This window comes from Oncorhynchus keta, chromosome 10 (assembly GCF_023373465.1).
Source record: "Oncorhynchus keta strain PuntledgeMale-10-30-2019 chromosome 10, Oket_V2, whole genome shotgun sequence".
NCBI lineage: Eukaryota > Metazoa > Chordata > Actinopteri > Salmoniformes > Salmonidae > Oncorhynchus > Oncorhynchus keta.
This window is the reverse complement of record NC_068430.1, coordinates 20,360,041-20,504,219: the sequence shown is the minus strand read 5'-3', so window position 1 is coordinate 20,504,219 and position 144,179 is coordinate 20,360,041. Positions and strand designations below refer to the sequence as shown.

General features: G+C 42.1%; 4 protein-coding genes across 11 annotated transcripts; 1 reads left to right on the top strand and 3 right to left on the bottom strand.

The window, feature by feature from the left end:
• Positions 1 to 31,100: 31,100 nt before the first annotated feature.
• Positions 31,101 to 36,138, bottom strand: avpr2b.1 (arginine vasopressin receptor 2b, tandem duplicate, 1). Its single transcript, XM_035779360.2, has 2 exons — positions 35,015 to 36,138; positions 31,101 to 34,802 (listed from the first exon to the last, which is right to left on the bottom strand). Exons 1-2 carry the CDS (start codon positions 35,877 to 35,879, stop codon positions 34,597 to 34,599), a joined length of 1,071 nt encoding a protein of 356 aa, XP_035635253.1. The 5' UTR covers positions 35,880 to 36,138; the 3' UTR covers positions 31,101 to 34,596.
• A 323-nt stretch (positions 36,139 to 36,461) lies between these two features.
• On the bottom strand, positions 36,462 to 41,635 carry trnt1 (tRNA nucleotidyl transferase, CCA-adding, 1). Of its 2 annotated transcripts, XM_035777300.2 has the most exons (8): positions 41,477 to 41,635; positions 40,996 to 41,138; positions 39,003 to 39,196; positions 38,629 to 38,767; positions 38,403 to 38,529; positions 38,065 to 38,258; positions 37,596 to 37,849; positions 36,462 to 37,445 (listed from the first exon to the last, which is right to left on the bottom strand). In XM_035777300.2, the coding sequence occupies exons 2-8, from the start codon at positions 41,129 to 41,131 to the stop codon at positions 37,197 to 37,199; spliced, it is 1,293 nt and encodes a 430-aa protein (XP_035633193.1). In that variant the 5' UTR covers positions 41,132 to 41,138; positions 41,477 to 41,635; the 3' UTR covers positions 36,462 to 37,196. The 2 variants fall into 2 exon arrangements, with proteins under 2 accessions (XP_035633193.1, XP_035633194.1); XM_035777301.2 differs by lacking the exon at positions 41,477 to 41,635 and having other exon boundaries at positions 40,986 to 41,127.
• Positions 41,636 to 41,986: 351 nt separating this feature from the next.
• Positions 41,987 to 45,555, top strand: LOC118388343 (PRA1 family protein 3-like). The gene is made up of 3 exons (XM_035777299.2): positions 41,987 to 42,310; positions 44,045 to 44,262; positions 44,453 to 45,555. Exons 1-3 carry the CDS (start codon positions 41,988 to 41,990, stop codon positions 44,629 to 44,631), a joined length of 720 nt encoding a protein of 239 aa, XP_035633192.1. The 5' UTR covers position 41,987; the 3' UTR covers positions 44,632 to 45,555.
• A 16,555-nt stretch (positions 45,556 to 62,110) lies between these two features.
• On the bottom strand, positions 62,111 to 141,127 carry frmd4ba (FERM domain containing 4Ba). 7 transcript variants are annotated; one of them, XM_052526642.1, is made up of 24 exons: positions 110,480 to 110,656; positions 105,748 to 105,813; positions 105,534 to 105,628; positions 104,970 to 105,062; positions 104,205 to 104,289; positions 96,439 to 96,495; positions 95,987 to 96,009; positions 80,612 to 80,695; positions 79,827 to 79,892; positions 79,307 to 79,364; positions 78,719 to 78,805; positions 74,231 to 74,307; positions 73,475 to 73,613; positions 69,712 to 69,853; positions 69,448 to 69,581; positions 69,249 to 69,365; positions 68,735 to 68,963; positions 68,448 to 68,504; positions 68,175 to 68,322; positions 67,406 to 67,543; positions 65,347 to 66,086; positions 64,987 to 65,110; positions 63,827 to 63,977; positions 62,111 to 63,304 (listed from the first exon to the last, which is right to left on the bottom strand). In XM_052526642.1, exons 1-23 carry the CDS (start codon positions 110,639 to 110,641, stop codon positions 63,860 to 63,862), a joined length of 3,039 nt encoding a protein of 1,012 aa, XP_052382602.1. In that variant the 5' UTR covers positions 110,642 to 110,656; the 3' UTR covers positions 62,111 to 63,304; positions 63,827 to 63,859. The 7 variants fall into 7 exon arrangements, 6 of the variants coding, with proteins under 6 accessions (XP_052382602.1, XP_052382601.1, XP_035633190.1 ...); XM_035777298.2 differs by lacking the exons at positions 63,827 to 63,977; positions 110,480 to 110,656 and adding exons at positions 64,338 to 64,589; positions 140,856 to 141,127 and having other exon boundaries at positions 63,164 to 63,304; XM_052526640.1 differs by lacking the exon at positions 63,827 to 63,977 and adding an exon at positions 64,338 to 64,589 and having other exon boundaries at positions 63,164 to 63,304.
• Between the last annotated feature and the right edge of the window lie 3,052 nt (positions 141,128 to 144,179).

Below are 144,179 nucleotides of genomic sequence, written 5' to 3'. Positions count from 1 at the left end.
CCATTTTAGAATAAGACTGTAATGTAACAAAATATGGAAAAGGGAAGGGGTCTGGATACTTTCTGAATGCAATGTAAGGGGAAAACATTGAGCCCACAAGTACTTTGTGTGCTAGTTAGCCAGCTAGTTAACTTTAGCTAATGTACAGTATCTAACAAGCCAATCAAGGTGCCTATAACTAGCTAGCCCACCAGGCGATATTTAGCTAGCTAGCTAGTTAACATTAGCTCACCATTCGTGTAGTCAGACTTTTCTAAGCAGTGACGTGCTAGCTTACCAACTGTCCTTGCCATGGTGCTGGCCTAACATTAACTGGCAAGTCTGACTACATGAACAGTGAGTTAACGTTAACTAGCTAGCTAAATATCCCTTCCCTGGTGGGCTAAGGCTAGCTAGGATGTCACCACATGAAAAAGTATGACTAGACAAATCATTTTTGATGCATTGAGAGGTAGACATGCTTTTTCTGTCTTCAGAAAAGTTTGATTATTTTAAGTACAAAGTCATACATACAGTGTTTTGTTCATGAATAATGATGTATATTTAGAGGTTACTCATAAGTGGATGGTATTGTTAATAAGATGTAATTGTACTTTTTAGGATGATATCAACATTCTGAATTCAATATGTGGTTAATAGCTCGCTAAAGTATTAGCAGGCTATTGTATGTGTGAACGATGGCTAGCTCCTCGAATGATCCCAGTCCCTCCTATTGTGCATCTGTTGTAGAAAGAGTCGACGATTTGCTGAACATATGTGCTCTACAGATGTTTTATTTCCTTTTGGATGCAGGTATGTTTTATCTATGTAAAATATGTTATGTATAATAAGGAGAGACTGTACTAATTTTTGTATTAGAAAATCATTTTGATGCACTGAGAGAAAGAGTTGATTTGCTGAACATATGTGCGCTACAAATGTTTTATTTCCTTTTGGATGCAGATGCAAGATGCAAAGAGTGAGTTCTGCTTAATTAAAAGTACCTGATCTCCAAAGTCCACATCTTTAGTCTCAATCAACCACACACAACGCAGAGTTACAGCGGTGCCGTATAGCACCGGTTACACTAACATTAACTAGCTGGCTTGCTCACTAAAGACTTGTCAATAAAAAGGTCACACCAGTCATTATGCTAGCCTATGCTGGTTTTCATTTTACTTGTAAGGAAGGGTAACGTGTGTTGTAAATCTAAATACATTCGGTGGTTATCTAGAAAGATTTCATAAGCACCTAGCTAACCACAGATCTTTACCGGAACCAAAATAGCTTGTTAGCACCTAGCAAACAGAGCTTACCTTATCACACGGCTCCAGCAATGCCTCTAGCTTACAGAGGTCGGAAAATGATAAAACGCACGTGTGCTTATCAGAGTAGTATTTACATTCTGGTAGATAGCACAGAATCATCCTTGCTTCTGATCGACAGAGAGACCTAAGGTTAGCTAGTTGGTTACAAAGGCCGGGGTAATTAAAACAATTACAGTAATTAAGAAAATGCTACGGTAGGTCATTTGAAAGATGTTGAACAACAACACACATGATAAATACATGTTATTAATTATTTAAACGAGAAAAGGCAATAATATGTACTAGTTATTCTATTTTACTTTACTTACTAGGTTACTTGCTACTTGTTGCTGAGAGTTCTTTGTGGAGAAATTAGTAGGCTTTTCCCACTTTGCAACGCTGCGTTGAGTGATGACGTCAAAGCTGGCAACATGATGTGTAATTCTCTAGGATAGCCACATTAGCGGCTAATTAGAATTACATTTTGTGGGGGTAATTACAGGCGAATATATTGATTAAAGTTATGTTTTCCTAGAGAAATCTACATGGTTATCACAATGTCACGCCATGTTAAGCATACACGAAACACAGGCCTTATATGAAGTCGTTATAATGTCCCCTATGGAAAAATGTATGGTGGAAAAACGATTGGAACCATTACCATGTTTGACCACTAGGTTTTATGGGTATTTTGACTCATACTGTGGTACTCAATAGACAACAATATTACACAAAGTTAACATTGATGATATTGAGCAATATTTATTTCCATTTACATTCTGTATAAATGGGGTGCTTTTTGTGCTACTGTACCCTTTAAGACCACTTAAGCCCACTTGAGATAAATGTCAAACATCTGCTATCTGAGCAGCTAACCGATCGCTGCAGCTGTACATAGTCTATTGGTAAATAGCCCACCCATTTTCACCTACCTCATCCCCATACTGTTTTTATTTATTTACTTTTCTGCTCTTTTGCACACCAATATCTCTACCTGTACATGACCATCTGATCATTTATCACTCCAGTGTTAACCTGCAAAATTGTAATTATTTACATTTACATTTACATTTAAGTCATTTAGCAGACGCTCTTATCCAGAGCGACTTACAAATTGGTGCATACACCTTCTGACATCCAGTGGAACAGTCACTTTACAATAGTGCATCTAAATCTTTTTAGGGGGGTGAGAAGGATTACTTACCCTATCCTAGGTATTCCTTGAAGAGGTGGGGTTTCAGGTGTCTCCGGAAGGTGGTGATTGACTCCGCTGTCCTGGCGTCGTGAGGGAGTTTGTTCCACCATTGGGGGCCAGAGCAGCGAACAGTTTTGACTGGGCTGAGCGGGAACTGTACTTCCTCAGTGGTAGGGAGGCGAGCAGGCCAGAGGTGGATGAACGCAGTGCCCTTGTTTGGGTGTAGGGCCTGATCAGAGCCTGGAGGTACTGAGGTGCCGTTCCCCTCACAGCTCCGTAGGCAAGCACCATGGTCTTGTAGCGGATGCGAGCTTCAACTGGAAGCCAGTGGAGAGAGCGGAGGAGCGGGGTGACGTGAGAGAACTTGGGAAGGTTGAACACCAGACGGGCTGCGGCGTTCTGGATGAGTTGTAGGGGTTTAATGGCACAGGCAGGGAGCCCAGCCAACAGCGAGTTGCAGTAATCAAGACGGGAGATGACAAGTGCCTGGATTAGGACCTGCGCCGCTTCCTGTGTGAGGCAGGGTCACTCTTGTTGTAGAGCATGAACCTACAGGATTGATGTTAGTTGAGAACGACAGGGTGTTGTCCAGGATCACGCCAAGGTTCTTAGCGCTCTGGGAGGAGGACACAATGGAGTTGTCAACCGTGATGGCGAGATCATGGAACGGGCAATCCTTCCCGGGAGGAAGAGGAGCTCCGTCTTGCTGAGGTTCAGCTTGAGGTGGTGATCCGTCATCCACACTGATATGTCTGCCAGACATGCAGAGATGCGATTCGCCACCTGGTCATCAGAAGGGGAAAGGAGAAGATTAATTGTGTGTCGTCTGCATAGCAATGATAGGAGAGACCATGTGAGGTTATGACAGAGCCAAGTGACTTGGTGTATAGCGAGAATAAGAGAGGGCCTAGAACAGAGCCCTGGGGGACACCAGTGGTGAGAGCGCGTGGTGAGGAGACAGATTCTCGCCACGCCACCTGGTAGGAGCGACCTGTCAGGTAGGACGCAATCAAGCGTGGGCCGCGCCGGAGATGCCCAACTCGGAGAGGGTGGAGAGGAGGATCTGATTGTTCACAGTATCGAAGGCAGCCGATAGGTCTAGAAGGATGAGAGCAGAGGAGAGAGAGTTAGCTTTAGCAGTGCGGAGCGCCTCCGTGATACAGAGAAGAGCAGTCTCAGTTGAATGACTAGTCTTGAAACCTGACTGATTTGGATCAAGAAGGTCATTTTGAGAGAGATAGCGGTAGAGCTGGCCAGGACGGCACGCTCAAGAGTTTTGGAGAGAAAAGAGAGAAGGGATACTGGTCTGTAGTTGTTGACATCGGAGGGATCGAGTGTAGGTTTTTTCAGAAGGGGTGCAACTCTCGCTCTCTTGAAGACGGGAGGGACGTAGCCAGCGGTCAGGGATGAGTTGATGAGCGAGGTGAGGTAAGGGAGAAGGTCTCCGGAAATGGTCTGGAGAAGAGAGGAGGGGATAGGATCAAGCGGGCAGGTTGTTGGGCGGCCGGCCGTCACAAGACGCGAGATTTCATCTGGAGAGAGAGGGGAGAAAGAGGTCAGAGCATAGGGTAGGGCAGTGTGAGCAGAACCAGCGGTGTCGTTTGACTTAGCAAACGAGGATCGGATGTCGTCGACCTTCTTTTCAAAATGGTTGACGAAGTCATCTGCAGAGAGGGAGGAGGGGGATTCAGGAGGGAGGAGAAGGTGGCAAAGAGCTTCCTAGGGTTAGAGGCAGATGCTTGGAATTTAGAATGGTAGAAAGTGGCTTTAGCAGCAGAGACAGAGGAGGAAAATGTAGAGAGGAGGGAGTGAAAGGATGCCAGGTCCGCAGGGAGGCGAGTTTTCCTCCATTTCCGCTCGGCTGCCCGGAGCCCTGTTCTGTGAGCTCTCAATGAGTCGTCAGCGGGAGGGGAGGACCGAGCCGGCCTGGAGGATAGGGGACATAGAGAGTCAAAGGATGCAGAAAGGGAGGAGAGGAGGGTTGAGGAGGCAGAATCAGGAGATAGGTTGGAGAAAGTTTGAGCAGAGGGAAGAGATGATAGGATGGAAGAGGAGAGAGTAGCGGGGGAGAGAGAGCGAAGGTTGGGACGGCGCGATACCATCCAGTAGGGGCAGTGTGGGAAGTGTTGGATGAGAGCGAGAGGGAAAAGGATACAAGGTAGTGGTCGGAGACTTGGAGGGGAGTTGCAATGAGGTTAGTAGAAGAGCAGCATCTAGTAAAGATGAGGTCAAGCGTATTGCCTGCCTTGTGAGTAGGGGGAAGGTGAGAGGGTGAGGTCAAAGAGGAGAGGAGTGGAAAGAAGGAGGCAGAGAGGAATGAGTCAAAGGTAGACGTGGGGAGGTTAAAGTCGCCCAGAACTGTGAGAGGTGAGCCGTCCTCAGGAAAGGAGCTTATCAAGGCATCAAGCTCATTGATGAACTCTCCAAGGGAACCTGGAGGGCGATAAATGATAAGGATGTTAAGCTTGAAAGGGCTGGTAACTGTGACAGCATGGAATTCAAAGGAGGCGATAGACAGATGGGTAAGGGGAGAAAGAGAGAAAGACCACTTGGGAGAGATGAGGATCCCGGTGCCACCACTCCGCTGACCAGAAGCTCTCGGGGTGTGCGAGAACACGTGGGCGGACGAGGAGAGAGCAGTAGGAGTAGCAGTGTTATCTGTGGTGATCCATGTTTCCGTCAGTGCCAAGAAGTCGAGGGACTGGAGGGAGGCATAGGCTGAGATGCACTCTGCCTTGTTGGCCGCAGATCGGCAGTTCCAGAGGCTACCGGAGACCTGGAACTCCACGTGGGTCGTACGCGCTGGGACCACCAGATTAGGGTGGTCGCGGCCACGCGGTGTGGAGCGTTTGTATGATCTGTGCAGAGAGGAGAGAACAGGGATAGACAGACACATAGTTGACAGGCTACAGAAAAGGCTACGCTAATGCAAGGAGATTGGAACGACAAGTGGACTACACGTCTCGAATGTTCAGAAAGTTAAGCTTACATAGCAAGAATCTTATTGACTAAAATGATTAAAATGATACAGTACTGCTGAAGTAGGCTAGCTGGCAGTAGCTGCGTTGTTGACACTACACTAATCAAGTCGTTCCGTTGAGTGTAATAGTTTCTACAGTGCTACTATTCAGGGCTAGCTGGCTAGCTAGCAGTGTTGTTACGTTGCGTTAAAAGAACGACAATAGCTGGCTAGCTAACCTAGGAAATCGCTCTAGACTACTCAATTATCTTTGAAACAAAGACGGCTATGTAACTAGCTATGTAGCTAGCTACGATCAAACAAATCAAACCGTTGTACTGTAATGAAATGAAATGAAAATGTGATACTACCTGTGACTGCGACCGGGTTGTTGAATTCGATTCAGTAACGTGTGTGTGGTGACGTTGGCTAGCTGTTGGCTGTTGGCTAGCTAGCAGAGTCTCCTACGTTAAGGACGACAAATAGCTGGCTAGCGAACCTCAGTGAATTAAGATAATCACTCCAAGACTACACACTCTAAACTACACAATTATCTTGGAAACAAAGACAGCTGTGTAGCTAGCTAACACTAAACTAATCAAGTCGTTCAGTTGAGTGAATAGCACTACAGTGATGCTAATCTGTGGGCGTTAGCTAGCGTTGCTAGCTCCTGGGCGAATAGCAGTGAAGGCTACGTTAGGGCGACGAAATACGATAATTATGCAATTATCTCTGATACAAGGACGGCTATGTAGCTAGCTAAGAAGAATTGCTAAGATTAGACAAATCAAACCGTTGTACTATAATGAAATGTAATGAAAAAGTTATACTACCTGCAGAGCGAAGTGCGAATGCGACCGCTCGCTCCAACCCGGAAGTAAACTTTTTATTCACCTACCTCCTCATGCCTTTTGCACACAATGTATATAGACTCCCCTTTTTTTCTACTGTGTTATTGACTTGTTAATTGTTTACTCCATGTGTAACTCTGTGTTGTCTGTTCACACTGCTATGCTTTATCTTGGCCAGGTCGCAGTTGCAAATGAGAACTTGTTCTCAACTAGCCTACCTGGTTAAATAAAGGTGAAATAAAATAAAGAAATAAAAAAAATGTCAAATTTACAAAAAAAGGCATCTACGTATAACAATGCAAGGTTCATTTAACAGTAAATAAGATAAAATTAGATGTGACTTCTTGATATCTTTTATATTGTTGTGGCTCACTAAGTTATGTTGCTACTGTATTGATTGTTAGTATGAAAAACCCATATTTTCAATTGGCAAGAAATAGTCATTACTAACCATGTAGTATGCACATTCATTTATTCAACACATTCATTTCTTAATTTTACATTCAAAATTTGGTGTGGTGGCCACTCTCAGATTAAATGGAAGGAGTTTAGAACCACCAAACTCTTCCTAGAGCTGGCCGCCCTGCCAAACTGAGCTTTCGGGGGAGAAGGGCCTTGGTCAGGGAGGTGAGCTTTCAGGGGAGAGGGGCCATGGTCAGGGAGGTGACCAAGAACCCGATGGTCACTCTGACAGAGCTCCAGAGTTCCTCTGTGGAGATGGGAGAACATTCTAGAAGGACAACCATCTTTGTATCACTCCACCAATCAGGCCTTTATGGTAGAGTGGCCAGGCGGAAGTCACTCTTCAGTAAAAGACACATTACAGCCCGCTTGGAGTTTACCAAAAGGCACCCAAAGTATTCTCAGACCACAAGAAACAAGATTCTCTGGTCTGATGAAACCAAGATTGAACTCTTTGGCCTGAATGTCAAGCATCATGTCTGGAGGAAACCTGGCACCATTCCCACTGTGAAGCATGGTGGTGGAAGTATTATGCTGTGGGGATATTTTTTAGAAGCAAGGACTGGACGACTAGTCAGGTTTGTGGGAAAGATGAACAAAGCAAAGTACAGAGAGATGCTTGATGAAGCTGTACTCCAGACCTGCCAAGAGGAACGATGTTAAGTGCCACATGCCTTTTAATGCATGACTTTGAACACCTTGAAATGCATTTGTTGTTAGAAATGTGCTATATAAATAAAGTTTGATTTGATTGATGACATTACAGCTGTAGAATATTTAATAAGCTCGAATTTTCACGAGGATAGTTTTTCCATGAACGTTTAGTTGATAACTTTTTTAGCACTTGACATAACTTTTTTAGCACTTGACATAACTTTTTTAGCACTTGACATAACTTTTTTAGCACTTGACATAACAATCATACAGTGTGAAGGATCCTATACATGAAGACTGTCTGGCTTCATGTACCACTCCAAATAAATAAATACTGTGCCTTTGAAGATTTGTCTCTGCTCATGTAACTACAATACAGGCTGGATGTCTAAACAAAGTCAAATTCTGAATGTCAATATATTTTTTGATTAATTCTCATCAATGAAAACATTCTAGAACTAAATTATCACTTATCTCAAGTCTGGTATCGGGGGTAATCTGGTTAATGATTATATAATAGAATTTTAAGTGTCTCTTTCCTTGCAGAATGTTAACAGCTGTAAAGAACACATTATTGTACATACATTACTGTGTTCATTAAGAACACAGTATTGCTAATATGCTCAAACTTAACTTAATAGCTACACTCAGCGACACAGGATAAACGTTATCCCTCATGCTGGCCCTAACCAAACTGGTAAATTGCCTAGACACCAAAATTCAACATACTGTTGTCATGACGTTGGCCTGGGGGGTAGGTTTATGTCATAAATACCTCTTCCCCCCCTTTTCCTCTCTCTACCCTACTGAGGTTACATTTCTAAAACACTTGGTTAGCATAGAGATTCTGGGAACATCAGAAGGTGGGGGGAAATGAACTATATTCTGGTAATCCGACCAATGGAACATATGCTGTGGTACTTAATGAATATGATGTCAGTTCGGTTGTCATCTGAGACATTCTCATCAATGATAAGATGACATAAACTCTACAGTGGAAAGTCTACACATCAGTGTAGTTATCGGATTCACATGGAATTGTTGTTCAACTTAAATGTTTGAATATGAAATTATTCATGAAGGCATGAAATGCGATTTTAGCTTCTAAAATGTGAGATTTGGGTTTTCATAAGATAGGACTCTGCTCAATCAGTGGCCCGCCCCTGTGAAGGGACATGGGCTATAAAACTTTTCAAACACGCCCTCCTCTCACTCCTATATAAGCCCTTGATGACAATGAAACCTCCTGTTCCGAGGATGTAGGACAACGGTCCGATATCAGAATGGTTCAGATAATAACTACAGAATGAAGCCAACATCAGCGTGAGCTTTGGTTGCGAATGGTATGAACTTGGAAGTCTTATTCACTACAGAAGTGATACCTCCTAGCTGTTGAGTTAGCAACAGCAGCTGCAAACGCAAGATAGGAAGGAACAGACAGAGTATCCCGTCTACCACACAATGACGTTACTACAACGTATCCAATTGACAACCAGAGAGATTCTTCAAAGGACTCGGTTGGGCAACATGGCCTTCCATCTACCACCAACCAACAGAAGCGCAGCTCAGAGTAAATATTTATTGCATTTTCCTTTTCCAACTGGACGGTAATTTAGAATGCATAAAATACTGTATTTACGATAGCACAGCTTCGGCCTTTGTTCCTCAGTCTTCCCGCTCCTTCACTCAAACCCAGCCCCTTTTTGTGTGTGTAACAAGCTGTCATATCTGTTCTGCCCGCTAGGGACGTTTTCCTTTATGACGTCATTTGTAATCAAGTTATGATTTAATTATGTGTATGTGTAATTCTGTGTGATTAGTTAGGTATTTAGTAAATAAATCATTAAACCCAATTTTGTATTGCTGATTCAACTTGTGAGCCAGGTTTTGTGCAGATAATCAAGAATTTACAACTTTCAGATGAGACTGAATTAAGATGACGATAAATATTGACTGCTATTGATGTAAAATATTACTCTGTCTTTAAGAGTTTACTCGGAAGATAACAGCTCTATAAATATTATTTTGTGGTGCCCAACTCTCTAGTTAATTACATTTACATGATTAGCTCAATCAGGTGATATTAATTACGAAGAAATAATTTTATAGAATAGCATGTCATATCACTTAATCCGGCATAGCCAAAGACACAACACTGTACAAACAATGATCTAGGCTAAGTAAAACAAAATATGTCTTCATCTACTGCTCTGCCAGCTAGCCATCTAAAGTGTAGCCAGAAGCTAACTAAGACAGAGAAAGGGGATGTAAGAAGTTCAACACTTTATTCAATTCATTTCAATACACCACATGGATTCATCATGGATTGGGCACAGAAGTTCTCTGATTGCTCTGGTGAATGATAGCTGACAGTGTTGGTTAGAGATGACATGCAAGAGCTTCCTGCAGGAATCTTTAGTCTTACTGAGGTCTTCTCTGTTGCTAATTAGCATTTCAATTTAGAGTAAATTTAGGTAAATATATTGATAAAACTCACTTTGTCTGAGAGAGAACTACACGGTTATCAAAACGTAAGCCTACACCACACACATACTTAATTTGAAGTGTTTGTAAAATTCACAACGAATGATGGAAACATGATTGAGCGCTAGGTTTAATGGGTGTATTATGACCGTCCACTATGGAGGACTATAGTGTATATTTACACACCAGACCATTGGTTTCCAAATATTTTATGAGTAAACTTTGATATGCTGTCTTTTTTTATCATAAATCATTGTTGTTCCAACTAAGCCCAGTATGCTCCTATTAAGCCTGGTTTGCATTAAAACACATGGGGATTTTGTGTTGATATCACTAATATTTAATAATCTGAGCATAAATGTTTTATGCATCTATACATGGTGCCTTTACAAAGATTGAAAAACAATTAACCTCTTATGGCTGCATCCCTTATTAAGAACATTTAAATGCCTCTGTACTCTCTCCTGTACTCTCTCTGTCACGTATACTCCCTCTCTGGTGCTCTAGGTCACCAGGCTGCTCATTACTAAGCACACTAGTCACCATCGTTACGCGCGCCAGCGCCTCATCAGACTCACTTGGACTCAATTACCTGCCTGATTACCTTCCCTATACTGTATATGTCACTCCCTTTAGTTCCTTCTCCAGTTGTTCCTGTTTCAATTTCATGTCTGTGCTTTGTGTTGTGTCATGGTTCTTGGTTTGTATGTTGTTAGTTTATTTATTAAATTATTCACTCCCTGAACTTGCTTCCCAGCGCACAGTGTTACACTCTAATGTAGAGAGAGAGAAGAATAAGAACAAATTTCTTTACAAATGAGGGACAAGAAGATGACTATTAGATAACTACTCATACAGTTAGGGCTGAGGAAATGTCATTTTGTTGTCCCTTTTTTATCCATGTTTACATTTTTGGGTTCACCGCATTCATCTTTGAAATACAACAGAGGGAGATATAAAACTGTCTTCAGACATGCTTTAAGGAGATAAGTTGAACAAATAAACAAAAACAGTACAGCAACATGCAAACCAGTTTTGCGATAATTCAGTATAAATGGTTTGCGGTATGGTCTATGTGCATGGTGTCTTATCCACAGAGGTGTGGGTGCAGGTTTTGTTCTATTCAAGCAGTAGCACACCTGATTCAACTAATCAAGTCGTGATTGAAGAATATGATTAGTTAGTTGAATCAGGCGTGTACTGATTGGCAATAACATAAGTCTAGGCCTAGATTGATCTCTGCAGATACAATTGGACACCCCCTGTTATGAGTGCTACTTCCATGATGAATAATAATGATAAATAGATGTTAATAACTTTGGGGGAGAGGATTATAATTTAAGCATACATGTCATTTTAAGTTTTCAACATCTGGAAATTAATTACAAATTGATCATTTAAGAGGTGGGCTTCTTTGTAACACCCATAGGCTTAAAGGGTACATTCAATACCCATTAAGCCCAATGTGGATTTTCACATATTTTATCAAAGATTTTTCTCTTACATAACAAATATGGCGTAAGTCTAGTCATAAAATTTCACATGAGAGATTCATCTCTCATTTGATCTCCAAAAAGTAGAGCAGTATATGTTAGAAATGTCTAAAAGTGTCACGGTCTTCCTCCTCTTCATCTGAAGATGAGAGGCAAGAAGGATCAAAGGACCAAAATGCGGCGTGGTATGTGTTCATGGTGAATATTTAATTGAAGAAAGTACTGAACACTGCATACAAAAACGATAAACCAATAACGACTGTGAAGCTACAAATGAGACCTGTGCTGACACATGCAACTAGCATAGAAAATCACCCACAAACAAACAGTGCAACCCAGGCTACCTAAGTATGATTCTCAATCAGAGACAACTAATGACACCTGCCTCTGATTGAGAACCATACTAGGCCGAAACATACAAATCCCCAAATCATAGAAAAACAAACATAGACTGCCCACCCAACTCACGCCCTGACCATACTAAGTAAATACAAAACGACGGAAATAAAGGTCAGAACGTGACAAAAAAGTAGATTTTGGTGGGCTTAATAGGTCAACTTACCCTGCACACTACTATATCATTTAAATTCTCCAGTCCTTATATATACAGGTCAATCAACATAGGTAAGTCATGACACTTGTGGTTCAATGAACAGTCCTCATTTAGCTTTTTTTCATAGGGAGTGTTTGATATGTATGATAATACCATATGTTTTGTAAGCTACATATTTACACAACTTTCCTTCATTACCATTGTCCCATTCTGGTCTTAGTCACTGTCTGCTCCCACATTGGGATGCATTGACACTGACTTGTTCTTTCTGGGATAGCTGGTCATATTCTTCTCTCCTCCTGCTCTCTCAGTATAGTCACTCACTATCAGATCTGAAGTATCATTGACGTCAGTCAATGTGATACCTTTGTGGTATAATCATGTCACAGAGATTATGTCAGATATGACAGAGGTAAAAATAGAGTCAATTGCCTCAAAATACAGCTGTACACTTTAATAGACCAACCTTATGTAAGGCCTCAGAGACACATAACAAAGCAAATCATCTCCAGTACTTGTTTTTCTCAATAGGCTCCAGAGCTTCCATAGTCTAGGCTACTATTAAGTAACACATAACCATCCAGTCAATCTGAGCTTCCATAGTCTAGACTACTATTAAGTATAACATAACCATCCAGTCAATCTGAGCTTCCATAGTCTAGACTACTATTAAGTAACACATAACCATCCAGTCAATCTGAGCTTCCATAGTCTAGACTACTATTAAGTAACACATAACCATCCAGTCAATCTGAGCTTCCATAGTCTAGACTACTATTAAGTAACACATAACCATCCAGTCAATCTGAGCTTCCATAGTCTAGACTACTATTAAGTAACACATAACCATCCAGTCAATCTGAGCTTCCATAGTCTAGACTACTATTAAGTAACACATAACCATCCAGTCAATCTGAGCTTCCATAGTCTAGACTACTATTAAGTAACACATAACCATCCAGTCAATCTGAGCTTCCATAGTCTAGACTACTATTAAGTAACACATAACCATCCAGTCAATCTGAGCTTCCATAGTCTAGACTACTATTAAGTAACACATAACCATCCAGTCAATCTGAGCTTCCATAGTCTAGACTACTATTAAGTAACACATAACCATCCAGTCAATCTGAGCTTCCATAGTCTAGACTATTATTAAGTAACACATAACCATCCAGTCAATATGAGCTTCCATAGTCTAGACTACTATTAAGTAACACATAACCATCCAGTCAATCTGAGCTTCCAGATACATATTTCCAAAACCACAGTTACTTGAACCTTTCCTTCACTCAGTATTATGCAGTTATAACAAATCTCTAGGGGAACAGCTCTCAGACGTATCTCAACCCTCACACCTGGAAACGCCAACATAAAGTGTTTTAACAGGGCCTTGGGACACCACGTTCCGCCAGAGACATTGATAATGTATGATGATTTGATTGTATTGTTATGGTAGGGGAATAGCTAACTTATTTCAATTTGATGGGAGAGGATTGCCAGGTTGCCTGCTAGTGGTTAGGGTCTTGGACTTGTAACCAAAAGGTTGGAAGATCGAATCCCAGAGCTGACAAGGTAAAAATCATTCTGCCCCTGAACAAGGCAGTTAACCCATTGTTCCTAGGTGTAACGGCGTTCTTCGTTTGTCAAACGAGAGTCGGACCGAAATGCAGCGTGGTGGTTACTCATGATCTTTAATGAAGGATCGCGATACATGAAATAACTATTACAAAATACAAAACAACAAACGGAATGTGAAATCTAATTACAGCCTATCTGGTGAAACTACACAGAGACAGGAACAATCACCCACGAAATACAATGCGAAACCCAGGCTACCTAAATACGGTTCCCAATCAGAGACAACGAGAATCACCTGACTCTGATTGAGAACCGCCTCAGACAGCCAAGCCTATGCAACACCCCTACTCAGCCGTAATCCCAATAATACAAAAACCCCAATACGAACCACAACATATAAACCCATGTCACACCCTGGCCTGACCAAACATATAACGAAAACACAAAATACAATGACCAAGGCGTGACACTAGGCCGTCATTGCAAATAAGAATTTGTTCTTAACTGACTTGCCTAGTTAAATAAAGGGAAAAAATAATAATAATTTGGAACATAGTAACAACCCACTGGGCACAAACAGGTTGAATCAACATTGTTTCAATGTCATTTGTCAAGATAATGGTGACGTGAGATATATGTGGAAAATACATTGGATTTTCAAAAAGTCATCAACTGGATAGCTGTGGATAGGTGGTGTTTTGAGGATGAACACACAGCATTATGTCATCATGGTAACCAATTTTCAACATAGACAAACCGTATATATAGTATGTTGAATCCGACCTTTGAAACAACGTCATATCTTCAAAGTTATATCTACTATCAGAAAAAAGAAGAATAGGCTGGGCAGCACCTGGAGAGTTGAATAAAATCTAACTTGAAATGCACTTTAAATAAAGTTTGATTTGGTTTTGTCCTATTCTTAAACTTTTTTTTGGTTGAGATGGAGATGTAAATCCAAACCGAACTGAAGTTAAAGCCAGACTAAGTCTGTGGCACAGATGGAACTATACAAGCAGAATATCCATTCCCTTCGAATTGTTAGGTTCTAATTCTCAGAGTAAAACAGTCAACAGACATTATGAAAGCTTAACCAAGTTTATTATTCTCAGAGGATCAATACAGCTACATTAGACAAAAAAACACCACAAGTATATATACTCCAATTTAAGCACTCTTCCTCTCCAATCCTTACATGTATTATGGTTTGACAGGAAGACGAAGTAATAGGGTAATAAACCATAATTTCTCCCTCAAGGGGATATGACCTTACCTCAACCCCTCATTTGCCTAATCCACAGATGTACACCCATATGCGGAATAGCAATCCTGTGACTTCCTCCCGTCCACCCAGCACATTCCAAAGCCATCTGTCTCCTACAGATAAGCATTAACTTCTGATGTAAAAACAAGTCTCTAGGATAGCAATGTTCCAAGTTTAACCCAGAATCCAACAGTCACCCATTTTTAACATTTTAACTCCATACTGTTCAACATTACATACACTTGGAAATGACTTATAAATGAACAAACAATAATACTAAAACATGAACAAAAAAAATTAATACAACATGATTATAAATGAATGAACGATGATAACAAAACATTCACCGGGAGGTTTATGATCACACCATACACAATCTTATTTCCATCTCTCATCAGACAACAGAATGACATTCCAGCTGAAGCTGGTGGCTTCCTCCACTTCAGCTGGAACTGCTTTTAGTTTCTCCACTTTCTGCTTCTGGTTCCTAAGAGAGTGACAGCATAAGACTTGGAAAGCAACAAAAAGACAAACAAGACATAACATTATTAACAATGTGGTAAGCTATGCATAATTATATATGCATGAAAACAAAAGTTTGAGACCATGACAATTTCCATTCTCTCTTCACCTGACTCTATGCCTCCAGGATACTTTTCTGATGGATTCCACAAAAATGAAAGACCTAAAAAGCCTCCTCATGCTTTGGCCCAGTCTTCCCCTTTCTGGCCACAGGTTCCGAGAGGTGTTCCCAAGTCATCTCATTTTCACTTTGTTCCCCATCTCCTCCATTTCCACCTGATAGGCACGTCACCTGATAGGCAAGTGCATATCCCTAATCAACACTACATCCTCTTGAGGTAACTCAGCACTCTATATGCTTTCACATCAAGGCCTTCAAAATGTTGTTTAGAGTACAATTACCCCAACGTCTATCCTCTTTCATATGATGCATTAACCAACAAAGCAGCTAACCCAACTAAACTATGATGTTTATAGTAGCTCCCAGCCCCAACCCATTTGCATGTCTTACAGTGGAATCTAGCCTCTCTTTCTCTCTTTAGTTCCACTTCATCTGTCATGGTGTCTTCACGCTCACCCATGATTTATTTATTTATTTTTTATTTTATTTATTTCACCTTTATTTAACCAGGTAGGCAAGTTGAGAACAAGTTCTCATTTACAATTGCGACCTGGCCAGGATAAAGCAAAGCAGTTCAACACATACAACGACACAGAGTTACACATGGAGTAAAACAAACATACAGTCAATAATACAGTAGAAACAAGTCTATATACGATGTGAGCAAATGAGGTGAGATAAGGGAGGTAAAAGCAAAAAAAGGCCATGGTGGCAAAGTAAATACAATATAGCAAGTAAAACACTGGAATGGTAGATTTGCAATGGAAGAATGTGCAAAGTAGAAATAAAAATAATGGGGTGCAAAGGAGCAAAATGAATTAATTAATTACATTTACATTTACATTTAAGTCATTTAGCAGACGCTCTTATCCAGAGCGACTTACAAATTGAATACAGTAGGGAAAGAGGTAGTTGTTTGGGCTAAATTATAGGTGGGCTATGTACAGGTGCAGTAATCTGTGAGCTGCTCTGACAGTTGGTGCTTAAAGCTAGTGAGGGAGATAAGTGTTTCCAGTTTCAGAGATTTTTGTAGTTCGTTCCAGTCATTGGCAGCAGAGAACTGGAAGGAGAGGCGCCCAAATTATGAGCAATGCTCTCACTTCACATGGGAATTATGCACCCACCGAGGAGAGACATGATCATTACCACTGCAGGTGCTGTAAGGAGTACTGACCAGACCAAAGCTGTCCCAACACCCCCGCCTGGTGTATCTTGATGTAACAGTATAGCTTCCGTCTCTCTCTTCGCCCCTTCCCGGGCTCGAACCAGGGACCCTCTGCACACATCGACAACTGACACCCTCGAAGCATCGTTACCCATCGCGCCACAAAATCTGCGGCCCTTGCAGAGCAAGGGGAACAACTACTTCAGGTTCCAGAGCAAGTGAAGTCACTCGATAGAAACGCTATTAGCGCGCACCACCGCTAACTACCTAGCCATTTCACATCGGTTACACTGATGTACACCTAATCTCCAGAATTCAACCCCTGCCCTCAATTATCTCCTGCTCCTCGTGTGCTGCTTTAACCTGAGGATAAACAAATTAATAAACAAACAAAACATTTCCTGACAACATAGACTCTCCTGTTATGGCAAGATTACTAGTTTGTGACATTTGAATAACAACCCCCTCTGTACTCCCATCGGTATCCCAGTTACCAGTTACCAAGCCATGTGGCATGAGTCTTCATAAACTTATATGCCAACAATGCTACTAAAGTAAACCCTGCTACTGCTAACATGGCCCATGACTATAGCCTCCTTTAATTACAGTCCCTGCAGTGACTGCCGTGAGAATAACTACTGCATGTAAAGTGTTTTCCGGCTGTTAGAAATTGGGATAGAATGAATGAGTTGGAAGAATATCCAACCTAACAAAACTCATAGTCACATGTTGCTTGAAAGTTTACCATAGTGCCTGAAATGCCACCACTATTTCTTCTACTCTCACCATGATCTGGGTATGTTTAATGTTCAATTTAACTTCATAATAGTCCCTATATTGTGCACAGTTAGCTGTCCTCCCTCTCCTATGAGCTTTCTCCTGCAACAATATACATAGTCTCTGGAAATGATACCCATCTACCACCACAACCTTAATTTATGAGCCCCCACAGATCTCCACTGCAGTCACGGTCCATCCCACTTAATAGCCCTATGTAAACATTCTGTGTCAAACACCTCACCTCCTGCTACAGATACATTTGCACATATAACATTCAATCTAACCCATAACACACTACTCACTACTCCTAATGCAATTCTACTGTCACAACTTCCGCCGAAGTCGGTCCCTCTCCTTGTTCGGGTGGTGTTCGGCGGTCGACGTCACTGACCTTCTAGCCATCATTGATCCATTTTTCATTTTCCATTGGTTTTGTCTTGTCTTCCTACACACCTGGTTCCAATCCCATCAATTACATGTTATGTATTTAACCCTCTGTTTCCCCTCATGTCCTTGTCGGAGATTGTTTGTTGTACTGTATGTAGGTGTTTATTGTTAATTCTGGTGTGCGAGGGGTTTTGCCAAATTCAAAACAACAGAAATCCCACAATTAAAATTCCTCAAAACATACAAGTATTATCCACCATTTTAAAGATAAACTTCTTGTAAATCTAACCACAGTGTCCGATTTCAAAAAGGCTTTACTGCGAAAGCACACCATGCGATTATGTTAGGTCAGCACCTAGTCACAGAAAACCATACAGCCATTTTTCCAGCCAAAGAGAGGAGTCACAAAAAGCAGAAATAGAGATGAAATGAATCACTAACCTTTGATGACCTTCATCAGATGGCACTTATAGGACTTCATGTTACACAATACATGTATGTTTTGTTCGATAAAGTTCATATTTATATCCATAATTCTCAGTTTACATTGGTGCGTTATGGTCAGAAAGGCATTGTCTCAAACAAACATCCGGTGAAAGTGCAGAGAGCCACATCAAATTACAGAAATACTCATCATAAACATTGATAAACGATACAAGTGTTAAACATACAAATAAAGATAAACTTCTCCTCAATGCAACCGTTGTGTCCGATTTCAAAAAGGCTTTACGGAGAAAGTACAATTTGCAATTATGTTAGGTCTGCACCTAGCCACAGAAACCCATACAGCCATTTTCCAGCCAAGGAGAGTGTCACAAAAGTCAGAAATAGCATTAAAATTAATCACTTACCTTTGATGATCTTTATCTGGTGGCACTCCCAGGTCTCCATGTTAGACAATAAATGTTTGTTTTGTTCGATAATGTCCCTCTTTATGGCCAAATACCTCCTTTTTCTTCGCGCGTTTTGTCCAGTAATCTGAATGCTTAAGGCGCGTGCGCTAAGTCCAGATGAAAAGTTTTAAAAAGTACAATAAAAGTAAGTATAAACATGCCAAACGATGTTTAAAAACAATCCTCTGGTTGTTTTTGTCATAAATAATCAATTATATTTCAACCGGACAAAAGCTTTGTCAATAGGAAAGGAGAAACAAGAAAGGCGCGTTCTCGAATAGGCGCATGGCTGATGAATGGAAATTTCCACTGGCCACTGATTGAAAGTGCTGTATCTCCCTAATTTTTCAGAGTAAAAGCCTGAATCAATGCCTAAAGACTGTCCACAATGCCTAAAGAAAGCCACAGAGCTCATGAACTGGGTCCTAAGTCTTTGTATGGTGGATAGGCTTTCAATGGAAAAAGGCTTTCCAAAAAAAGCCTTTCAAAATAATAGTACTTCCTGGTTGGATTTTCCTCGGGTTTTCACTTGCCATATCAGTTCTGTTATACTCACAGACATTATTTGAACAGTTTTGGAAATGTTAGAGTGTTTTCTATCCAAATATACTAATTATATGCAAACCCTATCTTCTGGGCCTGAGTAGCAGGCAGTTTAATTTGAGCACGCTTTTCATCCAAAATTCCAAATGCTGCCCCCTACCCTAGTAAAGTTAAACAGCTCAGTTTTTACCAAGTTTTACCAATTCCTGCGCCTGACTTCTCTGCCACCAGCACGCACCACATTACATCTACAGTTATAAATATACTAAAACCTTCTCAAATCAATCAGTCAATATACATCAGTCCCTCCTCTGTCATCCCTGTTTAACATATATAATTTCCTTCTATGTGCAGACTGAACAACGAACAGTTGTATATTTACCCAAAGACCAGGACCCCACGGAACTGGTCATTTTCCCTTAAGACACATGACTCACATCTTGATTCAAAAACAACATGTTAAATATAAAATAAACACATTCGAATAACCAATCAACTTATCTCATAAAGCAATGGTAAAATAGAACAAAAAAGTGTGTTTCTCATTCATTTTATAATTAAATCCCACCTATTTCTATAATTTCTGGGGAGATTGAGCAGGCCTCACCAGAACGTCAGGATACAGGACATTTAACACCATTAAATATTTCTTCTCCCTTTTCTTTCCCTGTCCTTCAGAAACCATTTCAGAACCTTCCAAATATTTCCATCCTCCTGCATACCAAATTTAAAACTAAATTGAAAAGACCACATAAATCCCACAGTATCAACACCACTAACGCATATTTGTAACTGGTAAATTGTGTGTGCTTGCTGGTGTGTGTGGTAAACCGTAGGTATAAAAAAACACACATGAACAGGCCTTACTTATCTGGGAACTCTATTTATGGCCTAATCCAGATACCTTTATACTTAATATCACTAAATGCTCTCCCCAATACCACAGTCTACGGGGACATTCCAAAGAGAGATATCTTCCTCTTCTGGAAAAGAAAGTGTACATTTTAATCAGCAATCCAAAAGTGTTAATTATAAACCAAACATGATAATGGTGAATCCACTGTCCTTACTCCAATCATTAAATGGTTGTTTTCAATCCACCCCATAGTATATTTAGCACATTATCTCGCCACCGAGTCTAATGATTCACTGCTCTCTTTTCCCCATGATTCTCCATAACCACTGCACCACCATGTTCATGAACTAACTAAAAAAATGTAAAGTTCATGTTAGGTTTGGTAACCCCTTCGCTAATTCCTCGTGACCCCTCCACCCTTTCTTCCATTCTAGAAATCTATTTCAGAATTAAATTACATAAACTGGAAATCTATTTAATAATAAAACCTCATAAAATGTCTCATGAGATTAAAAAAAAAGAATCCAGGGCTCTTTGAGTTTGCAAGGAGTGTTTGGCCAGATAATTTAATTTTGTTACCTCTAGAATCCATTCCCCTGGCGTTTCGCCTAGATTCTACAACCCAAAATTTATAAAAAATTGTGGCAAATGTAGCCAATTTCTCATCATATGGAATCTGCAATATATGTTCCCTGGCATCTATTAACAAGTTGTGTAACACGTGATCTCGTACGTCTTCCTTCACATAGAACTGTAATCTCTATGAACCACTATCGATCGTACCAAGGCTATACACCGATATGTGACATTTCCTCTCCTGCTACTCTCAAAAGGACTTGTTGTTGCTCTTTTGAAAAAGATGCAAATGCTTGTATAGAGGCATTTCCTTCGAATGCAGCAGGTTTCAGTATCACCTTACATTCTTCCAATGTCTGATAGTCCCACATCTAAAACAGGGAGCTATCTCCTTACGCTTTGATGTTTCTCGCTACATTTCTTTGTCTTACCTTGGCCATTGAAACTATAGTTGGTGACGTTCCCTGTGGCCCTATTAACCCTTTGTACATCTGCGAAGTGAGTGGAGTTATATTCCACTCTCAAAACATCCTGCTCTATTTCATCCACTACCCCCGCAATTACCGTTTTGATCACAGGGTCCTTTGTTTTGTCTTTATTTAGTATGGTCAGGGCGTGAGTTGGGGTGGGCAGTCTATGTTTGTTTTTCTATGTTTGGTTTCTGTTTCGGCCTAGTATGGTTCTCAATCAGAGGCAGGTGTCGTTAGTTAGCCTGGGTAGCCTGGGTTTCCCTTTTGAGTAGTGGGTGTTTGTTTCCGTGTGAGTGTTTGTTGCCACCCTGTTTCGGTTTTCGTTCATGTTCACGTTTATTTTTTTATATTTCATAGTGTTCAGTTTATATCTTATAATAAACGTTATGGACACTTACCACGCTGTACATTGGTCCTCCGATCCTTCTCGCTACTCTTCTCGCTATTTTGAGGTTACTGTAACTATAAATGTCTTATGTAATCATAGAAAGTGTGCATGTTCAAGATTGCATGCATAGGTCGCAGGTCTGTGGAGATCTTCACAATAATATAATAATCTGTGCAGAATCACTTGCACCATTAATGTTTAATGTAATCTCAACTGCAATCAAGGTAATTTGGTTGTGCTATTAGTTGAAGCACAGTGATAACACATTCAGTTGCATAAGTTGTAACGGCATTCAGAGGAAGAAGGTGAAAACCAAGGTCCAGCGTGGTACGTGTTCATATTATTTATTCTTACTGAACACTGAATACAAAATAACAAAAAAATTGCCGAAACAGTTCTGACAGGTGCAACAAACACTAAACGGAAAATAACCACCCACAACTAACAGTGAGAAAGCAGGCTACCTAAGTATGGTTCTCAATCATAGACAACAAAAGACAGCTGTCCCTGATTGAGAACCATATCTGGCCAAAATATAGAAATACAAAACCTAGACATTCAAACATAGAATGCCCACCCACATCACACCCCGACCAAACAAAAAATAGAAACATACAAAGCAATCTACGGTCAGGGCGTGACAGTAACCCCCCAACCTATAGGGGAGGGTCTGGGTGGGTATTACTTCCCGGTGGCGGTTCTGTTGAGGGACGTGGACCCTGCTCCTCTTCTGGCTCGGCCCACTTTAGTAATGCCTCTGGAGCGGGAACCCTCACCGCCGACCCCGGACTAGAGGACGCCACTGGACTGATGGTCGAGTCTGGAGTGGGTGGCGCCTCTGGACTGACGGGCGGCTCTGGCGCATCTGGACTTACGGGCAGCTCTGGTGCCTCAGGACTGACGGGCGGCTCTGGAGACTCAGGACTGACGGGCGGCTCTGGCACCTCTGGACTGGCGGGCGGCTCTGGCAGCTCCGGACTGACGGGCGGCTCTGGCGGCTGCGAACTGACGGGCGGCTCTGGCGGCTCCGGACTGACGGGCGGCTCTGGCGGCTCCGGACAGGAGGGCGACTCTGGCGGCTCCGGACAGGAGGGAGACTCTGGTGGCTCCGGCCTGGAGGGAGGAGATGGAGAGACAGCCTGGTGCATTGGGCTGCCACAGGGCCCCCCAGGCTGGGGAGACCTACAGGAGGCCTGGTGCGCGGAGGAGGCCCCGGATGGACCGGGCTGTGGGGGAGGGCGTATTCAGTATTCAGTACATAAGTATTCAGACCCTTTACTCAGTACTTTGTTGAAGCACCTTTGTCAGCAATTACAGCCTGGAGTCTTCTTGGGTATGACACTACTAGCTTGGCACACCTGTATTTGGGGAGTTTCTCACATTATTCTCTGAATATTCTCTCAAGCTCTGTTAGGTTTGATGTCACTACACAGCTATTTTCAGATCTCTCCAGAGATGTTCGATCGGGTTCAAGTCCGGGCTCTGGCTGGGCCATTCAAGGACATTCAGAGACTTGTCCTGAAGCCACTCCTGCATTGTCTTGGCTGTGTGCTTAGTGTTGTTGTCCTGTTGCAAGGTGAACCTTCGCCCCAGTCTGAGGTCACGAGCACTCTGGAGCAGGTTTTCATCAAGGATGTCTCTGTACATTGCTCCATTCATCTTTCCCTCGATCCTGCAACCAAAAAAACAGCATCCCACAGTATGATGCTGACTCCACCATGCTTCACCATAGGAATGGTGCCAGGTTTCCTCCAGACGTGATGCTTTGCATTGAGGCCAAAGAGTTCAATCTTGGTTTCATCAGACCAGAGAATCTTGTTTCTCATGGTCTGAGAGTTTTTAGGTTCTGCAGAGATGGTTGTCCTTCTGGAAGGTTATCCCATCTCCACAGAGGAACTCTTGAGCTCTGTCAGAGTGAACGTCGGGTTCTTGCACACCTCCCTGACCAAGGTCCTTCTCCACCGATTGCTCAGTTTGGCCTGGGTGGCCAGCTCTCGATGGTTGCAATCTTCTTCCATTTAAGAATGATGGAAGCCATTGTGTTCTTGGGGACCTTCAATGCTGCAGAAATGTTTTGGTAGCCTTCCCCAGATCGGTGCCTCGACACAATCCTGTCTCGGAGCTCTACAGACAATTCCTTCAACCTCATGGCTTGGTTTTTGATCTGACATGCACTGTCAACTTTGGGGCCTTAGATAAACAGGTGTGTGCCTTTTTAAATCATGTCCAATCAATTGATTTTACCACAGGTGGACTCCAATCAAGTTGTAGACACATTTCAAGGATGATCAATGGAAACAGGATGCACCTGAGCTCAATTTCGAGTCTCATAGCAAAGGGTCTGAAACTGTATGTAAATAAGGTATTTCTGTTTTTATTTTGAATAAATTTGAAAACCTTTCTAAAAACCTGTTTTTGCTTTGTCATTATGGTGTATTGTGTGTAGATTGATGAGGGGGGAAATTATTTCATCCATTTTAGAATAAAGCTGTAACACAACAAAATGTGCAACAAGGAATGGGTCTGAATACTTTCCGAATCCACTGTAGATAAGTATTCATCCCAAGTAATCAATACATGTCAGAATCACCTTAGGCGGCAATTACAGCTGTGAGTCTTTCTGATTAATTCTCTAGGAGCTCTCTACACCTGGATTGTGCAACATTTGCCGATTATTCTTTGCAAAATTCTTCAAGTCTGTCAAGTTGGTTGTTGATCAATGCTAGCCAGAGATTTCCAAGTCTTGCCATAGATTTTTAAGCCAATTTAAGTCAAAACTATAGCTCGTCCACTGTCTTCCTGGTAAGCATCTCCATTGTAGATTTAGCCTTGTGTTTATGTTATTGTTCTGTAGAAAGGTGAATTAATCTCCCAGTGTATGGTGGAAAGCAGACTGAAACAGGTTTTCTTCAAGTATTTTGCCTGTGCTTAGCTCCGTTCTTTTTTATCCTGAAAAACTCCCCATTCCTTAACAGTTACAAGCATACCCATAACATAATTCAGCCACCACTATGCTTGAAAATATAGAGAGTGGTACTCAGTGATGTGTTGTATTGGATTTGCCCCAAACATAACACTTTGCATTCAGAACAAAAAGTTAATTGCAAACAAGATGCATGTTTTGGAATATTTTTGTTGTGTATGAGCTTATTTTCACTCAGTCATTTAGATTAGTATTGTGGAGTAACTGCAATGTTGCTGATCCCTCCTCAGTTTTCTCCTATCACAGCCATTAAACTCTGTAACAGTTTTAAAGTCACCATTGGCCTCATGGTGAAATCCCTGATTGGTTTTCTTCCTTTCTGCCAACTGAATTAGGAAGGACACCTGCATCTTTGTAGTGATTGGGTGAATTGATACACCATCCAAAGTGTAAATAATAACTTTACCTTGCACAAAGGGATATTCAATGTCTATTTTATTTATTTTTTATTACCCATCTACCAACAGGTGCCCTTTGCGAGGCATTGGAAAACCTACCTGGTCTTTGTAGTTGAATCTGTGTTTGAAATTCACTGGTCGACTGAGGGACCTTACAAATAATTATATGTGTGGGGTACAGAGATGAGGTAGTTAATCAATAATCATGCTAAACACTATTATTGCACACGGAGTCCATGCAACTTATTATGTTACTTGTTAAGCACATTTTTACTCCTGAACATATTTAGGCTTGCCATAACAAAGGGTTTGAATACTTATTGACTCAAGACATTTCAGCTTTTCATTTTTTATTAATTTGTAAACATTTCTCTAAACATAATTCCACTTTGACATTATGAGGTATTCTTTGTAGGCCAGTGACCCAAAATAATCTCAATTGAATCCATTTTAAATTCAGACTGTAACAAAACACATTGTGTAAAAAGTCAAGGAGTGGGAATACTGTATGCTTGAATTCTCCTGTGAAATTTCCATTACATCTTGGTAATATTCATATTTACACTTATGCAATGAATGGCATCATTTGAACATAGTAAACATGGGGCATTTCTTATTAGAAAGAATCCTGTCTGTCAAGTGGTTGTTGTTAAAAAATATATATTTCACAAATATCAGTGTGATGGTAATGGGTCCAACATGAGCAATGCATTTCTGTCTCATTAATGATCCGATTAAATACAGAGAAGGGAACATTGGAACACCAACGGATGACATCCAACATTGATGAACCAATCTGATTCACAAAGTAGCCTGCGTATGTCATACATCAAGAGATGATTGCTATTCCCTGCCATTTTCAAGACATTGTGTGCTTTGTCTGTGTCGCACAACCATGGAATCGATCATACGTTATTTGTCTTTGTTCGTTTGTTCGTTGTATTTCTAAAAATAAATCACTTTCAGCTGTCCTATTTTGCCTGGGGATCTTAAATTTATATCTCATTGCATTATACAACCGTCACCTCAACGGGTCATGGTACAGTCAGCTACTGTATTGTGTTTAGCTGTGCTCAGTCCACTGTGTTCAGTCCACTGTGTTTAGGCCACATAATTGATTTAGCTTTCAACTTTCAGTTTCAGATTAAACAATTACCTCCTAACTGTACATTGACACCTGTACATTGCCCAAAATGATGTTATTTACCTATCACAATACTCTGTTCATATGTATTTGATAAAGCAAGTTTGTCATAAAAATAATAGAATTGGTAGAAGATATTGACAAAATAACAATTTGTTGGAGATATTTAGGACAATAAAGATTCGATACAAGGGTGTTAGACAGTATGAAATGTAATGTTACAAATATTCTGAAAATGTTTGTTTTATATGATTTTTTTCTTTCATTATATCACACACTCTAACAAAACCATACAAATTTAACCGAATGTAATGAATACATCTCGTTAAACACTAACACTATCTATCAGTCAGTGCTACACTCCCCATGTTCTCACTTCTCCACTGGTTTTGTTTTCATGCGGTACTCATGATTGTTATCACAGCATGGAAATACACCTCTTTGGAATTGCAATGAGATACATTAGTGGAGCCTAAATACAAAGTAAATCTAAAACACTGTGTTTAAAGGCACTTATGAGAGCTAGCTAGTCTTACTTTACTATGTTGACGATTAGATTTGTTTAGGGTTAATTAAGCCATCTATAATAACCTTTGTGCACGTGCAATCATTGGTATTTAGAAATTACTATTGCATTTTAGGAAATAACGGTGATTATTAGTTTAATTTGTATTTCTAATCAAATATATTCTATGCAGCAGGTTTTAATGGAATAGCTTTCAACCATGTGTGAGTCATCCCTTTTACACGCTTACTTTTGTAAGGTGGCTGGTGTGAGGAAAGGAGTGAGTGAGTGAGACCAACAGACAGACAGACAGACACAGATAGAAAGAGAGAGAGAACATTACAAACGTACACACTGCAGTATGTGTGGTTTGATTTTTAATACAGCTTTGATTCCACTCCCCAGGACGTCTTCCTGAAGGAACAGACTGATTGACAATGTAGTCTGTTTGTCAGGAAGCTGGATAATGATGGACGGTGTGAATGCTTTATCAGAAAAGGTCAAAGCTGAGACCTGAGACAGCTGCCACACTGGAGAAATAACAGATCGCAGGACACTGGGCTCAACACACACCCTACTGCTCAAAGGCTTTTAATGCACCAGTCTTCCAGTGTTATGAAGTGGGACTGGACTAGATTCATTGAGCGTCCTTAATTCAGGATATTGAAACATGATAAGAACCTCATTCTCTTTTAGATTATAATGTGCATGATCATTTTCAAAACATCTCAGAGAATGGACCATGGTATGGTAAAATAACAGTTCCAGAATATTATAATCATGACCAGGGACCATACTATATTTTCAACACAACTTCAATGCACGACTACAACAACAACCTTTTTTTATTAAGCTAGGCCTACTGAGTCAGAGTCAGATTTAGCTGATGGAATCAAACGGCTCTCATCATTAGATGTGATAGCCGTCGATAACAGGCTGCTATTTTGCTGTAAGCAGCAGATTTTTTCCAAACCTTTGCTTAGCAATACTCAATCCGTTCTCAATTGAGAAGTCAACGTTGTCTTCTAAACTCTCGTGGCTAGTTGCAGGGGGAACATTTAAAATTAGAAAATGCCCCGATTCATTATTCAAATCAAATCAAATCAAATGTATTTATATAGCCCTTCGTACATCAGCTGATATCTCAAAATGCTGTACAGAAACCCAGCCTAAAACCCCAAACAGCAAGCAATGCAGGTGTAGAAGCACGGTGGCTAGGAAAAACTCCCTAGAAAGGACAAAACCTAGGAAGAAACCTAGTGTTAGTGGAACTTCTAAATTCCTGTATGTTTTATAGCCAAATCAAATTCGCACTCGCTCTAGTTCATTAATGAGGTGTAAGTTCATTAATTATGCATGAAGTAGATCGAGACCAATCTTAAAAGCCAGGTAAACAGCGTTTAATGCAAGTGAGTACTAACCACATACACATATTTCCACAGGTTATAAACTGAAAATGACATCATCAGTTTCCCACACTCTCTCCGATTCCCACAATAGTCCAGTGTTTTCAGGTCCAGAGATGTCTTCTACTCCCCTCATAACCCAGACATTCCAATCTGTCTAAAAGATATCTTCTCCTCCACAAATGGTACATCAAGGACCATTCTTATCTGTCAGAAAAGATACCCCATCCCTCTCCCTTAAACTTCCCGCGAGGTACAGACTATTAATTTGTTTTGCTTACATTTTCAGTAACAGCTTAACCAAGAGCCCATAGTATTAGAATACATGGTTCTAATTAGAAATGTATACATAATTAATCATTTCAACTATAATTTCCTCCAACACCTAGAGAGGAACCAGGCTATGTGGGGTGGCCAGTCCTCTTCTGGCTGTGCCGGGTGGAGATTATAACAGAAAATGGCCAAGATGTTCAAATTTTCATAAATGACCAGCATGGTCGAATAATAATAAGGCAGAACAGTTGAAACTGGAGCAGCAGCCCAGTCAGGTGGACTGGGGACAGCAAGGAGTCATCATATCATGTAGTCCTGGGGCATGGTCCTAGGGCTCAGGTCCTCCGAGAGAGAGAAAGAAAGAGAGAAGGAGAGAATTAGAGAACGCACACTTAGATTCACACAGGACACCGAATAGGACAGGAGAAGTACTCCAGATATAACAAACTGACCCTAGCCCCCCGACACATAAACTACTGCAGCATAAATACTGGAGGCTGAGACAGGAGGGGTCAGGAGACATTATTAAATTAAATACATTTTTGCTCCATTAAGTAATCCAACAATGTATACATCATCTTGTTTATTTTGTATCCTCTCTCATTAATAAAGCCAAGCGAGTGACATTCAGAGCAACACTTGATTTCTTAGTTTCGCTCATGATGTGCAGCCCTTTGGGCTGGACACCCACCTGTCTCGGACTTCGCGAGAATATCAGAAATGGACAAGTGGATGGCGTATACACTGTTGGATTACTTCTCTGAATTTTTTAACATTTAGTTACAGAGCATTTTCTCAACTCAAGCGGTTCCCCTGCCACTAGCCATGGGATTTCAGTAAACACCAGTGACTTCCAAATTGAGAACAAAGTATCACCAAGTAAAGGTTGGTAAATAATCTGCTGCTTACTGCTAAATAGCAGCGTTTTGAACTGCCATCACAGCTGATGATGAGAGCTGTTTCATTAGAGAACCATCAACTAGATAGAATTGTGGATGGGCCGTAGTGAGAAAGAAAGTTTAGTGCCAAAGTCCATCACAATTTTAATAATGTGGGAACCAAAGGGCTGATCAGACATTACATTGAGGATTAGTTTGAATCCATATTAGGTTTTCAAATGCCATGTGAATGCTCAGCAGAGACTCCAATTAGACCGTGATTTGGCAGAATAGGAAATTCATGTCTCAACCATATCCTTTGTAGCTCATTACAGAAAAGTTTAGTATATTTTCTATGCCTTTGAGTAATTATTAATGGTTCACAGTAAAGCTGTGAAACCTATTGTTATTGTTAGATTTTTTTTTCATTGACATGGTCAAATAACTCAACCATAGATAGGTTTAAAAAAAAATTGGGGGGCACACAAAAACAAGAGGCCATGAGCAACTTGGTAAAAGATAATTGCCTATAGGTGACGCTGTTATAAGCATTAGACCCTTATATCCGCCACCCCGTTTTACCTAGAGACTTGAAACTTTGTATGTACAGTTGAAGTTGGAAGTTTACATACACTTAGGTTGGAGTCATTAAAACTGTTTTTTCAACCACTCCACACATTTCTTGTTAGCAAACTAGAGTTTTGCCAAGTCAGTTATGATGTCATGGCTTTAGAAGCTTCTAACAGGCTAATTGACATAATTTGAGTCAATTGGAGGTGTATCTGTGGATGTATTTCAAGGCCTACCTTCAAACTCAAAGCTTCTTTGTTTGACATCATGGGAACATCAAAATAAATCAGCCAAGACCTCAGAAAAAAAGATTGTAGACCTCCACAAGTCTGGTTCATCATTGGGAGCAATTTCCAAACACCTGAAGGTATCACGTTCATCTTTACAAACAATAGTACGCAAGTATAAACACCATGGGACCACACAGCCGTCATAACGCTCAGGAAGGAGACGTGTTCTGTCTCCTAGAGATGAACGTACTTTGGTGAGAAAAGTGCTAATCAATCCCAGAACAACAGCAAAGGACCTTGTGAGGATGCTGGAAGAAATAGGTACAAAGGTATCTCAGCAAGGAAGAAGCCACTGCTCCAAAACCGCCATGAAAAAGTCAGACTACGGTTTGCAACTGCACATGGGGCCAAAGATCGTACTTTTTGGAGAAATGTCCTCTGGTCTGATGAAACAAAAATAGAACTGTTTGGTCATAATGACCATCGTTATGTTTGGAGGAAAAAAAGGGGAGGCTTGCAAGCCGAAGAATCCCATCCCAACTGTGAAGCATGGGGGTGGCAGCATCATGTTGTGGGGTTCCTTTGCTGCAGGAGGGACTGGTGCACTTCACAAAATAGATGGCATCATGAGGTTGGGAAATTATGTGGATATATTGAAGCAACAATTCAAAACATCAGTCAGGAAGTTAAAACTTGGTTGAAAATGGGTCTTCCAAATGGACAATGACCCCAAGCATACTTCCAAAGTTGTGGCAAATTGGGGCAACAAAGTCAAGGTATTGGAGTGGCCATCACAACGCCCTGACCTCAATCCTATAGAAAATGTGTGGGCAGAACTGAAAAAAAACGTGTGCGAGCAAGGAGACCTACAAACCTGACTCAGTTACACCAGCTCTGTCAGTAGAAATGGGCTAAAATTCACCCAACTTATTGTGGGAAGCTTGTGGAAGGCTACCCGAAACATTTGACCCAAGTTAAACAATTTAAAGGCAATGCTACCAAATACTAATTGAGTGTATGTAAACTTCTGACCCAATGGGAATGTGTGATGAAAAAAATCAAAGCTGACATAAATCATTCTCTCTACTATTATTCTGACATTTCACATTCTTAAAATAAAGTGGTGATCCTAACTGACCTAGAACAGGTAATGTTTACTTGGATTAAATGTCAGGAATTGTGATAAACTGAGTTTAAATGTATTTAGCTAAGGTGTATGTAAATGTCCGACTTCAACTGTATGTGTCTTTCTTCATACTGAACCAATTTGCCTCAAGGACCCAAAAGTTCCATTAGTATAGATTTCCCTCAATCTTGGTAATTTTGGATAACCTTTGACAAATGTATTTTCATTCAAACTTATCTCCAAATTCAGTATTTGTGCTCATGGTACATCGCTTAACTTCGTTTGAGAAGAGCTAAGGCATTGGTTAGGAGTTGGCTGAGTTATTCATACATCAGTAAATCTGATATTATGTGTCCATTTAAATCTTTTGTAAATCCACTTCACAATGGTCTCCACTCTAAATGTTTTAGCATCATCAAAGGGGATCCCGAGTGGCGCAGCAGTCTAATGCACTGCATCTCAGTGCTAGGGTTAGGGTTAGTGCAAACTGACTCTTATGGTTAGGGTTAGCGCAAACTGGCCCTCTAGGCAGAGTTCCTCTGTCCAGTGTCTGTGTTCTTTTGCCCATCGTAATCTTTTATTTTTATTGGCCTGTCTGAGATATGGCTTTTTCTTTGCAACTCTGCCAGCATCCCGGAGTTGCCCCTTCACTGTTGACATTGAGACTGGTGTTTTGCGGGTACTATTTAATGAAGCTGCCATTTGAGAAGTTGTGAGGCATCTGTATCTCAAACTAGACACTCTAATGTACTTGTCCTCTTGCTCAGTTGTGCACCGGGGCCTCTCACTCCTCTTTCTATTCTGGTTAGTGTCGGTTTACGCTGTTCTGTGAAGGGGGTAGTACACAGCGTTGTACAAGATCTTTAGTTTCTTGGCAATTTCTCTCATGGAATAGCCTTCTATTTCTCAGAACAAGAATAGACTGACGTGTTTCAGAGGAAAGTACTTTGTTTCTGGGCCTTTTGAGCCTGTAATCGAACCCACAAATGCTGATGCTCCAGATAATCAACAAGTCGAAAGAAGGTCAGTTTAATTGCTTCTTTAATCAGCACAACAGTTTTCAGCTCTGCTAACATAATTGCAAAAGAGTTTTCTAATGATCAACTAGCCTTTTAAAATTATAAAATTGGATTAGCTAACACAACGTCACATTGGAACACAGGAGTGATGGTTGCTGATAATGTGCCTCTGTACGCCTATGTAGATATTCCATTATCAATCAGCCGTTTCCAGCTACAAATAGTTATTTACAACATAAACAATGTCTACACTGTATTTCTGATCAATTTGATGTTATTTTAATGGACAAAAACAGTGCTTTTCTTTCAAAAACAAGGACATTTCTAAGTGACACCATACTTTTGAACAGTAGTGTATGATGATTTTACTGTGTATATATCATGTAACCAGCTCAATGGCTGGATGTTAAAATTCATGCCATGCGATTTACAACATCTCTGAATCATCATTAGCCTTATCTCTATGTTCAAATGTACACGTGCAACAAGGTTTCTTAACATTGTCAGTAGGCCTATTTACATATTTGTACACAGCTCCCAGTCTATATTCATTTTCAGAGTTAAAAAACAAACAGATGTGCTATAACATTTTGTTGTGTATGACATGTACAAAAATAATTATCATTTTTCCCCTAAGATATAGATGATCTTAGAATGACCTGTATACGGAATATGCTCTTTATATTTACAGTTGAAGTCGGAAGTTTACATACGCCTTAACAAACTACATTTAAACTCAGTTTATCACAATTCCTGACATTTATTCCAAGTAACAATTCCCTGTCTTAGGTCAGTTAGGATCACCACTTTATTTTAAGAATGTGAAATGTCAGAATAATAGTAGAGAGAATTATTTATTTCAGCTTTTATTTCTTTCATCACATTCCCAGTGGGTCAAAATGCATACACTCAATTAGTATTCGGTAGTAGTATTAGTATTCGGTAGCATTGCCATTAAATTGTTTAACTTGGGTCAAATGTTTCGGGTAGCCTTCCACAAGCTTCCCATAATGAGTTGGGTGAATTTTGGCCCATTCCTACTGACAGAGCTGGTGTAACTGAGTCAGGTTCGTAGGCCTCCTTGCTCACACATGCTTTTTCAGTTCTGCCAACACATTTTCTATAGGATTGAGGTCAGGGCTTTGTGATGGCCACTCCAATACCTTGACTTTGTTGTCTTTAAGCCATTTTGCCACAATTTTGGAAGTATGCTTGGGGTCATTGTCCATTTGGAAGACCCATGTGTGACCAAGCTTTAACTTCCTGACTGATGTCTTGAGATGTTGCTACAATGTATCAACGTAATTTTCCTCCCTCTTGATGCCATCTATTTTGTGAAGTAGACCAGTCCCTCCTGCAGCAAAGCACTCCCACAACATGATGCTGCCACCCCGGGGGTTCACGGTTGAGATGGTAGTCTTCGGCTTGCAAGCCTCCCCATTTTTCCTCCAAATATAACGATGGTCATTATGACCAAACAGTTCTATTTTTGTTTCATCAGACCAGAGGACATTTCTCCAAAAAGTACGATCTTTGGCCCCATGTGCAGTTGCAAACCGTAGTCTGGCTTTTTCATGGCGGTTTTGGAGCAGTGGCTTCTTCCTTGCTGAGCGGCCTTTCAGGTTGTCGATGTAGGACTCGTTTAACTGCGTATATAGATACTTGTGTACCTATTTCTTCCAGCATCTTCACAAGGTCCTTTTCTGTTGTTCTTGGATTGATTTGCACTTTTCGCACAAAAGTACGTTCATCTCTAAAAGACAGAACATGTCTCCTTTCTGAGTGGTATGATGGCTGCGTGGTCCTATGGTGTTTATACTTGCGTACTATTGTTTGTACAGATTTACGTGGTACCTTCAGGCAGGGCGGCAGGGTAGCCTAGTGGTTAGAGCGTTGGACTAGTAACTGAAAGGTTGCAAGTTTGAATCCCTGAGCTGACAAGGTACAAATCTGTCGTTCTGCACCTGAACAGCCAGTTAACCCACTGTTCCTAGGCCGTCATTGAAAATAAGAATTTGTTCTTAACTGACTTGCCTAGTAACATAAAGGTTAAAAAAAATTGAAATTGCTCCCAAGGATGAACCAGACTTGTGGAGGTCTACACTTCTCTTTCTGAGGTCTGGCTGATTTCTTTTGATTTTCCCATAATGTCAAGCAAAGAGGCTTTGAGTTTGAAGGTAGGCCTTGAAATACATCCACAGGTAGACATCCAATTGACTCAATGATGTCAATTAGCCTATCAGAAGCTTCAAAAGCCATGACATAATTTTATGGAATTTTCCAAGCTGTTTAAAGGCACAGTCAATTTAGTGTGTGTAAACTTATGTCCCACTGGAATTGTGATACAGTGAATTATAAGTGAAATAATCTGTCTGTAAACAATTGTTGAGAAAAATTACTTTTGTCATGCAGAAAGTAGATGTCCTAATCAACTTGCCAAAACTATAGTTTGTTAAACAGGAAATTTGTGGAGTGGTTGAAAAATGAGTTTTAATGACTCCAACCTAAGTGTATGTAAACTTCCGACTTCAACTGTATACATCAAGCTCTATCAGCCCGAGAGAGCGCTGTGCCGCTTGTTTCATCTGGAGTCGGAAAGGCTCTTAAAACTGATGTACAAGGAGCTGACCACAGTGGCTTCTTCTTGTATGGAGTCCTTAATGTCCGACTGGCTAACACACACCGCCATGAGTCTCTTGGGGAGCTTCCCACTGAAGAGCAGGTAGATGCAGGGGTTTGCACAGCTGTTCAGACTTGCCAGAAGCATCAGGATAGAGAAAGTTGCAGCTGAAATCAATATTAAAACACAGAATATTCTTATCAAGTAGCAGCATCCTGATTCAATGTAATTCTATACATTTTAGCATAGGCCTACCCCAATAGAAGATAAATCAATTAAACCTACGTTTAAAAGTTTTAATTCAGGCATTAAAACATTTGACAATATGATTGAATTCTAGTAGAATTGTAAGTTTTTCTGAATATTGAAGAGCACTTACTCTCAGTGGGTGCTTGGACATCCCAGACAGACCACAGCTGGACAGTGAAGAAAGGAGTCCAACAGATAATGTAGACAAGAACAATAACCACAGTCATCTTCACGGTCTTAATCCTGGCTTTGGACACTCCAGCAACACTACTGGTCCTGGAGTGCAGAGGTTTGGTGACAATTTCCGATGCTTGATGTGTTTTCATGTGAAAGTTGATTTGAACAGCTCGGCAAATACGCACCTGGCAAACGATAACAGTTAAGATTGGCAACACAAATATCACCAGAGTGGTCCAGGTCACGTAAGCTTTTAGTCCCCAAGGTTTGATGAAGTCAGCCCAGCAGTCATAGACACCAGGCGCAATTTGAACTCGGGAGAAGATGAACAGTTGAGGGAGACTGCCGAAGAGGGACACGGACCATGCAACGCACACAGGCACGTTCCAGCTCGCTCTGCGCCTTTGGAAAGTCACCATGGGGTTACAGATAGCTTGGTAGCGATCAATGGTCATCACTACAATCATGTAAGTGGAGGCAAACATGCCAACGACCTGCATGTATTTCACCAGGCGGCAAATTATGTCAGGACCAATGAATCTGTCCGTTACATCCCACATCAGCTGCGGACAAACTTGGAAAAAGGTGACCACCAGGTCTGCCAGGCAAAGGTGAAAAACAAAGACGCGCATCCTCGACAACTGCTTCCTCCGCTTCCACAGCACCAATAGCAGTACAAAGTTTAACATTGCGGCACTGAAAAATATGATGCTCAAAAGGGCTATTTCAACTCGAGCCAAGCGCTCATCACGAGGCACATCTTCTGCCAATTCCGTTTCCAAACTTATATTACTATTATTTGAAGTGAAAAAAGTCATAATTTCGCTACAAAATAACACAATTTTAAGATAAAAACTCAAATAATTCGGTCCTTAATTAAGCTAATGTTCACGAATAGTTCAAATATAACCTATCAACTGCACAGCATATCACAATAATCAAAATCTGCCTTGGAAAATGTATGCAACTGAAATACAAATTTCCTTATGAAAATCTACACATAACAGACTAAAGACGTTAACTGATCTACAGCAATTGTTTAAAGGATAGACCTTGAAAGCGTCTTGACGCGCGAAAACTTTGGAGGTGGATGTCACCAAGTGCGTGCAACGATGTGAATAGAGGAGAGTCGGCAGCAGCAAATTAATTATATATATATTGGATGCGCAGCAGGAGGGAGGGGCTATGCTTCTGCGTCTTTACAATAACGCCTTCTATACATTTTATAAATAAATTATACATCTGGATAGGTTATACCGGTACTCAGGATTCACTGCAAAAGGCAGAAAGTGGCATGCAATAGTACAACATGATAGGACTAATAGGCATCACACAGTAAGCAGCATATATATATATATATATATATATGAATATCAAAATTAAGTAGAATACCATTTGTATTTTAGTTCAAGTCAAGCTTGTGCTTTATTATGTGTCACTTAAATATCATCCTTTCAAAGTTAGGCTATAGTTTAACCTTTTACACACCATCTGCTTTATCTATGAAACATTAATTAAATAGACTACATATTTAATAAGAGAAAACACACAAAGAAACTACACTATACACAAGCTGATTTCACCCTCAAGCCATTTGATGAGTTGTCAAAAAAAATAAAATCTAAATTCCTGGAGTCATGTTTTTTCTCAGCCCATGAAATACAGATGTATTCAGTTCACTATATTGGTCAAAGAAGACCGTCTTTCTGAGATATGATTATAGGGCATTTAAAACAATTCCACATGGCTCATTAGCCTTTCATTGCTCAAATCTCTCCAATCACCATTGACAATTGGCAAAATATCCAGTTTTCCACTTAATCGTATTGACTGAATCCCAACTAAAATCCCAACAGCAGACTGGCCAATCTCAAAGGAATTGCAGGGCAGGAAATGTACAAAATAATAGTTCTGATATCAATAATGCCACAGATGTTGAGACACTGCAGTGGCTTAGGTTGATTACAAACTTTCTTCATTAGGACAGCGGTGCAGCTGAGAGCATAATACCCAAACTCTAAGTGCTGCACTGGGATAAATTAGTTAAACACAGTAAATATGATTCAGTCCTTGTGGGGTTTCTTTCTCATATTCAACACTGTGTATGAGGGGCTAACACCTGATACACACTGGAATTATGTCTTGTTAACATGACAAAGCAACTCGTCTTTGTCCATCTGGTAACGGCTCCTTTTCCACACGTCTCGTAGGTTCTGTAGGGTAGTACCGATCTCCTTGCCAGAGGTGATGCCCATCTTCCTCAAGTCATGCCCACTCACGGGGAAGCGAGGAATGGACCATCTGTTCATCTCTGCCAGTAACTTGTCCTCTCCCTGGTACTTGAGCAGTTCACATACTTTACTCTGAGCATCTACCTCCCGACTCTGCAAACAAGACACATAGAAAGTATCTATCAGACCATGTGGTTCTGTCAGATTGGGCTTCATACACTCAGTTCCAAAAAGGACACCATCTTGAGTCTTAATTTAAATACAGTAAGTGGTATTACATCAACTCATTTTGACTGTGCTTACATCGATGATAAAGTCAGTGTAGGGCTTCAGGCTGTCTGGATCATCCTGGGACTTATGGAGGTCCTGTCTGTGTTTGACCAGGAACAGACCCAGGTTCTTCTCCTCCCTGGAGACCTTCAGCCTTAGGTCCATCTTCTCCACATCCTGGGAGCAGCGGAACAGGGCCGACAGAACAGTCACAGGCTTGGGAGAATGGTCCTTCACATGCTGCCAGATCCGCTTCATCTCCTCCACATTGCCCTCTGCAGGTAAACCTTGGAATAAAAGTATAACTCTTACACAACTGCAATTACAATAACATCTAAAAATACCTATGCTCTAGCTGAGAACATTTGTAGTGGTCTGTCACCGGGATGCCCTAAATATAGTGCTTTGAGGTATGCTTCATGTAGTTGGTTGCATGGTTACTATAATTGGTTGCATGACTCCCCATAACATTGTTCTTAGCAAACAGGGCTTTCTCCCTCACCTATGTACTGAGCCAGGCCCAGCTCATACATGACCTTTAGTAGGTGGGCAGCATGGTTACCCACCACCATCTTCTTCAGCTCAACCCAGATGCGCTCCCCTGATATGGCTGCCAAGCCACGGGCGTTTTCCCTGATGGCCTCCAAGGTGGCAGGGTCATGTTCCGCTGCCTTTACTGACACCCGGCCATAAAACCTGGGGGCAGACCGGGGGATATACACAAGTAAGGACAGAAATAACATGCAGTAACCCTCACATACTAAAGTTTAATTTGTTAATAGCCATAGCCAAGTCCAACAAACACCTGCCCCATTTACACCCCAGACAAGTCTAGATTACCTGAAGTATCGTAGTATTCTCAAGTAGTCCTCCTGAATCCTTTGCTCAGCACAGCCAACAAACTGAACCTTTCGGTTCTTCAGGTCCTCATATCCTTGGAAGTAATCATATAGGGTCCCATCTAACCCTGTTTGGTCAGAAATCAAATAAGACATGTTTTATCCCCCCTTCTAATGTCAAGTTTGGCATTCATTTCAGAAGGGGTGAAAATATACTATAAACACACCTAAAAACATGGAGTTGATGGTGAGGTCTCTACGCTCTGCATCTTTTTGCCAGTCTGTTGTGAACTCTACCTCTGCATGACGCCCATCCGTCTCAACATCTACACGCAGTGTGGTCACTTCAAAGTTTTCATTGTGAAGCTAGAGATGAAAAGACAAATGTCATGTGTTTTAAAGCAACAAACACACAGGCCTACTGTACAGCAGAATTCAAGCTACATTGACTTTTAACACTTCACCCCATTGTAACAAAATCAGACTGTAGAAAGAAATGTAGTGTAAGAGAACATTTCAGCATCCAAAATGTGAGACTGATGTGATCTGGAATATTTGTGTATAGCTGGTCAAACTGCACATCAATCTTGGGTACTCTTACTCGAGCAGTGATGGTCCCATGCTTCTCCCCTTTATTGTTGATCATCCTGATCCCTGCATTCTGGAACATGCTCTTCATCTCCTCTGGTGTTGCTGTGGTCGCAAAGTCCACATCCTCTGGCCGCTCCCCAGACAAGAGGTCCCTCACAGCACCCCCTGCTATCCTCAGCTCAAACTTGTGCTTCTCAAAGATCTCTATGGAGAAATACAGTGGGGCAAAAAAGTATTTAGTCAGCCACCAATTGTGCAAGTTCTCCCACTTAAAAAGATGAGAGAGGCCTGTAATTTTCATCATATGTACACTTCAAATTTGACAGACAAAATGAGAAAAAAAATCCAGAAAATCACATTGTAGGATTTTTAATTAATTTCTTTGCAAATTATGGTGGAAAATAAGTATTTGGTCACCTACAAACAAGCAAGATTTCTGTCTCTCGCAGATCTCACAGACAGGCTCCTCTGTCCTCCACTCGTTACCTGTATTAATGGCACATGTTTGAACTTGTTATCAGTATAAAAGACACCTGTCCACAACCTCAAACAGTCACACTCCAAACTCCACTATGGCCAAGACCAAAGAGCTGTCAAAGGACACCAGAAACAAAATTGTAGACCTGAGCAGCTTGGTTTGAAAAAAATCAACTGTGGGAGCAATTATTAGGAAATGGAAGACATACAAGACCACTGATAATCTCCCTCGATCTGGGGCTCCACGCAAGATCTCACCCCGTGGGGTCAAAATGATCACTAAAGCAAAAATGAGCAAAAATCCCAGAACCACACGGGGGGACCTAGTGAATGACCTGCAGAGAGCTGGGTAACAAAGTAACAAAGCCTACCATCAGTAACACACTACGCCGCCTGGGACTCAAATCCTGCAGTGCCAAACGTGTCCCCCTGCTTAAGCCAGTACATGTCCAGGCCCGTAGTTTTCTGAAGTTTTCTAGACAGCATTTGGATGATCCAGAAGAAGATTGGGAGAGTGTCATATGGTCAGATGAAACCAAAATATAACCTTTTGGTAAACTCAACTCGTCGTGTTTGGAGGACAAAGAATGCTGAGTTGCATCCAAAGAACACCATACCTACTGTGAAGCATGGGGATGGAAACATCATGCTTTGGGGCTGTTTTTCTGCAAAGGGACCAGGACGACTGATCCGTGTAAAGGAAAGAATGAATGGGGCCATGTATCGTGAGATTTTGAGTGAAAACCTCCTTCCATCAGCAAGGGCATTGAAGATGAAACGTGGCTGGGTCTTTCAGCATGACAATGATCCCAAACACACCGCCCGGGCAACGAAGGAGTGGCTTCGTAAGAAGCATTTCAAGGTCCTGGAGTGGCCTAGCCAGTCTCCAGATCTCAACCCCATAGAATATCTTTGGAGGGAGTTGAAAGTCTGTGTTGCCCAGCAACAGCCCCAAAACATCACTGCTCTAGAGGAGATCTGCATGGGGGAATGGGCCAAAATACCAGCAACAGTGTGTGAAAACCTTGTGAAGACTTACTGAAAACTTTTGACCTCTGTCATTGCCAACAAAGGGTATATAATTGAGAAACTTTTGTTATTGACCAAATACTTATTTTCCACCATAATTTGCAAATAAATTCATTAAAAATCCTACAATGTGCTTTTCTGGATTGTTTTCTCCTCATTTTGTCTTTCATAGTTGAAGTGTACCTATGATGGAAATTACAGGCCTCACTCATCTTTTTAAGTGGAAATACTTGCACAATTGGTGGCTGACTAAATACTTTTTTTGCCCCACTGTACAGGGCTCCCTTGTGAAAGTGTTCTCTCAATGTCCCGGTTTAAATAAAGGTTCATAATTTTACAAATCACTAAGTAGAGAAATGGGTTATTTTTTAACTCCTGAGGATAAACTCATTCTGAGCAGTTCCCATCTTCCACTTTCTGCTTGTGAGGTTAAGTGCCACTGACCTAGACTTTGATGTAGCCAAATTGGTTGGTAGCAAAAATGTACCTGCTCTCACCTGCTATGCCATTCAGTCCATCGCTGAATAAGGACTTGAACTCTGTAGTCTTCAGCTGCATGGTGAAGAGACTTCTGGCACTCCAAGTGAGACGAACTCTGCTAATCACCACAGGATTCAGGATTCTCCCCCACATCTAGATACTGTCGTTGAGCAGAGCAAGTCAATGTTAGCTATAGCTAGCTGTGGTTAGCTAGCTAACGTTAACTATTGATGTGCAATTGCAGTGAATTAACTTGTGGGGGTTGCCACACACATTCAGCTAGTTTAGAGACCAAACAACCATCGTAATATTATCATTACAGCTAGTAGCTGGTTAGCACAGAAATTGGATTCCATGTTCCACTAGCTATTGCTAGATAATTTAGCAAACTGAAGCGAGCATAATTGGCTCTTTTAAGCGACATATATTTTAAAAGTACATCTGGTAAAGTACAATTGTATCATCATGCAGCTGGCTATTAATCTCATATGGACAGACCTGCAATAAAATATGAATAATTTCTTCTTTGGGGATGTTAGTAGAAACATTATTCCCGTTCCATACTTTTTCTGGTACAGCAGGAAGTGCAATTACTTTCACCACAGGAAGTCGCTGACTGTGACCAATAAGAGTGTGAATCGTCATAAAAGGGGCGGGGTACAGAAGAAACAACGCGCGATTTCATTCGAATAATTTTTTGAATTACTGTTACTTTGTTGCAATTTATTTGACACTTTTGGCCTCAGTCACTTTGTTACTACAGTTGCGCAATGTCCAGCAGCGTAGAACATTTCCCTAAACTAAGTACTAATTCCACTTGGCAGCTCATTTTGACTGAGCGAGAGAGAGATGAAAATACTGTTAATATATGTATGGTTGATAACTATTTTAAATTGATTCAATAGATTACTCTAAAATCAATTAACTGTTATCAGATAGATTATAAAACGCATTTTCAGCACGCTAGATAAATGACTCCATAGCCTCTGATCAGACCATTCATTGATCTATGGGTTCTACAGGGTGGTACTTCGAAAGCTATCGCGAGAAACTGAACATTTTTTATTTAGTGACTGTTGAATCTGATCTTCTGTTTGCTGTAGCCTACAACAAGCCGAGTCATTATATTATACACTCTTCACACAGTAGCCACATGGCTAGGGTAGAACTCACACCGCTGAAACCCTGGGACGATTTCTTCCCAGGTTCCGACCGATTTGCTAAACCAGACGCGAGAGATTTACCTAGATGGAACAACAGGGTTGTCAACAACTTGCTTTATTATCAGACAAACTATTTTGTAATGGCTATCATTGTTTTCCTTATTGTGGGGTAAGTAGCATGAGACACTGTCCACAATTTGTATCGAGAACATAACATATTTGGTGTGTCATACTACACTCAGGTTAAAATGGGCTGGGTGATATATTAAATGTGCAGAAATCACTCAGCCATTTCCTGTTTGCTAAAATTTTAATAGTTTGCCTAATTTCAGTTTATGTGATTAAACAAGCAATGTATAGTGTCGAGAATCATTGTACCTTCAAAACTGCAGTACAATATATTTTCAATACCAGGAAATAGTATCTTCAGCTGTTTGGAGCTGAAAAAAGTTACAGCTTTAAGTGTTGGGAAATCTGATTTACTGTAGTTCACCATCACTACTTATAACAGTTAACATCAATTAAAACTACAATCTTGGATTCGTTTATCAGCTAAATGACAGCCTCTCCTTGTTTTGGGACACATTGTTAGGTTATTCTTGTTTGTGTGTATAATTTGGGATATGATGATAGGGTAAAACAGTTGTGCTATTGAGCTGAGCCATTTATAAGTTCATTAAGAATAATTTTATCAATGGCCATTAAACAGATTCTCAGATCCCAGATTGCACCTTTAACTAATGCCTGAGATTAAAGTTGGGTCTCATTAGCTAATTATGGATGCAGGGACTCACTTTAAAGTCTAAACATAGGAGCTGCCCATAGCAGCTGTTAAGGCACTATGTGGCTACCATGCATGATGTTGATGTTCCTCCAAACGTCACTCTGTAGGTACTGGTCTTCTATTGCCAAAGACGTAGCACCCACCTGGGTGATGCAATGGCTGCTGAAAAGCACACAAAAAGCCACCACATCTTGACAGTGGTTAATCTCTGGATGCAGCATGCAGTCCTTGTTGTGGTTATTCCCAACAGATGAAAGCCGGGACTGCATTATTTAAATTCAAACAGCCATTTAGCTATCTATTGCAAATGCAATGCTTTTCTTTGTATGTTATCACATTAACATTTAATTTATTTAATTTCACAATGCTTTTAGAAAATTAATATAAACCCTTGCTAGTGTCTAATTCATTATTCTTTTTCTAGAATTGCTCAGATTTACAATGTGTAATTTCACAAATGGTGGTATCCTGTCATGACCGCATAACTAACAATTGATCACCAAATCACTATAGAGGAAGGGTTTTTACTTTAAAAATGTGGATTCAGTTTTTCAAAAAAATTGTCATCTTTTGGCTAGGCCTACTTGGTTATGATGACACACCGCTGCTATGGTAGTCAACTACTAGGCCCCTAATCCCTGCGCACTTATCAGCTGCTGTTCTAGATCACAGAGATATGAGAAACAGCTGTCGTTATTCACTGGAGGTTGGGCAAAGTTCACTATTGGAGTCGGAAGACATAACGTCCAGGAGTCATATTATCTTAAACAACACTCTTGAATGAAGTTTGAGACAAACCATTGGAAATTATAATATTCCTAACATTGCACCATAGGGCTATGTCAAAACTACTTGCTGTGTAAATGTCCCACTCATCCTTCAGTGGGTTATTCTTTTGTAGATTAACTTCTGTAACATGTCATCATAATCTTTGAAATTGCTCTCATTGTGGTTGTTAATTAAACATCTTTTGTATAAATATTTGCATTTTGGCAAAAAAAAGTCACATTGATGTGTTGACAACCTATCACCACTAGATGGTATCCATGACTACATGAAATATCAAGTGTTCCACCCACCCAGTCCTCTCATTATGCTGTGGTATGTTTTTCCCTGCAGGTTTCTCAACCCTATGGGGATGTTCATGGGCATGGCAGTGGTGTCGCTGGTCTTCCTAGGCTCAGTGTGGGCTGGAGAGAATAAGGCCATGATCAAAGACTTTAAGAGGCAGAACCCCACATTATTTGTCATGGCAGTGATGGTAGCCAGCTACTTTCTTATGTCTCTCTTCGATGGTGTCATGGTCTTCATGTTTGGGATCACATTTCCTATTCTCTGTAAGTTTAACGGTTTGGTATTAAATGTTTCTTTAAGTTACACCACAATTATGCCATTGGTAAATAAATAGGCAAACTTGAATTGAAGTTATTCCAATTTGAAAATATCCTGGAGGTATTACTTACATTGGTGTTTTTACATTAGTGCAAAGTAAGGGTATTAATCTGCTTCTATATATTTTGACTTCAGTGATCTTTGTACACGCCTCACTTCGACTTCGCAACATGAAGAATAAACTGGAGAATAAGATAGAGGGGGCGGGGCTGAAGAAGTCACCAATGGGTATTCTACTGGAGGCGCTGGGCCAGCAGGAAGAGAGCCTGCAGAAGATCCAGGAGTTCCTTGAGGGGAAACCCAAGGAAGGATGAACTCTACACAGAAAACCAACAACACACACGCCACAGTCCCCATGTTGTCATAGGTCCCCTATCACATCCCTGGCCTCTGATTAATGGGAACGCGTTCCTTTGCACACCCCCTTTAATGTGCAGTCTCAATGCAGTCAATCAATGTTGGATAGAAATCATTGTAATACATGTTTGAACACTTCAGCTACAAACCGTATAGCCTATCTCGCATGCAGGTATATGTGTGTTTGTTGGTTTAGTCTAGAGAACATGTGTTGAAAACCAAAGCTTTAATTTTACTTCAGAATATTTGTTACTCCACCCAGAACTTGTCAGAACTCTTCTTTCAAGTAGTGATGACAGCATCTCGATACTGGCTCACATCCTTGCTATGCAATGTTGCAAACAAGTTGCAAATTACTATTCCTTGTTGAATGTATTTGTGTGTGTAGGTGGGCAAATGTTTCCAAATCCCACATGCAATATTTACACAACCTGTTCATGCTTTGTGACTTTTGTAAATATAACAAGAGTGAAAACATTGTGGTGTTAAAAGCACATCTGTGACCTGACAGATTGAGGTCACTTGGTTTGAAAAAATAAACAAACAGAACTATGTTTTATTGTTCCATGAATGAATTCAGTTCTCGCGAATGAAGCGGTAGTGAATTAGGTTTTTTAAACGCTTTGGATTCTCTCTGAAGTGTATACAAACATTGAAATGTGAAAATTCTGATTTGTGGAGAGTAGAACTTTACTACCTTTATTTCTAAGCTTTACTACTTGTTTGGTTACCGTCTTCAAAGGATCTGAATTATTTAATTTATGCTTAATTATTTTCAATTAAGAGAATCTGACAGGCTTGCCTATGAGAGGCTGTGAAATCACTGGGTGATTAATTATTGTGTAAAATAAACATATCATGCCAAATTATTCTGAAGGCAAGAGAGTATCAAGTGTTTTATTTTGTACAGGGTGTTTTTCCTCACTAAATTCAAAGGTGTATTTAACTACAACATTGGATGGAAAGTAGCCCTACATTTTACTCTAATAAAATAAGAACCAGACTAAAGAACCAAGCCAATTCTTTGTGTCCTGGTGCATATGAGAGAGATGTAGAACTTTAATGTGGTGTATTTCATAATCTCATCAAATGGTCTTTAAACAAGTATATGATTTAGAACGTTAAAGTAATAAGGGGTACTAACCTATGTCCATCAGCATTCACTCAGCACCTCCCACTATTATTATTATTATATTATTATTATTATTATTATTATTTATTATATTATATGCCATTTAGCAGACGCTTTTATCCAAAGCGACTTACAGTCATGTGTGCATACATTCTACGTATGGGTGGTCCCGGGAATCGAACCCACTACCCTGGCGTTACAAGCGCCATGCTCTACCAACTGAGCTACAGAAGGACCACTATCTAATCTACATAGTACCTCCAAGGTTATGGATGACCTAACTTCTCCCTCCTCCCCACTTGTCCCAATGCTAATCAATAGGCTGCAGTAGATTATAGTGAAGAGCAGAGTACTGCACAGTCAGTGACAGAGTGGATTCATCTGCAGTCACTCGCTTCCCAACCCCTAAACCTTCTCTGGATTGTGGTGTCAGCTACTTCAACCAGGCTCACATTGTAAATGTATTACAAATCCCAAAGTGGGCTCTCTCTATTGCACTCTCCACTTTGACGTCTTGCACATAAAGTTTTTAAGAAAGGTTTATGATTTACATAACAATAGTCTTTGGGGGTGTGTGTGCATATGGGGGAGAGAGAGATAAAGACAAAGTAGAGGGAAGGAGCTGATGACCTCAGGTGCAGTTCTTTAAGTTCATGTTCAGCTGAAAGAAAGCCTTATTTGAGCTCTCAGAGAACTGATTAATGTCCCCTCCTGCAGTACTCTTCCTTCATGCAGACTACATTGATCAATCTGGGAGCACACGAACACACACGGCCCAGCGGCAGTAAAACCAAGTAAAGTCTAGTCTCAAAGCAGAAAACACAGTGGAGGCCCTTGTTCTCTATCTCTCTCCCCTGCAGCTGTTGTACTTATCCACACAAACATAAGTGTCTGTTGTGTGCAGCAGCTCACCCAACAGGCATGTGTCTTTGGTCTATTGCCTCCTGATCTGAACAGACGTGAAGTGTGAGGCTTTAAGAACAGACACATTACTCTGGCAGGGAGCCTGGTGAGGAAACATCCTTTGTGCTGCAGAGACTCTCAAAAACACATTAATCTTTGTTGTAGTGTGTTTGGAATATTTCAACCTGGACTTAGGGGTAGACGTAACATAGTAAATGTAAATCTGGGACACTACATTTAGAATGATATGTTATGTATTAATTTTAGGATTTCCATTATCCATTTTGTATGATATATTACGAATTGCAATTCTTACAATCTGTTAAGAATTTCTTGTGGCTAATATTAGCTAGATGGCTAACACTAGCTCAGTGGCTAAGGTTAGCTAAACTAGGGGTCAGGGGTTAAGGTTGGGGTTAGGTTAGGAGTTAGGTTACAGGGTTAGTGTTAGGGAAAGGGTTAGCTAACATGATAAGTAGTTGCAAAGTAGGTAAAAAGTAGTAAGTAAAGTTTTTAAATAGCAAAGTTGTTAAATAGCTAAAATGCTAAACTTGCCCATGATGAGATTCAAGCACGCAACCTTTGTGTTGCTTGACGTTCACGTTATACGCCCACCAATCCATCCACCACGACCAACCACCCTACTTTCGTTTTTGCCTTAAGTAACCTTCTGTCTTGTGTAACCATACCAAATGTTACATATCATACTAATTTGAATGTCCCGGATTTAGATTTACTATGTTATGTCTACTCTGAGACCTGGATGAATCATTTGAACTGGGATTCAACAGTGTTATCTAATTGGTCATCACTGTCAGACCATGACCACACCAACAAATCAAATCAAATTTATTTATATAGCCCTTCGTACATCAGCTGATATCTCAAAGTGCTGTACAGAAACCCAGCCTAAAACTCAAAACAGCAAGCAATGCAGGTGTAGAAGCACGGTGGCTAGGAAAAACTCCCAAGAAAGGCCAAAACCTAGGAAGAAACCTAGAGAGGAACCAGGCTATGTGGGGTGGCCAGTCCTCTTCTGGCTGTGCCGGGTGGAGATTATAACAGAACATGGCCAAGATGTTCAAATATTCATAAATGACCAGCATGGTCGTATAATAATAAGGCAGAACAGTTGAAACTGGAGTAGCAGCACGGTCAGGTGGACTGGGGACAGCAAGGAGTCATCATGTCAGGTAGTCCTGGGGCATGGTCCTAGGGCTCAGGTCCTCCGAGAGAGAGAAAGAAAGAGAGAATTAGAGAGAGCATATGTGGGGTGGCCAGTCCTCTTCTGGCTGTGCTGGGTGGAGATTATAACAGAACATGGCCAAGATGTTAAAATGTTCATAAATGACCAGCATGGTCGAATAATAATAAGGCAGAACAGTTGAAACTGGAGCAGCAGCACGGCCAGGTGGACTGGGGACAGCAAGGAGTCATCATGTCAGGTAGTCCTGGGGCATGGTCCTAGGGCTCAGGTCAGTTGAAACTGGAGCAGCAGCACGGCCAGGTGGACTGGGGACAGCAAGGAGTCATCATGTCAGGTAGTCCTGGGGCATGGTCCTAGGGCTCAGGTCCTCTGAGAGAGAGAAAGAAAGAGAGAAGGAGAGAATTAGAGAACGCACACTTAGATTCACACAGGACACCGAATAGGACAGGAGAAGTACTCCAGATATAACAAACTGACCCTAGCCCCGACACATAAACTACTGCAGCATAAATACTGGAGGCTGAGACAGGAGGGGTCAGGAGACACTGTGGCCCCATCCGAGGACACCCCCGGACAGGGCCAAAAAGGAAGGATATAACCCCACCCACTTTGCCAAAGCACAGCCCCCACACCACTAGAGGGACATCTTCAACCACCAACTTACCATCCTGAGACAAGGCTGAGTATAGCCCACAAAGATCTCCGCCATGGCACAACCCAAGGGGGGGCGTCAACCCAGACAGGATGACCACATCAGTGAATCAACCCACTCAGGTGACGCACCCCTTCCAGGGACGGCATGAGAGAGCCCCAGTAAGCCAGTGACTCAGCCCCTGTAATAGGGTTAGAGGCAGAGAATCCCAGTGGAAAGAGGGGAACCGGCCAGGCAGAGACAGCAAGGGCGGTTCGTTGCTCCAGAGCCTTTCCGTTCACCTTCCCACTCCTGGGCCAGACTACACTCAATTATATGACCCACTGAAGAGATGAGTCTTCAGTAAAGACTTAAAGGTTGAGACCGAGTTTGCGTCTCTGACATGGGTAGGCAGAGCGTTCCATAAAAATGGAGCTCTATAGGAGAAAGCCCTGCCTCCAGCTGTTTGCTTAGAAATTCTAGGGACAAGTAGGAGGCCTGCGTCTTGTGACCGTAGCGTACGTGTAGGCAGGAGGACCAAATCGAGAGATAGGTAGGAGCAAGCCCATGTAATGCTTTGTAGGTTAGCAGTAAAACCTTGAAATCAGCCCTTGCTTTGACAGGAAGCCAGTGTAGAGAGGCTAGCACTGGAGTAATATGATCAAATTTTTTGGTTCTAGTCAGGATTCTAGCAGCCGTATTTAGCACCAACTGAAGTTTATTTAGTGCTTTATCCGGGTAGCCGGAAAGTAGAGCATTGCAGTAGTCTAACCTAGAAGTGCCAAAAGCATGGATTAATTTTTCTGCATCATTTTTGGACAGAAAGTTTCTGATTTTTGCAATGTTACGTAGATGGAAAAAAGCTGTCCTTGAAATGGTCTTGATATCTTCTTCAAAAGAGAGATCAGGGTCCAGAGTAACGCCGAGGTCCTTCACAGTTTTATTTGAGACGACTGTACAACCATTAAGATTAATTGTCAGATTCAACAGAAGATCTCTTTGTTTCTTGGGACCTAGAACAAGCATCTCTGTTTTGTCCGAGTTTAAAAGTAGAAAGTTTGCAGCCATCCACTTCCTTATGTCTGAAACACATGCTTCTAGCAAGGGCAATTTTGGGGCTTCACCATGTTTCATTGAAATGTACAGCTGTGTGTCATCCGCATAGCAGTGAAAGTTAACATTATGTTTTCGAATAACATCCCCAAGAGGTAAAATATATAGTGAAAACAATAGTGGTCCTAAAACGGAACCTCAAGGAACTCCGAAAGTTACAGTTGATTTGTCAGAGGACAAACCATTCACAGAGACAAACTGATATCTTTCCGACAGATAAGATCTAAACCAGGCCAGAACTTGTCCGTGTAGACCAATTTGGGTTTCCAATCGCTCCAAAAGAATGTGGTGATCGACGGTATCAAAAGCAGCACTAAGCTCTAGGAGCATGAGGACAGATGCAGAGCCTCGGTCCGATGCCATTAAAATGTCATTTACCACCTTCACAAGTGCCGTCTCAGTGCTATGATGGGGTCTAAAACCAGACTGAAGCATTTCGTATACATTGTTTGTCTTCAGGAAGGCAGTAAGTTGCTGCGCAACAGCCTTTTCTAAAATTTTTGAGAGGAATGTAAGATTCGATATAGGCCGATAGTTTTTTATATTTTCTGGGTCAAGGTTTGGCTTTTTCAAGAGAGGCTTTATTACTGCCACTTTTAGTGAGTTTGGTACACATCCGGTGGATAGAGAGCCATTTATTTATTATGTTCAACATAGGAGGGCCAAGCACAGGAAGCAGCTCTTTCAGTAGTTTAGTTGGAATAGGGTCCAGTATGCAGCTTGAAGGTTTAGAGGCCATGATTATTTTCATCATTGTGTCAAGAGATATAGTACTAAAACAATAGAGCGTCTCTCTTGATCCTAGGTCCTAGGAGAGTTGTGCAGACTCAGGACAACTGAGCTTTGAAGGAATACGCAGATTTAAAGAGGAGTCCGTAATTTGCTTTCTAATAATCATAATCTTTTCCTCAAAGAAGTTCATGAATTTATCACTGCTAAAGTGAAAGTCATCCTCTCTTGGGGAATGCTGCTTTTTAGTTAGCTTTGCGACAGTATCAAAAAGGAATTTCAGATTGTTCTTATTTTCCTCAATTAAGTTAGAAAAATAGGATGATCGAGCAGCAGTAAGGGCCCTTCGGTACTGTCTTTCCAAGCTAGTCGGAAGACTTCCAGTTTGGTGTGGCGCCATTTCCGTTCCAATTTTCTGGAAGCTTGCTTCAGAGCTCAGGTATTTTCTGTGTACCAGGGAGCTAGTTTCTTATGGGATTTTTTTTTAGTTTTTAGGGGTGCAACTGCATCTAGGGTATTGCGCAAGGTTAAATTGAGTTCCTCAGTTAGGTGGTTAACTGATTTTTGTCCTCTGGTGTCCTTGGGTAGACAGAGGGAATCTGGAAGGACATCAAGGAATCTTTGTGTTGTCTGTGAATTTATAGCACGGCTTTTGATGTTCCTTGGTTGGGGTCTGAGCAGATTATTTGTTGCAATTGCAAACGTAATAAAATAGTGGTCCGATAGTCCAGGATTATGAGGAAAAACATTAAGATCCACAACATTTATTCCATGGGACAAAACTAGGTCCAGCGTATGACTGTGACAGTGAGTGGGTCCAGAGACATGTTGGACAAAACCCACTGAGTCGATGATGGCTCCGAAAGACTTTTGGAGTGGGTCTGTGGACTTTTCCATGTGAATATTAAAGTCACCAAAGATTAGAATATTATCTGCTATGACTACAAGGTCCGATAGGAATTCAGGGAACTCAGTGAGGAACGCTGTATATGGCCCAGTAGGCCTGTAAACAGTAGCTATAAAAAGTGATTGAGTAGGCTGCATAGATTTCATGACTAGAAGCTCAAAAGACGAAAACGTCATTTTTTTTTTGTAAATTGAAATTTGCTATCGTAAATGTTAGCAACACCTCCGCCTTTGCAGGATGCACGGGGGATATGGTCACTCGTGTAGCCAGGAGGTGAGGCCTCATTTAACACAGTAAATTCATCAGGCTTAAGCCATGTTTCAGTCAGGCCAATCACATCAAGATTATGATCAGTGATTAGTTCATTGACTATAATTGCCTTTGAAGTAAGGGATCTAACATTAAGTAGCCCTATTTTGAGATGTGAGGTATCATGATCTCTTTCAATAATGACAAGAATGGAGGTGGTCTTTATCCTAGTGAGATTACTAAGGCGAACACTGCCATGTTTAGTTTTGCCCAACCTCGGTCGAGGCACAGACACGGTCTCAATGGTGATAGCTGAGCTGACTACACTGACTGTGCTAGTGGCAGACTCCACTATGCTGGCAGGCTGGCTAACAGCCTGCTGCCTGGCCTGCACCCTATTTCATTGTGGAGCTAGAGGAGTTAGATCCCTGTCTATGTTGGTAGATAAGATGAGAGCACCCCTCCAGCTAGGATGACTGTTTCATCTTAACATTTTTGGTGATGACGTGGATAACAATATCTCTATACTCTCGCCAGTTTTAGCTTTAGCCAGCACCATCTTCAGATTAGCCTTAACGTCGGTAGCCCTGCCCCCTGGTAAACAGTGTATTATTGCTGGATGATTCGTTTTAAGTCTAATACTGCGGGTAATGGAGTCGCCAATGACTAGAGTTTTCAATTTGTCAGAGCTAATGGTGGGAGGCTTCGGCGTCTCAGACCCCGTAACGAGAGGAGTAGAGACCAGAGAAGACTCTGACTCCAACTCGCTTAATGGGGAAAACCGGTTGAAAGTTTCTGTCGGCTGAATGAGCGACACCGGTTGAGCGTTCCTACAGCATTTCCTTCCAGAAACCGTGAGAAAGTTGTCTGGCTGCGGGGACTGTGCCAGGGGATTTATACTAACTGTACTTACTGATGGCACAGACGCTGTTTCATCCTTTCCTACACTGAAATTACCCTTGCCTAACGATTGCGTCTGAAGCTGGGCTTGTAGCAAAGTACAGCGACTGCAATTAGAAGGCATCATGTTAATGTTACTACTTAGCTTCGGCTGTTGGAGGTCCTGACGAATCGTGTCCAGATAAAGCGTCCGGTAATTAAAAAGTAAAAACCGTAAAGTTGTCAGGTAGCAAAATAGGTTGGCAACAAAACGCACAGCAACTCGAAAACAAGTCTGCAAGTTGTGACCGGAAATACAAACAATAACCTTATTTACCAACAGGTGTCTTTTACTTTCCTGTATGAATACATTTGACCACAGTTGGCTGGCATGTAGTTTGTATTTAGCATTTTGACACACTGTGTTTTCCTCATGTGCTGTTACTGGTTTGAAGATTACATCTGTCTCTTGTTCTCATTGTTGCAACAACTCAGCCGTTGGCATGAAAGGTAGTAATTCAGCATAACGCAACATTCATTAAGTGTCAGCTAATCCAGGCACACTTCAACCCTGTGAGCTGGCTGTGCATCCGTTGACCCATCATGCCCCCCGGCATGCTTGGCTTGCCTGAGAGGCTTTGGGATGGTTAAGCTGGTAAGCCTCATCATCAGTCCAACAAACAATCTGTCATTCACCAGCTTTGTGCTATGGGGTCTCTCATTGTAAAGCTGTACAACACAGAGATGACCATAACAATCCTGTCAGTCTGTTATATCCTGATGAGACAACTTTAACCTGCAGAGGAGATATCTCTACCCTGTATTACTCATGGGAAGGTTATACATGATCTCATGAACAATGAACTCCAAGCTCCAGCTATCCACTCCAGCTATCCACTCCTCAACTATAAGGAGTATCCCACTGGGCAAAAACTGGTTGAATCAATGTTGTTTCCATGTCATTTCAACAAAGAAAATGTAATGTGATGATGAAACAACATGAAAAACAGATTGGATTTGAAAGAAATTCATCAAAGTGAGGGAATTTCGTTTTTTTTCTCCACCAAATGTTTAACCTAAATCCAATGACATGGTGAATTTTTTGATGATTTCATATTGAATTCACATTCGTTGATAACTCAACCAAATGCAAATCAAGGTCTGTGCCCAGCGGGATTGTTCCCTGAGCAGAGATAGGATCTGCTGCCCTGAGGTGTGATGACTTACCATCCTGACTTATAGTTGCTTTAAGCTGAGCAGGGTTAGCAGCAGGCACGGTCTAGCCACACGTGGGCCACATACCTGCATTTGACATCGGGGGAGTGTGTTTGTGGTGTATAGACATACAGAACATAGGGAGCCCATTGTTTGTGTAGTTGTGTGTCAGCTGGAACAGCAGTAGTGATATTCTAGTGCAGCTGGTGTCTAGGGAGGAAGCAGAGAGAGACTGGGGAAGACAGCTGCAGAAGAATGTCTGTCTCTCCCTCCCTCCCTTTCTCTTTCTCCCTATCTGTCCAGGGTAAACTCAAGGACTTGGAAACCTCCGAGACCTACCCAGAGTTCACTGGAGTTTAGAAGCATAACACTGTGAAGAGATAAGAAGTTTACATACACTTAGGTTGGAGTCATTAAAACTTGTTTTCAACCACTCCACAAATTTCTTGCTAATTAACAAACTACAGTTTTGGCAAGTTGGTTAGGACATGAAAATATTTTTTTCCAACAATTGTTTACATACAGATTATTTCACTTATAATTCACTGTACCACAATTTGAGTGGTTGCTTGGTTGCAAATGGGTCTTCCAAATGGATAATGACCACAAGCATACTTCCAAAGTTGTGGCAAAATGGCAAAAGGACAACAAAGTTAAGGCATTGGAGTGGCCATCACAAAGCCATGACCTCAATCCTATAGGCAATTTGTTGGCAGAACTGAAAAGCTTGAGCGAGCAAGACGGCCTACAAACCTGACTCGGCTACATCAGCTCTGTCAGAAGGAATGGGCCAAAATTCATCCAACTTGTGAATGTGATGAAAGAAATAAAAGCTGAAATAAATCATTCTCTCTAATATTATTCTGACATTTCACATTATTAAAATAAAGTGGTGATCCTAACTGACCTTTTTTTACAAGGATTAAATGTCAGGAATTGTAAAAACTGGTTTATGTAAACTTCAGACTTCAACTGTACATACAACCCAAGCTGTTGAACCAGAGTATTTACAAACAGCACAGGAATTAAATCCTCCACATGTATTGATCACATCTTTTGCTTTAAAGCAGTATCGAAATACATTGGATGTAGTGATTACAATTTGGTGGCCATATCTAGGAAAAGCAAAAGTTCAAAAGGCTGGACCTAATATTGTGTATAAGAGGTTCTGCAAGAGGTTTTGTAGTGATTCCTATGTTGATGATGTAAATAAAATTTGCTGGTCTGTGGTGTGTATTGACGAGCAATCAGACGCTGCACTTGACATTTATGAAATTGCTTACTCCAGTTACTAATAAACATTCACCCATTAAGAATATGACTGTAAAAACTGTTAAATCCCTGTGGATTGCTCAGGAATTGAAAAATGTTGTGGTTGAGAGGGATGAGGCAAAAGAAATGGCAAATAAGTCTGGCTGCATAAGCGATTGGCAAACCTACTGCAAATTGAGAAATCATGTGACTAAACAGAACAAAAATAAACATCCTCTCACTGTCAACTGTGTTAATTTTCAGCAAACTTAACATGTGTAAATATTTGTATGAACATAGGATTCAAAAACTGAGACAAACTGAACAGGTTCCACAGACATGTGACTAACAGAAATGGAAGAATGTGTCCCTGAACAAAGGGGGATCAAAGGGTGGTCAAAAGTAACCGTATCTGGTGTGGCCACCAGCTGCATTAAGTACTGCAGTGCATCTCCTCCTCATGGACTGCACCAGATCTGCCAGTTCTTGCTGTGAGATGTTACCCCACTCTTCCACCAAGGCACCGGCAAGTTCCTGGACATTTCTGGGGGGAATGGCCCTATCCCTCACCCTCAGATCCAAAAGGTCCCAGTCGTGCTCAATGAGATTGAGATCCGGGCTCTTCGCTGGCCATGGCAGAACACCGACATTCCTGTCTAGCAGGAAATCACACACCGAACGAGCAGTATGGCTGGTGACATTGTCATGCTGGAGGGTCATGTCAGGATGAGCCTGCAGGAAAGGTACCACATGAGGGAGGTGGATGTCTTCCCTGTAACGCACAGCATTGAGATTGCCTGAAATGACAACAAGCTCAGTCCGATGATGCTGTGACACACCACCCCAGATCATGGCGGACCCTCCACCTCCAAATCGATTCCGCTCCAGAGTACAGGCCTGGGTGTAATGCTCATTCCTTCGATGATAAACGCGAATCCGACCATCACCCCCGGTGAGACAAAACCGCGACTCATCAGTGAAGAGCACTTTTCACCAGTCCTGTCTGGTCCAGCGACGGTGGGTTTGTGCCCATAGGCGACGTTGTTGCTGGTGATGTCTGGTGAGGACCTGCCTTAAAACAGGCCTACAAGCCCTCAGTCCAGCCTGTCTCAGCCTATTGTGGACAGTCTGAACACTAATGGAGGGATTGTGCGTTCCTGGTGTAACTCAGGCAGTTGTTGTTGCCATCCTGTACCTGTCCCGCAGGTGTGATGTTCAGATGTTACGATCCTGCGCAGGTGTTGTTATACGTGGTCTGCCACTGCGAGGATGATCAGCTGTCCGTCCTGTCTCCCTGTAGCGCTGTCTTAGGCGTCTCACAGTACGGACATTGCAATTTATTGCCCTGGCCACATCTGCAGTCCTCATGCTTCCTTGCAGCATGCCTAACATACGTTCACACAGATGAGCAGGGACACTGGTCATCTATCTTTTGGTGTATTTCAGAGTCAGTAGAAAGGCGTCTTTCGTGTTCTAAGTTTTCATAGCTGTGACCTAAATTGCCTACCGTCTGTAAGCTGTTAGTGTCTTAACAACCGTTCCACGGGTGCATGTTCATTAATTGTTTATGGTTCATTGAGCAAGCATGGGACACAGTGTTTAAACACTTTACAATGAAGATCTGCAAAGTTATTTGGATTTTTACGAATTATCTTTGAAAGACAGGGTCCTGAAAAAGGGACATTTATTATGAGTTTAGTAGTATAGTAAAAAGCTTTGGAGCAGCTTTATTAAATTACATTTTGGGCAAAAAGGCAAACTCAGCTCCATCCATTTATTGAATCAAATGGCTCATTCATCACAAAACCAACTGATATTGATTTTTTAATTGGCAAGATGAGCAAACTCAGGCATGACATGCCAACAACAAATACGGAACCAACACATCCAAGTAAAACCGACCAAATTATGAAAGACAGAAACACATTGTGATTTTGAATACTGTAAAGTGAGTGTGGAAGAGGTAAAAACATTATTGTTGTCTATCAATAATGACATGCCACCTGGGTCTGACAACTTGGATGGTAGCGGACGATATTGCCACTCCTTTCTAACATCTCTTCAATCTAAGCTTACAAAAAAGTGTGTGCCCTCAGGCCTAGAGGAAAGCAAAAGTAATTATGCTACCTAAGAATAGTAAAGCCCCCTTTACTGGCTCAAATAGTTGACCAATCAGCCTGTTATCAACCTTTGGTAAACCTTTGGAAGATGTGTGCTTGACCACATACAATGCAATTTTACAGTAAATAAATTAACAACACACTTTCAGCACACGTATAGGGAAGCTCATTCAACATTCACGGCACTTACACAAATGACTGATGATTGGCTGAGAGAAAATGATAACAAAAAGATTGTGGGAGCTGTTTTGTTAGACTTCAGTGCGACTTTTGACATTATCGGTCATAGTATGTTGCTGGAAAAATGTATATGTTATGGCTTTACACCCCCTACTATACAGTGCCAACGGAAAGTATTCAGACCCCTTGACTTTTTCCACATTTCATAACGTTACAGCCTTATTCTAAAATTGATTAAATGAAGAAAACAATCCTTAGTAATCTACACACAATACCCAATAGTGACAAAGCAAAAACAGGTTTTAAGAAATACCTTCTTTATATAAGTATTCAGACCCTTTGCTATGAGACTCGAAATTGAGCTCAAGTGCATCCTGTTTCTAATGATCATCCTTCAGATGTTTCTTCAACTTGATTGGAGTCCACTTGTGGTAAATTAAATTGATTGAACAGGATTTGGAAAGGCACACACCTGTCTGTATAAGGTCCCACAGTTGACAGTGTATGTCAGAGCAAAAACCAAGCCATGAGGTGAAAGGAATTGTCTGTAATGCTCCGAACAGGATTGTGTCAAGGCACAGATCTGGGGAAGTGTGCCAAAACATTTCGGCAGCATTGAAGGTCCCCAAGAACACAGTGGCTTCCATAATTCTTAATTGGAAGAAGTTTGGTACCACCAAGACTCTTCCTAGGGCTGGCCGCCCGGCCAAACTAAGCAATCGGGGGAGAAGGGTCTTGGTCAAGGAGGTGACCAAGAACCCGATGGTCACTCTGACAGAGCTCTAGAGTTCCTCTTTAGAGATGGGAGAACATTCCAGAAGGACAACCATCTTTGCAGCACTCCACCAATCAGGCCTTTATGGTAGAGTGACCAGACGGAAGCCACTCCTCAGTAAAAGGCACATGACAGCCCGCTTGGAATTTGCCAAAAGGCACCTAAAGACTCTCAGACCATAAGAAACAATATTCTCTGGTCTGATGAAACCAAAATTGAACTATTTGGCCTGAATGTCAAGCGTCACGTCTGGAGGAAACCTGGAACAATCCCTATGGTGATGCATGGTGGTGGCAGCATCATGCTGTGGAGATGTTTTTCAGCAGTAGGGACTAGGAGACTAGTAAGGATCGAGGCAAAGATAAACAGAGCAAAGTACATGAAGTCCTAAGTGCTCTGTAGCAGGTTTTCAGACTGGGGTGAAAGTTCTCCTTCCAACAGAACAATGACCCTAAGCACACAGCCAAGACAACTCAGGAGTGGCATCTGGACACATGGAACTCTATTCCACATCAAGTAACTCACTCAAGCAGTAAAATAAATTGTTAAAAATACACCTAATGGAACATCGAGGACTGTGAAGAGTCACACACACACGTACTGTACACCTATATTGTGTGTTGTAGTACATTGTCATGACGTTGCCTCTTTGGGTGTGGCGAGCCCCATCCCCCTCTCCTTGCCTCCCCCTTTCCTCCTTCAACTAGGCTGCTGTTGCCAGAGAGACGTCGTAAATTCCTGAGGATCTCCTCATGGACACACAGTATAGAGAGAGTACATTTTCATAGAGGACAAAGGAATTCCTTCCACCTCACAGAACTTGAGGTACGAACAAATTTCATGTTCCGGAGAAAGTATAAAAGATCGGTGAAGAATCCAGCTACGAACTGGTCCGTATGTCACAACTTGGGGAAGCTCATGGGAGACGGGGTGGCCACATTACCATAATGCTGTTTATATAATAGCCTCAGATATGAGGTTTACATCTAATTGTTGTATAAGATGAATGAGTGAGTATGATACTGTTTACACAATTTTACAATGTGATTTTGGACTGTTTAATGAATGAAAACTCAAAAAGGGAATTGGATTGAACTAAATCAGAGGACCGCCCCTGAGCCCAGTTAGGGACAGGCGTCCTGGGACAGCCCCTTTCTGCAATTCCGAATAAAACCCAACTTTGAGAAATTATCACCAGACCATGTATTTCTCCATTAGGAGGGGACAAAGGTTATAGACCATTGCTGAATCTTTTAGCCATACCATGCGGTTAAACTCTTAGACAATCGATACCGACAGAATAAGAACAAGTCTTTGATATGAATTACTAGTCTGCAGCTAGGAAATCGGTAACATTGAACGCGAAGAACGACAACCGCTGAAACATCCATTCTATAAGTAATGAATGCATGTCATTCTGAACTATCCCCTCTAACCAAGACACAGAGAGAGAGAGGACCAAACTCTCCAACAGAAACAAACTTTTCACCAGCGATCAAGATGACACACTGAATGTGAATATATATATATTGATTGCAATTGTTCCCAAATGAGTGAGCGTTCATGTGCAAAGGATTAGTTTTTCAATTGTTATAATTATCACTCTGTAGTGACTTCTTAGTCGACCCCCACTTCCCCTTTTGTCTAACAAGCCGCCATGCCGGTTTAGCCCACTAGGGCACATTCTCTTCTCATTTCTTGTAACTATATTTACTGTTTGTTTGTGCATTTCTGTGAATTACTTAGTTAGTAATAAATAAATGATTTAAGACAATTGATGTATGGATGACTCATAGTGAAGACTGGGTTTGTGCAGATAACCAACAATTTACTACGTTTGGAATGAGACTAACGTGAGGTAAAGTAAATAATTCATTAATTTGAAGACTAATAAATATCTGAAAAGTTATTTTCGGAAATTATAACTTTAATCTGAATATTTTTCCTTGGTGCCCCGACTTCCTAGTTAATTACAGTTACGTGATTAATCAGTTGATCGCGTAATACTAATTACAGAGAATATTTGATAAAAACTATAAGTCTTCAATTTAATGATAGTAAAGACACGACAACAGTAATGGCCAGTAGGCACACACTTAATGTATTGTGATATCTGTTGTAAAAATGTATGTTTACATTATTATTTTTGTTCTTCAATGTTGCACCCTCCTAAACGGGCCCAGGTTCAGTGAGGTTGACTTTAGCTTGTCATACGTGGGAAGGACAGAGTGGGCATCTGTCTTTAAACAAACTGGTTTTGTCTGGTTTACAGATTATGCAGAGACAAAACCAGTTTGACTACACAGCGGTGAGAAAATGGAGCCAAAACCTGAGGCTAGCAACAGTTGTTTACAGCTATGACACTTTATACTCTGCTACTCTGATATAGGTCAATCAAATGTATTTCTAAAGCCCTTTTTACATCAGCAGATGTCACAAAGTTCCATACAGAAACCCAGCCTAAAACCATAAACAGCAAGCAATGCAGATGTAGAAGCACAGTGGCTAGGAAAAAAACCCTAGAAAGGCAGGAACCTAGGAAGAAACCTAGCGAGGAACCAGGCTCTGAGGGGTGGCAAGTCCCCTTCTGACTGTGCCGGGTGGAGATTATAACAGTGCGTGGCCATTAAGGCCAGATTGTTCTCCAAGATGTTCAAACGTTCATAGATGATGAGCAGGGTCAAATAATAATCACAGTGGTTGTAGAGAGTGCACCTTGTCAGAACATCAGGAGTAAATGTCTCTTGGCTTTTCATAGCTGGGCATTCAGAGGTTGAAATTGCAGGTGTGGTAGAGAGGTAGCACGTCCGGTGAACAGGTCAGGGTTCCATAGCCGTAGACAGAAGAGTGAAGCAGGTGGAGCAATGGTGCTGCAGTGGAGCAGGTTGAGAGCTTCAAGTTCCTTGGTGTCCACTTCACCAACAAACTAACATTGTCCAAGCACACCAAGACAGTCGTGAAGAGGGAACGACAAAACCTATTCCCCCTCAGGAGACTGAAAAGATTTGGCATGGGTCCTCAGATCCTCAAAAGGTTTACAGCTGCACCACCGAGAGCATCCTGACCGGTTGCATCACTGCCTGGTATGGCAACTGCTTGGCCTCCATCCGCAAGGCACTAGAGGGCAGTGCGAACGGCCCAGTATATCCCTGGGGCCAAGCTTTCTGCCATCCAGTACCTCTATACCAGGCGGTGTCAGAGGAAGGCCCTCAAAATTGTCAAAGACTCCAGCCACCCTAGTCATAGACTGTTCTCTCTGCTACCACATGGCAAGTGGTACCAGAGCGCCGTCTAGGTCCAAGAGGCTTCTAAACAGCTTTTACCCCAAGCCACAAGACTCCTGAACATCTAGTCAAATGGCTACCCAGACTATTTGCTTTGAACCCCCTCCCCTCTCCACACCACTGTCACTCTGTTGTTATCTATGCATAGTCACTTTAATTAACACAACCTACATGTACATACTACCTCAACTGACCGGTGCCCCCGCACATCGACTCTGTACTGGCAACCCACTGTATATATTGTTCTTTTTTTACTGCTGCTATTTAATTACTTGTTACTTTAATCTCTTATTCTTATCCGTATTTTTTTAAACTGCAGTGTTGTCTAGGGGCTCGTAAGTAAGCATTTCACTGTAAGGTCTACACCTGTTGTATTCGGCGCATAGCCCACGAAGATCTCCTCCACCGCACAAGCTCGAGGGGTTAACATCTTCTGTGTCAGGCATATTTCATCCCTCTAATTTGTCCATAGCAAGTGCAGGGAGATATATATGTTACTGTGGTGATGGTTAGAACAGAAGTAGTAATTACATAGTCTGGTGGGAAAGAGGTTGAAAATGTTTGTCACAGTCATATTGAAAAACATCCCAATCCAAAGCCATTCATCTGACACTTTACTGAAACTGATTTATTTAGGGGGGGATAATAGCAACGTAAAACAGTCATTATCGTCCTGAGCTCTTTGAAGTTCATTATCTTAAGTTTTAAAAAAGCATTCAACTTTCTTTACGGCTCTCGATTTAAATCCTGTGTTTTACTGAATCAGTTACAGGAGATTTGTTTTTCAGGTCTACTCAGATCCTCAACAGACAGTCATCACAACCATTTTATAGACTAACATGAATAAACTGAGGACGTAGCTCAAAATATTTGTTTTAATTCAAACGCATTTCAAATTATACAAACGACTAAGAACCAGCTTGACAAATGTGATGGTTTACTATTCATAACATGCTTCTTAAAATATATAAAAAATGCTCCAAAAACAGTTCTGTACAATGTATTTACATTATCAACATGTACATACAAATTCCTTATTGAGAGGAATCGAAAGCACCAGTCCATGGATTCCAGCATGGGATGCAATGAGCATTTAAAACTGACATTTTGTCTCACTGCACTGAGCAATAAAATTAAGCCATGTAATAGAGTGGACACATTACATAACCGGCATTGATAGTGTTAACATGGTCTTTGAAAGTATAAAAGCTGACATGGTTGAGTCTAGACTTTAATGGTTAGAAGCATTTGGCAGTAAAGATGATCAAATTACTGAGAACAAGAGAGAGGTCCAAATACTGTGTTAAATGGCTGGTGCAAAAAGACTGACAACCTAAGAATAGCACAAAGTGCTGTACAGTATCTACAAACACTATCATAGAATGGGCTCTGGAAATCAGTAGTGACTGGAGAACGTTTCAGCAGGGCGCCATTGCTAGTCATCTTCACACTCAAAATCCAATTTCAATCCTTCATTTCAACATTTAAAAGTGTCAATATTGGAGAGATCTGTCATTGTAATGGTGAGCATAAAGCTGGCCCAATTATCGATCTTGCAGGACAAGTCATGTTCATTATCCTCCATCCTCATGCCAGCCTCTCAGGCTAACCCAACCAGCCACAGCACCAAGTGCAACTCAGTGCACAGACAAACACACCCCTCTAGCAAACCAGAACATTCAGATCAGGTGACCGTGTTGTAATTTTGCTTTCAGAGAGCGTACGCAGCTGGACCTACTTTGTTTGGCAATTCCGTGTATGAGACTGAAATCAGCTGTACTTAGACTTAAGGTCCACTCCTGTGGGAATTCCACAGTGGTTGATATTTGATTCTTTGGATCCTATTTCCATCCAGAAAAACAGGTAAGTGCAGTCCAAGGCACATGTTAGTGTCACAAAGTGGAAGTTGAGAGAGTTGATGGCCCTGACTGCTACACTATAGTTCCAGGTTTGGAGGAGCCCTCATGCCAGTAAAGTCTCTGGTCATCTGGATCCAAGCTGCAGTTGGTTTGGCTGTTGATGTAGGTTTCTGTTTGGTTCACATCTACATTGGGTCTGCAACACATACAGGATGTATACAGGTTAGGCTAGCAACAAAAAACTGATAATACAATCCAAGAAAAGAGACATCTCCACTGGTGAAAAGTTATTTGAGTAATTTAACCCTGGGTTGTTACTTCATTGGAACACAGCACTGGAGAAATTAAATGGAACACTCCACCTTTAAGAGAGTTATATCCCAGTTTCAAAATGGCAGGTGTTAGTTAGTGTGTTCCACCAGGATGAAACTATTCACACACCTTAAAACAAAGCAGATGGACAGATGAACAACAAGCATCAAACACACGCAGCATTCAAATATTCAAAATGCAGGGTCACTTGCCTTCTTCCACAGATACCACCACTTCCAAAGCTGCTGCCCCACCAGCCCCACCACCACCAGTGTACACCACCATAGAGTAAAGAGTACTAGGACAACCAAAGCAGTCTTGTGTTGTTGTTTTTTTAATGCCACGCACAAAATGAGTCACCACCAACACCATATAATCTGTGGCGGTAGTTTGTTTCTTCTCTCACCCTTTCTTTTGCGTGGGTGTTTAATTTCGGTGGTCAGAACTCAGTACCATGACAGGCACCAGAATCAAACCTCTCTAATGACCCTGTAGCCACTGCTGGCCCCGGCACCAGTCTATCACAGCTCCTCCACCCATACCCTGCTGTGGGACATCTGTGCACGAGAGGGTCAAAGGTCAGTGATAGTGATAATGGGGTGGGAGAGGAGACATCGGGGGTAACTGACAGTTTAAGTGGTGTATGTCTATGCACACCCCTTAAGAGAAATGTGACCGCTGGATGACAATTTGGTATGGTAGCTGAAAGAGATGGCAGAAATGAACAACAATCATAAAAGCCATGCAGTTCTCTTATCATAGAGAGGGAGAGAGAGACAGCCCAAACAAACAGCTTTGATACTAATTGAAAAAGAGAAGCCCAAAGCATAGAGCAGGACATTGTTTAAGCTCACTTAAAAAAAAAACAAGCAAGCAATGAAGTCACGCTGAGGACAGACTGGTAGCTGGTTACTTACTACTATCGTGGGCTACACTTAGCAAAGGAGACTTTACTAAGCCTCTGGCTTCTGTAGCTGTGGGGCTGGTGCAGGGGACTGGAGCCCTGGCCCTGGGCCCAGCCGGAGCCCACAGCCAGGGGAGGAGGAAGGAAAGGAGGAGAGGTGGTGGAGGATAAAGAGCTAGCAGGGACAAAGGCACAGCACCTCTGGCCATCAGGGATGTACCAAGAGTCCTTAGAGTGCTGGTAGGAGGAGCAAGTGGAGCCATATCTATGAAGAGAGCAGCCCAGTGGACAGTTAAAGCAGGAGAAGAAGAAGAACCATTCCTAAGGCCAGTAAGATGAAGAGCTAACCACTGGCTGCGCAGACAGACGCTATAATCCATTTCAAGCAGCCATGCTAATTGGTCTGCAAGTGAGTGAGCACCAACTATCAAACTGTTTCCAACACTTCTGGGACATATCATGGTCAGCAAGGGAATGTCAAGACACACAGGTCACAATGGTGTGTGGCCGATAAAACCAAAGAGAAGCTTCATTTTTTCCAGCGAGCATCCATTCTCCACAATGACACAGTCGTGGTGTTTAGCTCCATTGTTAATTAAGTAGGATCAGGGACAGCCAATCAGATACAGAGCTGAATTGGGACTAAGAATGACTTCTCTCACCTGTAGTGAGCGGTGCCGTAGGAGGGGTAAGGCTGCTGCACCGGTAGGGGCATGTGGAACTCTGACATACCCCCTCCTAGGTGACCGCGCCAGCCTCCTGCTGTGGAGGACTGCTGTGACGAGACTGGAACAGAAACCACAACAAAGAAAGGTTACAATAGGATAATTTATCTCTGAGATATAGAACGCAAATGAGTGACTGAATGTTAGCATTCATTGACATGCTTGAATGCAGAGAAGGCTGATGCATGTCATTTTGCATTGCCCATTTAAGTGAAACCAGATAATTGCCTTTGACTAACAGACTGGAATATCATTTTGTTTGCATGTGAGATGAGAGAGTTTGCAGGCTGTCTGTACCTGAGGAGTAGGATGTGTTCCTGCTGTGGGGAGCTGGCATGGTCTGGTAACCCAGGCTCTGCTGGGAACCCCTCTGGTTGTAGTCGTAAGTCTGTGGTTGCTTGTGGCTTGCATTGCGCTGGTACCAGCCTTTCAGGTGCTCTGCCACCAGCGCCTTCTGGATGTTCTTGGTCAAATGTTCCGTCCTGGGCAGAGCTTGACGGTTCCTGGGCGGCCTCAGGGTGGCGTAGGGGTTCTGAGCCATACTGTCCATCTCGTCGTCACCATAGCGACTGCTGTACACATCATGTCCGTGGTTGGCCGGCGCAGCGTGGTATGAAGGGTTAACGTTGTAGTGACCCTCTAACTCGTTGTTGTACATGTAGACTCCATTAGAGTAGGGCTCTGGCTCTGTGTAGCTGGGGTAGCCCGTCACATAGTAGGCCGTAGTGGTGGGTCGTGGTGCCCGGGGGGGCTGGTATGTGTTGTAGCAGGCATCAGCCTGTGCCAAGTTGGGCATGCTGCCCGTGTTGGCGTAGATGTTGCCCTTCCTGCCACGCCAGCGGTCCCTGGGGCGGTGGGTATGGTTCCCAGGCACTGTATACTCCGCGCTGGATTGGCTGGTGTAGGATGAGCCATCGTCCAGGACCTCTGTGCTGTTGCTGCGGCGGAACGGGACGAACGCCGGGGGTGTGGTCTCTTGAGACTGGGACTCCAGACTGCCACTCCGCTGGCGGAAATGCTGGGGGTCGTCATCTGACCTGGAAACGAACAACATCATGATGAACAACATGATCCTCCTTCTTATATACAGTGTTAGATTGATCACTACCTGACATAGGGTTAGAAATCCCATCTAGAAGTTATACAGAGGACAAAGGTCTAGACAGGATGCTAGTATAATTGGGCCTCCTGGTCGGTGTTGAGGAGCATCAGAGGCATCTTTGTAGGTGAGGGGTGTACGGAGGTCATGGAGGCCAGGGCCTGTATTCACAAAACATCTCAGAGTAGAAAATTGGTGCTGAGAACAAACATTTTACTCCTACTCTTACGGGTAAAAATAAAAGCTATACATGAAGGCTCTTTAGTAATAAGAGTCCCACCTAGTCGACATATTTAGGACACTTCATGAGCTGTCCTAACCAGTTAAGAGTTACCAGCAGGTGTCTTGATAATAGAAAAATGCAGCAAGTCAGTGGTTCCTGTTTTGATATTTCTACATGATCAACCCATAAATAATCTAAACCTACATGCAACAGTACCTCTTCCACTTTTGATAATGATTTCTTATGAGGCCTATTTCACATGATACACCTAAATACACTATGTTTTTCTTTCACTTATTGAATTACCTACATTATCATTTCAAGTTATCCCTTTGGAGCGCAACATCAGGTTGTTAAAACAGTCTGAATTGGGCATGCCTTAACGTTGGGCAGTTGAATTCGCCTTGATCCTAGGGTTATGTTAACTTGATTGTGTTCGATGAAAGTTAGATCTTTTAAACGCTGTATGCAACATTATCGGCAAGTGACTTGATGCCTACTGTGCCAAAAATATTTAGAGTTGTTAGACAGGAGTGACAAGTGTATTGATAAAACAGTTTTATTGTAAACATTCAGCTGTTAACAACAATCGGAATTTGTTAAAAAAGCCTTATGCATGCCAACATATTAGGGCAATAATAAAGAGTAGGCAAAGTGATCGTGTCAGGCTAAAATTACAAGCATTTTGACCATTGCAAAATTTGATGTACCGTCACATTCACCGGGGTTGTCTGAATGGTGCTATATAGTTCACAGAGTACTATGTCTCATCACGATTGGCTATTCCCCATCATTTGCAGCATGTCAATGAGAGTCATCACTATCTTTACTTTGCGGTACCTCGAACTGTCGTGATTAACAGTTGAATCATTTTTACAAGTTGATTTTACTCCTGGCTCAGAGTTTGTCTGAGCAGTCTTTAAACATTGTCCTAAAAATCTGCTCTGAGCTGGGAGATTCTTTGTCTTAAAACAGGTTTGAATAGGATTCCTAGGACCTTTCTGAGATGCTTTGTGGATACGGGCCTGACCTACCTGAACTGGATGCTGCTGTAGGCATTACGGGTGAGGAGGGGGGTGGGAGGCATGCTGTGTGCAGAGGCAGGCTTGTGGCTCGATAAGGCATCTTGGTGATTGTAGTTGAAAGGTTCCTGGACTTTGCCATAATTTAATCTGAAACACAGATAAGAACCATGCTTTTCACAGACTTGGAGCTTCTACCTTGATTACACGGCCTCTCCCTCTCCTCGCCACGCAAAACATAATATTAAAGCTGTATCCTTGTGTGCAGGGATTTCAGTCATCATTTTCACCTGGATGACTGTCATTTCATAGGTCATTGATCTTTCTCTTCATGGAACGGTAAACAAATAACATTACCAAACAGTAGCAGTAGAACTCCTGCTCTCCTCTCTCCCAGCAGCATATCATCCAAGTCATTTGGTAAATGTTCACGCAGTGAGCGAATACGTTCAAATTCAGAGTTTCCAGAGCAGCTTTCCGGTCCCAGACTATTTTCCCCTCCTTGGGATTGTGGTTTCTTCCTTAGCAGGCATAGACATGCTTACTGCTGTCTATTTCTTTTTTTACATGGAGCGTGTTGGGGCTGATAAGAGAAGGTTGTGGGGGCAGCAGGAGAAGAGGCTGGTAGGAATGCAGGCAGCTCTCCCTGGTTCTCCTCTACAGGTCTATACTCGCTGCTGCTCCCTGGGCCCCAAGAATAACAGTCTGAAACAGACTGGGTAACAAAACAACCCAGAGCCAGGAGAGCTGTCAGTGGCCAGGCCCGTGCAAGAGCTCTTACCTGTTGTTGGGGCTGAGGTCCTGGGACTGCTCGTGGGCTGAGGCCAGTCGGTCAGACTGGCAGTGGAGGCTCAGGGTTTCTGAGTGGTGGGGCCGGGGAGAGTACTGCACAGAATGGGACTGTTGCCTTTGGCCTCCCAGATCCTCGTCTAAAACACACAGGTGAACAGAAGGAACTGTCATTGTCACAGCCTGCTAAAAGCTATGGGGATGCTACAGATGTGAACAGAGAATTTAGCTAATGTATGTATGATATAACCTCCGCAGCACTCACCATCGTCCAGAGTAAGACTGTCGGACAGTGAGCTGAGTTCTGCAAGGTTCACATCATCTGAGAAAAGGGGAGAAATGGAGGTTAACACATGCTTGTGTTGGGCTTTTCATTAGAGGCCACATCTGATAGAAACCCATGTCCTGAAGTCTTCTTTCTTTCAGACTAGTACAGACAAGGCGCTTCTGACAGGAATTGTGATTCCTCAGTATGCTACAGTCAATCTAAACTGTGTTATCACTGTGACTGTATGCAATGTCTGGTTGTTGGTATGGCGTGGTGTAGGCTACCTGCTATGATTATTGATGCTCTCTGGGTGGGCTTTTTGCCCGTCTTGATCCTGTATTTGTTGATCTCCTCCTCAATCTCCTGCAGCTTCCTCATGGCGTCCAGGCAGTTCCTCCTCCTCTTCTTCTTCACCGTCTTACAGAGCTCAGCCTCGTTGGCTAGTTTCTTGGCCGCTTCCACGATCTTCTGCTGCAGGGCAAACTTGCTCTCCAGGTTTCTGAGATGGGGATCCTGCAGGACAAGAAGACACAGTAGAAACAGATGAGATTAGTAACTTGCACACAGGCACGCAGATCAGTGCAAAGGGGATATTCACAGAATAAAATAAGCATATTCATCACTAGAAATTCCTTATCCTGGTCGTATATAGAGAATGTCCTCCACACACACACAAACACACACACACACAATTAAAATGTTGCATTACAATGTCAGTCAAGTCTAAGATTTATTAGCCAAAAGAACACATAATATTTATGACAGCCAGTGCTCCCATCCTGTGACTCCTATACTAACCGCATCATAGGGGAAGAGGTCGTCCAGTTTGAAGGCTGTCCCCATGCGCCGACGCACCGCGGGGGGCTTTTCACCCGAGTCCAGAGGGTACTCTTTAGGCAGCCTGCCTGTCAGGTCCTGGAAAAACAAAAAGAGAACAATCAGCAGTGATATAATCTAATTGAAATTATTTCATTCAAGTACTGATGAAGATGCTTACAGCTTCTCGCAGGCAGATCTTCTTGAGCTCCTCTAGTTTCTGAGTCAGAGAGTCCTGCAAGTCCTTCTCTTTATTCTTTAGGTCAGCAATCTTCTCCTTCTTTAACTCCTCGCTCACATCAGAGTCTCCTGACCCTGCATCAGGCAGATATTCTATTAAAACCATTATGATCACTTCAATCTCATCTAATCAGCATTTGTCTTTATGAAGTCAATAGGACCAATATGTCCGTCAAGCATTGTCCATTGTTAGCTGATTGTTTACCTGCTGAGATGAGGGATCTGTTGCTGGCCATGATGAGCTGGTCTTTACTCTCCATGCTGGACAGCTTACTGATCCTGGGCGCTCCAATCTCCGTCAGGTCCATGGCGATGTCACCCAAACTTCTGGCCGTGGTAACTTTGGACTGGAGAGAGGGGGGAGGGGAAGAAGGAAAAAGAGGGAGACGGTAACAGTCACACACCAGTATTTATTCTTAAATGACTGCGCAGCGAGATACGAGCCCCATTTGATGCTTCAGCCCAGGCTGGGAAAGGAGCCCTCTCTCAGCACGATTCCTGGATGAGCACCATCTGCTTCTGAAAGGCTGAAACCCACCTGACTGCAGCCACACACTCATTCACCCCTCGGAGCAACTATCATAACTCACACTCAGCTTGTGTAACGACAGTAAGTTAAATAACCCACCAAAATATGCACCATCTAAACAAACACGTAAAAAAATGTCCTTCTGTGTTGATTAATCAAATAGAGCAGCAAGGAAAGTCGACATGAAATCAAGAATCCCCACAGCTATGCTTAGGCTATTCTAAGAACACTATAATATACATCAATTAAAATGGGGCAGATACATTAGGCCTGTCCCAGACAAAAAAAATCTTGGTCGATCAAGAGTCGTCTGTTCTTTCGACCAATCGATTGGCTATTCAGTAGGCTATTCTTTTGACCAATCGATTGGCTATTCAGTAGGCTATTCTTTCGACCAATCGATTGGCTATTCAGTAGGCTATTCTTTTGACCAATCGATTGGCTATTCAGTAGGCTATTCTTTTGACCAATCGATTGGCTATTCAGTAGGCTATTCTTTTGACCAATCGATTGGCTATTCAGTAGGCTATTCTTTTGACCAATCGATTGGCTATTCAGTAGGCTATTCTTTCGACCAATCGATTGGCTATTCAGTAGGCTATTCTTTTGACCAATCGATTGTGCTGGGCCTGGCTCAGACTTGCTGCACTGTGTAAAAATAAATGAAAAACAGCGAGTGACTGACTAGCACCTGTTGTCTCCCTCTCCTCCCTGCTGCAGTCACCACCACAGAACATCAGTGTTTATAGTGTTGTCTCTCTCTCCTCCCTGCTTCAGTCACCACCACAGAACATCAGTGTTTATAGTGTTGTATCCCTCTCCTCCCTGCTGCAGTCACCACCACAGAACATCAGTGTTAATAGTGTTGTCTCCCTCTCCTCCCTGCTGCAGTCACCACCACAGAACATCAGTGTTTATAGTGTTGTCACCACCACAGAACATCAACAGTGTTTATAGTGTTGTCTCCTCCCTGCTGCAGTCACCACCACAGAACATCAGTGTTTATAGTGTTGTCTCCACAGAACATCTCTCCCTCCCTGCTGCAGTCACCACCACAGAACATCAGTGTTTATAGTGTTGTCTCCCTCTCCTCCCTGCTGCAGTCACCACCACAGAACATCAGTGTTTATAGTGTTGTCTCCCTCTCCTCCCACCACCACAGAACATCAGTGTTTATGCAGTCACACCACCACAGAACATCAGTGTTTATAGTGTTGTCTCCCTCTCCTCCCTGCTGCAGTCACCACCACAGAACATCAGTGTTTATAGTGTTGTCTCCTCTCTCCTCCCTGCTGCAGTCACCACCACAGAACATCAGTGTTTATAGTGTTGTCTCCCTCTCCTCCCTGCTGCAGTCACCACCACAGAACATCAGTGTTTATAGTGTTGTCTCCCTCTCCTCCCTGCTGCAGTCACCACCACAGAACATCAGTGTTTATAGTGTTGTCTCCCTCTCCTCCCTGCTGCAGTCACCACCACAGAACATCAGTGTTTATAGTGTTGTCTCCCTCTCCTCCCTGCTGCAGTCACCACCACAGAACATCAGTGTTTATAGTGTTGTCTCCCTCTCCTCCCTGCTGCAGTCACCACCACAGGACATCAGTGTTTATAGTGTTGTCTCCCTCTCCTCCCTGCTGCAGTCACCACCACAGAACATCAGTGTTTATAGTGTTGTCTCCCTCTCCTCCCTGCTGCAGTCACCACCACAGAACATCAGTGTTTATAGTGTTGTCTCCCTCTCCTCCCTGCTGCAGTCACCACCACAGAACATCAGTGTTAATAGTGTTGTCTCCCTCTCCTCCCTGCTGCAGTCACCACCACAGAACATCAACAGTGTTTATAGTGTTGTCTCCCTCTCCTCCCTGCTGCAGTCACCACCACAGAACATCAGTGTTAATAGTGTTGTCTCCCTCTCCTCCCTGCTGCAGTCACCACCACAGAACATCAGTGTTTATAGTGTTGTCTCCCTCTCCTCCCTGCTGCAGTCACCACCACAGAACATCAGTGTTAATAGTGTTGTCTCCCTCTCCTCCCTGCTGCAGTCACCACCACAGAACATCAACAGTGTGTATTGCGCTGTCCATGTTGCTGAAGTTACAACATAATTACAGATATTTCTGACTGAAAAGTTCTATTCTCAAAATGCCTAATTTGTTTAGGAAAAACATTCCCTATTCCCTCAACACTTGCTCTCCTTACATGACACATGTATGCATCACATGCACGTGACCAATAGGGTCTGACTTATAGCATATCATAATATGTAGGCCGTCATTGTAAATAATAATTTGTTCTTAACTGACAAGCCTAGTTAAGGTTAAATACAAAATAATCACATCAATAAATTGGTTATAACAAACTCCTAACACAAAATGGATGCAGAGGAAGTGCCAAATAAACTCGATACCAGGGAATGTTCACCCGTTGCTTATTAGGAAAGGGAAATTCAGACGTGTGGAATAAATTTGACTTGTTTTTGGGACAATTTGGAAGAGTGTAAACAACACAAAATAAGTTATAAATAATACCAGAGGCTGGTCTAACAAACAAATATTGTAAAGCATTTAATACAGCATAGTAAAGATTTTAAAAAGCAGAATTTGTGAAATTGTTTATCTAACATGTTGTGGTTGCGTGAGGCTTGGTGCACACAGAATCAGTAGGCTATTAACACAAACATCCAGCAGAAGAAGGATCAGTCTTATTTCTGGAGATATATATGGATGATTTATAAAGCCAGGCACATTTAACAGTTAGGCTGTTGATTATAGACCTAATTAAGTTGGGGTTTCCTTTCTCCTCACTTTTCATAGACAATTAAGTCAAGTGCTGTTTTCCTGTCTCCTAACCGCTGCTACCTCCGCCGCATTGTTCTCAACACCAATATGCTGGTTCGCTTTGCAACTATGCACACAGCAACATGGTCTAGGAAACGCACTGATATTTTTCAAAACCACGGACAGCGACCACTATCCAACATGGGAGACAGCGCATTTGTTATAAAATACAATATTTTTTTTGTGTTGCACCATTATTCTTACATAATATAACCATAAACAACTTCAGTAGTATGTCTTACACTGATGGACTGTGCCATCCCAACAATGGATCAGTCCACTCAGACAGGTCTTGTACACCATGATTTAACAAAAACATTTTTTCCTACTGCTCGACTAAAGAAATCTTGGTCGACCAACAGCCGATCGACCAAACAATCGACCAGTCGACTAAATTGAGTCAACCATAAGAAACATGTTAGCAAACAGAGGAGTAAAGGTTAAGACAAGAACAGTAGCACTCAGATGTGGAGTGGAGTGAGAAGGAGCGTGGTGGGGGTGACAAGGCCCTGATAAGGCTAGGAACAGCACAGAGGCACAGATGCAGGTAAGGGGATGAGGGTAGGAGAAGAGCAGTAGTGCTGTGCTGCTGACACACTCACTTTGCTCTGCTTCCTGTCCAAATAGAACTGATGCTGACTGATGGCCATCACCCAGATGGTCTTAATCAGAGAGTGGCTGGCATACCACGTGTGAATGACCAATCCAGTCTGCCCGAAAGTACGCCTGGAAACTATCCTTCTGCGGATAAAAAGAGAGACAGACACAATTTTAATCCCTCATGTTACTGCTAGGTAGGAGTCATTTCATCTCTTTAATCCAAACTGACAACACAACAACTGAATACCTGGATATCTAACTATAGATACACTTTTAATAACATGATGGGTACTGATATCAGAATCATACACAATCAGAGATTAGAAAACAATTCCTTGCATAAACTAATCTCATGACTGGTTCTGTAATTCAATACATTGATGGGGGAGAGATGCAGTGTTGGAACAGAGATGTTTCATTCCAACCAAGGTGGCTAGCAGCACCATATTAAACATGTGATCCAGCACTGAGGCTGGAAGTGCTGTAATGTCCTGAGAACACTGACTGCAGCAGTCCTTTACAGCAAGAAGGAAGGCCTTCATTCGACACTAGCAAGATATTGTATTGGAGTCAGCTCATTGACACTAGGCTCTGAAATTATGCCTGTTATGATTCAGAAAGGCTAGGATCAGAATAGAAGACAACAGATTCCTGGGTTGAGTTCAGTAGGCACCGAACATTTTGAGGTACTAAAGAAACTGACCCTACAGAACACAACCCAGGATCACTATATGAATCCAGTGTCTGTTCCATCTCACCTGTCAGGGTCGTTCACCTCTACAGCAAATTTCTTCTCACGGAAATACAAATTCTCCAGCTGCTTCCACTGAAACAACTGCAGGGAGAGAAAACAGGACACACCACTTAGTAAATAGTCCACTGGACCATGCCCTGTTTGAGTGAGTGGCAGACCTAGAGAGATGTGCTTTGATACATCCGTATTTATTCCAAGCGGCTTGAGGCATCCAATGTGTGGAAACTCAAACACAATGCCACTAGCATGGAAAGACACTTGTTTAGTCCCAGATACACCAGCCTTTCTCAACGTTAACAATAACAGTAGCAGCTGTGCACAGAGGACAGCCACTCAGTCAGGTGGAATTGACTTACTACTCATTAATGAAGCCTGTGTAGAGAGCAAGACCTGCCTAGCAAGAAGCCTCACATTTCATTCTATCCTGGAGGGAGAGCACTGAAAACAGGAGGAGGAGTGGGGTGAAACATCTGCATACAGCAGAACCGGGCTTTCTTTAGAGAGATTCTGAGCTCTTTTCGCTGAGAGCGATGGACTCTCCCTTGGTCTGGCTGTGTGAGAATCCACCACTGGCACCAGGGTCTGGGGTGTAGATTTATGGCACATGACCCTTAACTACAATCCTCAGCGAGAAATCTAAACGATATCACAAGCAACCCAGCCCATGATACTGTGTACTGCTCTTTTTTTTTAACCCCACATCCCCTATGGACTGAGAACTGATTTTAGTACATTGAAGTCTTGGTAAAAATGTTAATAACACAATAGGGAATCGTATTCTTCTAAACAGGTTCTACATGTTTCCAGTATAGTATACACCGCAGTCACTGCTTTACAACTGTGGATTGTACAGTACATTAACATACAATTACTTACAGGTAACCCAAAAACAGAATGACAACAGCAACTCACATGAATATATCCTGAACTACCTAGTCTGGTAATAGGGGGCTTACCAGGGCAGGTTTTAGTGCTTTTTAAATCCCGGGTGAATTATCAGGGTGGTATTGAATCCCCTGGCCAAGTTTCCAACAGGGCTAGAGCGTCCTTGAACAATACATTCATCTGTTCTCAGGCAGCCAGATAGGTGTTGCAAGAGTGTCAGCTGAGCAGGCTCCGCCTCTCTCCTCCCATTCCCTCTGACATCACAGACACCTCACTCTGACCTCGCCCACCTTGCACTGCTCTGCTCTCTCTCCTTTCCTCATGAATTTGCTCTGTGTAACTCACTCCTTCTCTCACTCTATCACAATCTTCCTCCTCAGTCAAACCAGATGAACAAGTTGTGCATAGAGAGGTATTCAACCTCCTCTCCTCTTCAGTGAAAAGACCACTATGACCCCCTTTCTTTCAGTGTGTTTCCCTTCATCCACAGATCTTAGATTAGCCCTCCACAGTCATAACCCTTTGTGATGTGTTATCTGGGTTCTAAAATACCATGCCAACCCCTGTTGTTCAGAGTGCTATCAATTCCAGCCTCCCACCGCTCCCCAAGACAAATATTTCAGGAATCTACTACTTTGGTCTAATCATTAATAGCGGGCCCCTCTTCACCTCCATGTGAATACAGGACAGCTCTCGGTCAGCTCTCAGAACTGGGCCCAAGCTGACAAGGAAGAATCTCTCACTACACCTATAAAGTCCGTTATTAAAACCAAAGGAAAATGTCAAACTAAATTTCTGCAACTCACAAAGCAAATGCTGTAGCCAATAACAGTGTATTAGATGTCAATATTTCATAAGATGTTATTTCATGCTTTAAGTAAAGTGATCCAGACCATTTCTCCATTGCTGCTCCAGCCAATACTGTAGGCCTAGCCTAATCAATTAGATCCCCAGTATAACTGTGGATTGGGAGCATGGTAATTAGTGAACAATGGGAACCAGCAGGTTCCACACTTCCCACAGACTCACCCCATTGTGTGGGAGACCCCTCTCTAATTCACAAACCCCCTGGATACTTACTACATACAGCACATTCAGAAAATAAACAGAAAACACACATTCACATAACTAGATCATTAGACAGTTTCAAAACACCACACATACACACATAACCATTTTAATGAGTGCTCATGTATGGCCGAAGGTAGTAAGTGCCAAAATATATCAAGGATGTGTGACACACCTTTAACTCTGATCACAAGAACCCACTTACTATTTGGACAGAATAAACAGTCCAAGCCAGTGCTGCCAAACTGCATTGCAGAGAAACCACCACCAAAACTAAACATGAGGTGAATGGTAGAGAGACAGTCCAGTCATCTGGAGAACAGAACAGTAGTTCCCCATTTCAATCTCGTTTATTTCAGATGTTAGCGATTTCTCTTCTCATTAGAGCCCATGCCAAAATACCTGTGGTTTGAGATATTCCCAGAACATTCTGATGCAGACCCAACCCTGAACCCACAACAACCTCCCCAGACTCCCCCAGGCCCTGTGACGTGATGGAGGAATCCTCTGAGGAAGATAAATAAAGTGTGTCAAAGGTCGGGACTTACACGCAGGAAGAGAACCACCACACCCTTCTCATACAGTCACATGGTACGCTGGTTCACTGAACATTTCCAGCAAAGGCATGACGAGAGAGAATGCTACAGTCCACTACAAACACACACATTAATTAAGGCTCTGGTTTTAACCTATTATATACGGTGGTGAAAGAAGTGTGAAGAGGGCTTTTAGGGAATGGAGCCGCATGGTCCTCTGACACAGCTAGCCTTGGATTTTAGCACCCGTATAAATATTTGAGCAGCCTTTTATTGTTCCAAGATAAAAAATTAAGGGTCTAATCATATATGATTATTACCATTACAGAAATGATTTTACCCTTACTGAGCTGTGCTTACATTGGTTTTATTGGTTGACCATATAACTGGACCTGCAAGTGATTATAATACAAGTAAGTGTTAAATGACTTACTGATAAGAGGAAGAGAGAGATGGACTGAAACAGACAGAGACACGGAGAGAAAAAGAGAGATAGAGTGATAAAGCCCTTTGAATTGAAATTGAGAGAGAGAGAGCGAGAGACTGAAACAAACAGACAGAGACACACACAGAGAGCCAGAGCGAGAGAGAGAGCGCTCTCTATATCACAGCCATTTGCTCCTCAGACCATCTTAGAAATAACTTTTAATTTAAAGAAGGCCTTTGTATAAAATGTGGTGCTCTAGCATACATTTTATTCTCCTGTTGGTTACTATTGAGATTTTGGAAAAAGCCCCAGTTCTCTTTTACCCAACAGACAGGGATAAGAAGTTGTGGTTCATCCCATCCATTAAGTTGTGATAAAGCTGACAAGAGGTTAAACTACATTAGCTTCTTTCAGCGCATGTCACTGAAGTCTGGGAAAACGTCAAGAATCCCAAGATTCCTCACAGGACGATTGGACTGCTGCAGTGGGATTCCTTTTCTGCAGCCCCCCCTCCAAGACCCCTTCAGACCCCCACACTTCAAGACCTCCTCAACCCCCCCACCCTTCAAGACCCACTCAACCCCCCTTCCAAGCCCCTCACACCCTTCCAAGCTTCTCACAGCCTTCCAAGCCCCTCACACCCTTCCAAGCTTCTCACAGCCCCCCTGACAAGGTGATTGTGTTTTATTGCTTGATCAATTGTTTGCTCTCTGAGAGAAACACACACACACAATGACAGGCAGCTTTGCATAATGAGCTCAGCATGCTTGGAGAAGGGCAGAGGGGGGCTGCGATGAATACAAAGGTCGCCAGCCTTGATAGGAAGCACTATCAATATTCTACCAGATGACAGGCCCCTCTAGAACAGCAACAAGAGTTGTGTACTTAAAAAAACATATTACAAAAGTCCACCGTTTCACCAGGGGTCTGCTACGGAGGAGTTTTGGCATGGGTGCTCCCTCCCTCCTTGTGTGGTTGGTGGGCCTGGGTAGAGCATAGCTCTCTCTCAGAGCTGAGCCCCTCACAGAGACCGCCCAGGCTGGCTTGGTGCCGGCTCATCCAGCCCCAGAGCCCTGCCTGCTCCCCATCCTGCACCATAATTACACCTTCCACTGGAAGGGCTGCTGAGAAAGGAGCAGGGATAGGCTGGGTTTAATATATGGGACACGCCCAGTAATGCCTTGGCATTCACTGGAACAGCATTCCCAGCTGTGTCAACAGGGATCCAACATGTGAACAGGTAAGAGACATAGTAATGAAGTGGGCGGAGGAAAACACACAAGAATAAATTGTAACTTTTTTACATTTAAGGCCAAAACTGTAACTTTAGGTTTCATATTGGGAATCACAGTCATGATTATTTCAATCACACCCTAAATGAGGAATGCCACAATCTTATCACCATAATCCAGATACTATCACACCCACATTGATAACAACTTTCCCTCCCTTTACCCTGGCCAAGAACACAAGCTTCTTGTTGCCATTATTTACAGTTTGGTGGATTATTAACCAGAGTGGAGCTGGTTGTTCAGTTAGACCATAAGGAGAAACAAGTCACAGAAGGCCAACCTACCTTCCGAGGTTTCAACTTGTCCCGTAAATCGTACTGTCCAATGCCTTTATAGCTGACTCCCAGCCACCACGGCAGGCCCTGCTTGTCCTGTTGGGAAGGCAAGGCAAGGCACACCAGTCATTAGGAGCAGCTTAAGTGGTACATTTTTAAAAGAAGAACGGGCCATTACTGTGACAATTACCCCATTAGGCTAGCAGCACTAGCAACACAAGGAGAGATCAAATGCATTGAAGCAGCCCTAAAAAGCTTCAGACCGAGTCATTTTAACAGCAGCGTTTGATGTGCTCAGACACCCTGCTTTAATGAGTGAGGTAGGAGAGCGGGACTGGTGGGGCTGAGGCTCTGGGAGTGAGAGAGTTTCTGAGAGAAGGATCACTCAATCATTATTTAACTAAGCACGGAGCCTGAGAAAACAGCCAGCTAAGGTCCCTGTCCAGCGTCCAGAGGGAAAACGGCTGTATTTCTATCTGAACACACAACTTTTTTATATTTTAAAAATGCTAGCTAGATGGGAAAGCAAACATGAAAACAAATGTACAGATGTTTGATGCTTCCTACTGTAAGATACAGGGTTGATTTCTCTCTTACCTTTACTGGATAATAATGAACTCCATATGTAGGGAGGGACTCCACTAAGGCCAAATACCTTCAAAACGGAGAGGGATGCATTAGCAGTAATTCAGGCAGTTACACTTCATCAACGTCTGTGAGTGGCTGCTCTACAGAAGTTTGAATGGGCTTTAAGCCCCAGTCAGTCATTCACCAGACACAGTCATTTACAGTGGCGGAGCCATCGATTTCTTTACAGGGCCTTGGAGAATAAATTGATCAAGTCAAGGGCACAAATCATACAGCCGTGTGTAAATGACCTCGCTAGGCTAAGCCAGGGAAAACAGAGTGGACCTCTGTCACACACTGCTGGCTGCCCAAAGCATAGTAAAAGTTTGCTGTCCCCTAATTAATGACACATTCTGGCAGTGTGACAGCAACCCCTTTAAAACAAAAACACAGGAGTAGACGCTACAGAGGACTGCAGAGTGTGTTGGACTGATGAACGTGCTAAACTAGAGGTCCACAGCAGCTCATTTCCTCCATGCACTTGACTTACCGCACAATTGCTTGCCCTCTGCTGAGGCCCTTCAGGTTCTCATAGTGCTCGATCACTCGGTCTTCACTGTAATAGAGAAAAATAAAAGCCGAAATGAATAAGCCATTACTGATTGTAACATATCCCCAAACAGAGACAAGTGGTGAGACAGTCCTTCCCTGACACACATCGTTCCTGTTCATGGAGAGAATTCTGTCTGGCCTACTGGCCTGACCATGGTTCTCATCTGTTCTCAACTCACACACACAGCCCTGTAATTCCAATCTGCCCAATCCATACAGCTGCTGTTCATCAGTGGGCTGGGCTGCAGCCTCAGATGAATGCTGAGGCAGAAGAACAAGATGCAGCAGCATACACTCAGACAGACACAGGAGCTGTTAACAAGCGGCTGGCCTGGCCGTCTCGTTCTCTCACCCTCCTGTCTAGCCCAGCTCCCATGAAGACATGATGAAGTCGGCACCAACCTGGCTGTTCATGATGCAGCCAGACGTAATTCACACAGAGCACTAATTAATACAGCCCATCTGAGATAAACAGCCTGGCAGGACTCTGGGTGTACCTCCACCTCGCTGCCCACACCAGCTCATCTGCATGGGAAAATAATTGCTTTGTGCATCCAGGTGTTAGCGACAATTAAAAAGCCATTTGATGAGGATAGGGACGGGGTGAGGGGAGGATTGGTATTGACAGGACTGTCTGATATCTATGGAACTGTGTGTAATCCAATTGGATTAATACCCCTTGTGCATTTGTGGTTAAAGTGTTTTTAATGTGGCACTGCTTACCAGTATACCAGGGAGGGGTGCTCCCTCAGGACTCTAGTGGGTAAAACCGGGAGCTTGTTCAGGTCCGACCTGGAGCTTTCAACACTGTAAATACAGAAGGATTGAGACATAATGATCAACTGAATTAATTCACAAGAACAGTAACAGTTGTATCTTAAAAAGGCTCATTTACATCTCCAATAGGACCAGGGGGCATTTTAATGCTCCATAATAATAACAACACTGCTGATTGATCAAAAGTTCTTATTACTGTCATTACGCCGTTATTAGACTGTCATTACACTAGTAGACTGTCATTACACCAGTAGACTGTCATTACACTATTAGACTGTCATTACACTAGTAGACTGTCATTACACTAGTAGACTGACATTACACAATTTGACTGTCATTACACTATTAGACTGACATTACACTATTAGACTGACATTACACTATTAGACTGTCATTACACTATTAGACTGTCATTACACTAGTAGACTGACATTACACTATTATACTGGCATTACACTATTATACTGTCATTAAAGTATTAGACGGACATTACACTATTAGACTGACATTACACTATTAGACTGACATTACACTATTAGACTGTCATTACACTATTAGACTGACAATACACTAGTAGACTGTCATTATACTATTAGACTGACATTACACTAGTAGACTGACATTACACTATTATACTGGCATTACACTATTATACTGGCATTACACTATTATACTGTCATTACACTATTAGACTGTCATGACACTAGTAGACTGACATTACACTATTAGACTGGCATTACACTATTAGACTGTCATCATACTAGTAGACTGTCATTATACTATTAGACTGACATTACACTAGTAGACTGACATTACACTATTATACTGGCATTACACTATTATACTGGCATTACACTATTATACTGGCATTACACTATTAGACTGTCATCATACTAGTAGACTGTCATTACACTATTAGACTGTCATTACACTATTAGACTGTCATGACACTAGTAGACTGACATTACACTATTATACTGGCATTACACTATTAGACTGTCATTACACTATTAGACTGTCATTACACTATTAGACTGTCATGACACTATTAGACTGACATTACACTATTATACTGGCATTACACTATTAGACTGTCATTACACTATTATACTGGCATTACACTATTAGACTGTCATTACACTATTAGACTGTCATTACACTATTAGACTGTCATTACACTATTATACTGGCATTACACCGTGTAATTACTACTCTAGATCTCCATGATGACCATCTCTGAGTTCAATAAACCCCAATATCCAATAATAACCCCAAATGAGTTCGACAGAGCAGAACACAGGGGACAGAGATCATGTGAAATATCAACATTAAAATGTTTTACAAATTGTCATTGATGTGTTGTACAGAACAGGTCAAGTCCCACATCATATAGGAAGAAAGTGACAACCAAATCAAAATAGAAAAAGTGGTCATGACTGGACATTTTTCATATTTTTATCTGGCAGGCTATTGATGCATTCCAACAGACTAGGCTTAATATCCACTTAGGTCTTGTCAAAGTGTCTCAATATAAACAGATAAAAGCCCTTTTAATTAACAGAGGAAATTGAAATATAGTTCTATCATGTCAAGGCGCAGTTCCAGAATGGGATGGTAATTATGACTCACGAGTAAATGTTTTTCAATGTTATCACATGTGCATTCTTTGAGGTGTGTGTGTACAGTACAGGCGTTGACCTCAATCTTTGCATGCCAGTGTAAAGAGTACGAGATAGTCCTACCATATGTCATTTACCATATAATTTCATAAACACACAATTAAGACCTCATGTAATCATAAATGCCACAGGTACCTCAAGTCTGGAGGTGATCTAATACACAGCAATAGAAAATGACCTCTCTGTATTAACTGTGTTGTATGTCACTGTCAAGGTCTGAGATAGTGAACTATGAGTCACTCCAACACAAGATGGGGGAGCATTTGCTCTACAATTACTGATCGACAAAGAGGGCTATGACTTGGCAGGCCAGAGCACTGGAGCCCGGAACAAAAGCCATTCACCAGTTTTGGCAGCCCATGCAGTGTTGAAAGGTAGTGTACAACTCACAGAGGAGAGCTTTTCAAAAATAGGACTTGGCCTCTCAGACAGGACTCAGACCAGTAGATCCTTCATATCTGTATCATGTTCTAAACTACTGGGACAACATAGTATACTTATGTTTTGGTATTTTTTCATTGAAACTATTTAATGTAATAACTACTGAAGAAAATCAACAAAAGAAACCACAAAGCAGGAGCTGAACTTTTAAAAATATGTAAATTGCAGTTTCTCAATGATCTCCAAAGTGAAATGAAAAGAACTAAACAATCCTTAGAATGCAGAGGCCATAATGATCTAGTAATATGAACCTGCTCACTCAGTAGAAAGGTAAAACACTACAGAGAGAAAGCCACTTGAATCATTGTTCCCTAGCTAGCTGCCTCCCGGAGGTTCACTAGTCTCTGCTGCTATGGCAGTTAGTTCACTGCTGTGGAGTTGGATGGCATACATTTTATAGGGCGCTGGGGCTGGTGTTGTTAGGGTGATCTACTATGTAGCCACATTGCACTTGTCAGCAATCTGGAATTCATTACACGTCCTGTGACGTGGGCTGGGGGCAGCTCCTCCACCCTGCCAGCCAGGGGGTTGGCTAAACATTCATACAGTAGGTCAGCTATTTCAGTGGGCTGATAGTAAGTCCCTGTTAAGGAAATGCAAAGAAAGAGACCAGGATATCCCCATTGCTGTGAAATTCCCAGCAAAAGCAGGTTGGGTCTACATTTGAGTGAGTAAATTGACAGTGTCAGGGGTGCTGTAGCCTATAGGCATAATGGTTTATACTAACGACATTTAACTGGGATGTGACAGTTATCAGCTGAAAAGTATTACATGGTGATATTACACTGCATGTCATCTAGGCTACTACATTAACACTGCATAACATCAAAGGTAAAATGATAACCCCTAGAATACATGTTTTTATTCCCCTATATGCACATAATCCCAATGAACATGCAAAGTCAATCCAAGACTAGAGGCACAACAGGAAACTATAAAGTGATAGCTCAGCAGACGCCAGGCTTTGACTACAGAGAAATGACATCACAATGGTTAGTATTTGACGCCCGGCAGTCTACCGTGGCCTAGTGAGGACTGCACTCCTGAAGCTCATCCCTTTTAGAACAGGCAGTACATTTGAGGAGGGGGTTCTCCCTAACTCCTACAAATCTAATCTCAGAGCTGCAGGGCCCTTTGCAATGAGTGTCTAGAGCTACACATGTTTTATGAGAGGATTTGCCAAACTTCCTTATCCAAAAAGGTAGAAATGAAAACCATCAGAGAGGAAAAATATGTATTAGTCTAAAAACAGGAGAGAGTAGGAGAGAGTAGGCTGGGATATATAGTTGGACAGGCTCCCATCCACACTCATTTGACAGACTTTGTTGGCAGGGTCTGTTTCGTTGCGCTTTCAGACAAGACAAAGTGCAGCTGAAACATTAACTGACGAAGCTGCCTGACACCTCAGGGCTAAACAATCGGAAAACGCACCCTTAATATACTACAACACAAGGCAGTGAAGGGCTCCACTGGGCATCCTGAATACTATACAATGAACTGAAGCTTGCCCAAGAAGTGGGATATAAAAAAACAGGTGCTGCTGAAATTAGAGTTTTGCGAGTACAAAGATAAGACCTTGATGTAGAAACAAACTGCATTTTAAGCATCAAATATCCCAGTGTGCATTCACACAATACATTTCCTTACAGAGCAGATCAATGCTTCTGTGTTCAGATAGGCCTGATGCCCAGCGGTCTCTAGGAGACCCAAGCTGGGGATAACACCCCACAAGTTCAACCTGCTCAGTGCTCGTCCACTCTGACGGACAGGACAATATTTCCTGATTACCTCAGCCCTCTCTTCTCCACCTGATGACTAAAATAACAAACCTTATCACCAGGTCAAGCCTTTCAGTGCCTTATCTCTCCACCAAAACACATTAGGCTTTGTAAAAAAAAAAAATATATATATATATATATAGATACAGTTGAAGTCGGAAGATTACATATACCTTAGCCAAATACATTTAAACTCAGTTTTTCACAATTCCTGACATTTAATCCTAGCAAAAATGCCCTGTCTTAGGTCAGTTAGGATCACCACTTTATTTAAGAATGTGAAATGTCAGAATAATAGCAGAGAGAATGATTTATTTCAGCTTTTATTTCTTTCATCACACTCCCAGTGGGTCAGAAGTTTACATACACTCAATTAGTATTTAGTAGCATTGCCTTTAAATTGTTTAACTTGAGTCAAATGTTTCAGCTAGCCTTTCACAAGCTTCCCACAATAAGTTGAGTGAATTTTGGCCCAGTCCTCCTGACAGAGCTGGTGTAACTGAGTCAGGTTTGTAGGCCTCCTTGCTCGCACAAGCTTTCTCTGTTCTGCCAACAAATTGTCTATAGAACTTAGGTCAGGGCTTTGTGATGGCCACTCCAATACCATGACTTTGTTGTCCTTAAGCCATTTTGCCACAAATTTGGAAGTATTCTTGGGGTCATTGTCCATTTGGAAGACCCATTTGCAACCAAGCTTTAACTTCCTGACTGATGTCTTGAGATGTAGCTTCAATGTGTCCACATAATTTTCCTCCCTCATGATGCCATTTTTTTGTGATGTGCACCAGTCCCTCCTGCAGCAAACCACCCCCACAACATGATGCTGCCACCCCCGTGCTTCACGGTTGGGTGGTGTTCTTCGGCTTGCAAATCTCCCCCTTTTTCCTCCAAACATAACGATGGTCATTGTGGCCAAAAAGTTTTATTTTTGTTTCATCAGACCAGAGGACATTTCTCCAAAAAGTACAATCTTTGTCCCCATGTGCAGTTGCAAACCGTAGTCTGGCTTTTTTCATGGCGGTTTTGGAGCAGTGGCTTCTTCCTTGCCGAGCGGCCTTTCAGATTGTGTTGATATAGGACTTGTTTTACTGTGGATACAGATACTTTTGTACCTGTTTCCTCCAGCATCTTCACAAGGTCCTTTGCCGTTGTTCTGGGATTGATTTGCACTTTTCTCACCAAAGCATGTTCATCTCTAGGAGTCAGAACCCGTCTCCTTCCTGAGAGTTATGACGGCTGCATGGTCCCATGGTGTTTATACTTGCGTACTATTGTTTGTACAGATGAACGTGGTACCTTCATGTGTTTGGAAATTGCTCCCAAGGATGAACCAGACTTGTGAAGGTCTACAATTTTTTTCAGAGGTCTTGGCTGATTTCTTTTGATTTTGCCACGATGTCAAGTAAAGACGCTTTGAGTTTGAAGGTAGGCCTCGAAATACATCCACACGTACACCTCCAATTGACTCAAATGATGTCAACTAGCCTATCAGAAGCTTCTAAAGCCATGACATCATTTTCTGAAATTTTCCAAGCTGCTTAAAGGCACAGTCAACTTAGTGTATGTAAACTTCTGACCCACTGAAATTGTGATACAGTGAATGATAAGTGAAATAATCTGTCTGTAAACAATTGTCGGAAAAATTATTTGTGTCATGCACAAAGTAGATGTCCTAACCGACTTGCCAAAACTACAGTTTGTTAACATGAAATTTGTGGAGTGGTTGAAAAGCAAGTTAATGACTCCAACCTAAGTGTATGTAAACTTCTGACTTCAAATGTATATATATATGTAGATGAATGATTGTTATCGGTATCTTGTGCAGGCAACAACAATCTAATTGGGGAAAGGAAATTCAATAGCCAGGACAAACAGAAAGCAATTGAGGTCAGATTTGCCAGAGTATAGAGCCTATAGCTTTTGGCTACTGAGGAATGGACTTGAAAACAATAAAACACTGACCAGGAAAACCGGATCTAGATACATCACGTTGTATGTTCTAAAGATGCCGTTATCGTTGAGTAATACATCATTATAATATATAAACAGTCACAGGTAAAGCAGATATGTACAGTGGTTCGTCCTTTAAAAAGTTGCAGCGTCCAGCAGCACAGCAGAATTCTATGGCACCGTTATTTAAGTGCCAACCACTGGTACCATTAATGCTAGTTAGTGCTAGTTTGACCACCAGAGGGCATCTTTCAGAAGCATTTGATAGCCTTCAATAGTGGCTGTTATAGAGAATTTAAAGCCTTTTTTGTAAGAATATAATATATGTGACTGATTGAGAAATTTGGCTTAATTAATTTGATTAATATTATGGTGTTTCTATTCAACAAAAAAAACTAAAAACCCTCTGGGTTACCATTAGGATGGAACGGAAAATATGGCGATGTACAACGTGACAGTCGGGAGTAGGCTACAGTGCTGGACTATTTAGCTAAAGAATCCCCATGTCGTAAGGGCACGCGGGAGACCGGGGTTCAATTCCCTGATGGGGAGGAAGGAGTAGGCTATCCTTGTAAATAATAATGTGTTGTTAACTGACTTGCCTAGTTAAATTAAGGTTACACTAAGTGCATAACATTTCTACACAATAATTTTAGTCTAACCAATACCCAAACGGAGATTCAGTCCCCCCAAAAATCTCATTGATTTATCAAGACCAGTCCCCATGCTTGACACGAAACGGTGCTAAAATAGTTGAAGGCTATTGCTTCAAATCCTATTGCTTCCAAATTCAATATGCTCTTTAAATAAGACCTACACGACATTTACCAGCACATTGCTCAACACTAGTGAGACTCATGTTGCCTATGGTGGGCCTACAGTACATCGAAAAATATGACGTGACTCTCTGTCGATAATTACATATAGAGGATTGGAGGATTCTAAATTAAACCATAAGCAGCCCCATGGGTATCAAAATACAGAGAGGTGTTGGTAAAGGTATATTGTTCTGATAATAGCTCATAAATGGGCTATTATAATACTGTACATGGTGTCCAGGTCAGGATAACCAAAACATGTATTTATTAAAGACCATCAGAAAGAATGTTGGTACTTATTTATTTTGATCCATAGCCATGAATGAGTGAGTCACTCAGCTTTATGTAGGTGCCGGCTATTAATTTATCCGTTATTTTACCAGGTAAGTTGACTGAGAACACATTCTCACTTGCAGCAATGACCTGGGGAATAGTTACAGGGGAGAGGAGGGGAATGAATGAGGAAAATATAGATTTGGTATTATTAGGTGACTGTTTGATGGCCAGATTGGGAATTTAGCCAGGACACCAGGGTTAACAACCCTACTCTTACAATAAATGCCATGGGATCTTTAATGACCACAGAGAGTCAGGACACCCGTTTAACATCCCATCTGAAAGACAGCACCCTACACAGGGCAGTGTCCCCAATCACTGCCCTCAGGCATTGGGATATTTTTTAGACCAGAGGAAAGAGTGCCTCCTACTGGCCCTCCAACACCACTTCCAGCAGCATCTGGTCTCCCATCCAGGGACTGACCAGGACCAACCCTACTTAGCTCCAGAAGCAAGCAAACAGTGGTATGCAGGGTGGTATGCTTCTGGCTATATGACTGTGCCATCAACTTGATAATATATAACAATATTTTGGAGGTTATTTCATTTTCAAAAAAATGAAAGTCAGCGATTATAATCTGAATATAGGCCAAAATAATATTTGTAAAGGCCAAAACATTTATTTCTGTTTTTAGAGGGAGAAAAACGCTGGGCCAATTGTGCGCCGCCCTATGGGACTCCCAATCGTGGTTGGATGTGAGACATAATAATAATAATACTTAACTTAGAAATACATTTGACGATAGAATTCTCCCCCTATCCTCCATCTAGGCAAGTTATTATCCAGCTACCTGCAAGAACGTTTCCCAAGTCAGCGCCATTATTAGTGCAATTCCCCTAACATTGTTATTGTCGAGTCAATCACCACCTTCCGGAGACACCTGAAACCCCACCTCTTTAAGGAATACCTAGGATAGGATAAAGTAATCCTTCCCCCCCCTTAAAAGATTTAGATGCACTATTGTAAAGTGGCTGTTCCACTGGATGTCATAAGGTGAATGCACCAATTTGTAAGTCGCTCTGGATAAGAGCGTCTGCTAAATGACTTAAATGTAAATGTAATTGTTGCTCTGTGCTGCCCAGTGTGGTGGGGTGGGGGTCCACCACCCTTTCCTAGGTCAGGGCTGGGTCTGTCTTCTGTGTGCGGCTCTGCGGCGCATCCCGTGCCTTGAACCTTGTGTGCTTTCAGTGGATACAGCTGAGAACTGCAAGGCAATCCCATTGTGATTCACTCGGGAGCCATGACCAATATGACCAATATATATTGTCCTGCTAATAACAGGGTTAATATCATATCTGTGAGAATATTCAAGGGGCTTTTATATCATTCTAAATTAATAATAATGGCTTTGTTTAAAAAAAATAACAATATTTTGGAGATGATAACGTAAAATTTACGAGGAAAAGGACATTCTAGAACAGACATGGGCAAACTACGGCCCGCGGGCCACATACGGCCCGTTTTAATCGGGCCCGCCGAACTTGTCCAAATTATAGTAAAAACCTCCTTTTTTCCCCTTTCCCTGCAATGCCCACGTTTCCCCAATAGATGGCTCACTCAAAACACATTGACCGTTGTTGGAGTGGCGCGTATTTCTCTTTATTTCACTTTAATTTTCACTTCGTTTCACGTCACCATTAAGCCCTTCTGTGAAAATGAGAGGACCAAAGAGAAGGAAAGTGGACAGCGAATGCCGAGTGTTTAATAAGGAGTGGACAACAAAATACTTCTTCACTGAAGTCTGATCAACGGCTGTATGTCTGATATGCCAAGAAGCTGTTGCGGTTTTCAAAGAGTACAATATCAGCCGTCACTTTGCCACGAAGCATGCAAACTATGCTAGCAAGCAGTCAACACAAGAACGGGCGGCTACTGCTCAGAGGTTGGCAGCTAATTTACAGAGTCAACAGAACTTTTTTCACCGACAAACTGCAATTCAAGAGTCAAGTACCAAGGCAAGTTATTTGCTGGCATTCAAATTAGCAAAGGCTAGCAAGCCTTTCTCCGAAGGCGAGTTTTTGAAAGAGTGCATGGTAGAGACAGCAGGTCTCTTGTGTCCGGAGAGCAATGCCAAGTTTGAAAAAATCAGTTTAGCACGCAGGACAGTGACTCGCCGCGTGGAACTGATTGACGAAGATATAGTCAGCGAGTTAAACAAAAAGGCGGAGTCCTTTAAGTTATATTCACTAGCACTGGATGAAAGTAACGACATAAAAGACACTGCTCAGCTCCTAATTTTTATCCGAGGGATTAACGACAGTTTTGAGATAACGGAGGAGCTTTTGAGCATGGAATCACTGAAAGGGAAAACGCGAGGAGAGGACTTATATGAACAGGTGTCTGCTGTCATCGAGAGAATGAAGCTACCTTGGAGTAAACTTGCCAATGTCACCACGGATGGATCACCAAATTTAACTGGAAAAAACATCGGGCTGCTGAAAAGAATCCAGGATAAAGTGAAAGAAGAAAACCCTGACCAGGATGTTATTTTACTTCACTGCATCATTCATCAGGAGTCTCTGTGTAAGTCTGTATTGCAGCTTAATCACGTTGTGGATCCAGTTGTAAAACTTGTTAACTTCATACGAGCAAGGGGACTTAATCATCGTCAGTTCATTACGTTCCTGGAAGAAACTAATGCGGATCACCAGGACCTACTTTACCACTCTCGCGTCCGCTGGTTAAGTTTAGGGAAAGTGTTTCAACGAGTCTGGGAGCTCAAAGACGAGATTCGCTCATTTTTAATTTAATGGGGAAATCCGAAGAATTCCCGAGCTGAGCGACACAAACTGGCTTTGTGACTTTGCGTTTGCTGTGGACATATTTTCACACATGAATGAGCTGAACGTGAAGCTACAGGGGAAAGATCAGTTTGCGCACGACATGTACACAAATGTGAGAGCCTTCAAATCCAAGCTGGTTTTATTCTCCAGGCAAATGTCAAACAAATCTTTCGCACATTTCCCCACACTAGCCGTGCAGAAAGAGGCCGCCCGAAATGCGAAGAAATACTGCAAATCACTGGACGATCTGCACAGAGAATTTTGCCGTCGGTTCTGTGATTTTGAAAAAATTGACAAGTCACTTCAACTGGTGTCCTGTCCCCTGTCACAAGACCCCGAATCAGCACCGCAGGAGCTGCAATTGGAACTGATCGATATTCAGTCTGACTCTGTCTCAAAGGAGAAGTTCAAGTCTCTTAAACTGAATGACTTTTACGCTTCACTTAACGAGACCGCGTTTCCAAACCTCCGGAGGACGGCGCAGAAGATGCTGGTGTTGTTTGGCTCGACCTACGTGTGTGAGCAGACGTTTAGCGTCATGAAAATCAACAAAGCCCATCACAGATCCAAGTTAACTGACCAACACCTCAGATCTGTCCTGAGAATTGCCACAACAAAACTAACTCCAGACTTTGATGCACTGGCAAAAAAGGGAGACCAACAACACTGTTCCCACTGAAATGGTGAGTTTTTCTGCTGTGTTATGAAAAAATGCATATGGAAAGTTTGGAAGTGCGTCTTTTAATTAAGAGCAATGCGCATTTACGCACAGCAGCGGTACAGTAGCTTAATTAACACGCCGCACATCGCTCTTAATTTAAATTTAAATTTTCAGCTGCAGGTAGGATATTTAATACAGCCTATGTCTGTGTGCTTGGCAACGATACACGTGTACTGTTTGCGCGTGAAGGCGAGGGCGTCCGTGGCGAGTTTGTAGAGCGCGCGGTCAGGACAATCCATCCATGATTTTGCGGAGTTTAACACAAGTAGATATTATTGAGCTTGAGTATTTCGTTGTGTAATAATATGTTTTGAATGTTGAAAGTGATTCCATTTTTCAATAAATGTTGATTTCTTTAACTTTGCACCTTCGATTGAAACTTATTAAAAACAGACGCAATCTTGATAAATAACAGTGCGTATGTTATTTTAATCTATTTACATTTCCTCCTCCCAGTATCTGCGAAATAGTATGTAAATGCCATATCTTGCATATTCCTTGAGACAAATTTATTAACTGATAAGGGCTATTTGTCACATTTGAAAGACAGTTAATAAATTGGGTTGTAGTGTTCTTACTGTGCTATGAGGTTTGCACACACTACATTTAATGCTTTAGTATATCCGGCCCAAACACTCCCTCCAAATGCTCCTGGCCCGGCCCCTCTGTCAAATTTTAGAACCCATTGTGGCCCGCGAGTCAAAACGTTTGCCAACCTCTGTTCTAGAACATGGGGTGAGACATTGTTACTCATTTGTAAATAAATATGTTATTTAGAATGTTGAATTTATGTTTTTAGAGGGAGAGAAACCAAAAACCTAGAGTCATCTCATGAGTATCCCAGTTGAGGCCAGCACGAGTAATGAACCTGCATCTGTAGCAACACAGCTTGCACAGCTATGCAGTGTCTTAGACCATTGATTTTGAATATCAGATTCCAGCTCAGCTCAATGTCAAAAGAAAAACATCAAGGCCCTCATTTATTTATTTTTTTACCTTGATTTAACTAGGCAAGTCAGTTAAGAACAAATTCTTATTTACAATGACAACCTACCCTGGACGACACTGGGACAATTGTGTGCCGCCCTATGGGACTCACAATCATAGATGAGTGTGATCGAACCAGGGACGTAAAATACTTTTTTTTAAATGTATTTTTTTACCTTTATTTAACCAGGCAAGTCAGTTAAGAAGAAGAAGATTTGTTCTTATTTTCAATGACGGCCTGGGAACAGTGGACAGTTACTGCCTGTTCAGGGGCAGAACGACAGATTTGTACCTTGTCAGCTCGGGGGTTTGAACTCGCAACCTTCCGGTTACTAGTCCAACGCTCTAACCACTAGGCTACGCTGCCGCCTAAGGCACTGCACTAAGATGCAGTGCCTTAGACCACTGCGCCACTCAGGAACCCACTAAGATAAAAAAAAAAGAAGATAAACTAAGATAAAAAAATTAAAAACGAGCCAAAGTGGTAAAACAACCTCTTTCGGATCGGACCCTTTTTTTCCATTTTCCCTAAATTGACATACCCAAATCTAACTTCCTGTAACTCATGCCCTGAAGCAAGGATATGCATATTCTTGGTATCATTTGAAAGGAAACTAGAGTTTGACCGATTAATTAGGGCAGATTTCAAGTTTTCATAACAATCGTTAATCTGCATTTTTGTACACCAAATACATTGCACTCCACGAGGAGACTGACCACCTGTTACGCGAGTGCAGCAAGGAGCCAAGGTAAGTTCCTAGCTAGCATTAAACTTATCTTAGAAAAAACAATCAATGTAGTTAACTACACATGGTTTGATGATATTACTATTTAACTAGCTTGTCCTGCGTTGTATATAATCAATGCAGTGCCTGTTAATTCATCATCGAATCACAGCCTACCCGCCAAACGGGTGATGATTTAACAAGCGCATTTGCGAAAAAAGCACTGTCGTTGTACCAACGTACCTAACCATAAACACCAATGCCTTTCTTAAAATCAATACACAAGTATATTTTTTTAAACCTGCATATTTAGTTAAAATAAATTCATGTTAGCAGGCAATATTAACTAGGGAAATTGTGTCACTTCTCTTGCGTTCAGTGCAAGCAGAGTCAGGGTATAAGTAGCAGTTTGGGCCGCCTTGCTCATTGTGAACTGTATGAAGACCATTTCTTCCTAACAAAGACCATAATTAATTTGCCAGAATATTACATAATTATGACATAACATTGAAGGTTGTGCAATGTAACAACAATATTTAGACTTATGGATGCCATCCATTCGAGGAAATACGGAACGGTACAGTATTTCACTGAAAAAATAAACGTTTTGTTTTCGAAATGACAGTTTCCCGATTTGACCATATTAATGACCTATGGCTTGTATTTCTGTGTGTTATATTATAATTAAGTCTAGGATTTGATATTTGCTAGAGCAGTCTGACTGAGTGGTAGGCAGCAGCAGGCTCATAAGCATTAATTCAAACAGCACTTTGTGCTGGCAGTTTTTCACAATGCTTGAAGCACAGCGCTGTTTATGACTTCAAGCCTATCAACACCCAAGATTAGGCTGGCAATACTATAGTGCCTATAAGAACATCCAATAGTCAAAGGTATATGAAATACAAATAGTATAGAGAGAAATAGTCCTATAATTCCTATAATAACTTCAACATAAAACTTCTTAACTGGGAATATTGAAGACTCATGTTAAAAGGAACAACCAGCTTTCATATGTTCTCATGTTCTGAGCACGGAACTTAAATGTTAGCTTTTTTACATGGCACATATTGCACTTTTACTTTATTCTCCAACACAATACTAAAGTGCCAATAAGAACATCAAATAGTCAAAGGTATATGAAATACAAATGGTATAGAGAGAAATAGTCGACACGTCATAATTCCTAACTACCACCTAAAACTTCTTAACTGGGAATATTGAAAAACTGGGAATATTGAATCACCAGCTTTCATATGTTCTTTGTTCTGAGCAAGGAACTTAAACGTTAGCTGTGATATATGACACATATTTCACATTTACTTTCTTCTCCAACACTGTGTTTTTGCATTACTTAAACCAAATTGAGCATGTTTCATTATTTATTTGAGACTAAATAGATTTTATTCATGTATTATATTAAGTTCAAATAAAAGTGTTCATTGTTCATTCAGTATTGTTGTAATTGTCATTATATATATAAAAATCGTCCGATTAATCGGTATCAGCTATTTTTGGTCTCCAATAGTCGGTATCGGCGTTGAAAAATCATAATTGGTCGAGCTCTAAAGGAAACACTTTGAAGTTTGTGGAAATGTGAAAAGAATGTAGGAGAATATAACACAATAGATCTGGCAAAAGATAATAAAAAGAAGAAGGAAAAAAAACATATTTTTTTTGTACCGTCATCTTTGAAATGCAAGAGAAAGGCCATCATGTATTATTCTATCCCAGCTGCAATTTAGATTTTGGCCACTAGATGGCAGCAGCGTATGTGCAAAGTTTTAGACTGATCCAACGAACCATTGCATTTCTGTTCAAAATGTTGTGCCAAGACTGCCCAAATATGCCTAATTGGTTTATTATTAACTTTCATGTACAAAACTGTGCACTCTCCTCAAACAATAGCATGGTATTATTTCACTGTAATAGCTACTGTAAATTGGACAGTGCAGTTAGATTAACAAGAATTTAAGCTTTCTGCCCATATCAGATATGTCTATGTTCTGGGAACCTCATGCTAATCGCATTAGCCTACATTAGCTCTACGTCCCGCTGGGGACCCACCGACCCTGAAGAAGCTTTTAAGGTCATTCCACCTCAGAAAGCAGAAGAAAGAGGATTTCGACACCCCCCATTTCAGATTGTTCTGAAAACGTTTCTCTAGTTAGAAACAAATAAGATTAGCATTCCTGAAACATTATTTTGTTGAAATATTGGACTATTCAAGGAAAATTGGTTTGAAGCATTAGGTTGCTAAGAGAATAACAAACTGAATTGCTTTCATGGAGGACTGGCTTGACCACACTATTTATTTTCATCATGAGCAAAAGCTATCAGGTTTCTACCAAAAGTTGCAAAGAAAACGTGTCCTATTTATTAAACACAATATACCACCAAAATTGATCAAAGGATGTGGTGACAGTAGCAGGAACAGTGGCATCTAGTGTGCAGAACTTGGTACTTTCAAACTAATTTATGGTAAAGAATGTAAGTGACTTCAATGGCTCATTTCTTTGAACAGGGGAAGAAAACCGTCACCAGATTTACAGGGAATACATTACAAAGGTTGAAGAAGCAATACACCAAGCAGCAGCTCCATACTACTTATCAGACAGAGAGCTGATACTTTATACATTAGGTACTATATTTATTGAAGATGATAAGAATCCTATGAATTAAAATGGCCAATTTGGGTGAAATAAATTTGCTTAATTTCTCATAGAGCAAATTATATTTCAACAAAATAATATTTCAGGAATACTAATCTTATGGGTTTCTAACTACAGAAACCATTTCAGAATCATTTGAGATGGTGGGTGACATGGCTTGCTGAATTGACACAGAATGACCCTGAAAATTTCACAAAAACATCTTTACTGAGTTAGCCCCAGTAGCATACCAGTTTTACTCTTCCATAGGCCTACATGTTTTAGAATGTCCTTTTGCAAGTAGCCTACTGTGGCTGACAAATGTGACAGAGTGAGTAACTTAATGGTGCAAGCTGAAGCAATTTATGATATTTAACTAAATATGTATGCAGATAAGTGATCATTTTGATCTAATAATAATAATAATCTATTAGTGTTGACATGAGTGACTTACCTTGTGTAGTCTCCTTTGGCCTCCTGGGAAACAAAATAGTACCGTTACAAGTTAGAATAATTAATATGCATCAAGTACTCGCCTGGAGGACTTATAAAAACATGATCAATACGTCATCAAATCAAATTGTATTGGTCACATACGCATGGTTAGCAGATGTTAATGCGAGTGTAGCGAAATGCTTGTTAATAAATCATTAATAAGTCTTCAACGATATTTAGGACTACGGTAAACACTTTTCAAGCTTACTCAGCTTTGAATAGTATTTACAACAAAACATCTTATTGCACACTATAAGAAGTACAATGATTTCAATATTGAAGCTGTACATCACTCACAAGACGATTCCTGAAATGAACTTATTTTAACAGCGTGCATGACAGTGTTGATTCAGTTTATATTCAAATCGCTGATGAATTACAAGTCACACAAGGCTACAAAAATGCACTTACCTGCAAAGCATATGCAGCTAATTTGAAAACATTTTCACTCTCAACTTCGATGATCTCCTGTCGTTAAAAAATGAGAAAATGTGTTATAGTGTAAAAAAAAACTAAGGTACCACGTTCGAACAGTAGCACTTGACTTAATATAAATATCATTCCCACCAGTATGTACCTCAACGCCTCAGTTACCGTCTGAACCAATGTCAATGAAAAACGGTTGTACGTATTTAAGGTTGATTCGGAATCTTAAAAGTTATTAATATTCTTCATCGACGTTCGGAACTAAATATTGTTGCGTAGACTACATAATAAAGTACATACAATAGCTACACGAAGCCTCTATAACCACAGTTATTGATAAATTTAACCACCTAATCATCAAAATGGTACATTCTACGAGCAAGTTCACGCTCCTCCAGTGTTGAAAAAAAATCGGCGTGGGCACTGAGCCTGTATGGTCCTGGAGCGTATTCATTACGCCAATTCCGTCTCAAAACATTTCCTAAACGGAAGCAAACGGGACGAAACGAGGAGATACCTACCTGAATTTGTCCAACAGAATCTCTCACTTTGCTCTGTTTGCTTCCGTTTAAGAAACATCCCAGGGGTCCAAACGGAAACAAACAGAGCAAAACAAGAGTATATATTGGATAAATTCAGGTAGGTACATCCCCGTTTTTCAACAGAATTAGCACAATGAATGCACCCCTGGCAAATTGTCAGCATTATATCTAAGATGGTGGATAAATGAAGATAATTCACTCAAGTCATTTGCCATTTAAAAAAATAGTTAGTTCCTGTCTACCTAACTGGGTGTGTCTCCCATAGACACCAACGCAATAGCAAAATAAGTTCAAAATAACTGGGAACATGGAAAAATACGAGGTCAAATCATAACGTCATAACAAAGTAACTTTGTGTTGTTGTTTTTGTCGAACTGCTTTGCTTTATCTTGGCCAGGTCGCAGTTGTAAGTGAGAACTTGTTCTCAACTGGCCTACCTGGCTAAATAAAGGTGAATAAATTACATTTTAAAAAATCAGGTCAGAGAGTTGGAAATATAGAAAGAAGCCTGAGTTCCCGAGTTGCAATGACCGTTCAAATAGATTTTTCCCAGTCAGAGCTTGTTTTTCTTCACTGTTCCCAGTTGTTTTGAATGCACTGAAGTTGGAAGTCTGAGATTTACTAGTTCTCAGTTGTTTTGAAAGTGGCAATTGAGCCCCATAGTGGAGGTGTCATTGTAAAAGAAAGTATGTCCTGCTTCTCTCCTCTCTCCTCTCTACCTAACTTGCCCTCGCAGTCCCTTCAGTTTCCCATTCGTTTGGCTGCTCAGCCTACCTTAGTATACCTCACCAATCATAGCCCTGCTATTCCTAACCAATCAGAGAGCTTGGAAATGCACATCTGGACACTGCATCCGCCCACTCAGTTCAGAGTGTCATCATCAACCGAAGAGAGAAGATGCACATCTGAAGACTTTTTTATTATCGACAGTAACATGAATGTCATAATGGTGTGCATGCATCGAAATAAACACGACAATAAGACTTCAAGTCATTCAGATTACCCCAATCATATAAACATCTTCAAATGGAAACAGCTGTGTGTGTGTGTGTGTGTGTGTGTGTGTGTGTGTGTGTGTGTGTGTGTGTGTGTGTGTGTGTGTGTGTGTGTGTGTGTGTGTGTGTGTGTGTGTGTGTGTGTGTGTGTGTGTGTGGTGGTGACTATCAAATCAAGAGTACAGTGATGGGCCTCAACATCATGTTCTAACCGGACTGCACTCTAGTTGGCAGAACCAAACCAAACAACATTAAGTACAGCTGAAGTAGCCAAATATATTTCAACTCAGTTTTTCACAATTCCTGACATTTAATCAGAGTAAAAAAATCCCTGTCCTAGGTCAGTTAGGATCACCACTTTATTTAAGAATGTAAAATGTCAGAATAATAGTAGAGAGAATTATTTATTTCAGCTTTTATTTCTTTCATCACACTCCCAGTGGGTCAGACATTTACATACACTCAATTAGTATTTGGTAGCATTGCCTTTTAAATGATTTAACTTGAGTCAAACGTTTCGGGTAGCCTTTCACAAGCTTCCCACTCCCGACAGAGCTGGTGTATCTGAGTCAGGATTGTAGGCCTCCTTACTCGCACACACTTTCTCTGTTCTGCCCACACATTTTCATTTTCTATAGGATTGAGGTCATGGCTTTGTGATGGCCACTCCAATACCATGACTTTGTTATCCTTAAGCCATTTTGCCACAAATTTGGAAGTATTCTAGGGGTCATTGTACATTTGGAAGACACATTTGCGACCAAGCTTTAACTTCCTGACTGATGTATTGAGATGTTGCTTCCTCCCTCATGAAGCCATCTATTTTCTGAAGTGCACCAGTCCCTCCTGCAGGAAAGCACCCCCACAACATGATGCTGCTTCACGGTTGGGATGGTGTTTTTCGGCTTGCAATCCTCCCCCTTTTTCCTCCAAACATTATTATTATTTCCGCCAAACAGTTAAATTTTTGTTTCATCAGGCCAGAGGACATTTCTCCAAAAAGTACGATATTTGACCACATGTGCAGTTGCAAACCGTAGTCTGGCTTTTTTATGGCGGTTTTGGAGCAGTGGCTTCTTCCTTGCTAAGCGGCCTTTCATGTTATGTCGATATAGGACTCGTTTTACTGTGGATGTAGATACTTTTGTGCCTGTTTCCTCCAGCATCTTCACAAGGTCCTTTCCTGTTGTTCTGGGATTGATTCACACTTTTCACACCAAAGTACACTCATCTCTAGGAGACGGAACGTGTCTCCTTCCTGAGCGGTATGATGGCTGCGTGGTCCCATGGTGTTTATACTTGCGTACTATTGTTTGTACAGATGAACGTGGTACCTTAAGGCGTTTGGAAATTGCTCCCAAGGATGAACCAGACTTGCTGGTGAAGTGTGCCTTAAATTCTAAATAAATCACTGACAGTGTCACCAGCAAAGCACCCCCACACCATCACACATCCTCCTCCATACTTCACATTGGCAATCACACACGCAGAGATCATCCGTTCACCTTACTCTGTGTCTCACAAAAGACATGGCGGTTGGAACCAAAAATCTCACATTTGGACTCATCAGACCGAAGGACAGGTTTCCACCGGTTTAATGTCCATTGCTCGTGTTCCTTGGCCAAAGCAAGTCTCTTCTTCTTATTTGTGTACTTTAGTAGTGGTTTCTTTGTAGCAATTCAACCATGAAGGCCCGATTCACGCAGTTTCCTCTGAACAGTTGATGTTGAGATATGTTGAGATATGAACTCTGTGAAGCATTTATTTGGGCTGCAATTTCCGAGGCTGGTAACTCTAATGAACTTGTCCTCAGCAGCAGAGGTAACTCTGGGTCCTCCTTTCCTGTGGCTGTCCTCATGAGAACCAGTTTCAAATCAAATCAAGGTCCTGGACGGCAGGAGTGATGTACTGGGCTGTACACACTATCTTCTATCGTGCCTTGCAGTCGGAAGCCGAGCAGTTGCCATACCAGGGGGTGATGCAGTCAGGATGCTCTCAATGGTGTAGCTATAGATATTTTTGAGGACCTGAGGACCCATGCCAAATATTTTCAGTTTCCTGAGCGGGAATAGATGTTGTCGTGCCCTCTTCACGACTGTCTTGGTGTGTTTGGACAACAATAGTTTGTTGGTGATGTGGAAACCAAGGAACTTGAAGCTCTCATCCTGCTCTACTACAGCCCCGTTGATGAGAATGGGGGCGTTTTCGGTCCTCCTTTTACTGTAGTCCACAATCATCTCCTTTGTCTTGAGGGTGAGTTTGTTATCCTGGCACCACACTGCCAGGTCTCTGACCTCCTCCCTATAGGCTGTCTCATCGTTGTCGGTGATGAGGCCTACCACTGTTGTGTCATCCGCAAACGTAATGATGGCGTTGGAGTCATGCTTGGCCAGTCATGGGTGAACAGGGAGTACAGGAAGGGACTGATCATGCACCCCAGTGTTGAGAATCAGCGTGGCAGATATGTTGTTACCTACCCTTACCACCTAGAGGCGGCCCATCAGGAAGTCCGTGATCCAATTGCAGAGGGAGGTGTTTAGTCCCAGGGTCCTTAGCTTGGTGATGAGCTTTGAGGGCACTATGGTGTTGAACGCTGAGCTGTGGTCAATTAACAGCATTCAGATAGGTGTTCCTTTTATCCAGGTGGGAAAGGGCAGTGTTGAGTGCAATATAAATTGCATCATCTGTGGATCTGTTGGGGCGGTATGCAAATTGGAGTGGGTCTACGGTTTCTGGGATAATAGTGTTGATGTGAGCCATGACCAGACTTTCAAAGCACTTCATGGCTACAGACGTAAGTGCTACGGGTCGGTAGTCATTTAGGCAGGTTACCTTGGTGTTCTTAGGCACAGGAACAATGGTGGTCTGCTTGAAACATGTTGGTATTACAGACTCGGTCAGGGACAAGTTGAAAATGTCAGTGAACACGCTTGCCAGTTGTTCAGTGCATGCTCAGAGTACATGTCCTGGTAATCCGCCCTGCGGTTTTGTGAATGTTGACCTGCGTGACCAGCGTGATCACACAGTCATCCGGAACAGCTTAGCGCTTGATGGTTTTTGCAACTGCACTTTAAGAAACTGCTTAAATTCTGGACATTTTCCAGATTGACTGACCTTCATGTCTTAAAAAAGTAATGATGGACTTTTGTTTCTCTTTGCTTATTTGAGATGTTCTTGCCATAATATGGACTTGTTTTTTTTACCAAATAGGGCTATTTTCTGTATACCAACCCTGCCTTGGCTCAAACGCATTAAGAAGGCAAGAAATTCCACAAATTAACTTTCAACAAGGCACACCTGTTATTGAAATTCCAGTTGACTACCTCATGAAGCTGGTTGAGAGAATGTCAAGAGTGTGCAAAGCAATCCTCAAAGCAAAGGGTGGCTACTTTGAAGAATCTATAATATATTTAACAACTTTTTGGTTACTACATTATTCCATATGTGTTATTTAATATGTTTGATGTCTTCATTATTATTATACAATGTAGAAAATATTACAAATAAAGAAAAACCTTTGAATGAGTAGGTGTCCAAGCATTTGACTGGTACTGTAGATGGGAGGCATTGAGCTGGGACTAAAAACAAATTTGAAAAAAGATAACTAATGTAAAATATAATGTGTCAGTAAAATGTATATACTGTAGTGAACTGTAGCCTAAGTATAGCCTGTATATACTGTAGTAAGTAGAAGCCTAAGTATTGTTGTCCATTAATTTGACTCCAATTAGGGGAGGGGAGGTAGGGTTAGGGGGAAAAGAATAAGAAGGAAAATACATGTGTTTTAAATACAGTATATATAAAAAATATTCTTAATTAATATTGTTAATTATATTAAAACTGATCTACCCCCTAAATAACAGCATGGAGTCAAATAAGTTAATGCAAAAAGGGTCAATGCAGATAGCTCGGGTAGCTAGTTTAACTATTTAACAAGCTATATAGCAGTATTTTGGCTTGCGGGTAGAAGCTATTCAGGCTCCTGTTGGTTCCAGACTTGGTGCATCGTTACCACTTGACGTGGGGTAGCAGAGAGAACAGTCTATGACTTGGGTAGCTTGAGTCTTTGACAATTTTAAGGGCCTTCCTCTGACAATGCCTGGTATAGAGGTCCTGGATGGCAAGGAGCTTGGCCCCGATGATGTACTGGGCCATACACACTGCCCTCTGTAGCGCCTTGCAGTCGAATGCCAAGCAGTTGCCATATCAAACGATGATGCAGCCATTCAAGATGCTTGCAATGGTACAGCTCTAGAGGGCCCATGCCAAGTATTTTCAGCCTCCTGAGGGGGTAGAGGCGCTGTCGTGCCCTCTTCACGACTGTGTTGGTGTGTGTGGACCATGATAGATCCTTAGTGATGTGGACAGCGAGGAACTTGAAGGTCTCGACTCGCTCAACTACAGTGGCCGTGCTCGGTTCTCTGATTCCTGTAGTCCGCAATCAGCTCCTTTGTCTTGCTGACGTTGAGGGAGAGATTGTTGTCCTGGCACCACACTGCCAGGTCTCTGACCTCCTCCCTTTAGGCTGTCTCATTGTCGTCGGGGATCAGCCTACCACGTAGTATCGTCAGCAAACTCAATGATGGTGTTGGAGTCGTACGTGGCCATGCAGTTGTGGGTGAACAGGGAGTACAGGAGGGGACTAAGCACACACCCCTGAGGGGCCCCCGTGTTGAGGGTCAGCGTGGAGGATGTGTTGTTGCCTACCCTCACCACCTGGGGTATAATTGTGTAATTACACAAATATAAATGTATGTTCATGTAATGACAAACAGTATGAGTGCTATTGATCATTGATCAATCAGTTGTTGATGGTCAAAAGTCAGCTTTCAAAAGTCAGACTAATAAGGAAAGTGAAGGGTGGGTGCACCACTCAACCCATTACAATCACTGCTGTGTGTGTGTGTTTGTGTGTGTGTGCGCGTCTGTGTAAGTATAGGCTAATATGTGATGTATTGTGTAACGGCTGTCGTGGGTTGAAGGTGAGGACCAATGTGCAGCGTGGTACGTGTTCATCTTTTTATTTTGAACTGAACACTGAATAATAAAACAACAAAGAGCATGAACGAAACAGTTCTGTCTGGTGCAGACACAAAAACCGAAAACAACTACCCACAAACACAGGTGGGAACAGGCTACCTAAGTAAGGTTCTCAATCAGAGACAACGATTGACAGCTGCCTCTGATTGGGAACCATACCAGGTCAAACACATAGAAATACAACACACAGAACAAACATAGAAATGAAAAACATAGAATGCCCACCCCAACTCACGCCCTGACCAAACCAAAATAGAGACATAAAAAAGGAACTAAGGTCAGGACGTGACAGTATGTGTGTCTGTATGTGTTTGATATGTAAGACCTGTTTCTCCAGCTCCATCATCCAACATGTATGGTAGATGATTTCCTCCTGTTAATGATCACAAATGCTATCTAATATTTTACAACAATACAGTTCATTTCTGCTACTCTGGCTGTGTGTGGCATGGGAAATATACACAAGTTTCTGAGGGGAGGCAGTGAATCAAGATATTGTTCTTGTTCATGTTGTTATAGTGCAGCGTTTCCAAAAGAAAGCCCTGAGTCAAATTATATTTTGGAGGATTAGGGAACTATTTGATGCTCATTGTGTTGAAGAATGTAGAATTAGAGTACATAAAACAAAAGTGGGAAGTCTCTGTGAAGTCAGCAAGTGAAGTGAGTTTAGCCCCATGAATAATGAACTATGTACAAAACAATTACTCTTAAGACTGTTTTTGAAAGAGCTTGAAATAATGAATAGTAATGGCCTTCAATTTAATAGTGTCCAGTCACACAGGCACTCCTTACAAAACAACTGTCTTCTGTAAATGGTGTGTAGACAAAATAACTCTGGCCCCCAACTGTGTTTTGGGCCCACCTTGCTTGTTTTAAGATGTTGACATCTGGAGCCAACTTTCAGTTCCAGCAGCAAATCATCTTACCAACTAGAATGCCCCACAATGATTCCACAGCAGGAACATTTGTCTTGTAATTCCATTTATGGGATTATATTTTCACCCAAATGATCACAGGTCACACCATTGGTTTATGTCTGTGCATGCAGTGGATGAGCCCAAACAGAGTAAGTGGCATGGAAAATGAAGGACAGGCTATGGAGGGCTGATTCGTGGCATGCTCAATACAATCATATTGAGTAACAAATGTAAGAAAATGAGTTACATCCACTTACATTGAAGACTGACGATTTGGCATTTAGGAAAAACAGCTCCACTGTTGTATTCTCTTTCAAAAATGTTATCTTCTCAATATAAAACCTGGAAAACACATAATGTAAATCATATGGAGTACTTGAATAAGGGTATATAGTGCCTCCCTTCCAATTTCAGAACATCTTCTTATTGCAGATTGTCACATTAGTGCCATCTACTGGACATGAGTCTCTACATATGACCCAGGTTACAAGTTTCATTTGATTTAACGAGGCAAGTCAGTTAAGAACAAAAGCCTAGGAACAGTGGATTAACTGCCTTGTTCAGGGGCAGAATGACATATTATTATTGTGTTTTATTATTTTTTATAACCTTGTTAGCTTGGGGGACTCGATCTTGCAACCATTTCAGTTACTAGTCCAACGCTCTAACCACTAGGCTACCTGCCACCCATACAATAACTGTACCTCCGATTAACGCTGATTAACACTGGGGGTTGTCACTTTAGTAGCTCTTTGAGCCTTCTCTTGGGCAACATTGATAGATACCTCACATTTTCAGATGGATTTTCAAATAAACTACATGTAGTCTAGCTCTCAAAGAGGAAGGGGAGTCTATGGATTAAAGTGTGTAAGATACACTGTAAGATACGTAAGATACACTGTCAACGTCTAAGACTGATGCTATGTTTGTGATAGAATACAGTTTGGGTAGCCGGCTACTACAGTACGGTAGTCCATACTGTAGGCTACCAGCTGAGAGGCAGTGAGAGAGAGATCACTCACCTGACCAGGAACTTGAGCTCCAGTGGACCAGTCTTTTTAGTGAAGTCATGATCCAGGACCCTGCGATCCAGCTGGAGCCATTTACTCTGACCGCTGGGGAAGAATACGAGCAGATGCTACACCGTTAACTATGATGTCAACTGCTAGACTGATACAGAGTTGTCTCACTTGTGTCATGGAGATGCATGCAATCAGCAGCAGGAAAAGGAGCTAAACCAGTTTGCACCCATTCACAGTATTTTGTACCTGACACCACAAGATTGAAAATACATCAATGAACTAGAATGTAGTTACAGATGTACTATCTTAATTTGATCAGTTTCTCATAGCAGGAAAACAATCCTGCAGCAACAGGAATTGTGAATTATTATGTGTATTATAATGAATGGACATTTATGTTGGGGTTGATACATATTTTGTTAGAATGAATAAAGTCTGAAATGTTAAAGTAGAAATTACAAACTTTAGAAGCATTTCTTAAACTTTGAATACACTACAATTTGCATTTCCTGCAACAACAGAGTGATCAAATTAAGATAAAACATCTGTAGGACTTGTACGTACGTGTCATCAATGAAGGATATTCCAAAATACTCCTTCTCCTTCAGGTTAAAGTGTGAGGACACCAAGTCTAACAGATCCCGGGACAAGAGCTTCGGCTAGGAAAATGAAACCAGTATAAATGAACACAAATTTATGAAGTGTCCACACGAGAGTGTAACATCACAGTGAACAACATTAGAAGTACGGAGGTTGAGGATGTGCGAAGGGTGGGTACCTGGACCATTAGGTCCAGCTTCCTGTCGTCCAGGAGGTGCACCTGACACAGCCGGCCCTCTGTCATCTGTGGGAAGGGAACAGACATGATGAGATCCCCTGGAATAGAGATGGGCAACTTGCGGTATGCCCCCCTGTTGAAGGCCCGCGCATCAATCCCCCCTACCAGGGAAAGACGCTGCACAGGATTCATGTCAGTGTTGACTCTCAAGGCTGCTTGATTATGGCGAAGGGTTGTGTTGAGGGAAAAACATGTGGCTCCCAACTGGTTAGGCTCTGTGGTGGAAAGTGACCACAGGGTGGAAATAGAAGTTCTGGGCTGGTGTTAACTGCAGTCTACCAGGATATTGTTCCCTCCACCACCACAACAGAGCTGCTTTTAAGCTGTTATACAGGCTACCTTTTTGCTTTGTTTTTGAACACATTAAATCTAATTGAAATGACTGACTTAAGGGCATGTCTGGACAAAGGATTTTATTTACTGTCACTCACTTAAGCGGATGACATGGTTCTGGTACGACTCTTTTTGAAAGATGCTACGTCAGATGGGGACAGCTATTTTAAACAGACCAACAACAGACCAACAACCTTCAAAAATGGTCCTGGTCAAGTGCCTGTGGTCGACCAAAGTAATTGGTAATCGACCACAGTCACATTTGAGCAGTCTGTTCCACAACCAAAAAGAAGGCACTGGTGACCCCACCCACCCTCTACCACCTCAGTTCGAGAGGCTTGCCTCTGGCCGGCACTTCAGAATGCCCTTGGCCAAGAAGAATGTGTTCAAACATTCATTCGTTCCTTGTGCTGTTGGACTACTAAATGCCAAGTAAATTGTATCATTGCAGTTGGGACAGGGGTCGGTTGTGAGTGAATTTATCAGTATCCTTCATGTTTTTAGTGTATGCAACATAATGGACTGACTGGTTTAAATGTGTATGATGTGAGAATGTTTCCATATGTGATCCTTTTAATGGAAGGTGATGCCAAAGAAAGTTTCATTCTATTCTATTATGTAAACTCTATTTTTCTGAAGTCAAACTGTAGTTTCTAGGCATTTCAAAAGCAATGTTGAATCTCTAGAGGTGATTCTCTTGAGAATTCAAGCCCTTTTGGAATGGTTCAATAGCCCACTTATATAGCAAAGACCAAGAACCTTAATCAGAAACACAAGCATGGATTACTAGATGACAAGTTTTTATAACACAGAGAAAAACAACTATAATACTTGTCTTCATAGAACAACATAGGATTGTGTGTCATCCGTATTAATAGAGAATTTTTATGGCTGTTCATTACACAATCTCCATTGTCGAAACAGGGATTAGTCACTATAGTGATTGTGGGGGTTGTCAAGTGCATGATCCACACTACGGTGCATTTATCAATGCTGCATTGTTACGGACAAATGACATCCAAGCATACAAACAAAGAGGCCAGTAGTTCCATGGTCTAAAATGTGTTAGTCTTCCAACATTGTTTCATGAGATGAAGTGGGACAATATTAGTACAAATTTTGAGTTAAAGTATTTTAAAAAATCAAGTATCTCCAACATGCTCCCTGCTTTTCTGCTCCTTTTCTGTGCCTGTCTTTGTCTACCCCAAAAGCCCCCTTTACCTACAGTAACTTCAAATTCACCTTAGCAAGACATCTAATGAGCTACTGCTCAGTCTGAACCCTATCCCAAAATCATTACACCACAGTTCACTGCACAACAATTCATGTTCCTTACTTTAGTGGCGTGGAATTAAAAGAAGACCCACTGGGCACAGACATTGGTTCAATGTAATTTTCATTGTAAAGACTTGGAAACAATGTTAATTCAACCAGTCTGTGCCCAGTGGGAAGTTTTGTTGGTGACTACCTATCCTAACTAGAGGTCGACCAATTAATCGGCATGGCCGATTAATTAGGGCCGATATCAAGTTTTCATAACAATCGGTAATCGCCTTTTTGGACGCTGATTATGGCCAATTACATTGCAATCCACGAGGAAACTGCATGGCAGGCTGACAACCTGTTACGCGAGTGCAGCGTCAAAACAACCTTGTGGCTGCAAGGAGCCACGGTAAGTTACTAGCTAGCATTAAACTTATCTTATAAAAAACAATCAATCTTCACATAATCACTAGTTAACTTCACATGGTTGATGAAATTATTAGTTTAACTAGCTTGTCCTGCATTGTATATAATCAATGCAGCACCTGTTAATTTATCATCAAATCACAACCTACTTCAACTTCGCCAAACGACTGATGATTTAACAAAAGCACATTCACGAAAAATGTACCCAAACTATAAACACCAATGCCTTTCTTAAAATCAATACACAGAAGTATATATTTTTAAACCTGCATATTTTTTTTTTTTTAAATCATGTTAGCAGGCAATATTACCTAGGGAAATTGTGTCACTTCTCTTGCGTTCAGTGCAAGCAGTTTGGGCCGCCTGGCTCTTTGCGAATTGTGAACTAATTTTCCAGAATTTTACATAATGACGACATAACATTGAAAGTTGTGCAATGTAACAGCAATATTTAGACTTAGGGTTGCCACCCGTTCGAGAAAATACGGAAAGGTTCCGTATTTCACTGAAAGAATAAACGTTTTGTTTTCGAAATGATAGTTTCTAGATTTGACCATATAATGACCAAAGGCTCATATTTCTGTGTGTTATATTACAATAAAGTCTATGATATGATATTTGATAGAGCAGTCTGACTGAGTGGTGGAAGGCAGCAGCAGGCTCGTAAGCATTCATTCAAACAGCACTTTTCTGCGTTTGCCAGCAGCTCTTAGCAATGCTTGACCCACAGCGCTGTTTATGACTTCAAGTGTATCAACTCCCGAGATTAGGCTGACAATACAAAAGTGCCTATAAGAACATCCAATAGTCAAAGGTATATGAAATACAAATGGTATAGAGAGAAATAGTTGACACGTCATAATTCCTATAATAACTACCACCTAAAACTTCTTAACTGGGAATATTGAAGAACTGGGAATATTGAACCACCAGCTTTCATATGTTCTTTGTTCTGAGCAAGGAACTTAAACGTTAGCTTTTATATATGACACATATTTCACTTTTACTTTCTTCTCCAACACTGTGTTTTTGCATTACTTAAACCAAATTGACCATGTTTCATTATTTATTTGAGACTAAATAGGTTTTATATATGTATTATGTTAAGTTAAAATAAAAGAGTTCATTGTTCATTCAGTATTGTTGTAATTGTCATTATTACAAATACATATATAAAAACCGGTAGATTAAATCGGTATCGGCTTTTTTTTGGTCCTCCAATAATCGGTACCGGTATGGACGTAGAAAAATCATAATCGGTCAACCTCTAATCCTAACCATTTTTTAAACAAGTGTCAGGATGGACCGCTGAAGAAAGCAGTGTTTAGGAACATTTTCCAAATTTGACAGAAATATACATAGTTAGAACATGTCTCATTTGTTCATGAACAAGATCCAATAAATTACTGGAAGCATTTTGGGTGTGCACCAGCTCATGCTTTTCACTAGACTATGGGTGTGTTCAGAAATTCCCTCTGGAGTGCCAGAGAACGAATTCAGAGTGTAGTCAGATTGTCAGTTCGTTAATTCAGAGCGTTCTGACCTCACAACGGCAGTAAAGCACCCAATCTAACTGGCTAAAGTTAGCTAGCATGCTAGCTGCTTCCAGACATAAATGAGAGAACACCTCACTCTGACAATTTTTCCTAACAATTTTTTAACAAGTGTCAAGATGGACCGCCCCTCACATAAGGCAGAAAGGCTAGAGGCCATGGCTTTAGAGAGAGGTTGACCCGCAGGTTTAAAGGAAGATAATGTGATGTGTAATAGCCATGCAATGAGAGGTCATCCCCCTAAAGGCCTGTCATTGGGGCGGGGCGTTCCAGCCGTGGCCTCTTCACATGACCTCCAGCCACTGACCTACATAGGCTTAGCTCCAACCCTGCAGCATTAGGCCATGCCTGTAATTGACTGCTTATCAGGCTTATTGGCATATTCTCACTGATTACCATCTCCTAACACCAGCTATCTTCACTGACAATGTCATTTAGCTTTAATGGTAGTTCATAAACAACCTTTCCTAATTTGAATTCTTGACATTTTTTAACGTTTGGAACGAAAATGTATATAGTCAAGAGGATGTCTCATTTGTTCATCAACAAGATCCCATTCAGGTGCTCCAACCAAAGACAGCACTTCAAAGATAACCTTCAAAGATCAAAAGACTGGCCGTGCTGCTTCCTGATGACTTCCATATGTGCAATGAGACCCATGTTAAACCTGTCTCTGTGACTCATAAAGAAACACCCTGTCCTGAGTCCTCACAGGCACAAACAGTAAACTTTCACCCAACAGACAATCTATCAAATACAATATGCAATTCTAAAAGTCCAATTAAAACGTGGTTCCCTTTGGATATGCTTCATAGTTATAGCCACAATGTGACGGTTATTCTAGAGACTCCAGACAACTCCTGACAGATATATACATATACAGAAAGCAAGGTGTAAAACAGTATCAACAAGACAGGTCAAATTAGAATATATATTAGACATGATCTTGCTCCAGCCACCAGTACATCCCAGTCGGCAGCTGGTACAGTAGCTGTCAACATAGTAGTCAATAAAAACCACATTGATTAGAGCTGCATGTACAGAACAACTTTTCCCCTGGAGTAAAGGGAATGATTGGTAACACAGTCCCAGCGTACCTGATAGAACTCCCCGAGCTGCCACCATGTCTGTAGGAAGCAGCGGGCTGGCATGATCCCCTGAGAGGACCACCTTCTGAGGGTCTGCTCTGCCAAGCTCCACACAACCTTGCAGCTTGATGCCAGCAACTCCTCCACTCCAGACATGAAGCCCAGAGCCATGGCTGTCACTTCACCGCTCACTCACTCACTCACTCCCAGAGACCAGACTGAGATACCCTGTGCCCGGCACAGTCTCTCTCTACTGATGAAGTTGTAGAAAGTCTGTGATGCTTGAGAGATGCTTGAAAGGTAAGCACACTACTCTGTCTTCTTGGCCCAAGAGAATGTAAGCTGCTGAGTAAAACACCAACTTCACTCTGCGTCTAGAGGATGTTGTGACTCAGAATGTCAATGCCCTGGAGGAACATCAGTAGTAGTCTACTACTACACACACACTTTACTATGTCTCCCTGCTGATGTAATCTGTGAGAGTCACAGCTCTGGTCTAGAGAGACTGGAGTTGCAGAGCTGGAGTGGAGTGACACGCCATAGGGTGAGCTCCCAGCCTTCTGCCCTGGGCCCTGGTCCAAGACAGCCTGACACTCACATGGCAAAGGGCTGGACAGAGCCACAGAGAATCAGCCTAAAGAAGCTTGGTCTGCAGTGCACACCACCACACCACATAAACACACTTTTCACATACATGCTGTACCTACACTCACAGGCAGACTGACAGACAGCCCAGTCACTCCATCCCCGCCTCATAAACACTCTATTTTATTTCTGACTTACAGCTTAGTCTTTTTCTTGAGGTTTTCCACTCTGTTGGTAGCTTCATTTTAGACTGTAGTTGTTCCTTCATTAGGGAAATGGATCAACTGTAATGCTAGTGTTACACGCCATTTGGAAGGTTCAGAGAGTGGAACGTCAACTATATGACAGTTAAGACCAAATAGAGGCAGCATACAGGAGTTCCAGAAGCTGTGATTTTTTTCTTGACAGGCAACGACCATCTCAATGATCTTGCTTGACACACACCAATTTATAGGCACTCGCCAGGCATTACTAATCAATCACTAACATCCAATTCCTATCCTTTATCTAATAATGTTATTCAAATATATAATATCACATTAGATATAAGATATTGCTATATAATAATGTGAAATAGCGTGTGTAGATTTGAGTGATTCAGGATGGTTTCTGAAGGTCATTCATTTTCTCTGTACAGTACTCTGGGTGCAATTTCCCGAGGACAGTAGCCGTCTACACCCATCATATTCCACACTACTCCATATATTCCACACTACTCTACATATTCCACACTACTAAAAATACTAAAACTGAAACGGTCTTTTAAAAAAAAAATTGTTTAATGTTGGAACCTACATGTGACATCAGAATGTAACGGATATAGCTTAGGTGTCACGTCCTGACCTTAGTTCCTTTTTTATGTCTCTATTTTTGGTTTGGTCAGGGTTGGGGGTTGAGTTGGGGTGGGCATTCTATGTTTTTGTTCTATGTTTTGTATTTCTGTGTTTGGCCTGGTATGGTTCCCAATCAGATGCAGCTGTCTATCGTTGTCTCTGATTGAGAACCATACTTAAGTAGCCTGTTCCCACCTGTGTTTGTGGGTAGTTGTTTTCTGTTTTGTGTGTCTTCACCTTACAGAACTGTTTCGTTTCGTTCACTCTCTCTCTTTGTTGTTTTTTGGTTATTGCAGTATTCAGTTTATTTATTAAAATTAACATGGACACTTACCACGCTGCGCTTTGGTCTGATCCTTCTTATTCCTTATCCGAGGAGGACAACGATCGTTACAGAACTACCCACCAAAAAGGGACCAAGCAGCGTGGTAAGGATGAGCAGCGCGATCTGGAGAAATGGACGTGGGAAGAGATATTGGACGGCAAGGGACCCTGGGCACAGGCTGGGGAATATTGCCGCCCCAAAGAAGAACTGGAGGCAGCTAAAGCTGAGCAGCGGTGATATGAGGTAAGGCAGCATAACAGGCACGAGAGACAGACCCCAAAAAATGTTTTTGGGGAGGCACACGGGGAGATTGGCGGCGTCAGGCAATAGACCTGAGCCAACTCCCCGTGCTTACCGGAAGAAGCGTAGTACTGGTCAGGCACCATGTTATGCGGTCAAGCGCACGGTGTCGCCAGTACGCGCTCATAGCCCGGTGCGCTATAGGCCAGCCCCCCCCCGCAAGTGACATGCGAGAGTGGGCATCCAGCCAGGGCGTGTTGTGCCAGCTCAGCGCGTTTGGTCTAGGGTACGCTGTTTCGGCCCAGGGTATCCTGCGCCGGCTCTGCGTGCTGTGTCTCCGTGGCGCTGTTAGGGTGCAGTGCGCCCTCTGCCTGCGCTCTGCCCGTGCCAGGCGAATGTGGGCATTGAGCCTAAGGGAGAGGTGCGAGTGGTATGCACCAGATCTCCAGTGCTCCCCCACAGCCCGGTTCAACCTGTGCCTGCACTCTGGTGGGTCCGGGCTAAAGTGGTCATCCAGCCTGGAGCTGTGGTGCCAAGGCTGCGCACCAGGGCTCCAGTGCTCCCCCACAGCCCGGTCTATCCGGTGCCTCCTCCATGCACCAGGCCTCCTGTAGGTCTCCCCAGCCTGGTGGGTCCTGTGGCAGTTCCACGCACCAGGCTGTCTCTCCATCTCCTCCCTCCAGGTTCTCTCTCCAGTCCGGAGCCGCCAGAGCTGCCCGTCAGTCCGGAGCCGCCCGTCAATCCGGAGCCGCCAGAGTCGCACTTCACCCCGGAGCCGCCAGAGTCGCCCTTCACTCCGGAGCTGCCAGAGTCGCCCTTCACTCCGGAGCTGCCAGAGTCACCCTTCACTCCAGAGCTGCCAGAGTCGTCCTTCACTCTGGAGTTGCCAGAGTCGCATCCCCTCAGTCCAGAGGCGCCCCTAGTATGAGGGTCTTCAGTCCGGGGCCCGCACCCGAGCCGCCGCCGTAAAGAAGGCCCACCCGGACCCTCCCCTTTAGAGTCAGGTATTGCGGCCGGAGTCCGCACCTTTGGGGGGAGGGGGGTTACTTTTGATATCAAACATTGAAATTTGAAATACCTTGGGAAAAAACATACTCATATTCTTTCATTTATTTTGAATATTTTTACATTCCTTTTAGCAAAGAAGGATGTGCATATTTCCCCAAAGAGCCGTACACCATTCTGACAGAAACTGAAGAAAACAAGTGAAAAGAGATAAAATGTGTGGACCTATATGTTTTTAGTTGAGTCAAACTAGCGGTGTCTCATCTGGCAACAATAGCTTGCTGTTTGTTTGTGCGTTCTGAGTCTCATAAAACCTTAACACGTTTGCAGTCAGCATGCACAGAACATGTCGCAAAGCCCTCTGAACAACATCCGAGGGATCATCTGAATGAAACAAAGCTGAATCATGGAATACTCGTAACAAATAAAACATTTAAATAACAAATAGTTAAAGAGCAGGCATCTATTAACTCATCTATGGAAAATGTATCTCGTATCATCTGTGCTCACTACCAATTGTCCTGACTGGAAGGACATGCATGATTGATGAATCTTTTGGACTTCATGTGTACAGTCTGATAATTTATGGTAGTTTCCTAGCGCAGTAAAGACAAACACTTATTGAACTAAACAATCACCCAGGGTAAAGTCCAACTGGCATTTTTGCAATAACATATCTATTGCAGATGAGACACAGAGTATGGCACTGCAGTCTAGCTTTAACATATACAGTAGCTCCATTATGACAAGACCTTCAGGAGGAATTAAATTATTCTATTTCGAGGTGACAACCATAAAGTATTTTGTATTTAAGATTTCAAATAGTTTAATCAAAAAGTTTTGATAAAAACATGTAATGAATAAATCTAGGTATTGATGATTTAGTGTGTATTAGGGGATGACTGGATTTGGATAGATCCATTTCAGGGTGATATTGTCACACCCTGATCTTTGTGCTTGTCTCCACCTTCTACAAGGTGTCTCCCATCTTCCCTCATTAATCCCTGTGTATGTATACCTGGGTTTTCTATTTGTCTGTTGCCAGTTTGTCTTGTCAAGTCCTACCAGCGTGTTCCCTGTGCTCCAGTTTGTCTTGTCCTGTCAAGTCCTACCAGCATGTTCCCTGTTCTCCAGTTTGTCTTGTCCTGTCAAGTCCTACCAGCGTGTTCCCTGTGCTCCAGTTTGTCTTGTCCTGTCAAGTCCTACCAGCGTGTTCCCTGTGCTCCAGTTTGTCTTGTCCTGTCAAGTCCTACCAGCGTGTTCCCTGTGCTCCAGTTTGTCTTGTCCTGTCAAGTCCTACCAGCGTGTTCCCTGTGCTCCAGTTTGTCTTGTCCTGTCAAGTCCTACCAGCGTGTTCCCTGTGCTCCAGTTTGTCTTGTCCTGTCAAGTCCTACCAGCGTGTTCCCTGTTCTCCAGTTTGTCTTGTCCTGTCAAGTCCTACCAGCGTTTTCCCTGTGCTCCAGTTTGTCTTGTCCTGTCAAGTCCTACCAGCGTGTTCCCTGTGCTCCAGTTTGTCTTGTCAAGTCCTACCAGCGTGTTCCCTGTTCTCCAGTTTGTCTTGTCAAGTCCTACCAGCGTGTTCCCTGTGCTCCAGTTTGTCTTGTCAAGTCCTACCTGCGTGTTCCCTGTGCTCCAGTTTGTCTTGTCCTGTCAAGTCCTACCAGCGTGTTCCCTGTGCTCCAGTTTGTCTTGTCCTGTCAAGTCCTACCAGCGTGTTCCCTGTTCTCCAGTTTGTCTTGTCCTGTCAAGTCCTACCAGCTTGTTCCCTGTGCTCCAGTTTGTCTTGTCCTGTCAAGTCCTACCAACGTGTTCCCCGTGCTCCAGTTTGTCTTGTCCTGTCAAGTCCTGTCAAGTCCTACCAGCGTGTTCCCTGTGCTCCAGTTTGTCTTGTCCTGTCAAGTCCTACCAGCGTGTTCCCTGTGCTCCAGTTTGTCTTGTCCTGTCAAGTCCTACCAGCGTGTTCCCTGTGCTCCAGTTTGTCTTGTCCTGTCAAGTCCTACCAGCGTGTTCCCTGTGCTCCAGTTTGTCTTGTCCTGTCAAGTCCTACCAGCGTGTTCCCTGTGCTCCAGTTTGTCTTGTCCTGTCAAGTCCTACCAGCGTGTTCCCTGTGCTCCAGTTTGTCTTGTCCTGTCAAGTCCTACCAGCGTGTTCCCTGTGCTCCAGTTTGTCTTGTCCTGTCAAGTCCTACCAGCGTGTTCCCTGTGCTCCAGTTTGTCTTGTCCTGTCAAGTCCTACCAGCGTGTTCCCTGTGCTCCAGTTTGTCTTGTCCTGTCAAGTCCTACCAGCGTGTTCCCTGTGCTCCAGTTTGTCTTGTCCTGTCAAGTCCTACCAGCGTGTTCCCTGTGCTCCAGTTTGTCTTGTCAAGTCCTACCAGCGTGTTCCCTGTTCTCCAGTTTGTCTTGTCAAGTCCTACCAGCGTGTTCCCTGTTTGTCTTGTCAAGTCCTACCTGTTCCCTGTGCTCCAGTTTGTCTTGTCCTGTCAAGTCCTACCAGCGTGTTCCCTGTGCTCCAGTTTGTCTTGTCCTGTCAAGTCCTACCAGCGTGTTCCCTGTTCTCCAGTTTGTCTTGTCCCAGTCCTACTGTTCCCTGTGCTCCAGTTTGTCTTGTCCTGTCAAGTCCTACCTGTTCCCTGTGCTCCAGTTTGTCTTGTCCTGTCAAGTCCTAACATCCTGTGCTCCAGTTTGTCTTGTCTACCTGACTGTTCCCTGTGCTCCAGTTTGTCTTGTCCTGTCAAGTCCTACCAGCGTGTTTGTGCTCCACTTGTCCTGTCATCTGCCTCCTGTGTCCTGCATCTCTTGTCCTGGTCTTAGCCTGTGCCAGTTTGATAGATATAAGTTCCAGCGTTTCCCTGTGCCCAGTTTGAAGATTTCCCTAGTCTTCCCAGTTCTGAGTGCAGTGGGGGACCCTGTACCTCCTAACATCCTGTACCTACCTGACTCTGATTTGACACACACACAGAGTGGTAACAACTATGAAGACCACAGCTGTGGTGGACACAATACCATCGTTATCACCAATATAATGTATGTCACCATATTTAGCAACAAAAAATAAAGAGTACAGAGTTTTTGCCTGTGTCCACTAGACAAAGCAAGCACTTACAACATAAAACCAGTGCAGAAGCTATAGATGGCATCCTTCACTGTCAATAGAGTGAAGGGTTCCTGTGATATTACATGAAAGTGTGATATCACATTCCCTCTGGCCATATCTCCTGTCCCATTCTATCCAGAGACTTGGACCAGGCAGTAGCCAGATGATTCCCTCCACAGTGAGAGGAGTAAAGGTCTGTTTGCTTGTATAACACACACGGACATGCAGGGGCTGCCTTCCATAGAGAGACAAAGGAAAAGCCAAAACACACACATGTGCACACAGCAACCCGAGAACACAGAAACGCACACATACACACACACCCACTCACCCACACACCGCCCGCAGGTGCCTGCTATTCACAACTGATATCCATGTGTGATGTGTTTCATTGGGCGGTGGTGGGGTAGAGGTAGGGGTGAGACCAAAACAAGAAACCGTTTGTGAATTTGCAGACAGAGGTGATCCCAGGGGAATGAGAACCGTCGACCACTCTCACCTCTCATAGGGAGAACCACTCTTTATCTATTCCTAAAATCATCTGTCTGCAAGAATCCATGTCTCAAGAGGATATTCTATTCAGCTCTGTAAATGGATGCCCCAGGCCAGTTTGACATTTCCCCTCACACTAGTCTTGCTTGGCCGATCTTACAGTGCAGTGCAGGGGAATGAGACTACCCTCACACAAAATCCAAACCGTCAGTTAATCTGGGCCTTTTGAAGAATGGCAGTGATACAATGCAGAGGTGTGTAGGATATTTTCTGCCACAGATCTGTGAAACCTTAAATATTTCCTTATATTCCCTGATGAGAAAGAAAGAATAGATCTATCCTCTTCTCTCACTCCTCTGGTTGTTGATGCATTGTGAGGGGACACAGGTGCTCCAGCTGTCTCTCTCACTCTGATTCACTCATCTGTTTCCATAATGAGAGACCCGCTAGAGAGGCTGGTAACACTGACTGCAGCTCTGCTCTCAGCTGTAAACAGCATGACCTCACACTCTGGCCCACTCTCCTCTCTGAGGTCACTCTCGTAAACACTTCACTGACAAGCCCCCTCCAAGTCATCTGCTCCACAGAGGAATCAATTTATTTGAATGATGATTATTGTCGTCATGACTTCAAGAGTGTGCTTTACCATCAATTGCGTTTTTTTTCTCCTAATGAGTAGAATATAATCAATTGCGGAGAATGAATTCACTGCTGACTTGTAATTCATACTGCAGTTGCCAGACAACACCAGTAGGCAGAGTAACATCGCACTACTAGACCAGACTCCACTACTGAATATGTATAAGGCAGTGGTCAGTCTACAACTTTTGTCCTTTTGTTCTAGCCCACTGAATCAGGTGTGTTAGTCCTGAGCTGGAACAAACCCCTGCACATCCTGTCGTTCTTTAAAACAGGTGTTTGAGACCCCTGATTTGTAAGGAGTACATTTAGTGCTGAGAATGTTCAGCCAATCTTGTCCTGGGTGTTACCTTTATAACAATCACGTCCTGGGTGTTACCTTTATGACAATCATATCCTGGGTGTTACCTTTATGACAATCCAGTCCTGGGTGTTACGTTTATGATAATCATGTCCTGGGTGTTACCTTTATGACAATCCAGTCCTGGGTGTTACGTTTATGATAATCATGTCCTGGGTGTTACCTTTATGACAATCATGTCCTGGGTGTTACCTTTATGACAATCATGTCCTGGGTGTTACCTTTATGACAGTCATGCCCATCCTCCTCTCAAGTTCTTAAAGCGTTCTCATCTGATTAGTGAGTCCTTTGAGGAGATGATTACACACCTCAGGCATGCTCTGGTTCTGGTACTGAGGCAGCGGATGTCTGTTTCAATATAGATACCTCTTAGTCCAATTCCATAACTCATCAGTTTTAATAGGCTTGGGTCTGTAGAGAATACAATGAGGGCATGACAGTACAGCCCGTGCTACCGAGATCATCACACGTCTGTGTCCCCGAGCTAATTTCATTAGAATGTCAATTACCATGTGCAGTAAACGCTCAGTTAATTGTCTAAAAGAGGATGGCCTCCTACAGTAGCAGACACACAGCTCCAGCACAGGGCAGGGTAACATCTGTTAACACACAGCTACAGCTGACAGGCAGGCAGACTGGGACAAGAACACACAGAGCACAGTACGGCTGACAGGGCACAGCCCCATGCCACATACAGAGATACAGCTGTCAGACAGGCTAGGACACGAACACATATAGTACAGTAGGACTGACAGGGCACAGCCCCATGCCACATAGAGAGATACAGCTGTCAGACAGGCTAGGACACGAATGCATATAGTACAGTAGGACTGATAGGGCACAGCCCCATGCCACATACAGAGATACAGCTGTCAGGCAGGCTAGGACACGAACGCATATAGTACAGTAGGACTGACAGGGCACAGCCCCATGCCACATACAGAGATACAGCTGTCAGGCAGGCAGGCTAGGACACGAACGCATATAGTACAGTAGGACTGACAGGGCACAGCCCCATGCCACATACAGAGATACAGCTGTCAGGCAGGCAGGCTAGGACACGAACGCATATAGTACAGTAGGACTGACAGGGCACAGCCCCATGCCACATACAGAGATACAGCTGTCAGGCAGGCTAGGACACGAACACATATAGTACAGTAGGACTGACAGGGCACAGCCCCATGCCACATACAGAGATACAGCTGTCAGGCAGGCTAGGACACAAACACATATAGTACAGTAGGGCTGACAGGGCACAGCCCCATGCCACATACAGAGATACAGCTGGCAGGCAGGCAGGCTAGGACACGAACACATATAGTACAGTAGGACTGACAGGGCACAGCCGCATGCCACATACAGAGATACAGCTGTCAGGCAGGCTAGGACACGAACACATATAGTACAGCAGGACTGACAGGGCACAGCCCCATGCCACATACAGAGATACAGCTGTCAGGCAGGCTAGGACATGAACACATATAGTACAGAAGGGCTGACAGGGCACAGCCCCATGCCACATACAGAGATACAGCTGTCAGGTAGGCTAGGACACAAACACATATAGTACAGTAGGGCTGACAGGGCACAGCCCCATGCCACATACAGAGATACAGCTGTCAGGTAGGCTAGGACACAAACACATATAGTACAGTAGGGCTGACAGGGCACAGCCCCATGCCACATACAGAGATACAGCTGTCAGGCAGGCTAGGACACGAACACATATAGTACAGCAGGACTGACAGGGCACAGCCCCATGCCACATACAGAGATACAGCTGTCAGGCAGGCTAGGACACAAACACATATAGTACAGTATGACTGACAGGGCACAGCCCCATGCCACATACAGAGATACAGCTGACAGGCAGGCTAGGACACAAACACATATAGTACAGTAGGACTGACAGGGTACAGCCCCATGCCACATACAGAGATACAGCTGTCAGGCAGGCTAGGACACAAACACATATAGTACAGTAGGACTGACAGGGCACAGCCCCATGCCACATACAGAGATACAGCTGTCAGGCAGGCTAGGACACGAATACATATAGTACAGTAGGGCTGACAGGGCACAGCCCTATGCCACATACAGAGATACAGCTGTCAGGCAGGCAGGCTAGGACACGAACACATACAGTACAGTAGGACTGACAGGGCACAGCCCCATGCCACATACAGAGATACAGCTGTCAGGCAGGCTAGGACACGAACACATACAGTACAGTAGGACTGACAGGGCACAGCCCCATGCCACATACAGAGATACAGCTGCCAGGCAGGCAGGCTAGGACACCAACACATATAGTACAGTAGGACTGACAGGGCACAGCCCCATGCCACATACAGAGATACAGCTGTCAGGCAGGCGAGGACACGAACACATATAGTACAGTAGGGCTGACAGGGCACAGCCCCATGCCACATACAGAGATACAGCTGTCAGGCAGGCTAGGACACAAACACATATAGTACAGTAGGGCTGACAGGGCACAGCCCCATGCCACATACAGAGATACAGCTGCCAGGCAGGCAGGCTAGGACACGAACACATACAGTACAGTAGGACTGACAGGGCACAGCCCCATGCCACATACAGAGATACAGCTGTCAGGCAAGCTAGGACACGAACACATATATTACAGTAGGGCTGACAGGGCACAGCCCCATGCCACATACAGAGATACAGCTGTCAGGCAGGCTAGGACACGAACACATATAGTACAGTAGGGCTGACAGGGCACAGCCCCATGCCACATACAGAGATACAGCTGTCAGGCAGGCTAGGACATGAACACATATAGTACAGTAGGGCTGACAGGGCACAGCCCCATGCCACATACAGAGATACAGCTGTCAGGCAGGCTAGGACATGAACACATATAGTACAGTAGGACTGACAGGGCACAGCCCCATGCCACATACAGAGATACAGCTGTCAGGCAGGCTAGGACACAAACACATATAGTACAGTAGGGCTGACAGGGCACAGCCCCATGCCACATACAGAGATACAGCTGTCAGGCAGGCAGGCTAGGACACGAACACATATAGTACAGTAGGGCCAGGGCAAGGCAAGGGCCGCATGGTGGACAGTGTTAGCATTCCATTTATTCTCAGAGATGACGCCCATGACATGCCTTCAGTGACAGGGACAGTCCCATGGCTTTACACGGAAAGCCTCCTGACTGCTGCCTCTGTTCCAGGATATCACATTCCAGTAGTGGCATTTTGTAGTCATAATTCAAATATGAGTGGATTAAAATAAATAAATACAAAAATGTAAAAGAATCAAGTTTAATTATGCATAAGTGATTGCTTGATTATTATGCTACGTCTCATACATTGTAGTGTTTGTGTTTACCAAATTAAATGGATTTTGAACACTTTTACTCTTCCTCACTGCTTTAATATGCTCTCCCTATTCAGACGGGTGGCTTCATATGCACACATTCTGCATTTAATCAACAGGGATGAACCTATAGATTCTGAGAGGGCTGTATCATCTCCCCTCTGTGAGCTCTTAAAGTCACACCACCATGTCTGTGAATGAGAGGTCCACATTATACTCCTTGAGGAAAGTTGTCAGTACATCTTTGTAATACACACACAGGACATACCCGATTATACCCAATTAAAGCCATGTGATTAAGCTCTAGTTGGTGAATGTGGAGAGAGAGAAAAGCTTTTTGTGTGCTGCCGGGCGGTAGAGTCAAGTCCAAGTCCGGCTTTGTGCAGCATGGCAGGGGTTGGAGGAGAGGGGACTGGGGGTCTGGACTGCCACCACCGTCCCATTGAGATGTCTGATGTGGGGCCTGGTTCTCTGCACCCTAGGACACTGCTCTGGGGCCTGCTGAAGGCCCTGGCCTGTGACAAACACTGTGAGTGCATAACCCAGTTGCCACTGACCTGAAGGGGCTGAGGGGGTGAGACAGTGCCCATGGTGTCAGTCGCACACTGTCTGACCCTATCAAATAAGCCCATGGCCCCAAGGGATTGTGGGTGCTGCTGAAATTTTCTAAGGCAGCAGTGGTGGAAAAAGTATCCAATTGTCATACTTGAGTAAAAGTAAAGATACCCTAATAGAAAATGACTCAAGTAAAAGATAAAGTCACCCACTAAAATATTAATTGAGTAAAAGTCTAAAAGTATTTGGTTTAAATATAGTTAAGTATCAAAAGTAAATGTAATTGCTAAAATATTCTTCAGTATCAAAAGTAAAAGTAAATAATTTCACATTCCTTAAATAAGCAAACCAGACAACACAATTTTCTTGATTTATTATTTTACGGATAGTCAGGGGCACACTTTATTTTATTTATTTATTTTATTTCACCTTTATTTAACCAGGTAGGCTAGTTGAGAACAAGTTCTCATTTGCAACTGCGACCTGGCCAAGAAAAAGCATAGCAGTGTGAACAGCCAACAACCACATAGTTACACATGGAGTAAACAATAAACAATAAACAAGTCAATAACATAGCAGAAAAAAAATATCTATATACATTGTGTGCAAAAGGCATGAGGAGTTAGGCAATAAATAGGCCATAGGAGTGAATAATTACAATTTAGTAGATTAACACCGGAGTGATAAATGATCAGTTGAACATGTGCAGGTAGAGATACTGGTGTGTAAAAGAGCAGAAAAGTAAATAAAATAAAAACAGTATGAGGATGAGGTAGGTAAATTGGGTGGGCTATATACCGATGGACTATGTACAGCTGCAGCGATCGGTTAGCTGCTCAGATTGCAGATGTTTAAAGTTGGTGAAGAAGATAAAAGTCTCCAACTTCAGAGATTTTTGCAAATGGTTCCAGTCGCAGGCAGTCCACCATGCAGCCCTTTCCTTGCCTTTGCCCTACTGTACCATTCACACACTGATGACATAATTGACAAATGAAGTATTGTGTTTAGTGAGTCTGCCAGATCAGTGTGTGAATGGAAAAAATTATGTCTGCTAAGCATTCAAAATGTAAAGCATACTTTTGAGTTTCAGAGAAAATGTATGGAGTAAGAAGTACATTATTTTCTTTAGGAATGTAGCGGAGTAAAAGTAAAAGTTGTAAAAAATCTATAACTTAAGTAGTACTTTACTTATGTCGTACTTTAAAGTACTTTACACCACTGAAAGGCAGAGCTGTTAGAGAGAAAAAAAATGACCTGGAGCTGCAGGGTTTTAATATGATTTGCAAGAGATGGAGGACATGAATGGCTGCTCTTAACATCTCTGCGGGGGTCCTAAGAGACAGACAAAGAGAGGGGGGAAGAGAGAGAGAGAGATAGAGAGAGAAAGAGAGAGAGAGAGATACATATAGCCTGTATGCTGATATCTCCTGCTTGATTTTCTAGCTCCTCTAACGTACTGTTTCTGTTTAGCTTGTCTACGTATTCATGATTGAGGAATTGACTTTATTCTATAAATGACATGAGTGTCACGCTCTGCCTGTTCAACAACACATCACTGTTCAGTCATGTTTAAAATCTCTTTTTCTTTTTTCATTTTAGTCAACACAAAAACAAAAAAATCTGTGGAGAAACTTAATTTTCCTTTGAGCCAGCCCTTGAAGATACCAAAATATCATGTGGCTGTTCAAGTTTGTGCTGCCTGGTTTTTATTTAAAGCTACATATTCAGCAATAACATTGTCCTTGTTCAGTAAATATAGATTAATTACCACCACCATGCATTCAATTTCCAGAGTAATGTGAATGGTGCTCAGGGGAAGGTCTTTAGTGAAAAGGTTATTCTGAATGCTACACCAACTGTCGAGAACGCAGTGTTGTAGACACACACAGTGGACATGTGTCGCATTATCAATGCAAAATATCTATACTTTGAAGACCTATAAAACCAAATATCTCGCTCCAGTTAAATCCTACAACCCAACCCAGTCTTATCACTCACTGACTTATTTGATGCACTTTCTTGTACATCCTTTAAAGAGTGTTTGTCAGTTGATAACTACCATAACGACTGGATAATGTAATGAGACCCTCTGGTGACTTAAGCTGATCACTGTCAAACAATCCTCTAACACTACATAATCAGAACATTTGCACAGCTTTATCAAGCCAGCAAAACATGTGTAGGGAAGACCTCCCTGACAGAGGGGCAATGAAAACCTCAGAACTTTACCACTCCAAATTTGATAAGGAGTAAGGACTTTTCACTATGTGTGGATTTTATAGACAGAACAGACTCGGAGGCATTATGGGAAAAGGCTAGTGGATACCCAGCAGTCACTGTACTCACCATTGGTCCATTGGAGCAAACCACCAATGTGACAGAGGACCTCTCAATCTGTCATAGTGTGAACACTTATGCCAGGGTCTGTCTATTCCACTTAGGAGGCAAACTGAGCTCATGGAAAGTCAGGATTTGGCATTGAGTTGTGCTTTGGTGGGGGTTGCATATGCAATGGTGTGTATTCATGGATATAAAAGGAAGCCAGGCTACCACAAATATTTGACCAATAAAAACATTTAAATTATAAAATAATTTATCTTTTGTCTCTCTGGATTGTCATGATTTTTCTGTATATTCGCAAGTGGTTGAATCTCACCTGAGAAATCATCAGAGCGAGGGAAACAGCACCCCTCTTTCTTAGTATGTGTAGACCATGTATCTGATGCTGTCTGGAACAAAAGAGTATGACATGTTGGCACTGTAGTATTTCAATAATTGATGCCAGCAAGTATTTGGACTCCCTTGATCATTTTTTAAAATAAAGTAATTAGCCAATCAGAGTTGAGCTGAGCTCAACTGTGGGTTGTTCTGGGGCAGCAAAACACCCACCAAGGGTGGCCAGTTTGGATTTGGCTTCCCACCAATAAAATCACATCCTGAGCAAAACGTCCATCATTGTCAGAATAACGTGTCTGTTTCTTGTCTGCTTGTGTTGATGTCCTGCAGTAGCTAGCTTGCTAAATCAACCCTTTCCTAAGCCATGGGCGGTGATGGGGATTTGGAATTGTGGTTATGACTTAATTCTATGTAGAGGCCAATGATTATGATGGTGATTCTGATTTAACCATATATTAAAATATTGTGCCACTGGTCTGAGATGATTGAAGTTCAATATGTAGCCTACTGTAGATGTAGCCTAGTTGGCTAACATTAGCTAGCCAGTGTCGTGGAATTATCAGAATTTGTTGGTAACATTTGTAAGATGTTTAATATTCATCAAATGTGTGTAAGTTACTTCTCATAAGAATGTATTTTGTCGGACTATAGTGGTGGCCATTGGCAGTTATCTGTTCTATGTCAGGACTAAGTTGCATGGGCCGCTGAGAGGGGAGAGGTCAAAGTGTCATCATGTGTAAACATATATTTTACTCCCTACCTTTCCCAGTGGGGAAAGGAAGGGTTGCAGTGTCTGGAATCATTCTATGCTCCCTCTTATGTTGTTTCTATCTTAACCTATAGCCTCATTCTCCTCTCCGTGAGTTTGTCCAGGAGGTTGTATTTTGAGTGGGTTGTATATAAATGACAATTTGATATATGCCTGTTGATATGGCCCCCCAATGGTGGAACAAACTCCCTCACGACCCCAGGACAGCGGAGTCAATCACCACCTTCCGGAGACACCTGAAACCCCACCTCTTTAAGGAATACCTAGGATAGGATAAGTAATCCTTCTCACCCCCCTTTTAAGATTTAGATGCACTATTGTAAAGTGACTGTTCAACTGGATGTCATAAGGTGAATGCACCAATTTGTAAGTCGCTCTGGGTAAGAGCGTCTGCTAAATGACTTAAATGTAAATGTAAATGTAATATGGAGGAATTGGTTTATGGTTCTGGGGTTTGGGAAAGGAGACAAAGCTGAACAATGAATTATGTCTATGCTGTCTGACTATGGGTGTCTTTGCTATTAAAAGGAACTCAGTTGCATTATAAGGGGACTCTCAGAAGATTCACTGGGAGACACTGAATTTATCTGAGAGTCACAGGATTGTGATAAGAGCTCATATAATTAAAGATGGACTTTTATAACTAACTCTGACGTGTGTGTGTGGTTTGCTCCCATGATTTGGTAAATAGATTAAATTTCCACGACACTAGCTAAACTAGCTGGTTCATTGTTGCCCATGGGAGGAAGTTAGGCCAGCAAGCAATTTAGCTTGATTGCCTATGGAAAAAAACTAAAGGCTTACAGAGCCATAGACCATTTGCCAACATGAAAGAAATTAGGACAGCATTGGTGTTCAACAAGTCTACAAGTAGGGTGAGTGCCCCAAAATATATTTTCTTGCGCGAGCACGCACACATAGACAGACAGAAGTACCATGAACAGACACATGATATTTTGGTATCTTTAAGTTTGTTTTCAGTGTATTAAAGTAAACACATATTGCCTTGTTGATTAGATGATGTGTAAGTTGAAATGGTGCTGGAATAGCAGAGGCAGTACTCACGTTGTCTTTGTGCTGACTTGCGGTAACGCCATGGTTCTAAATCAGTAGTTAGTAAACTGTTACATGCAATATTCGCTTTGTGACCGTCACTGGACAGATGTTGGTCTTCAGTTTTGTGATGAAACAAACGTATGTGTAGTTGAATTTATTCCGCCACTGGGTCACTGTTGTCTTTTTGTTGTCACAGACTTATTGTATATCACAGTGGCGTATGAACAAATGGGTTATAAAACAAACAACGCAAATATCACAACATAGGTTTCTTTACAGTGGTGTAAAGTACTTATTTAAAAATACAGTACTTGAAAGTACTATTTAAGCCATTTTTTGTGTATCTGTAGTTTACTATTTATATATATATTTTTTTACTTTTACTTCACTACATTCCTGAAGAAAATAATGTACTTTTTACTGCATACATCCCTGACATCCAAAAGTACTTGTTACACTTAACATGTTTAGCGAGCCTGGAAAATTGTCCTATTCAAACACTTATCAAGAGAACATCCCTGGTTATCCCAACTGCCTCTGATCTGGTGGACTCACTAAACACAAATGCTTTGTTTGTAAATGATGTCTGAGTGTTGGAGTGAGCCCCTGGCTATCCGTAATTTAAATAATAATAATAATAAGTGTGCAGTCTGGTTTACTTCATTAATATAAGGAATTTGAAATTATTTATACTTTTACTTTTACTTAGATACTGTATATGCCGATGACATGCTGAGACATCGACATGCATTTCTTTATGTCAGATGGCTTTTGGGTCTGCTTTGCAGATAGACGTACAGAAAGTACATTTTCTCAGAATATCAGAATATTTTGCATGAAGATAAGCATTATCTTGTCAGATTATAGGAGAAAGTCTGGTAGGCCTGAAACAGTCTTCCTCACCTCTTTATGCACGATCCAGCTTTACAGCCGAGCACACTTCCACCGTATCAGGTTTGTTTCAATGTCCAGGTCACAATATCAGGGGCTGTACTCAACAACATTGAAAACGTTAATTTACACTGTAAGCCAATTATTGTACGTGACTAAAGTGTATTGCCATATAGAAACCAATTCACACTGATGGAAGAGGTGAGTGATAACAGGCCATGGTGCTATGAAGGTGACTGACTGCTGCTGGCTACCTGCTCAGTGGCTTGCTGTGTGGAGGGGAACAGGACAGGTGGCCTCTAATGAGGGAGGGAGGAGGGCTCATATAACACAACATTAATGATGCAGGGCTCATCCACTCATGGATGACACATTGTCTTCGATCTGCCAGACAGCACTGAAATTACTTCTAAATCCTCAACATATGGCCTACACCTTTAATGAAAAGTGCCAATATGAGCAAACACAGAATATAGAAAATAAGAATAAAGAGTACACTTTAGGCTTTAGACAAGCTATTGAGGAGAAAACTAATATATATATATATATATATATATATATATATATATATATATATATATATTCAAGCAATAAGGCCCTAGGAGGTGTGGCACTGTATATGTAGAAGAAAAAGAAGCGCAAACCTATTTAGGCGAGGTGCTGGCTAGCGGAGTAGAAAGAGCCGCACACTCTAGGAGCTCAGATGCAAAAATGTCATTACCAACGTCGAAACGTTGGTAATTACATTTTTGCATCTGAGCTCCTAGAGTGTGCGGCTCTCTTTTATTTTCAAGTGGTACTGTATATGGCCAATATAGCAAGGCTAACGATTGTTCTTTGCACGACGCAACTCGGAGTGCCGGGACACAGCCCTTAGCTATGGTATATTGGCAATATATAACAAACCCCCGAGGTGCCTTATTGCTATTATAAACTGGTTACCCAAAGTAATTATAGCAGTAAAAATAAATGTTCTCATACCTGTGGTATATGGTCTGATATACCACGGCTGTCAGCCAATCAGCATTCAGAGCTAAAAAAAACAAGGTTTTAAATGTATATATATCACAGGTTCAGAAGGCTCTTTAGCGAGCGAACCATCTCGTTACCAAGCTATCCCCTCCAGCTGTAGCTCTGTGAAACACACACTTGGGGGTTGAATCACTGAGCAGTATTGATTACTCTGGTCTCATGGCTGTGGGATATGTCTGCTGCCTGAACACGGCTGCTTCCATGCTCTACATACACATCACTATTGCTGCTTCAGTGAGAGAATAATAGCTGCTCATCTCAGGTCTATCCGTCTATTACCATCCCCCCATTCAGCACAGTCCTCTCAGTGGTCATTATAATTCAGGCCCTCAAACACAACTCCTAAATGAGCACTCCAGCTCCTCTGGTGTGTGATGTGTGTGTCAAATTAAATAGTTTTTGTCACATGCTTAGTAAACAACAGGTGTAGACAAATAGTGAAATGCATACTTCCAAACCCTTCCCAACAACTCAGAGAGAAAAATATTGAAAAAAAGAATAGGACAAGGAGTAAATAAACAATGTTTAATAATAACAGATACATATACAGTGGGGCAAAAAAAGTATTTAGTCAGCCACCAATATTGTGCAAGATCTCCCACTTAAAAATATGAGAGAGGCCTGTAATTTTCATCATAGGTACACTTCAACTATGACAGACAAAATGAGAAAAAAAATCCAGAAAATCACATTGTAGGATTTTTTATGAATTTATTTGCAAATTATGGTGGAAAATAAGTATTTGGTCAATAACAAAAGTTTCTCTCAATACTTTGTTATATAACCTTTGTTGGCAATAACAGAGGTCAAACGTTTTCTGTAAGTCTTCACAAGGTTTTCACACACTGTTGCTGGTATTTTGGCCCATTCCTCAATGCAGATATCTGCTAGAGCAGTGATATTTTGGGGCTGTTGCTGGGCAACACGGACTTTCAACTCCCTCCAAAGATTTTCTATGGGATGGAGATCTGGAGACTGGCTAGGCCACTCCAGGACCTTGAAATGCTTCTTACGAAGCCACTCCTTCGTTGCCCGGGCGGTGTGTTTGGGATCATTGTCATGCTGTAAGACCCAGCCACGTTTCATCTTCAATGCCCTTGCTGATGGAAGGAGGTTTTCACTCAAAATCTCACGATACATGGCCCCATTCCTTCTTTCCTTTACACGGATAAGTCGTCCTGGTCCCTTTGCAGAAAAACAGCCACAAAGCATGATGTTTCCACTCCCATGCTTCACAGTATGGTGGATAAGAGCGTCTGCTAAATGACTTAAATGTAAATGTAATGTAAATGTGTTCTTTGGATGCAACTTAGCATTTTTTGTCTTCCAAACACGACGAGTTGAGTTTTTACCAAAAAGTTATATTTTGGTTTCATCTGACCATATGACATTCTCCCAATCATCTTCTGGATCATCCAAATGCTCTCTAGCAAACTTCAGACGGGCCTGGACATGTACTGGTTTAAGCAGGGGGACACGTCTGGCACTGCAGGATTTGAGTTCCTGGCGGTGTAGTGTGTTACTGATGGTAGGCTTTGTTACTTTGGTCCCGGCTCTCTGCAGGTCATTCACTAGGTCCCCCTGTGTGGTTCTGGGATTTTTGCTCACCGTTCTTATGATCATTTTGACCCCACGGGGTGAGATCTTAGATCAAGAACAGCAAGGAAATGACTTCGTCAACAGTGGCCAGGAGTTGATATTGCTTACTTGATTTAAAAACTATTGTTAGAAAACTAGCCATGTACATATGTGAATATTTTCATATTTTGTTTCTCATTCCAGATGGAGGGAGATTATCAGTGGTCTTGTATGTCTTCCATTTCCTAATAATTGCTCCCACAGTTGATTTCTTCAAACCACGCTGCTTACCTATTGCAGATTCAGTCTTCCCAGCCTGGTGCAGGTCTAAAATTTTGGTTCTGGTGTCCTTTGACAGCTCTTTGGTCTTGGCCATAGTGGAGTTTGGAGTGTGACTGTTTGAGGTTGACCTTTACAGGTCTGTGAGAGCCAGAAATCTTGCTTGTTTGTAGGTAACCAAATACTTATTTTCCACCATAATTTGCAAATAAATTCATTAAAAATCCTACAATGTGATTTTCTGGATTTTCTTTCTCATTTTGTCTGTCATAGTTGAAGTGTACCTATGATGAAAATTACAGGGCTCTCTCATCATTTTAACTGGGAGAACTTGCACAATTGGTGGCTGACTAAATACTTTTTTGCCCCACTGTACATGTAGTAAGGTGTAGCGACTGTGTGTGTGTGTATGTATATGTTTGTGAGAGAGAAAGATGGAGAGATATAGTGAGAAAGAGAGTAGGATAGTAATAAAAAGGAAAGAGAAACAGATAATTACAGGAACGTAATTACAGGAAGGATCATCGACAGCTCCCACAGCTTGCAGGCAAAGCAGCAGGATAGCATTCACAGCCAGCAGACCGAACACAGAGCAAGAGCTAAACATGGGGTCTGCTTTGCTGTTATTCTCATTTTCTAAGCCTCAGAGCAATTGAGTGCTGGTCTGCAACGCAGAGGAAGAGACCAAACATAACCAAAGGATGGTAATGTGCTTTCTACACTGTGGTGTGGCTCTTAAGGGAACTACAGTAGAGAACAGCCTCAGGGCATTTCTCACTGCACAACCATTGCCCACTGGGACACAGGTTGCTCTATAGCTCAGGCTCCATCTTAGATCTGCTAGAAACAGTCTTCCTATACAACACAATATCCTCTGAGAGGTGAAAAGTGACCAAAATTTACACAAACAATTGGTTGTCAACAAAGCTAGCTACATTGATCATTCTCAGAGTTCCCCTGCAATGACAGATTTCCTCTTCTTCGTCTGAAGAGGTGTAGCAAGGATCGGACCAAAATGCAGCGTGGTAGTTGTCCATGTTTTAATAGTATAAATTGAACATGACAGAATACAAAATAACAAAGTTGATATAAACGAAACAGTCCCGTGTGGCACAAGCACTGACACAGGAAACAAACACCCACAAACCAACAGTGAAACCCAGGCTACCTAAATATGGTTCTCCATCAGGGACAACGATAAACAGCTGCCTCTGATTGAGAACCATATCAGGCAAAACACAGAAATAGAAAAAACATAGAAACACAAATATAGACTGCCCACCCCAACTCACGCCCTTACCATACTAAATAAAGACAAAACAAAGGAAACAAAGGTCAGAACGTGACATCCCCATAAATAGACTTTAATGCAGGGAAACTTAAATCAGTTCTAAATCAAATCTCTATCAACATGTTAAATGTGCAACTAGGACCTCCAGGACCTCTACACCAGGCGGTGTCAGAGGAAGGCCCTAAAAATTGTCAAAGACCCCAGCCACCCCAGTCATAGACTGTTCTCTCTACTACCGCATGGCAAGCGGTACCGGAGTGCCAAGTCTAGGACAAAAAGACTTCTCAACAGTTTTTACCCCCATGCCATAAGACTCCTGAACAGGTAACCAAATGGTTACACGGACTATTTGCATTGTGTTCCCCCCCAACCCCTCTGCTGCTACTCTCTGTTTATCTTATATGCATAGTCACTTTAACTATACATTCATGTACATACTACCTAAATTGGCCCGACCAACCAGTGCTCCCACACATTGGCTAACTGTGTCCCACCACCCGCCAACCCCTCTTTTTACGCTTCTGCTACTCTCTGTTCATCATATATGCATAGTCACTTTTACGATACCTACATTTACATACTACCTCAATAAGCCTGACTAACAGGTATCTGTATATAGCCTTGCTACTCTTTTTCAAATGTCTTTTTACTGTTGTTTTATTTCTTTACTTACCTACCTACCTACACACACACACACACCTTTTTTCCCCCGCACCATTGGTTAGAGCCGGTAAGTAAGCATTTCACTGTTGTATTCGGCGCACGTGACAAATAAACTTTGATTTGATTTGAAATAGACCAATTAAAGATATATCCAAAGCAAGCAATTTTTGTTTGGGGCTCATGCCCAAAGAATGAGTATCTGAAATCTGGGTGCTTGGAATTGTGACATTACTCGTTATTCCGATTAGACAGGGGCACTTAATGTGTTGTGCTTCTGTCAATGTCCACTGACACAAATGGGTAATCTATAAATCCATACTTACAGTATGTCCATCTTTGAAATTATTTATAAGGAGGTGCATGTGCTCTGGCAATTGTAGGTGGAATTTGTCAACAAACTGGAAATCCTATCTCCTTCTTAAATAGAAATACAGTCTCTTTCATCTAAATCAGTGGTTCACAACCAGGGGTACTTGGCCTATCCACAGGGGGTACTTAAGAAAACTCATGAGACCTACTTACCTTACTGGTACTTCAGGGGTATTCCGGGCAGAGCAGAATTCAGTTGGTGGTACAGTAACCGACAAAGGTTGGGAAACACTGATCTAAATTATATGGGCCCTGCCTCCCAGAGAAATTCCCTACCAGCTGAGGAGCCTGTGTCCGGCCTAATCCCATTGCTTTCTGCTCTCTGCATCGTACTGAACACCAAACACACAAGTAGTAAAAGAGGAGAAAGAAATGCATGTCACCGTCAATCAGTAAGCCAAGGTATTCAAACCTTCCACTAATGAAGGAGGATGAGTACTTTCACTCAAAAACCATAACACCAACAAAAAAAATCAACCAGGAAAAATAAACATTTAATTCCTAAATGTCTGCTAAATCAAACAAAAACATTCTGTTTATTCGTGTATTTCAAAAGACTGTGCCTAAATGGACAACGGGACAGTTCAGTGTGTCCATGGTTGTGTAAGTGAAAATAAGTTACAGCCAACAAGGAAAAGTTCCAGAGATGCACTGCCTGGGGACTTCTTGTAAACAGCCAACAAGGAAAAGGTCCAGAGATGCTCTGCCTGGGGACTGCTTGTAAACCGCCAACAAGGAAAAGGTCCTGAGATGCACTGCCTGGGGACTGCTTGTAAACCGCCAACAAGGAAAAGGTCCAGAGATGCACTGCCTGCGGACTGCTTGTAGTAAACCGCCAACAAGGTAAAGGTCCAGAGATGCTCTGCCTGGGGACTGCTTGTAAACCGCCAACAAGGAAAAGGTCCAGAGATGCTCTGCCTGGGGACTGCTTGTAAACCGCCAACAAGGAAAAGGTCCTGAGATGCACTGCCTGGGGACTGCTTGTAAACCGCCAACAAGGAAAAGGTCCAGAGATGCACTGCCTGCGGACTGCTTGTAAACCGCCAACAAGGAAAAGTTCCAGAAATGCTCTGCCTGCGGACTGCTTGTAAACCGCCAACAAGGAAAAGGTCCAGAGATGCTCTGCCTGCGGACTGCTTGTAAACCGCCAACAAGGAAAAGGTCCAGAGATGCTCTGCCTGCGGACTGCTTGTAAACCGCCAACAAGGAAAAGGTCAAGAGATGCTCTGCCTGCGGACTGCTTGTAAACCGCCAACAAGGACAAGGTCCAGAGATGCTCTGCCTGCGGACTGCTTGTAAACCGCCAACAAGGAAAAGGTCAAGAGATGCTCTGCCTGCGGACTGCTTGTAAACCGCCAACAAGGAAAAGGTCCAGAGATGCTCTGCCTGCGGACTGCTTGTAAACCGCCAACAAGGAAAAGGTCCAGAGATGCTCTGCCTGCGGACTGCTTGTAAACCGCCAACAAGGAAAAGGTCCAGAGATGCTCTGCCTGCGGACTGCTTGTAAACCGCCAACAAGGAAAAGGTCCAGAGATGCTCTGCCTGCGGACTGCTTGTAAACCGCCAACAAGGAAAATATTCCTGTTTACACAACTGACATTGTGAACCATGTTCATGACAGTTGCCTTCTCAGTGAGACTGGGAGTACAGAGGGCAATATGTACAAATCATTTGAGATTTTTCTGTTTGCATTGTACAGTGGCAAGAAAAAATATGCGAACCCTTTGGAAATACCTGTATTTCTGCATAAATTGGTCATATAATTTGATCTGATCTGCATCTTGGTCACAACAATAGACAAACAGTATGTGAACCCTTGGATTTAATAACTGACCCTCCTTTGGCAGCAATAACCTCAACCAGACATTTTCTGTAGTTGTGGATCAGACCTGCACAACGGTCAGGAGGCATTTTGGACCATTCCTCTTTACAAAACTGTTTCAGTTCAGCAATATTCTTGGGATGTCTGGTGTGAACTGTTCTATTGAGGTCATGCCACAGCATCTCAATCAGGTTGAGGTCTGGACTCTGACTGGGCCACTCCAGAAGGCATATTTTCTTCTGTTGAAGCCATTCTGTTGATTTCCTTCTGTGTTTTGAGTCGTTGCCCAAAGCAGCCCCAAACCATGATGCGCCCTCCACCATACTTTATAGTTGGGATGAGGTTTCGATGTTGGTGTGCTGTGCCTTTTCTTCTCCACACAGTGTTGTGTGTTCCTTCCAAACAACTCAACTGTAGTTTCATTTGTCAACAGAATATTTTGCCTGTAGCGCTGTGGAACATCCAGGCGCACTTTTGCAAACTTCAGACCAGCAGCAATGTTTTTTTTTGGACAGCAGTGTCTTCCGTGGTGTCCTCCAATGAACACCATTCTTGTTTAGTGTCTTTTGTATCATAGACTCATCAACAGAGATGTTAGCATGTTCCAGATGATTTATGTAAGACTTTAGCTGACACTCTAGGATTCTTCATTACCTCATTGAGCAATCTGTGCTGTACTCTTGCAGTCATCTTTGCAGGACGGCCACTGCTAGGGAGAGTAGCAACAGTGCTGAACTTTCTCGATTTATAGACAATTTGTCTTACAATTTGATGAACATCAAGGCTTTTAGAGATACTTTTGTAACCCTTTCCAGCTTTTTGCAAGTCAACATTTATTCATCTTAGGTCTTCTGAGATCTCTTTTGTTCGAGGCATGGTTCACATCAGGCAATGCTTCTTGTGAATAGCAAACTCAAATTTTGTTAGTGTTTTCTATAGGGCAAGGCAGCTCTAACCAATATCTCCAATCTCTTCTCATTGATTGGACTCTAGGTAAGCTGACTCCTGACTCCAATTAGCATTTGGAGAAGTCATTAGCCTAGGGGTTCACATACTTTTCCCAACCTACACTGTGAATGTTTCAATGATGTATTCAATGTAGACAAGAAAAATACTATAATCTGTGTGTTATTAGTTTAAGCACACTATGTTTGTCTATTGTTGTGACTGAGATGAAGATCAGATCAAATTTGATGACCAATTTATGCAGAATTCCAGGTAATTCCAAAGGGTTCACATACTTTTTCTTGACACTATATGTACACTGAGTGTATAAAAAATAGAGAACATCTTCCTAATATTGAGTTGCACCCCCCTGTAACATGTAAAGTGTTGGTCCCATGTTTCATGAGCTGAAATAAAAGCTCCCAGAAATGTTCCGTATGCACAAAAAGCTTATTTCTCTCAATTCTTTCACTGTTAGTGAGCATTTCTCCTTTGCGAAGACAATCCATCATTATGCCATTTCAAGAAGCTGATTAAACAGCATGATCATTACACAGGTTCACCTTGTGCTGGGGACAATAAAAGGCCAATCAAAAATGTGCAGTTTTATCACACAACATAATGCCACAGATGTCTCAAGTTTTGAGGGAGCGTGCAATTGGCATGCTGAGCGCAGGAATGTCCACATGAGCTGTTTCCAGATAATTTAATGTTCATGTCTCTACCATAAGCTGCCTCCAATGTCATTTTAGAGAATTTGACAGTACATCCAACCTGCCTCACAACCGCAGACTATGTGTAACCATGTATAGCCCAAGACCTCCACATCCCGTTTCTTCACCTGCGGGATCGTCTGAGACCAGCCACCCGGACAGCTGATGATTTTCACAACCAAAGAATTTCTGCTGTCACAAACCATCTCAGGGAAGCTCATCTGAGTGCTCGTTGTCCTCATCAGGGTCTTGACCTGCAGTTCGGCGTCATAAACATGTTCAGTAGACAAATGCTCACCTTCGACGGCCAGTGGCATGCTTGAGAAGTATACTCTTCACAGATGAATCCCGGTTTCATCTGTACCAGGCAGATGGCAAACAATGTGTATGGCTTAATGGGGGCAAGCGGTTTGCTGATGACAACATTGTGAACAGAGTGCCCCATGGTGGTGGTGGGGTTATGGCATCGGCAGGCGTAAACTACGGAAAACGAACACAATTGCATTTTATCAATGGCAATTTGAATGCACAGAGATACCATAACAAAATTCCACAGGCCACAATCAACAGCCTGATCAACTCTATGTGAATGAGAGATGTCGCACTAAATGAGGTAAGTGATGGTCACACTAGATACTGACTGGTTTTCTGATCCATATCCATAACTTTTATTTTAAGGTATCTGTGACCAACAGATGCATATCTGGGAGTTTTCAGTATGCCTCGCCAAGAAGGGCACCTACTGCTAAATAAGTCAGACATTGAATATTACTTTAAGCATGGTGAAGTCATTAATTACACTTAGGATGTTGTATCAATACACCCAATCACAACAAAGATACAGGCGTCCCTCCTAACTCAGTTTTTGGAGAAGAAGGAAACCACTCAGGGATTTCACCATGAGGCCAATGGTGACTTTAAAACAGTTACAGAGTTCAATGGCTGTGACAGGAGAGAACTGAGGATGGATCAATAACATTGTAGTTACTCCACAATACTAACCTAATTGCCAGAGTGAAAAGAAGGAAACCTGCCCAGAATACAAATATTACAAAACATGCATCTTGTTTGCAACAAGACAAATAATACAAGTAACACAGCAAAACATTTGGCAAAACAATTAACTTTTTGTCCTGAATACAGTGTACATTTGGGGCAAATCCAATACAACACATTACTGAGTACCACTCACCATATGTTCAAGCATGTTATGGGTATGCTTGTAATTTTTAAGGACTAGGGTATTTTTCACTATAAAAAAGAAACAGAATGTAGCCAAGTACAAGCAAAAAAACGGGTTCAGTCTGTTTTCCAACAGACACTGGGAGATGAACTCACCTTTCAACAGGACAAAAATATAAAACACAAGCACAAATCTACACTGCTTACCAAGAAGACAGTGAACGTTCCTGAGCGTTAAAGTCTTGACTTAAATCAACTTGAAAATATATGGCACGACCTGAAAATGGTTGTCTAGCAACGAACAACAATCCATTTGACAGTTGAAGAATTTTGAAAAGAATAATGGGCAAATGTTGCACAACCCAGGTGCAATTTTCAATAAATCATTAGGGAGTATTGTGTGTAGATGGGTGATAATGTTTTTATTCAATCCATTTTGAATTCAGGCAGTAACATAACAAAATGTGGAATAAGTCAAGAGGCATGAGTACTTTCTGAAGACATTGTACATATGAAGTGGGTAAAACAGTATATACACATGATTAAAGTGGCCAGTGTTCAATGACTATGTACTGTACATAGGGCAACAGTGACTAGGTTTCAGGGTAGAGTACCGTGTGGAAATTGTTAAAAGGCATCCTTGTGCATAGAGTTGCATGTTTTTTTTTTACTTTGCAATCATTGGTTTCTGTTTGGCATGCATTTTAAAGTGAAAAATTGGAGTCTACGCATTACTTTGTTACCGTGGAATTGATTAGCACTGCTTTGGGGCATAAACTTACATTAGAACCCACCATAATCAAGTTGAGTAGCCACACTATTAGGCCTATTCATAAAAGTAAGCATACTGAAGCACAGACAAACTATTTCAAACTCTAACAAAGTACATAATTTTGCAAAGAGAGAGATGCCATCAATTTATTGCATCATTCCTTTTCTTTCCTATTTTGTCTTTTTGTGAAAATCTGTACGCAGTAAGGGGTTTAGAGTATATCCTGTAGACTAGAGGAATAACCTGGGTGGAAAACCTGTTCAACAGGACCTGCTCACTCTGTCAGATGACACCTGTATGACTACAGAATCTAATAACTACCAATCCTCCTGCTCTATGTGCATGAAAAACATTCAAATGATATGTGTGTGAAAAACAGAAAATGCTGATAACCAAATCTCAAGACAAAAGAAAGGCTGGGTCTAAAGGTGGGAAATTATAATAACCCTATTCTCAGACCCAGGTTTCTGCATGTTTCACCTTTGTAGGCTAAGTTACGTATAGACAGAAAAGGTTTCTACTGTTTACTCTCTGAAAGGCTGGTTTGTTTGAATGGCTCCGTGAATTAATGTATTCTGATTAGCAAATAACTCTTATCTGTGCTGGCTGAGCACCCAGCCTGGTCTCATAGACTAGACGTAGTAACATAGTAAACGTAAATGCAGACACTCAAATTAGGGAAAGGGGGATACCTTGTCAGTTGTACAACTGAATGCATTCAACTGAAATGTGTCTTCCACATTTAACCCAACCCCTCTGAATCAGAGAGGTGCAGGGCCTGCCTTAATCAACAACCACGTCTTCAGCGCCTGGGGAACAGTGGGTTAATTGCCTTGCTGGGGGCAGATGACATATTTTTACCTTGTCAGCTCGGGGATTCGATCCAGCAAGCTTTGGGTTACTGGCCCAACGCTCTAACCACTAGTATGATATGTTGTGTTTGGTATGGTTACAGAAGACAGATGGTTACTTAAAGCAAAACTAAAGTAGGTTGTTGGACGGGGTGGATAGGTGGGTGTATAACGCAAATTTCTATCAACCCAAAGGTTGCGAGTTCGAATCTCATCTTTGCAATTTTAGCTAATTAGCAACTGTTTAACTACTTACTACTTTTGAGCTACTTTCAAACTACTTAGCATGTTAGCTAACCTTTATCCTAACCCTAACCCCAACCGTAACCCTTTTAGCTAACCCTTCCCCTAACTTTAACCCTTTAACCTAACTCCTATACTTAACCTTAATCCTAACTCCTAACTCTAACCCCTAGTCTAGCTAACGTTAGCCACCTAGCTATAATTTGTAAAATATCATATGTTTTGCAAATTCGTAACATATAATACGAATTGGGCGATGGACATCTACAAATTAATACATAACATACGAAATGTAACATAAAATAATAAAGGGAGTGTTTTAGATTTTAAGTACAGAATAATACAAAATGCTCTGAGACCAGGTTGGAGCACCAGCAATGGAATCTTAGGTGGCAGTTAATAGCTTTATTGAATTGGAAGCACTGACCCCATTAAAACCAACTGAACATCCCAGACTGAAGTAAACAAAATGCTGTCCTGCTTTTGTACTCTAATGTAGTGTGTGTGTACGTGTGTGTGCGTGTGTGTCTGTGTATATCTGTGTGTGACACTTATTTCATGAGCCTCTAATTTAATATTGTCCCCTTTACAAACTAGACCCATGCAGTGTAGTGACAGGGACAGGACAGGCACATTAGCACTGCCTGTCCTCAGCATGTACAGCTATTTAAACTACCTGAGGTAACTGAGTGAACTGAGCTGCTGAGGTAAACTGAGGTCTATTAATCAAACTTTGTAGGCTACCAATCTATCTTGTTCACAGTTAGTTGTGGCTTTTCTGTCCTATAAAGTTCATGCTTTGAGTAGCCTATCTGTAGCCTACAATTCATTACAGTCTAATTCCTCTTATGGGCCTATTTTGGTACTTGAGTCCAGAGTGACACAAACCCCATACAGGATATCACATTCTTTCTCCCATTGTTTGTCTTTCCCAGGAAACAGGAAACTCAGGCAGAAGTTGTGAGTCTGTGACTTTAAAACCTGTTTGTATGTCTCTCAGCCTGTGTGTGTGTGTGTGTGTGTGTGTGTGTGTGTGTGTGTGTGTGTGTGTGTGTGTGTGTGCGTGCGTGCGTGCGTGCGTGCGTGCGTGCGTGCGTATGTGTGTGTGTGTTTGTGTGTTGTCTGTTATGTCTTTATTGTCCCTCTGGACGAGGTATTGACATAATCAACACCCTGTGTGCATGTTAGCAGCAGCATGTCTATTAAAAAACAAGTGTACACTTGTTTTGGTTTGATACCTCAGTCGTCATCACCTGAGAGCAGCTGTGGGAATAAGTAAATGATGGTGATGGAAAGAATTGCATCTTATCTCTTTCTTGAGATAAACAAATAAATGAACATTACTTCCAATGATGAAATGGCAAAATACAACCTATGAACTAGGGAATACTGAATACTGTATAAGTGTCTAGGTACAATAGATAGGCATATTCATGCTGTTGGCTACTAGAGTGTTTAAAATAGTTTTAAGTGCATAACATGTGCCAAGTAATGCACAACGCAACGAGATAAAGGATGAGAACAGAGTGAGATATCAGAACAATTACGAGCTTGTTTTACATAGGTTTACTTATTGTTGAAGAAAACAATAGTGTAGATTACAATGCAGATGAAAATATAACTTATACCATACATCATATGATATGGGCATGGCACAATTACAGATGGTTGCCAGCCTAATCAGTATTGCTTTTGATAAACATAGCTTCAGTTACCATCAAAAGCATGATTGATTCGTTTGAAAAGAAACTGGATAGTTCCTTACCTTTTGTTTATTGTCCCCGTTATGGTCGAATTGAACTTTTTGTATGAACAGAAGGTTTTTTACCGGCAGCGATAAAAACAAATTATTCCACCGGCGTTCTCTCCGGCTGTAGCCCACCAAAACGAATAAAGAGCGTAAAATTAACCGCTGCTCTTTCGCTAGTGATCCATTGGGGCCAGAAAGCGAAGCTGTCTGCTAGGTCCGCATATCCTTATCGTCCACAGTCCCATCCATTCACTCTCGGCCTCCTCCCCTGTATCCTTCAGCCAATTCAGAGAAGACGAATTTCCCACTATTTATTCTGTGCCAGTGCTTGCATGACCTGAACAAATGCACGGTCCACGTACAAGCGATGGGGGACCTGCTGAACTATAGTCCATATAAACAAAGCTCTGTCAGTCTCTGCTCTGCAAACGTAGCTCTACATTTGTATTTTATATTTATTATTGGCAGCAACTACTCTTCCTATGGCCCAGCAAAATTAAGGCAGTTATAAAAATGTTTAAACATTACAATACATTTACAACAGATTTCACAACATATTAAGCGTGTACCCTCATGCCACTACTCTACTACCACATATCTACAACACAAAATCCAAGGGTGTATAGTGAGTATGTTATTTTGGGTTTGTATGCATGTGTCTGTGCCTATGTTTCTGTTGCTTCACAGTCCCTGCTGTTCCATAAGGTGTATTTTTTCTGTATATTTTTTACTTCTAATTGTACTGCTTGCATGAGTTACTTGATGTGGAATAGAGTTCCATAGTCATGGCTCTATGTAGTACTGTGCGCCACCCATAGTCTGTTCTGGGGACTGTGAAGAGACCTCTGGTGGCATGTCTTGTGGGGTATGCATGGGTGTCCGAGCTATGTGCCAGTAGTTCAAACAGACAGCTCGTGCATTCAACATGTCAAGACCTCTCACAAATAGAAGTAGTGATGAAGTCAATGTCTCCTCCGCTTTGAGCCAGGAGAGATTAATGTTAGCTCTCTGTGTAAATCTAAGGGCCAGCCGTGCTGCCCTGTTCTGAGCCAATTGCAATTCTCCTGTTCCTCTTTGTGACACCTAACCACATGACTGAACAGTAGTCCAGGTGTGACAAAACTATGGCGTGTAGGACCTGTCTTTTTGATAGTGCTGCTAAGAACGAAGAGCAGCGCTTTATTATGGACAGACTTCTGCACATCCTAGCTACTGTTGTATTAATATGTTTTGACCATAATAGTTTACAAAAGTTTAATATTTTTTTATTGTATTTATTTAACCTTTAACTAGGCATGTCAGTTAAGAACAAATTCTTATTTATGATGACAGCCTACCCAGGCCAAACCCTAACCTGGACGACGCTGGGCCAATTGTGTGCTGCCCTATGGGACTCCCAAACACAGCCAGTTGTGATACAGCCTGGAATTGAACCAGGGTCTGTGCCTTAGACCACTACATCACTCGGGAGCCCCCCTCCAAGTAGTTTAGGCGCCCTCAACTTGCTCAATTACCACATTATTAATTTCAAGATTGAATAATGTTTTAATTGAATGTAGGATAGCTATAGGGGTTTAAATATTTACGGAACTGTAAAATGTATTCATGATGGACATTCAAATTAGTTAACGTTGGAACAAACATTGCATTCATCCTTCAGTTGTCAGAGAAATAGCAAGCCCACTTGATGAAAACAACATTGGGGAGCCAACCTCTCAAGGTATTGATGCTAAAGAGCTGAATGTGTATTTTCTTGTGAAGGACAAAACCTATCCAACACCAATATTTGTATGCCAATATATTTTCAGGTGCACTTCATTAAATTACATTGATCACAGAAATTTGTATTTTGCTTTCAGGGAAATGTAAGAACTACTATCAATCCTGTCCAGACCTCTGATTTCAAACATGGATGGCTCTGTGGATGCTTGTCACGTTCGTCATAACGATGAGACCAAGGCGCAGCGTGATTGGAATACATTCTTCTTTTATTTAACAAAGAACACTTAAACAAACATGACGCTATAAACAACTAGTGCTGCCATGCAACTACACATAGAGAATAACCGACAAACTCAAAATGGAAAATGGCAACCTAAATAGGATCCCCAATCAGAGACAACCATTTATTTTTTTATTTCACCTTTATTTAACCAGGTAGGCTAGTTGAGAACAAGTTCTCATTTACAACTGCGACCTGGCCAAGATAAAGCATAGCAGTGTGAACAGACAACACGGAGTTACACGTGGAGTAAACAATTAACAAGTCAATAACACAGTAGAAAAAAAAGCTGTCTCTGATTGGTAACCAATTCAGGCCACCATAGACCTACATATACCTAGACATACCAAAACCCCATAGAATACAAAAAACCCTAGACAAGGCAAAAACACACATACCACCCTTGTCACACCCTGACCTAAACCAAAATAATAAAGAAAACAAAGATCACTAAAGTCAGGGCCTGACAATGCTGCTGTTCTCTCTTGAGCACAGTGATAGTCTAACCAATGGGGTAATACGTTTTTTTAGACTAAGTCTGCGGAAAGTTCAATTTTTATGATGATTAATCTATTAGTCAAAAAAGGAAGCTACTAGAGTTATCATGAAAATTATAATGTTGTTAAAATGATGAACAGGCCCATTAAAAAAATAGAAATTGATTGAGTAGTACTTGGTCAGTAGAATTTATGTGAATGTGCAAAATGCATATATTTCAACTGACAGAATTGTGGAACAAGTTGTACGGGAAAGGAAGGGAGTGCCAGATCATTGTGGAGTCACTGGAAACTGAACAATGGAAAAACTCTGAAATCCCCAGAAACTGCAGGACTAGGAAATGGGAGGAATTGAAAAAATTACTAGGTTTACTGTAAGGTAGCTCAACCAGGTCAAAGTGTTAACAGACAAACTAAAGGTGGGTGGTGCCCTGTTCTCAATCTCACCCTTGCATACCCATTTAAAACAAAAGATTATCATTTGTGTCTAGGCAACCTACTGGTGTGTACGGAGACAAAATGTTTAGTTCAAAGCCTAAATTAGTCACACAGGGGACTGCCTCACCCCCATCCCCCATTTTGGGGGATTTCTGCTTGCGAGTGATTAGGCTTAACCCAGTGCCATGTGTGCACTAAGCATCTCTACCCCCAAATCTCAGCCTGGCCTCAGGTCCCATGGCGATTACCACAGAAGGCCTTGTCACTTTGACACTTCCTATATCTGTCCTATTCATGATACACAAAAAAATAAATATAGATTGCAAAACAATTTTCTTTTTATAAGGATGGAGCCAAGAAAAAGAAAATCAGTCTTGTCATTGATGAGAAAGAAGGTATTGG

Excerpts from the sequence above, each read along its gene's own strand:
- avpr2b.1 (XM_035779360.2), bottom strand. The coding sequence starts at position 35,879 with ATGACTTTTTTCACTTCAAATAATAGTAATATAAGTTTGGAAACGGAA. Across the intron at positions 34,803-35,014 it reads TGTCCAAGCACCCACTGAGA|CTGCAACTTTCTCTATCCTG; the intron begins GTAAGTGCTCTT and ends TATTGATTTCAG.
- trnt1 (XM_035777300.2), bottom strand. The coding sequence starts at position 41,131 with ATGTGGGGGAGAATCCTGAATCCTGTGGTGATTAGCAGAGTTCGTCTC. Across the intron at positions 37,850-38,064 it reads GGGCCTGGCTCAGTACATAG|GTTTACCTGCAGAGGGCAAT; the intron begins GTGAGGGAGAAA and ends TTTTATTCCAAG. Across the intron at positions 37,446-37,595 it reads ACACTGACTTTATCATCGAT|AGTCGGGAGGTAGATGCTCA; the intron begins GTAAGCACAGTC and ends TCTTGTTTGCAG.
- LOC118388343 (XM_035777299.2), top strand. The coding sequence starts at position 41,988 with ATGGGTTCTACAGGGTGGTACTTCGAAAGCTATCGCGAGAAACTGAAC. Across the intron at positions 42,311-44,044 it reads ATTGTTTTCCTTATTGTGGG|GTTTCTCAACCCTATGGGGA; the intron begins GTAAGTAGCATG and ends TTTTCCCTGCAG. Across the intron at positions 44,263-44,452 it reads GATCACATTTCCTATTCTCT|TGATCTTTGTACACGCCTCA; the intron begins GTAAGTTTAACG and ends TTTTGACTTCAG.
- frmd4ba (XM_052526640.1), bottom strand. The coding sequence starts at position 110,641 with ATGGCTCTGGGCTTCATGTCTGGAGTGGAGGAGTTGCTGGCATCAAGC. Across the intron at positions 96,496-104,204 it reads CCAAATCGTCAGTCTTCAAT|GAGATCATCGAAGTTGAGAG; the intron begins GTAAGTGGATGT and ends TTTTAACGACAG. Across the intron at positions 74,308-78,718 it reads ACAAGTTGAAACCTCGGAAG|TTGTTTCAGTGGAAGCAGCT; the intron begins GTAGGTTGGCCT and ends CTCTCCCTGCAG.